Genomic DNA, 121,896 nt, shown 5'->3' with positions numbered 1-121,896 from the left:
TGGTGTCAATAAAGGGTACAGGATAGATCAGACAAAATTGGTAAACTCTTCTTTATGCACCAAAACAACAGCAGAGACTGAATATTTGCCTTAAGTGACATTAACCCTGCAGTGCCTAAATGCCTCTGGTTGCTTGTCCACTGATTAAATCATCTGGCAGTAATTCTGCCTGACATTGAGACAGATTACTGAGTGACCTCCTTCCGAAGGGGATTGGAGCTTCAGTGACACTGCTACACATTTACACAGCATCACGTCCATCAGTCATGTATGGGGTCTAGGACCCTTGCTGTTTCTAAATGAACCTTCCTGCAGTCACTCCAACAGGCACCTATTAATAGAGGACTGTCAGCTTGTAAGACCCTCACAGACATCAGAATGAGGTAGGATATTGCACTTGATTGTGTCCAACAAGTCATAATACGAATAGTCCCTTCAAAATACAGGTGCTCTAGAACAAAACAGGGACTATCCAGACTATTATAAAAGAACTCCACATAATATATTTACAGATTAGTGAAATGTTTGAAATTATTACAAGAATATGTCTACAGGAAAATGTGAATGTGTCAGAAAAAATTAAGAAAACAAAAACCCTGTATGTGTCTCCAAGCCAAAGTAAAGTTTATGCCTTGCAGTCGTGTCGCAGCTTCCAGTGACTAGAACGTTACTATTATTATTACAGGATTTATCTGACAGATATGAACCTACTGTACATTTGAATGCAACACTGTTATATTTACATTTAAGTTGCTATTCTTTATTATTGGAGTTATATAAGAATGTACTCATATCTATGACCATAGGTGAACGTAAGAACAAACACTGTATCATCCAGCTTTGTTATGTCAATGTATAATAAAAACCTTTATTTTGAAGGGATTATTGATTCTCATTGATACTTTATAGATAAATCATTACCTCAGTTTAGGCAGTTTACTGTATATAAGCTACATCATAAGATGGATAGTTAATTGCAAAAGATAGTGACAGTACATGTTGGTAGCTGCTGAATCACGTCAGTAAAGTCACTCAGGTGCGTAAAAGGGAGGAAATGTTCTATACGAGAAACAGCAAAAGGTATTCCCCAGCACTCGGAATGATATCAGCAATAAGATTTGAAAAACTACGTAGTGGTAGATAATTCAGAGATCTCAGTGCATAAATATGGCTAAGCCTCCAGGCCACTTCACGGCGTCTCTGTTTACTGGAAGTCCCAAATACTTAGCCAAAGTCTGGGGTGGATAATGACAGCAATATAGTAGTATCATTTTTTTTTTTAAATCCTCATTTCCCAATATTGCAATAATGCTACAACAGTACTGACATGTAAAGTTAGGAATGTCCACTGTATTGTGTGCCATATGCAGATGCTGAGAGATATAGGCTGAAATCTATATTGTATGCTAGTGTCTGCCATGCTGTGCGTTATTGCATAATCATTGTGTACATGAAGTTATTGGGACTTGCTACATAATGGATCTAGTTGACAGAATTAATAGAAATATCAGCAAAATATACTGTGTTTGATTTGTGCAACATATATTTAGCCTTAGTTTAGTTAAAGTATATAATTTTCTAGATTCCTGTTAGTTTTAATGGCATTCAGTTACCCAACCATTCTACAGTCTCTGGGACATTACATTAATAATCCCCGCATTACCTGATGCGTTACTTACTTCCTGCATACATGAAGGGAAATCTATGGAAGTAAAGAAGAAGAAAGTACAGAAATTTTAAAAAAAGCAAAATAATGAATGTATATTAACTCTGGTTTTATATATTTTGCTTTCACATACAAGAGCGGCACATTCTGGGTGTGATACTAACTAGAACAGAAACGTAGATGATCCTGCACAGAATTAATATAACATTTGTGTATATTCAGCCATAGGCAGAGCTGTACGCATCTTTACAGTGCACCCTCCCCCATCTGATTGGTTTGTTACTTGTCATTATAGTCAGGGCGCACTTGCACTCGTCTAAGCTAAGTGCAAATGATACACCTGGAAATGGCAGTATTTATTATTGTGTCCCACTGTGCATAACCCACAGTTCCATCAACACGTCCTCACTGATATTTGCATAAGTTACTGAGCAGTTACACCTCTTAAACCAGGGCCGGTGCTAGGATTCTCTCCGCCCAGCTCCGTCCTGTGCTGTACTGTTACCCCTTCCCTCCCCTGCTCCATCCCCCTCTACGTACACTAATAATACCAGCGGGTGGGTGGAGGGTGGGTTTTTCTGCAGCCGGGTGGTGGTGAGATGTTCAGGCAGGGTGCAAGGCTGTGCCCTTCAGGCTATGGCGTCCAGGCGACGGCCCTCCTAGCCCATGCCTTGAGCCGGCATTTCTTTCGCCACAAGTGGAGATGCTCTTGAAATAGATACTACTCTGGATTGTCTGTACTTGCGTGTGCTAGGCTCCAAAGAATGTGCAGTGCAAAAGAATGCAACATGCGTTCCACAAACAGGCTCACCCTCTGGGATAAATGTAATAGACTGTAAGCCGGCGCCCCTGCGGGAATACCTGGAAGTATGCCTGAATTTTTAAAGCAGCAAGCATGTTAAAAGGTATACCAGCTTGGTTTAGCCTTTAACATGCTTGCTGCTTTAAAAAAACAGGCATACTCTCATGTATTCCTGCTGCAGCGCCGGCTCGCAGTCTATTACATTTAGCCCTCTGACTACAATTATTATTGACAATTCAGAGATTTAGGGGTCTATTTACCAAGCAGTGTTAGGAGAAGTGAAAAGTGAAGAGTGAAAAGTGATAAGGTACCAGCCAATCAGCTCCCAACTGTCATCTCACAGGCTGTGTTTGAAAAATGACAGTTGGGAGCTGATTGGCTGGCACCTTATCACTTTTCACTCTTCACTTTTCTCTTCTCCTAACACTGCTTAGTAAATAGACCCCTTAATTCCATACTTGTCTACATTCCCGAATTGGCCCAGGGGAGTGGGCGGTCTGGGTGTTTGTTGGCACAATTTGTGGGCAATTGCACCTCTCCATGATGCTATAATGCACATAATTTCTTGCAGCATGGTGGGGTCTCACTTGGATCTTTCCTCTAGAGAGGCAGACTATGTAGGCATGTATATGTAATTTAAATCTATATGTAAGTTTTGAAACATAACATATAAGACATATACTTAAATACTTAAGACACCCATGTAAATCGGTGTTCGAACTGCCTTCTATTTAATAGTCTAAATGCTTATTACCCATAATTCACACTCAAATTAACAGAATAACCAAGCATTAGGTTGCTATAAATAATATAGAGCATGAGATACTAGTGCTCCTGAACTTGTGCTTACAAAAAATCAATTAATCACGTTCCCCTAATATTACAGGTGCAATATTCAGCCAAAATACTTATATTTACATATCCAAATATAAGATGTGGTAATTTGAATTATGTGATGGAAATCCACTCCAGATCTATGGACATCAAAAGTAAAAAGATCAAAAATATAATATGTAGTGTATTACTAACCATAATCAGATTTAAACACCATTTGCTATTAAATAAATATTTTTTTCAACACCAAACATGATTGTAAAATTAATATTTTTTTTCCACAGAGCCCCTTTCTGATCGCACTCATGTGATTTCCACCTTTCCGTTTTATCAATCACTCTTTTTGTCAACCAAGGGGTCTTTGGAAATTTGTTTGGTGTTGAAAATATATTTATTTAATTATAAGTGCTGTTTAAAGATGATTATTGAATAATACTATACATATATTAAATCTTGTGTCTTTTACCTTATTGTATCCCAGGATCGGGAGCAGATTTCCATATTACATAATTTAAAGCAAACAAAGGGCCTGATTCAGACCCACTCGCGAGCGGCTGTCCGCTCGCAAGTGGGTCGATGGTCTGCACTGAGCATGCGCACGACGGAGGGAGCTCCGTCGTGCGCATGCGCCAGACACGACGAGCGAAGGACTTTCCTTCGCTCGTTGTGTCCGATCAAAGGGGGCGTGCTGTCAATGTTGATTGACAGCACACCCCCTTTGGTGGGCGTGCCGGGGGCGTGCCTCCCTGACGGGGGCGTTCCCACGGGAACGCCTCCCGTCAGAAGCCGGCCCACTGACATCACTAGTGATGTCAGTGGGAGTGATTTTGGCTCTGATAGAGCCAAAATCACTCCGGAGCTTGCGGTTGAAAACCTCAACCGCAGGCTCCGGCTCGCAATTTCGATGGTCGCGATGGTCATGACCATCGCGGCCATCAAAATGCACGCTCGTATAGCCTGTGGGTGGTGACCCACAGCTATACGAGCGTCCAGGAGGACGCTCCATGAAAATGGAGCCCGGCCCTCATGCAGAGCGTGCGCTCTGCTCAGAGCGTACAGCTCTGAATGAGGGCCAAAGTTTTTTTAGACTTTCTTATACTGTACTTAGATATGAAAACATTTTGTTTGAATATTGCACCTGTAATATAAACAGTAGTGTTTAAATTGTTGTTAGTAAACACAAGTTCAGAAGCACCAGTTGCTCATACTATAGTTAAATATTATTTTTTGAAGTGTAGTGGTGCTATATGTATGAATAGAGCTGCAGAAGTAACTATTAATAGATGTAGGTTGTTATAGTTATTCTATTTTGCACCCCCAAAAAAATTAATATTCAATTTATGGTCTATGGAAATTCAGGCTACATATCTTTATTAAATTTTATGATTATATGAACTGTACACAAGTGACGTTAAGCAGGTATTACTTGCACATATACAGTAGTCATTGAAAGGCCAGCCATGCAAATCTGGATACATACGTGCACATATATTTGTGGATTTTCAGGCAGTATGGGGAAACGCACATAAGGGGAACAGTAAAACATCACTATAAAGTGCAACCTACATCTACAGTGCTTTAGGGGAGCTCTTTTCATATATTGAAATCGTTCAATTGTTGTTATAAAAGACAGCAGATTTTAGCCTAGTTAAGGCTGTAATCATGAGAGTACATTGGAACTGTCTTTATTACCTGTGTGGTTTTGTGTGTTTTAATGTTTTTTTTTTTTTTATACTGCTTGGTGCTCGCTGAGAAATGCACCTTTCTGCAGAAAGGCACAAAATGCATCCCATTAAATGATAGGGACTAGGTTTTTCACTCTGTGCTGCAGTGAGGTCTATCGGACCACATTACTAAAGGTGTCACCAAGGTTGTGGGGAGCCACCTCTGGACTGCCTGAAGAAGCGGACTGGCGCTGTGAAATACGCAGCAGGTTTTAGTGAGACTTTTAAATTTTATTTCATTATTTATTTTTGTTCATATGCATTTTACTTTTACTATTTAATATTGCAATCGTATTTCATTTTATTGTTTTTTTATTTATGTGATTTTATGCAATGTATTGTCTATAATAGGGAGAATAGTGTGTATTACTATATATATATATATATATATATTAGGGGTGTGCACCGGACACTTTTCGTATTTTGTGTTTTGGTTTTGGATCTGGATCTTTCTTCGTGTTTTGGATCTGGATTGGTTTTGCCAAAACCACCCTTCCGTGTTTTGGGTTCTGGGTTTTGTGTTTTGGATCTGGATTTTTTCTTAAAAAATAAAAAAAACCCGCTAAAATCACATAAATGGGCCTTTTTTTGTTCCTACGCTATTAATAACCCCAATAACATTAATTTCCACTCATTTCCACTCTATTCTGAACACCTCACACCTCACAATATTGTTTTTAGGCCAAAAGGTTGTACCGAGGAAGCTGGATGACTATGCTAAGCGACACAAGGGGGCGGCACAAACACGTGGCCCATCTAGGAGTGGCACTGCAGTGGCAGACAGGAAGCCAATCAGCGTTATGGTGCCCATTTGCATGTAGCACGAACCCGGGAGATCCGTGCTACATGCATCTGTGTGATTGGCACAGAGCAATGACAGGTCCGTGAGACCCGTCTGTGCTGCTGTGGTAAAAAAAAAAAAAAAAACCTGTGTAAAAAAAGAAAAAAATGGCGTGCACCCCCCCAAAAAAGAGCAACCAGCCCCGGGCATTAGTAACCCAGTGCTGGGTGTGCTTAAATACAGGGGACAAACGACGTAGGGGTCCCCTGTACTTAAGCACAACCAGCACCGGGCTAGTCAGAACCAGCGCTGGTTGCCAAAATACGGGGGACAAACGACGTAGGGGTCCCCTGTATTCTGCGCAACCAGCTCTGGGCTCTGATCCGGTCCTGGTTCTGGAAATATAGGGGACAAAAAATGAGTAGGGTTCCCCTGTATGTTCCAGAACCAGCACTGGACTTTTTCTAGCGGGGGGCTGATGCCACAGCCAGGGGAGCCCTTTCACCGGGCCCCCCAGCCGCAGCATCAACCCTGACCGCTAGTCAGCCCAGGCCGGGGATCCCTGGAGAGCTGGGGACCCCCCCAATAAAGGGGTCACCCTCTCCAGGGCACCCCAGGCCCAGGCTGATAGCCCGGGGCTATCCCCGCCACCCCTGGTGGCGGTGGGTGGCGGGTTGATTGTGTGGTGTGGTGTAAATAAAGAATATCAAACATTGTCTTTACAAGTAGAACTGCAAGTCCCAGCTAGCCTGCCCCGCATGCTGGTACTTGGAGAACCACAAGTACCAGCATGCAGGGCATTAAGGGCCCACTAGTACCTGTAGTTCACCTGTAAAAAAAATGTTTAAAAAAACACAGGACACACACACCGTGACAGTATAAGTTTATTAAACATACATACACACACACACATGTACACATACTCACCTATGTAACCTGTAGCATCGGTCCACTTGTCCGGTAAAGTATCCCTAGGGGACCTGTGAAAAAAAACATACTCACCATCTCCTATGCGAGGTTCTGTCCTCTTCGTTCCAAAGTAGGCATCCCCGGACTTGGCAAAAAAAAAAAAACGAAAACGCGATCCACGAACTTAGTACCGTTCTATAGAACGGTACTTCCCGAATGAGAGCTTAGCGACGGGGTATCACCATGGAAACCCCGCTGCTAAGCGTTCATTGGCTGAGAGAGGTCATCTCCCGTCTCTCAGCCAATGAACGGCTCCCTCCATTGTAGTCAATGGTGGGAACCGCAGGGTAAACTTTAATAACCTTGCGGCTCCCAGCATTGACTACAATGGAGGGAGCCGTTCATTGGCTGAGAGAGACGGGAGATGGCCTCTCTCAGCCAATGAACGCTTAGCAGCGGGGTTTCCATGGTGATACCCCGCCGCTAAGCTCTCATTCGGGAAGTACCGTTATATAGAACGGTACTAAGTTCGTGGATCGCGTTTTCGTTTTTTTTTTTTTGCCAAGTCCGGGGATGCCTACTTTGGAACGAAGAGGACAGAACCTCGCATAGGAGATGGTGAGTATGTTTTTTTTCACAGGTCCCCTATGGATACTTTACCGGACAAGTGGACCGATGCTACAGGGTTACATAGGTGAGTATGTGTACATGTGTGTGTGTGTGTGTGTGTGTATGTATGTTTAATAAACTTATACTGTCACGGTGTGTGTGTCCTGTGTTTTTTTTAAACATTTTTTTACAGGTGAACTACAGGTACTAGTGGGCCCTTAATGCCCTGCATGCTGGTACTTGTGGTTCTCCAAGTACCAGCATGCGGGGCAGGCTTGCTGGGACTTGCAGTTCTACTTGTAAAGACAATGTTTGATATTCTTTATTTACACCACACCACACAATCAACCCGCCACCCACCGCCACCAGGGGTGGCGGGGATAGCCCCGGGCTATCAGCCTGGGCCTGGGGTGCCCTGGAGAGGGTGACCCCTTTATTGGGGGGGTCCCCAGCTCTCCAGGGATCCCCGGCCTGGGCTGACTAGCGGTCAGGGCTGATGCTGCGGCTGGGGGGCCCGGTGAAAGGGCTCCCCTGGCTGTGGCATCAGCCCCCCGCTAGAAAAAGTCCAGTGCTGGTTCTGGAACATACAGGGGAACCCTACTCATTTTTTTCCCCTGTATTTCCAGAACCAGGACCGGATCAGAGCCCAGAGCTGGTTGCGCAGAATACGGGGGACCCCTACGTCGTTTGTCCCCCGTATTTTGGCAACCAGCTCTGGTTCTGACTAGCCCGGTGCTGGTTGTGTTTAAGTACAGGGGACCCCTATGTCGTTTGTCCCCTGTATTTAAGCACACCCAGCACTGGGTCACTAATGCCCGGGGCTGGTTGCTCTTTTTTTGGGGGGGAGGACGCCATTTTTTTCTCTTTTTACACAGGTTTTTTTTTTTTTATTTACCACAGCAGCACAGACGGGTCTCACGGACCCGTTAGTGCTCTGTGTCAATGACACAGATGCAAGTAGCACGGATCTCCTGGTCCGTGCGTGCATCTGTGTCATTGAAATACACAGCAGCACAGACGGGTCTCACTGACCCATCTGTGCTCTGTGTCACTGTCAATCACACAGATGCATGTAGCACGGATCTCACGAGTCCGTGCTACATGCAAATGAGCACCATAATGCTGATTGGCTGAGAGCCGTGACAGACGGCTCTGTCAGCCAATCAGCACTTTGCCCATTAAAGGCAAAGGCATTTTTTTTTAAATGGCCGCTCGAGGCAAAACCTCGAGATCCGACAGCAGATCTCGAGGTTTTGCCTCGGGAGAGGGATCCGGGGCAGACAGGGAGATCCGAGCTTGGGCTCGGATCGCCCCGGATCCCCGAAGTTCGGGTGGGTTCGGTTCTCAGGGAACCGAACCCGCTCATCCCTAATATATATATATATATATATATTGTGATAGGATCACTGGTAAAGTGGTCTGTGGCAGGTACATTTGTCCCAGATTCCTGTCTTATGTGTTTTAAATCCCCAGGAGAAAGTCTGCAGTGTAGCAGGCTTGAGTCTCGGCTTTTTGAAAAGCCGGTTTGGGACCTGGGGGTTGTGGGTGAGAGGAGATGGAGGGCTCCACCCACGGCCACTCCAGGTTTTGGTTCTCGCAGCATGGTAACAGGTTGTTAGGGTTTCCACCTGAGAGTGGCCAATATAAGCCTAGTGTGTTGAGGGCTGATTGTCTCACCTGGGAGAGCAGACAGGGAGTTTGCTCAGAGACACTTGAAAACCTAACTGTAAGTGTTGTGCTGTGCTTTTGTTGCTGGTGAGGGCATTAAGCCCTGCCAGGTTCTGGTAGTGAGGGAACTACCTGTGAAGTTAGTACCCCGACAGGGCTAGGATTTACGTTTATGTTTTCTTTGTGTTATTTCTGATATTGCACAATAAAGACTGGCGCCGACCAGCTTGTACTTGCATCCAGTCTGGCATACTGTTTCCCAGCTGCTGTGTGTGAAAGGAAGGAGTCCTCTACCCAGGAGAGGGACCCCCTAACCTAACTGTGTCACAATATGGTGGAGAATGCGGGCACCCACACACACTGAAGTTGCAGCGAGAGGAAAACTTTCAGTTTAAAAATTAAAGGGACAGACACCCAATTTGTGAGTGTGGAAATAACACTGTGTCCTTGGAGTCCCATAGAGGAGGCGTCAGCCAATGCTCAGAGAGGCAAGGTTCAGCTTCCAACCTACACCCCAGGACAAAATGGAGGACATTATTAAGGCCTTGCTTCAAGCTACAGCAGCTCAGCAGGAGACTAACAGACTTCAACAGGTCGCCATTGAGGAAACCCGCCAGGCCTTAGCGGAAAACAGCCAGGCCATAAGAGAGGTGGTACAGCACCTGGTCGCCCGGCCCAGAGATGTTAATACTGGTCCTCTCACCACCACTCACTCCGTACGAGCCAGTCACTTCCTCCAAAAGATGACTTCGGGTGATGATGTGGAGGCCTATCTCGCCGCATTTGAAAGAACGGCCGAAAGGGAGAGTTGGCCCCAGGAGCAGTGGGCAAGTCTGGTGGCACCTTTTTTGTCTGGGGAGCCACAAAAAGCATATTTCGACTTATGCCTGGCTGATGCCAAGGACTATAAAAAACTAAAACAGGAGATCCTAACTTGCTTGGGAGTCACCACCTTTGTTCGTGCCCAACGGGTCCACCGCTGGGAGTTCCATATGGACAAGCCTCCACGTTCACAGATGCATGACCTCGTCCATCTGTTCTCAAAATGGCTACGGCCCGAGACGCTGACGGGACCACAGATCGTGGAAAGGTTCGTGATGGACCGGTACCTGCGATCATTACCCGCGACTCTGCGCAAGTGGGTGAGCCATGCAGACCCTAAGACCGCGGACCAGTTGGTCGAGCTAGTGGAGAGGTACGTGGCGGCTGAGGAGTATGCCCCACCAAGCCCCGATGGCGCACCGGCGAACTCCCACAGATACTGGTAAGACTGTTCCAGGGGAGAAGGGTGCTGGGCGGTGGAATGTACCTAAGACTGACGGTGTAGAACCTGGAGACAGGCCTGCCAGGCCAGGAAGGTTCTTGCCCCGTAAACGACTAGACATTAATATGATTCAGTGTTTCCGGTGTGGTGACTTCGGCCATATTTCCGCTAATTGTTCACTTTCAACTGAACCTATGCAATGTGATACTGCTCATGTCTACCGCAGGGGGTCTTTCTTTGCACAGACAGCCTGTACGGCTGACTGGCAGGCTGAGACTGATAAGCACATGTGTGTACTCACTGTAGATGGCAACCGAGTAGAGGCTCTGTTAGACTCTGGTAGCTTGGTGACACTTATAAAAGCTGAGCTGGTGAACCCCTTGAGGCATAAGGGGAAAACTGTTGGTGTGACCTGCATACATGGGGAAAATCGATATTATGTTACTGTCGAGGTGAACATCGAGACACCATGTGGCTTTGCTATAGTTTCTGTGGGTTTGGTGCCTGGTCTGATGTATGATGCAAAATTGGGGAGAGACTTTGCTCACTTCTGGAAATTGTGGGAAAGCCGTTTTGTTCCAGAAGTGAACAACCCCGGTCCACTTGAGAAGGTTGTCGATATAGTGGAGGAGGGAGTTTCTTCTGAGTCAGAGTTATTCCCTTTTCCTACTATGGTTGGCGAACTAGAGAATGCGGCGCGTGACGGTGGCCCGCCAACTGATGTGCCTCCCATTGAGGTGGGAAGTGTTGTTGGGCCAGTGGATCATCTGCCTGATTTAGAGGTCAGAAGAGAGGTCTTTGCCGTGGAGCAGTTGAATGACCCTACTTTGGTAAAAGCCAGGGAGAATGTAAAAGTAGTTGATGGTAAACCCATAGACCCTGATAGTCCTTTGTCCCATCCCCACATGGCAATGTGTCAGGATTGGTTATATCAGGTGACTAAGAAGGGGGAAGATATTGTGGAACAACTAATAGTTCACAAAGCCTACAGAAGAACAGTGTTGGATCTGGCCCATGGTCGTATAACGGCAGGTCATCTAGGGGTAGAGAAAACCACTGAGCGAATAATGCCGAGGTTTTTCTGGCCCGGGCTTCATAAAGAGGTATCTGACTTTTGCGCATCCTGCCCTGAGTGTCAGTATCATGCTATCAGACCACGTTTTAAGGGACCACTAGTTCCATTGCCTATTATAGAGGTGCCAATAGTGAGAGAGCACCTGAAACAGGCTCAACAGGCACAGCAGAGGGTATACAACCGCAATGCTCGGTTACGCAGCTTTGCTCCTGGGGACAGATTGTTAGTGTTGGTTCCCACTGTGGAAAATAAACTTTTGGCTAAATGGCAAGGGCCCTTTGAAAACTTAGAAAGAGTGGGACAGGTCAATTACAAAGTTTACCAGCCAGGGAAAAGAAAGCCGGAACAGATATACCATATAAATCTGTTAAAGCCCTGGAAAGATAGAACGGTACTGTCGGCCATCCGAGCCCTTCCAGTAAGTCCTGGGCCCTTAGTTCCCGAAGTGACAGTGGCAAAAACCCTGTCGGCAATTCAACAACGAGAGGTCAAGGAGTTTCTGGTCAGAAATAGGGTGCTGTTCTCTGACGTACCTGGGAAAACCTCGGTCGTTAAACATGACATCATCACTGACCCAGGGGTTAAAGTTAATCTAAAGCCCTATAGGTTACCAGAAGCACCAAGAGCATCGGTGTCGAAAGAAATTAAAAATATGCTAGAGTTAGGGGTTATTGAAATATCACATAGTGAATGGTTAAGTCCCATTGTGTTGATTCCAAAGCCCGACGGGAGTGTGCGTTTCTGCAATGACTTCCGAAAGTTGAACAGTGTTTCAAAATTCGATGCCTACCCGATGCCACAGTGGAGAAGGAGGCGTTGGCCATAAAGTGGGCGTTACAAACTTTTAAATTTTCGGTGGAACACAGGCCAGGGGGACTGTTGTTTAATGCAGACGCGTTGTCACGCGTTCATTGTTTGGGGGCTTCAGTTGTTCCGCCCCATAGGTCGAAACAAAGGGGGGGATATGTGATAGGATCACTGGTAAAGTGGTCTGTGGCAGGTACATTTGTCCCAGATTCCTGTCTTATGTGTTTTAAATCCCCAGGAGAAAGTCTGCAGTGTAGCAGGCTTGAGTCTCGGCTTTTTGAAAAGCCGGTTTGGGACCTGGGGGTTGTGAGTGAGAGGAGAGGGAGGGCTCCACCCACGGCCACTCCAGGTTTTGGTTCTCGCAGCATGGTAACAGGTTTTTAGGGTTTCCACCTGAGAGTGGCCAATATAAGCCTAGTGTGTTGAGGGCTGATTGTCTCACCTGGGAGAGCAGACAGGGAGTTTGCTCAGAGACACTTGAAAACCTAACTGTAAGTGTTGTGCTGTGCTTTTGTTGCTGGTGAGGGCATTAGGCCCTGCCAGGTTCTGGTAGTGAGGGAACTACCTGTGAAGTTAGTGCCCCGACAGGGCTAGGATTTACGTTTATGTTTTCTTTGTGTTATTTCTGATATTGCACAATAAAGACTGGCGCCGACCAGCTTGTACTTGCATCCAGTCTGGCATACTGTTTCCCAGCTGCTGTGTGTGAAAGGAAGGAGTCCTCTACCCAGGAGAGGGACCCCCTAACCTAACTGTGTCACAATATATATATATATATATATATATATATATATATATACAGCTCATAGGTCCGGCACTCAATGTAGTAATGGTTACTTAGCTGGTTGCCCCCACAAAATCCAATGATATAAAGTCCATCCGGTGTGGCACTCCACGCTTATAGAAATAAATCAATCACACAGCTTGAGGTGTCAACATTTCAATGCCAATAAAATAGCATTTTCATCAGGACGAATGCCTGATGAAAATGCTATTTTATTGGCATTGAAACGTTGACACCTCAAGCTGTGTGATTGATTTATTTCTATAAGCGTGGAGTGCCACACCGGATGGACTTTATATATATATATATATATATATATATATTTCTCCATGACAATTTGCTCTAAGGGTTATGCTCCATCCCCTTAACTCTTATTACAAATAAGATTTTGATATATTTTTAATTTGTTTGGACATTGCTGACTTATATAGTATATCTCTCTTTTTTAAGTGAGTAAGGGATGTGCTCAAATATTAATCATAATGTCGTAAACAACACAACCCTCATATTGTAGCTCACATCAACATGAGTAACTGGCTACCACCACAAATACAATTACAGCATCATAGACACTTTGGGGGAGATGAATTAAGCCGTGGAGAGAGATAAAGTACCAACCAATAAGCTCCTGTCACTTTACAGGTTGTGTTTAAAAAAAAATTAGTTAGTAGCTGATTGGTTGGTACTTTATCTCTCTCCACTTTATATATCTCTAATGCTGGGTCTTTATATATCTCTAATGCTGGGTAAACACTTAACTATATGAAGCCAGCCAATGTGTCGAGCAGCGGGTCCCGGTGGGGGTGCAGGCATCGGCAAGTGTGTACAGACTTGCCAATTCCAGGAGCGACGTCGCAACAGCGGGGGCCATGCTGCATTCGGCAGCATGGCCCCCACTGATGATATTGCCCATTGGACCGCACGCAGGTCCGACGGACGATGCCACTGACAACGCGTGGGAGCACGCATCATCAGAGAAATAGCGGGTACACACTGCTCGATGTGGACGATATGTTGTATACCATAGTGGGGGGTGGGGCTATGATGGCACAATTGCATTGTCACACCCCCAGACCTGCCCACTGCTAACAAGCCCCGACCCTGACCCACCACCTTCACTAAGCCCTGCACCCCGCAGTGCCGACCTTGCTGCCTCTTCCCAAACGAGTCAGCTAAATGGTCAGCAAGTATGTTTATATCACTTATTCACAAATTCACTTTCATCGTACTTCAAACTTTTATTGGAGAGAGAGAAAGTGGATAAACTGTGCTTGAATAAATGACAGAAGCTGATTGGTTGCTTTGCACAACTTCTCAACTTTGTCTTCAAGACTTAATACATCTTCCATTCTCTTATATATAGTTACTTTACATGCATGCTAATTTGCTATATAACAGCATCGTAAAAGCCTTATGCATACATCTACAGCCCCAATTCTCCAAATGGCCGACCTGCAATCTGACTCCCCGATCGGAAGCCATCGATGATCGGCAATCCGTCGGCGGATCTGGGAAAAACAGCATGTTAAAAATCCTGACTCTCCGATCCCGATCAATTTATGGTTGGGATTGGCGAATCAAGGATTTCCAACATGTTGAATTTTCCCAATTCCCCGACCCTGGTATCGACAGAACAGGGAATTGGGGCAATCCATTGGAGATGTATGGGCCCCATTAGGTAAACTGCAGTGTAGCCATTCATAGACTGCATTCGTCTATGGTACTTGAACCACAGGGAAAAGTGATTGTGGCTTTTATTGACAGTACCCCAGAAATCGCTTCTGTCATTGCTTTGGTTCTAACTTCTAGAGCTCTTATTTGGGCAGCAAGATGCGGAATGCCCTGGGCCATCCCAATATAAACAAAAAAAACAGCCTGAAGTTTCTCACTGGTTCTGGTGAAGAATTAGTATAATTATTGCCTTGTGGTGGAGTTTTAAGAACTGTTGAGTTATAAAACTGGAGCATAGTGCCACCAACTACAAATGCTACTAATATTTCTCTCAGAAAGTAATTCATTAAAATTAACCCAAAGACGGACAAGTTTCAGAACCTTTAAATCTGGCCAATTCACGTTGGCCTCTACCGAACTGACATTTTTGAGTAGAAGATTCCGACTGTATGTGTCAACAAAGCAAAGTCAGAAAGTAGCAGTATTCTCGTCATAGGGACATTTTCCCTGGTACAGTTCATGGAGAACAACTTGAGCATTTTTAATATGTAAAACTATTGTGAACAAATCTTAATGACTGAAATCATTGTATGATCTTTGTAGCCAGGGACCTGAGCCTCGCGGATAACATCGCCGGCATGGCACTGAAAAAGTTAAACTTTCCATGCTGCAGTCCCATCAAGGAAAAACGTCTATGCTAAGCGCCAACTGTACGTGTAATTAATGTTGTATAAAGTATGTCTCCATATGTACATCTTTAGTAACTGTCACAGTTAGCTGTGGTGCTGAAACAGTCCAATCACCGCAGCACCAATGGAGTTAAGGAGCTGATTCAGAGCCGCTGGCTAGATGCGATCGCTCGCACGATGTGTATGCAAATTGCATAGGTAGTGCAATCGCACAGCAATGCATTAGCATGCCCAGTATTTCTTAGAGAGCGATCACCTAGTATATGCAGACACCCACCAGCCTGTCTTAATACGCCCACTTGTGCATGGCATGTCCAAGAAGTGTATGCAACCATCGGTACATCGGGTAACATCGGATGAGATCGCAGCACTTGAGGTTGACCATAAGTACCCTGCTGCAAGCACTGCGAGCACTTCAGTGTAAAAACAAGCCAGGTGACGTGTGCTATGATGCTGTCCTATAATTATGCACACCTCTAAAACGCCATTGAGATGCTCAGGCACGCCTGCGTTTGCAAATCCACTCACCCGTTTATAATGGCCAGCCCGTTACCACCCACAAATGGCTTCTCCTGTCACTCACTCTGCTGGGCTGTCTATGCGCAGCAAGCTAATTCATTGTGAACTTTCGCTAATGCATACACAATGCATACCATTGGCAGCAGCGAGTGTTGGCATCTTAGCGAGTGGGTCTGAATGAGCTCCAATGTCCCAACTCTGGGTGCCGGCCCGTGACATTTAGTTTTAAAAGTAATTTAGATTTTCGGCAATGTTTTAATGTATTTAACATGTTATATTTTATGTCTGGCACTGTTAATGTCCGGAGCTGAAGGGGATCATGGACCTCATTCAGAGGCGGTCGCACGGAGCGATTGGTCGTAGCGAGCAATGTTTTTTTCAACTGCGCATGCGTGTACATGGCAGTGCGCGTGCGCAAGCCTGTCTTTCCGACTGCAATCCTCTTGCTCGCTAGTCACTATGAGGTCGTAGCTGTGATTGACATTTCGTGCCGTTTGTGGGTGGTTACAGGGGAAGGTGCTTGTGAACGGGGGTGTGGTGGTGCGCACGCAGGCGTGGTTGACCTTTAAAAAGGGCGTTTTAAGGGCGTGCATATATTACTGAGCGAGTCATCACACACGTCATCTCGTTGCAATAACGACGCTACTGTTCGCAGAGCTAAGGGTAGCCCAGGGTCTACCTTAAGCATTGCGAGTGCAGGCGATGATTTCTGCCTCAACCGATGTCTGTAGGCAATTAACAATGTAACAGGTGTTAATTGTGCTGACGTAGGTTGCCGCTTGCGACCGACTCTGAATTAGGCCGTAGAGATAGGAGGTGGGCTTTCATTTTTGTGGGTGTTTCCACGCTTACGATGTGCGTTGCGATTGAGCGCTCGTTTTGCATATTCTCGATCACTTTGGGTGCGACCGATCGCTCCCTTGCGACCGCCTCTGATTGAGGTCCTAAGTCCAAAGTGCTGTTGTAGGAATGTGCTTTTAAATGTATTGAATGTTCATTTTAGTCAGATAATAGTATTGTTTGAGACAGTAGGGGGCTGTATTGCCTTTTCAAAGGCACAGGCAATTACATGCTCACATAGTGTCCCGGCTAGGCTGTTTTAGCGGGACGCCGTGCCCTGCCTGATTTTAAAAGGGCAAAATGTGCTCTGCCCTTATAGTGGCGCCCCGCTAAAACAACCTGCTTTGAGCCTGAGCCCGCGGGTGGGGAAGCTGCGGTGACCGATCACTGCCGGGTGAATAGACGCCATGTGCATGTGCACGGAATCTATTCACCGTGAGGAGAGAGCTTGGGGGAAGCCCAGCACCTCTGTAAGTGCTGGACATGCCCATGTGTGACGAATTGGAGTGTTCCGCGAGGACACGCCCCCTCCCGATCGGCCACGCTCTCCCTTTTACGCCTCTGGAACACCAAATACATTTTCAACATAAACTTCTATGTGCATAGATCCAAAATCGCTACTGTGACTCTGGGCCTGATTCAGCAAGGATCGCACGGCTGTGTTTGCACGCAACCGGTAGGTGTTTGCAATCTGCACATGACTATGCATCGCAGTGCGTGTGCACAAACCGGCTGCTGCAATTGGGAAGCGACCGCAGTGAGCACGTGGAGTCTTCACACAGTGATTGGCAGGAAGTGTCTGTTTGGGGGTGGTGACGGGCGGAGTGGTCAGAGAAACGCAGGCGTGCCTGTGCATTTAAATGCCGTTACAGGGGCGTGCATAATTAAGCCCCTGCGATTGTATACGCTGGCAGAGGTCTGATGGCGACAGGAAGTTTAGCAGTTTGTGCGGTAGGGTCAGGTCAACCACAACTGTGCGACTGGTTCCGATGTTACCGATGTTTTAGCTGACTTGCAGTGGCATGTAATGGGAAGTGGGCATCTTGGTATAGTGCTGCAGTTGCCGTGCGATTGCATTCATTAGCATATTTTCACAGTTAGCGGGTCCATGCAAATGCAGCCAATCAGGCCCTCTGAACACAATTGGGAAGCAAGCGCAGTGCGACTTAGATGCATGGGCAGTAAAGAAAATTCATGTGTCCGACATCGATATAGTGTGCAACTCAGAATCAGCCCCAATGTGTGATTAAAGGGAGATAAGGAACTCATCTACTTAACAAGACAGCAAGTAAATTGGGAAATCACAGCTTACTGTAATTGCGTTTTCAATTTCCTGTGGAAATGACCCAAATAGGGATAAACTCAATCGGCATATTGCTGTCAATTGAATTTAAATCCGGTTTTGGAATGCATTGCTCCCCGAAGCTAAATATTAATTGTGAATTGATGCTATATGAATTGGTTGAAGAGACACGGGCTGGATGATATCCTGTCACTGTGCAGAGAAACTGTATAAGAAGGGCTGCTGTAGGCATTATAATTGTATATAAAGTACCATCTTGAACTCTTGGGGGTCTATTCATTATGTTAATTATCGGGGTCTGAGCGAACTCTGATAATTAACAACCTTACTGGCGACGAGCACCGGAGCAATTCATCATTGCTCCAGCGTGGAGACAGCTGATCGGAAAATCCTTTCGGAGCAGCGAAATTTAGCACTGCCGAGTCTGACTAGAGTTCACGTAAGCGCACAAGGCCCCGGCGTTCAGCGGAAGGAGCCAGACAGGGGCGCAGGGATCCAAAAGGATCCCTCTTCACAGCCCGGGACTCTTTCCCATAGGGAAGGGGCCATGTGAGCACCGAGTGCAGGAGCACATGAGATCTGACGATGGCGAATGCTCCCACAGTCAAGCTTCGAAAATAGAGTATTTTCGGATCTTGATGAATTTAGGCCCCCATACAGTAGGGGACAGAGGGCCACAACGGAAGTGAAAGGTAAGCAGGAAATATCTGTGATATGAAAGGCCCCAAAACTTAATTTCTACAAAAGCAGGTGAAAATTTTCATTTTCACCTGCTTTTGTAGAAATTAGGTGATAATGAATAGAACCCTTGCTACGTACAGCCAAGTATTGGTTTTCACAAGGTTTGCTGCTTCATTGTTTTTAGACCTTTTTGTCAGATGTTACTATGGAATACTGAAGTAAATTTACAAGCATTTCATAAGTGTCAAAGGATTTTATTGACAATTACATCAAGTTTATGCAAAGAGTCAATATTTGCAGTGTTGACCCTTCTTTTTCAAGACCTCTGCAATTCGCCCTGGCATGCTGTCAATCAACTTCTTAGCCACATACTGACTGATGGTTGTCCATTCTTACCTAATCAATGCTTGGAGTTTGTCAGAATTTGTCAGAATTTTGGGGTTTTAGTTTGTCCACCCGCCTCTTGAGGATTGACCACAAGTTCTCAATGGGATTAAGGTCTGGGGAGCTTCCTGGCCATGGACCCAAAATTTCTAATTTTTGTTCCCCAAGCCACTTAGTTATCACTTTTGCCTAATGGCAAGGTGCTCCATCATGCTGGAAAAGGCATTGTTCGTCACCAAACTGTTCTTGGATAGTTGGGAGAAGTTGCTCTTGGAGGATGTTTTGGTACCATTCTCTATTCATGGCTGTGTTCTTAGGCAAAATTGTGAGTGAGCCCACTCCCTTGGCAGAGAAGCAACCCCACGCATGAATGGTCTCAGGATGCTGTACTGTTGACATGACACAGCACTGATGGTAACGCTCACCTTTCCTTCTCCGGACAAGCGTTTTTCCAGATGCCCCAAACAATCTGAAAGGGGATTCATCAGAGAAAATAACTTTACCGCAGTCCTCAGCAGTCCAATCCCTGTACATTTTGCAGAATATCAGTCTGTCCCTGACATTTTTTTCTGGAGAGAAGTGACTTCTTTGCTGCCCTTCTTGATACCAGGCCTTCCTTCAAAAGTCTTCGCCTCACTGTGCATGAAGATGCACTCACACCTGCCTGCTGCCATTCCTGAGCAAGCTCTGCACTGGTGGTTCCCCGATTCCGCAGCTGAATCAACTTTAGGAGACAGTCCTGGGGCTTACTGAACATTCTCGGGTGCCCTGAAGCCTTCTTCACAACTATTGAACCATTCTCCTTGACGTTCTTGATGATCCGATAAATGGTTGATTTAGGTGCAATCTTACTAGTAGCAATATCCCTGCCTGTGAAGCCCTTTTTGTGCAAAGCAATGATGACCGCAGGTGTTTCCTTGCAGGTAACCATGGTTAACAGAGGAAGAACAATGATTTCAAGCTCCACCCTCCTTTTAAAGCTTCCAGTCTGTAATTCTAACTCAATCAGCATGACAGAGTGATCTCCAGCCTTATCCTCGTCAAAACACTCTCACCTGTGTTAACGAGAGAATCACTGACATGATGTCGTTATGGGTCTCGCACCAAAGGGGGCATGCTGTCGATGGTGAGTTACAGCACGCCCCCTTTGGTGGGTGTGCCGGGGGCGTGGCTGCCCAGACGGAGGCGTTCCCATGGGAACACCTACCGTCTGGGTCCGGCCCCACTGACATCACTAGTGCCAAAAGCACTCCAGGGCTTGCGGCAGACGAGACATTACCGCAAGTTTCTCGTCGCAAGCCCGATGGTTGCGGTGGTCTTGACCATCGCGACCATCTTTTTGGCTGCTCGCATAAGCTGTGGGTGGTAACCCACAGCTATGCGAGCAGCCAGGAGGCCGCTCCAATATTAGGTAGGATGGCCCTGATTCAGAGCGAGCGCTCTTGTGAGAGCGTCCAGCTCTGAATCAGGCCCATAGTTCATTGTCATGGCAAAGAGGGACTTTGCAATTAATTGCAATCCATCTGATCACTCTTCATGACATTCTGGAGTGTATGCAAATTGCAACCATAAAAACTGAAGCTGCAGACTTTGTGAAAACCAATAATTGTGTCATTCTCAAAACTTTTGGCCATGGCTGTATGTTGTATGAGTGCTCTTTGTACTTTTAATTGATGGTACTGTTCATTGGAGCTAATAAACATCTACTTGTTTCCAAGACGCCTGCATCCTGTGACCACCAGACGAATGAAAATGCTTAACTATTTGACAGCTGCTCTCAGCTAAGCCCAGTGTCTTTGAGGACACCAAAGCAATCCCAATCCATAGTAAGCTTTCAAGGGTACAGTACACAGCCATCACCATCCAGGAGGTGCTGCAGCTGCATCACTACAAAAACCCCAAAATGTAAGCTGCCCCCCTTCACTACTCTAAGGGCCTGAATCAGACCTGTACGCTATGTTGATCTTTCCACAAATGGAGCAATATTTTGCTAATGCGCATGCGTCTGAGTCTAACTGCACATGCATCAAGGTACATTACCGTAGTCGCATGCTGCAAGTCTTTATTCGTAGTGTGATTGACAGTCAGGGAGCGTTTGGAGGTGGCAACGGGGAGAGTCGGCTAAAAATGCGGGCATGTCCCGACCATTTCAGGGGCGTGTCACATACCACGTCTGCGATCTTGTACACAGGAAACATTGCTCCTGTGTCTCCATTCTGAGTAACCATAGTCTCACTCAGGAAGTTGATGTTTTTTCCTGATCTGCATCCAATATTGCACATGTGTACGCAGTTGCAGTTGGCTCAGGTGGGTGTCTTAGTACAAGTCCTGGCCGCTGTTGCATTAGCATATCTTCCAATATCCACAGCTACGAAAATCACAGCTGTGGGAGCATTCACTTACAACTCTAAATCAGGCCATAAATTAGTTTGTGCATTGTACATTCACTCTCCCTTGCTGTAGCACACAATGGCATTTGCTGGTGCAAATTCTGCACCTAGTAGATGGATTTCCTCCTATCACTATATCACCTCTATAAAGCTTCCAAATGGCACAACAGCCTTATATACTGTACATAGACATGTACCAAGAGAAAATATAGACTTGGTATAGGAAAAAATATCACAAAAACTAAAACAAGTAAGAAAAAAGTGATGTCAATGTACACAATGAGAAAACTACAGAATTACAGTCAAAAGGGCTATTTTATAACAAGAAATTCAATAATGAACTAATCCTTTTTTATAATTTAACAGCTATCATAAAGTATTAACAATACAAATTCATTTCCACAATAGTGTGTTTTTAAATAAAATTTGACTGTGTCAGAGTGCAGATTGTATTCATTCTTCAAAACTGGTGACACACCTTCAATCTGTGCAGAATAGTTCACACAATAATCTCCTGTGAGCCCATGTTTAAGCAATAAGCAAGTTAACTTGTGAGGGACTAGTCCAAAATGTAGCCAATCTAAAGTTTAACATCTTCAGATGATGTTGGCTACAGGGTTCAAGCTCAGAAACGCTTTGCCCTCCGGAGCTTGGTAAATCCGACTGCATAGTGCTCCCCTGGGAAACTATGGGGGTTGTTTTATGGTCGGTAACGGAGGGACCGCGGCAGTTATCAGAAATATATTCTCTTGTCCCTCCATGGTAAATACCAGGGATCCTTAATATTTGGAGGTTCCACCTGAAAACATCCGCAAATATTAATTGAAAAATAGGCCCCTTACTCACTTTGTCTACAAATTGCAGATTTTCACCAGGGTTCCGGCAGACTTGCTGTGTGATTTAAAGCAGTGATTTTTTTTTTAAAGGCAGAATCCATTGAAAATCTGCAGATTGTAAAAGAGCTGTTTAGTCAATGTTCTCTAGAGAGTGAATGTGGATGCAGTGGTGTATCTAGGGGTCCGAGCGCCCCTGGCAAACCAAGGGACTGGCGCCCCCCTCCAATGACTGTTTCTACTGGTACAAAAAAAACTAAGAAACACTGGGGGTAGTTTAATTCACACACCTGTAGAAATAGGGAGAATATATATATATATTTTATAGAACTTACTCTATTGCAACCCACTATTTATTAATTTATTTATGCAAAAAACACACTGGAAAAGATTGAAAACACTGCGTCAAAAACAAACAAAATGCATTATGGGTAAAATAATTTACATATATTCAAATACGGCTATGTATACTGCATTATGCTTTTTAATAACTCCACCTTATAATTCAGTAGGATGACAGCCCACAATGGTCCTTTCCTATAACCCACATAAGAATAAAAACTGTCCATAAGGATCCTATCCTATTCCCCAACATGGAAGTATCCACAACCTACAAGGATCATGGCAAGTTCCTCAACTTAAGAAAAATAAATTTACTGTACTTACACTGGGGGTAGTTCAATTTACACGCCTGCAGAAATAGGGAGACAAAATATATATATATATATATATATATATATATATGTATATATATATTTAGATTTTTTTCAGTTATAACACTACATGCAATGCACTGTTTATTAATTTCTATATGTCAGCAACACAGGAAAAGGGGGCATCAATAACAAACTAGATGCATTGTGAGCAAGATAATTTGCATATATGCAAATTATCTTGTGAATAGAGCCTTGTGATTGATATGGCACTCTTCTCCTGCATGATTGACATATGGGAATCAGTGAGTGGTGATTGGTATATGGTGGGTATTGTGGGGGAAGAGATATATTAAGTAAAAAAAAAAAAATTAGTCTCTCTAATTTTAAATGTTTCTGATATGAAGGGACATATAAGAAGCCTAATACACATTAGTAGTCAATGGAGGACAGAGCAGAGCAGAACGTAGGAGACAAAAAGAAGGCTGACTGCGGGACACTGGTTAGAGGAGACAGGAGACCAGAGATCATAAATGACGGCGCCCCCTCCTCAGCCGGCACTCCTGGCGAGAGCCATCAAGGCCAATAGGAAGATATGCGGGTGCACATCTGTATGATACCAATGAATAGTATAGAAGTGTGCTCTCTTGAATTTCCACTTGGGTTTTTTTTACATGGTGCTAACATTGCCCATTTTACTGGATGCCTACTGAACGAGCCACACTTACTGTATAAGATATTATATTGGCAAGCATGGGTTTACTACCATAACATCACCTTGCTTGCTGCAAATTAGCAATCTGCTTATGCTCATCACTTTTGGCTTGTCCTGTGTTAATGACAGTTGATATATTTTGCTGTGGTTGATAAGCATGTTTATGCAGCCCAAACTGTCATGGATAGTTGAGGATGTATGTGCTTCTAGTGATTGGCATTAGCTGGATCTGAGTCAAATGGAAACACCACTTTTCACCAGAGGCCAGCAGGCAGTGATGGGCTTTCCTTTGGTGAAAACACAAGTCCTAGCTCAAAAATATGATCCTCTGTTGACTACATACAGCATTGGTTGTACAACTGTTTTTGGGACAATGTACTAATTTTATTTTGTCACAATAAAACGTAACATGCTTAAACATGTAAAATGAACATGTTGAACCTTTTTGCATTTATGCTATACAATCATTATATATGTGAAACACCTCATCATTGTTATAGCAGTTGTGCCTAAGGGGATATAGCAATGGCAAGTAGTAAATGTGGCTATATCACATAGGAAGCAAGCTATGCCCCGCCCCCTTAAAAATTCCCTTACCTCTGTAGTGGTCACTGGTGCCATCAGTGCTTCACATCAATGGCATGAAACCATAGACGGTAAACTGCCGATAGGAAGCCATTAATGTTTTCATCCGCTGTTGGTCATCCTTACTGTGGGCGCAGAAGCAACTGGGGAAGGAGGCCGGGACTAAATGAAGACAGGACTAACTGGCGGGCCAATCGGAGAAGGGGGCCGGATTGATCAGGGCAGAGGTAAGCTCAGTGACACTGCGTGGAAAAAAAACAGTTTCCATCTTTTCTGACTTTGATGATTGAGAACCATCGGATATCCATCAATGATGTAAAAATCATTGTTCATTGGTGGCAAGCCATCAATGGTCGTTAACCATCGATGTTCGATGGACATCCCTATTCTGTAGTAACATTCCTCCTTTACACTGTAGTCACATATCCCTCCCCTGACCTCTGCTGTAACACATTTCCCCCTTTCACCTCTGTAGTAACCCATCGCCCTTAACTCTGTCAGACACAGTAAAACATCCCCACCTTCGCCCCTATAGAACCACATTTCTACCCCTCACCTATTCCCTCTAACACCTCACTGTACAAATATCCCCATCAGTTCTGTAGTAACACATTGCCCCCCCTCACCTCTGTATAAACACACTCCCTTCACCCAATAGTAATATAATTCCCCTGATGTGGTGGCGCAGACCAGCACAGAAAACATGAATGTTCAAATTGCATTTGTTTTGAATATGAATGCATATACGGGATGTTGTCAGCATCGCAGCGTGCAGGATGTCGACGGTCTAAATACTGGCACCGGAATCCCGAAGGTAATTATCGGGGGTTAGGGGAGGGTTAGGTTTAGGGGTTAAGCACTAGGTGAGGGTTAGGCCCTAAGGGGGAGGTTAGGTTTAGGCACTAGGGGAGAGGTTAGGTTCAGGCATCGGGAAGGGAGGGTTAGGGGTGGAGTAGATGTAAGCATTAGGAGTACTTACCTACGGGTGTCGGGATGCTGCTGTCTATATTCTGACTGGCGGTATCCCGACCGCCAGGATCCCATACCAAAACCGCGTATACAGATACCTGACTTACAGTTAATCATTAAAATGAAGCCAGAAAGTGGCAGCAAAACTATGTTTTCTTACAAATCTAATGTTATACATCAATTAAATATAGCAACAAGATGCAGCCAAAGCAGATATGTGATAGACATCAGCATCAACAAGTAAACTTACACCTGGCCTATGAGACTTGTAAAGCTGGATCCCTTAAAAAACATGTTAGTGAAAATTAGATGCATTGCAAACCACATGCTGCTGGGCTACCCCCAACCTCTGTCAGCAGTGTATGGATGTCCAGAGAGAGCTCCTACCTAACCTTTCCACCACACTGAACACTGCGGACCACGGGAGAGACTGCATGACAGTGCTCAAAAAGCGGAATTGTCCTGCCCAAATAGGGATAGTTGGGAGGCATGCAGCAGGACTCAGGAGCAAATGGTTGTTGCATGATGTTTGGTTTGCAAACTAGCGGCTTCTTCTATTCTGTATGTGATTTGTGTCTTTTAAAACCACCACAGATCGGATGCTATTTTATGCAAACCGCAGAAGAATCTGGTTTGTGTTTAAATACTTGTCTGATTCATGGCAGTTTTAAAATCACATGAGAAACCACTTTTTGACACATCTCACTCTCCTTAATCTCCATAGTGAAACTAAGAACTGCAGACTGTTCACCATAGACAGTCTGGCAATGGCAACACATTGATTCTAGTTCATTGCTAGACTGAGCTTCCTAACAAATGATCTGGTCTCACTGCGGCTGCACGGTGAAGTCTCACAGCCACAATGAGAACCAGTACAATGCGGGACAGATACAGATGGACTGGACACTGCAACAGATATATTACTTTGGTGTTTCTGATCTGTTCCATGTACTTGGTCCTCCTGTATAAGTCCTTCTTCACATATGCTTCTAAAGTCACTCAAATGGCCGAATTACACGCAAGTGATCCAATGACTGCGTTCTCGAACACAGCAGCGTATCACAGAAGCCCACCTGTGTTCATCCCTGCTCTATTACTTACAAGACAGTGAGCCAAACAGAGGTGGGGGTGGGTCTTTGTGAGTTGCACCAGGGGGCGGAGCTACGCTACATATCCAGGGAGAAAAAAGAGCATAGTGGGGCACTGTGCAATGAATGGCGGAGAACCAGTGGATCTCCGCCATTGATGGCAAAACCATCGGACATGATGTTTAACTATCGATGGTTGATGGCTACCCTAGAACAAGCTGGCTTGTTATCGGGAGATCAGACATCCGAGTGCTTAACACAAGGAGAGTAAGCACAACATTTTGCTCACTCAAAGAACACACACGCGGTTGGGTCAGCATGGATGCGCAGTGGCTTTTATTACTGCCTCACAGCATTGAGGTCTAGCATTCAATTCCCAGTCATGGCCCATCTGTGTGGAGTTTATATGTTCTACCAATGTTTGCTTGGCTTCTGAAAAATATGAACCCTAGTGTGTAGGTGTGTCTATGTGATAGGGACAGTAGAGACTGTAAGTTTCATTGTAGCAGGGACTGATTTAAATAGCCAGAGTCAATTGTGCCATGCATAAGATTGCATTCTAAACCGTCAACACTGCGTTTACAAAAATGTTATAGCACAGCATGACCTATTTTTCAGGTATTAATACACACATGTGTTTTACCTATTTCCCCAGCACATTAGTGTGAACGAGCCTTAATAGCATCACAGGAAAGCGCCAGGTAGCTTAGTCTGAGAGAGGTACTCATTTTCCATTACATCTGAACACCCCAGAAACACACTGATAACTGCTGCTGAATAAGAACAGATTTACACTAAGAAATTATTTAAAAAGACATTTATGGCCAGATGCAAAGTTTTGCCTTTTGATGGCTGTTTCTGGTGGGTACAGATTAAAGGCAGATGGAAAAGAATTACTACACAGTAGCAAGCGCTTGATCTGAAGATAAAAATAAACTAGAATTAGGCGGTGGGGTTTAGTAATTTTGTGCTGTGTTTAGCTTATTTGGGATGTGAGCAGTGCATTCCTGAGCATCATGCTCCCCTCTGATCATGCTAAAGATTGCTTTCCATTTATCCTCATTGGATATGTTTAGACGGATAACAAAATAAAAGCCTCTAAAATCCATGCCAAATAATTATTCCTGTGATTTTTTTTTTTCTGTTTCTTAAATCCGGCTAAATCCGGCAGAGCTCTTGGATGTTACAATTCTTCTCCCCGACTTTGAGCTTAAATGAACTGTGGAGTAATCTGCAATTTAATTTTCTTTCTTCGTTGGGAGTCTTGGAGAGATGAAAACTAAGATTTAACTCTGTATGTGCAAGAAAAGGGAACCATGCACAGTATGATAATAATTACAACTTATTACAGCAGTTGGCTTCGTGTGAGATAGAAGCTTAGAATTCTTCATATTACAGCCTAAGGTGCATAGACTTGGGAACAAAACAGCCTATATGAAGATTATTGAAACTGTCGTTCACCACAAAAACGTCAATTTTAATATTCATTAAAAGGGATCCATAATGCAATTTAATATAGTAGCAATGTAAACGGCCATCTAAATAAGAAGAGTGCAAGGTAATAGTGTATAGCGGAAGTCAGAAGACATCGGGCTGAAAATTGTATAAGGGATAGAGGATTCCCTGAGTGATCAGGCATAGAACCTTCAGTTTTAGGAATTGATGGCCATACTTTGCATTCAAGGGGACCAAAGTGATTAAACAAACATAAGTGAAACAAAACTAGGGGTATTATCAAAACAGATTAGATCAAGGGTGATTTACTTTTCTGTTACCAGATCACTTTTCATGGCTTGGTTGTCCGTTTTGAATGCAATTACAGACACGTCCTTTTGATAACAACATAAAGTAATCACACATTGAAAATATTACAAAAGAAATTATATTGAGATGTATCTGGCTAATTCTTCTAAATGCTATAGTAATATGTAGACTTTAATGAAATTCTAAGGACATTGTGGAGACTTAAATAGTTTAACTTTTTTTAAATTTTCATGTTATTGTTCAATTTTGTATTTTAACCAGATTCCCGTAGGTCTGTTTTGGAAGTAGCCAGTTTTATTAATAATAAATCCAATGGAAAATGGATCTGTAAGCAATTGCACTGGCAGTTGCTATTTCCGTCATTGTATTATAGGCAACTAGCTGGAGTACCCGGCGTTGCCTGGGATTTTAAGAATGGTTGTTTACAAATTATCCTCCAACCAACCTCTCCTTAGGCAGGCTTCATGAAAAGTGTGACAAACTTCCCCATCAACAGTCCTAAGGTCTTCAAAGGAAGTAACACCTGTAATGGTGTAAAGCAAACCTCGGAGATAGAAGCATTCAAAATTTGTAGGATCTACAATGTAAACAAGGCCAAGAGCTTCTGTTGCTCTGAAACCAGGATGACCATCTACAGTGACTCCCTGTTTTCTGCGCATAAAAACTTTTCGTGAAGCATTCCAGGTGTAATATTTTGGCAGCTCACAGTACAGCAGGGTCCTTGCAAAGTCATCATTTTAATGCAGTTGGAAGAAAGAAGTGAATGTTGTTGCGTAATTTGGTATAGTCAGAGAGCTGAGAATGCTGGCAAAGCCTGCTAAAGCTCTCTTCGATAATAAACATTGATCATGACAAAACATGACAACACGAAATGCTTGCCCCGAGGCCCTACCCATATGCCGTGAGGCCCCACAATGAGCGTCCAGACAAAATTGTGGTTGTAAATTAATAAAAAATTAACAGTAATTAATTTCCATTTAACATTTTTTTTAGTTGCCTCCGCCGTGTTTAAATACGCTTGTATGTAAAATGTCACGATCTTCGCTTGTAATCTGTGGATTTGCATAGAAAGACAGAAGTACAGAAGGACAAATTTTCACTTTTATATAGTAGAGAAGATAGAAAAGAAAAAATAGTAGATAAGCTAAATCCTTTTGCAATTCCGTACCTTATCTGTAGAGGGCGAATCCTATGCAAAAATGGTGTTTTTTCATTAATTAAAACTTAACAGTAATTTCGATTTAAAAATTTTTTTGTTGCCCCCACCGTGTTTAAATACGCTAGTATGTAAAATTTCACGATCATGGCTTGTAAACTTTGGATTTGTATAGAAAGACAGAAGGACAAATTTTCACTTTTATATAGTAGATATAAATGTGTATTACAAATTGAATGGATGTTATTAATTACAATATAAGTTACTACTAAACCTTTTATGGACCTAATATTAACACCTTGCATGTGATAGCTGATTCAGCTCTCCCTATTAAGGACTCTGGGCTGCAAATTTGAAGGAAATCCCAAATGCTCTTGGCCAGATTTACTGGGATTTCCTCTGACCATGAAATAGCAATGTGTGTACATATTACAGAGTCAGGAACTGAACTGATCCTGTGCCTCTGTCACTGCTTCTAAATGTCATTAACAGCCATGATCAGATGATGGAGAGAGGGGATATTTGAATCAGGAAATCGATCAATAACATCTCTTTGATGAAAATGTCAATCTGTAATATAGCTAGATATAACTTTTGTAAACATAATTTTGCAATAGGGGTTTAAAATGTGATCCTACATATACAGTCAATGCAAGGGGCGTTGTTTTCTAATGTCAGGAAACATACCAAAATTTAGGGGGGCCAGCCTATCATAGTGAAGCAAAAAAACAGCGCTAGAGAAAAATTTTAAATGATGGACGGTTTAAAATTGACCAACTAGTTTTTCATTCAATTAACTAAAATCTGCACTTTGTGAAAAGGCAGCTCTTAAAATAAAAATACACACTAGTATATACACAATACAATAAATAGTAGACTCCACTTAAATCTGCTCCTATAATAGTTGTTGTATTGGAGTTAAGGGCTCTCTCCTCTATGTCCTAATCAAAATATATTTAGCAGCAATAAAAACTTTACCAATGTATGGCTGAGGTAGCTTTTTTCTTTTGGCATCCAGCAAGTCCAAGATAAGGGCTGATGTAGAACTGAACAAAAGTGAACAGTAATTGCTGCCACCTGGAGTGCGCTAAACTACAGTATTTGCATACATTTGTATGTAGCTCTGCAGCCGGACCACTCCAATACATATGCTTGTTTTCATAGCCATTATCATCATTATCAGTACACACTTACACTAACTCTATACTAGGAACCAGAGATCCGTCTGAAAATAGGTGTAATAATTATATATACATACAAGCCTGCAATTCAGTTGACGCACCATCACTGCACTAAGCCTATGCGAGAACGCCCTGTTACTTACTAACCAGATGCAGTCGCAAGCGGAGATGGGATGACTTTGCACATGACTTTGCTCACGCTTGGTTGCAAAGCATGCTCAGCGCAAAAAAACACGCATTGCTGGTGAATTAAATTCTATTAGCTGGTATGGACAATCCGCAAGCATCCAATCAGAAATGGCTAGATAGTACCTGCTGGTGACTTGATCATCGATATGTATCTTTACACTATGCCTCGAGTACCCCATAGGAGTGCCTCCTACAAAGATGTTTCCAAGGGATGTGCTATACTTACATAAACATGCCAATACTATAATTCAGCTTACACTTTCCCACCTTGTTTTCATATCTCCAAGTGTAGGGATAGGCCACCATTTTAAGAAACACTGAAATATAAATATGGACACATTTTAGTACATATGCAGTTCAGAAATGTGTCCTTTTACTGTAAACGAGGCTCATTATCTCTAGGCTATTCCAAGTTTTTCAAAAAGTGCAATTGATGATGAATATTTGACAAATGGTGTATATACACATGGACCTGAGGTAATTAAGATGTCTGCTTGGGGAGTTGCTCCATGTGACTGATGTTGATAGGAGAACTCCCTACATTAACTCTAATCAAGTGAAGTGGAGATTTATCTGATCACAAAACAAAGCATTTCATTTGGCACAGCTGGCTGTGTGTGAAGAGGGTGACTGAGGGATAATGTGGGTCAGCAAAAAGGCCATGGATAGAGCTGAGTGGAAGTCCTGGACAGGAATAGAAAGGATTATTTTAGTAACACATCACTTACACTATGGTAAACTGTAGGATAATGATTAAGTATGTGTCCTCTTTTCAGGTATAGCCATCATTTATGAAGACATTTATTTAATTAAATATCAATCCTCAGTTCTATTTACTTAGTTACTTTTTATTTCATTTACTTATGTTAAATGTTAAAATGTTTATAAATGTTAAAGAGAAATGATAGTCTAAAAAAAGTGGACTCTGAAACAACCTGATATAGAATGCATATGATTCTAAAATAAATATTGCATTGCTGAAATATTTACTAATTCAGCTACCAATTATTCTGTATGTATATAGAAATTTCTTAATGCTGCACTACCACATACACATAAAATTTTAATAATATCCCCCATACTTTCCATCCATGCAGCCATTTTCCCAGGGCTGTTTTTTAAAACAAAACTGGCAAATGAATTCAGTTTGTCACTTTAATACGGCTGTTGAGGGCTGTAGGGGACCAATCAGAAATTGTAATATCTTGATTGCTGCTTTTGATTGGTCATCTCGCTGTCACACCCCCTCTACATCAACACACAGTCCCAGTATTCATCCGAGGCTGTAAGAAATATAAGCACTGTAAAAAAGGGTTGCAACTTACAGCAGACCTGGTTAGTGTTAGGTGGCAATTAGTAAAATGCAATGTGCAAATGAGGGTTCATGGATTTGGTTCCAACCAGGATCATATCTGTGTGGAGTTTGCATTTTCTACCCATGTATGTGTGGATTTCCTCCGGGTACTCCCACACAGTCAAAAACATACTGGTTGGTTAATTGACTACTGTAAAAAAAATATATATGTGTGTGTTAGGGAATTTATACTTCAAATTAAATGTGGCAGAGAATGGTGTGAATGGTTAAATAAAATAGCATCTGAGTATACCCAAGATGGCTGCCTCACCCTCTGCTAAATGTAAAGTGATTTGAGTGTCATTAAATAAAGGCATATTGGTATACATTAAGGGGGTTTCCTGTTGCCCAGAAACACTCTCCATTCTATACAATCTAGTAACCTATCAGTTAGTACCTGCATTGACAGTTTTATGTATTGGTATAACCCATTGGTAGAACCTATTTGGTCACAATAGTTGTCAGTGGAATGCAAAATTAAGGTTAGTCCATGCAGATGTCCTTACCCAGGCTGGATGGTCTATTTGGTAACAGATGGTATATACAGGATTAACAGCGGTGGTAGCGGTAACACAGCAGTAAGGTCAGGGTTAACAGCGGTTACAGTAATGGCTTTGGCAGCAGTAATATAGCTCTCACTAACAGGAGGTAAGTACTGCCCGTCCGTGAGGTACTGCAACACTCTACAAAGTGGCGCGAACAGAACCCAGTGCTGATGTCATCCCAGCAGCGCATCACATCAGAGTTGGAGACAGCGCAGGAGCGCACTCCCCTCTAACATTATGACTTTGGGGGAGATGTACTAAGAAAGTACCAACCAATCAGCCCCTAACTGCCATCTTACAGTTTGTAAAATGACAGTTAGGAGCTGATTGGTTGATACTTTACCTATCTCCACTTTATATCTCTCCAAGGCTTAGTACATCTACCCCAACAGTTCTGGCAATTTTAGTGAATGTTTGCTTCAAAACAATGGCCATAGCTATTGTTATTACTTATTATATGGTTGTAGTATATGATTGTTATGTTGTGGCTCTAGTGTTTCAGTGATTTTAGGGGAAAAAGGGAGTACAAGTAAGTTACTTGTGATATTATGCAGTTTTTGTTACTGAGCGTGATGTGAAGCATTGGATGAGTAACTGTAACACTAATGGTATTTATTTTATTATTATGATTTAATTGGATGTGAGGAAAGACTTGTATTCATTTTGTAGAGTTGTATTAATTTACAAGGTATTATATTCATTTCCTAAGAAGTTCTAGAATGATTTATTTAAAGGAGGTTAATATTAATGTGGGTTTTAATGTACAGCATTCTTACCTGTTCTCCTGGAACACACCCGAGTAAAGCTGGGCATCCACTATACAATTTTCTGTCAGATATCTGTCCAATCTGGCTGGTTGGAATGAAAACCTGGTAATATATGGGAGCAAATGACAATCGTCCATTTGCTCACAAACACTGGAAAATAGCCCAATATGGTTGTTCAGACAAATTGGTTAAAACACACGAATGTAACCAATTTGAACAATTGTTTTTTGTCCGTTTTCCAGTGTTTAAAACCATATGATCGACTGTCATTTGCTCCCATACATTACCAGGTTTTCATTCCAACCAGCCAGATTGGACAGATATCGGACAGAAAATTGTATAGTGTATGCCCAGCTTAAGAGTAAGTGGATTGACCGCATCCTGCCCAATTCCTAGTAAAGTAGGCAGGATGGGGAGAGTAATACCAGGAATCGCGGGTCAGTAGGGAGGGTGCAGGAAAAAGATGACGTGTCATTTTGGCCCTGTCTCCTTTTCTTAGACTCACAATTTGCGAAATAATGATGCATTGATGGTGGGGCTTAATTACACAAAACGCCAGTCCCCTCAGTGGCCATCTGCAACTCTTCTCTGGGCTTCTCCTGTAGAGGAGTTAAAAAAGTAGGCAAGTACGACTTACTTTATATCCCCCGTTATTTCCTGTTTTTAATCTGTAACATAGAATGTTATAGTTACATACATTGTACTTTTCTAATTTTATTATTATTGCAGCAAGTTTTTTTTTTTTTTTGCTTTGAAAGGAAGCATTTGTATAAATCCCTCTAAAAATACTGCGTTTGCCCCTAAGGCATATTATTAATTATTATTATTATTATTATTATTATTATTATTATTATTATTATTATTATTATTATTATTATGTCGGGTTTGGGAGCCTCATAAAAAAGTTGCTTAAATACTACTAACAATCATTTTATGAACAAACGAATATGTACAATTTGTAATCTCCTTTCGACAGGGCCATCTTTGCCTCCTTCTATGTCATTGTATGTGATTTGTGTGTAATGATCCCCTCAGTGTACAGCACTGCATAATAATAATATACACAACACCCATTAGGGATATTATAAAGGCCAAAGATGAGTCTAGGAAGGGCAATCCACTCTAAATTATACAGTATGAGATTTACTATGAAGGAAGGGACTGGATAATGTACAGTACAGCGTACAGTAAATGATAAGGGTATAATACTGTAAATCACCATGGAATTATGTAGCTTTAAAAATGTACGTGTTCGTAGGTCAGTAGATCATCTAGCTAACTTCTTATATGAGTAATGATTTAAATTAGGGGTTGTATTATTCCTTGCCATGCACAAGTGTTATTAATAATTATTGAATTGATGATAACTGAACTCACCAACATCAAGCATTGAGATCAGAACTGACTGTTTATAAAGGTATTATTTACAGGTGTTTATTCACTTTTGTATTATATAATGTTTAAACAATTGTATTTATATACCCAGGAAAATTCTGTATTATATCAGATATTTACAGATTATGGGCACTAATACGGGTTGATAATAAAAAGTAGTTTGTAACTGTATCCCAGAAATAACCTCTTACAAGTGATACTCTATAAGTAGCAAAATGCACTTCTAGCTAAAAATGTGGTAACTTATAGTAAATCCTTCAGGAATGTACAGAAGGCAATGACCGTGATTCTGAAAGGACTGTCATTGATAAGCAATGGTTTGCCTCTCTTATCTACAAAGTAATCTTAGCTTTTGATGAGCTTCAGGCCTCATTTGTTGAGGATTACAGACCTTCATAATCCAGGCCCTAAACCTGTTCTCTTTCTGCATAGATTATTCATGCGTCATTTACAGAGTGCTATCCTGTGTTAATGAAGAACCTCTCTCCAGTAAAATGCGGCTTAGACATTGTAGGACAGATGTTGGGCATTATTATGTGGGCTATTATTTTAACAACAAAAAGGCTTTTATGAATATTATGTGCTCCCTCGTCTAGTTTGTCTTCATAAATGAATAGTTATGTATCCATATCCAGTACCATGTGTTTTACATTATCTGTGATCTTCTTCTGTACAACGTGATATTTTAGAACAACGTGTATACTTTAACCATGCAGGCTGTGTTAAGGAGACGGCTGCAAAGTGAGGGACATAAGTAATAATGATGTTTGCATCCACATTGAAGATTTCATTCATGTTTATCCAAGTGAACATAGAGGGCTTGATTCTGAGGTGGACGTGGCCATGTCTTTTACCAGTCATGGCTGCATCTTTACACTAATACCGCATCCGATTTTCAAACAACTGAGATGCCCTCTTGCAGAGTATTAGGACAGTGGAGTTCTGTCAAAGTTCTTTAGATGCCACCATCAGCTACACCATCGAAACCTGCACCAGCCCTATAGCAGGAGCAGTTCCTCTATCTTTATATTGCCTATTGTGGAAATGGGTATGATATCAATGGGTATGATATCTATGGGGGACTAGCGAAGGCGAAGATGCTTTGCAAGATCCCATTCGTGTCAAAGTTAAATGTGCATGCTCTGGCAACGCAAACACACGTGCACATGGCATGAGCTCCTTACCAGCTGTGTAAAGCTGATGGTAAAAGTAAAAAGCTTTTGCATGGGAGCGGGAACTGAACCCCAGAATGATGAATTGCAATCTGTATTGTCACGATAAGCTGTAATAGAGATTTTTAATAAATAGACAGCTTCAACTGGAAAGTGTCTTACTAAACTGGACTGTATTAATACTGTGGTTAATGTGTTTGTTGTTGTTTTTTTTAGTCAAAGTTGATAAAAATTAGTCAAGAGAAAAACACAAATATATTTTTTGCTGAAGTCTGATGTTTGTGATCTTGTATAATTATGAGTTGGGTGTGGTCCAGAGTCTGTGCAAAGTAAGGCATATTTTTCAAGAAGAAATAAAGAGAAAGTTAAGCTGGGTAGCTTGGGTATACACATTAAGATTTTCTGTCCAACCATCCAACTAGTTGATTGGTTGGAATGAAAACCTGGTAACGTATGAAAGCAAATGACAATCAGCAATTTGCTACCAAACGCCGGAAAATGAACAAAAACTGTTGTTTGAACAAATTGTTTAGATCAAACATTTAACAAACTTGTCTGACCGACCATTTTTATCTGTTTTCTTGGATTTAGGAGCAAATTGCTGATCATCATTTACTCCCATACGTTACCAGATTTTCATTCCAACCAATCAACTAGTTGGATGGTTGGACAGAAAATCTTTAAGTGTGTATGCAGCATTACTGTGGCAAATGTTGGTAATTGTATTGCTGCACCTCCTCCTCTGTTAAGTAGTCTTTGCTGCATAAAAGTGCTTGATTTGAATGGCAGAAGCCAGATTTACTACCTTATGCTAATGCAAGAGTCAGTAGGACTAATGCAGGGGTTTGTGCATCTGAAATTGTAAACCCATGCTGCCCATTGACTTTATATAACCATCATCATTAGTATCAGCACGTGCACCAGCCCCAAGCCAGGTGGAAGAAATCCATCAGTTAAGGAGCCTATCCATTACACGACTTTGTGAACAATCTGACCAAAACCAGGAAGTTTTGGTCGCATTGTTCACAAAGTCATGTAATGGATAGCCGGCAACGACCAGCGATGCACCTGCACGCTGGGTCCTTGCCGACCCTGACTATCTACTGAACACGCTCGTCAGGTTCGGTATGTTCAGAGATAGGAGGTAAGGACTCCTGCACTGAATGACGTTCAGTGAACGCTGTTCAGTGCGGGCACCTCACCTCGGCGACCTGAAGGTCTGAATGCTAGACGTTCAGTCTTTGAGGTCGCCTAGTGGATAGGCCCCTTAACTAACAGCCTTTCCTTCTATGTACACACAACTCAGAAACGCACTGCGCATTAGAAACATTTCCATGTCACTCACACAAGTCAGGGCGGATCCGTTTGCCCACAATGATGCTGCCCAGTTGCACTCCTGAAAATACAGAGTAGCCTAACTTCTGTATGACTCGAAATTGGATGGAGAAATGCAATAATGTGTACAATGGCTTCTGCGCATGCGCTATGTTCAAAAACTTACCATTTGCATCTGTGCACAGAAATCATCTGACTCACAACCAGCACCATAGTTTCCTACATTTTACCATCAATCAAGTAGTTACCTGTACTTATTGTGTTTAATACACAAAAAATCTGAGAAGAGAAAAGAGAACATTAATGTTTGCAAGATAGAAAGATTGCGTAGGGATGTGTCAAATTATCAATACGTATAGCTACAAAATCACACCTGTAGTCTGAAAATAAAGCCAATTTTTCTGCTTCAGTATCCATAGAAGGTCCACAGGGTGACCTTGGAGGTATAGGTGATGCAGAGTCATCCGGGCACCTTACACAGTAAATTCTTCTCCCAGGATGCAACGGGTCTCCCACTATACCCCGCCCCTGGGCGGGAGGCTCCACAGTTTCGTTGGGTGCCCGGCCGGAGTCGGGTCACTGAACATGCAGTGGGGCTTTTACTTGATTGAATTTGATTCTTCTAAGTGCAGTCAGCGTGAACAGTCCAGTGGAATTTCGCACTGCCGCATCATCACCCCGCTGGTGCTGTGACACCGGTACTGATCTGGGGATCTCGGCAAGCCTCTGGGGTCTTGGCTAGCAGAGACCCCGTAGGATCCCTAGACTGCAGCTGGACGCTACAGGGATGCAGGTAAGGGACACGGACCACGGTGGTGCGTGCTAAGTCGCAGTCTTTTTCCTCCAGGGCTGGGGGACACCCTGGGGATGACAGCAAGTGTGGCCAGGCACTGAGTCCTGCGTCCACACTAAGCCACTTGGGACTGGAGTTCTGGAACACTCCAGCGTCCCAGGGTTTAAGCGCTGGGCAGGGGAGGCAGCCTTCCAGTCTTTGGGGTTGGGGCGCAGTGCTAGGTGAACCGCAGAGGAATCTGCACTACCAATCAATATATTGGAACTGCGGGCAGTTTTCACGGCTCTGCAGCAAGCCAGGCTGGTGCTTCATGGAAAACCCGTGCAGATGCAGTCAGACAAGGCCACGACAGTGGCTTACCTAAACCGTCAAGGGGGAACTCGAAGTCAGGCAGCTATGACAGAGGTGTCACTCATCTTGACATGGGTGGAAGTCCATCTACCAGCCATTTTGGCGGTATTCATTCCAGGAGTGCTAAATTGGGAAGCGGACTTCCTCAGCTGTCATGACGTGCATCCCAGGGAATGGTCTCTTCACCAAGAAGTGTTTCAGCTCTTAGTGGACAAGTGGGCCCTTCCAGATGTGCACCTCATGGCCTCTCGACAAAATCACAAACTGCCACTGTACGGGTCCCGGGCATGGAATGCCAAGGCTTTCCTGGTGAATGCTCTGTCAGTCAAGTGGTCCTTCTGGTTTGTGTACCTGTTTCCCCCATTAACACTTCTTCCTCGCGTTCTTCAAAACGTCAAACAAGAGGGAGACATAATCCTGCTGGTGGCTCCAGCTTGGCCCCGGCGCCCCTGGTACTCAGATCTTCAGTCTCTCCATCAACACTCCGTTGCTGTTACCTCAACATCTGGACCTGTTGTCTCAAGGTCCTTGCCTCCACCTGGATTTAGGTTGCCTGTCTTTGACGGCATGTCTCTTGAGACATCCCTTCTAAGGTCCAAGGGGTTTTCCAGCTCTGTGGTTAATGCCATGCTCAGAGCAAAATTTACCACAGGGTGTGGCATACCTACTTTGAATGGTGTCATCCTAGAAGTTATGACCAACAGGTGGTAAGGATAGCCAGAGTGTTGGTCTCCGCATTGCTACACTGAAGGTCCATATTTCGACCCTTTCAGTGTGGTTCCAGCGAAGGATTGCTCCTCTTCCTGTCATCTGCACTTTTCTGCAGGGGGTTCCTTCGTATCCAGCCTCCAATTGTCTCTCCTGCGGCACCTTGGGATTTGGCTGCTGTCCTTAAATCTCTCCAGAGCCCTCCCTTTGAACCACTGGGCTCAGTGGATCTCAAATGGCTTACTGCCAAGACTGTTTTTCTTCTGGCCATTGCTTCCGCCAGAAGAATTTCCGATTTAGGGGCTCTCTCTTGTCATTCCCAAATTCTAGTTTTTCACAGGGACAGGGCAGTGCTTCAAACTCACCCAGGGTTCCTTCCTAATGTGGTCTCTAGTTTCCACATTAATTAATAAATTATTGTGCCAGCCTTTAATTCCCCAGACCTCTCAGCAGGGGAGGCCTCATTGGATGTGGTACGTGCCCTCAGGATTTATGTGGATCGTACCAGTTCTCTCCGGAAATCGGACTCCTTGTTTGTTCTTTATGATTTCCACAAGAGAGGATGGCCAGCCAATAAACAAACTTTGGATAGATGGCTTTAAATGACTATCTCTGAGGCTTAAATTCATGAGGGCCACCAGTCCTGCCCTCTGTTACTGCTCATTCTACTTTGTCTGTGAGCCCTTCGTGGGCAACTCGTTGTGGTGCCTCAGCTGTACAGCTTTGTAAGACATCCACGTGGTCTTCTATTCAGACCTTTTTGAGGTATTACTCTTTTGATACCTTTGCCACTCAGGATGCTTCCTTTTGGCGGCGGATTCTCCTTTCTGCACAGGATTGTCCCCTCCCCTGAGGATACTGCTTTGGGAATCCCCAAGGTTACCCTGTGGACTTTCTATGTATCTTGAAGTAGAAAGGTAGAGATATGGTAAGAACTTACCCTTGTTATCTCTTTTTCTACGAGGTCCATAAGGTCCACAAGGCACCCCGCCCTGATGCACCTGTGCTTCAGTTGGGCTTCGCTCTGGTCACCGGCTTTCCATCTCCTTCTGTGTGAGAATATGATTCTAGTGTGTTCCAGACTTTCTTCTCTCTCTTTTATCATCCTCCGGCCTTTGGCTTGATACGTAACTGAGGAGCCTTCGCCCCGGGGGCGGTGTATAGAGGGAGACCCGTTGCATCCTGGGAGAAGAATTTACTGTGTAAGGTGCCCGGATGACTCTGCATCACCTATACCCCCAAGATCACCCTGTGGACCCTATGGACCTCGTAGAAAAATAGTTACTTTTTTTATAGGGAGATTTCAAATGTACGGAGTATCTCTGTGCTATGGTGGGGTATTACCTTTTACAGTCACAAAATGATGTTTCAGAGAAATTTAATGTACAAACGGAAAATAACTCCTAAAAAGATTTGGTGCTGGGTTTATATGGAGTGGACTATGTGACAACGGAAGAGCTTTTGCATGAAGGGATTTTGTGTTATTTGGCTGGAAAACACATGCATGAAAAATAAATGTGTGCTTTAAAACATAAGTTTGTCGAAGAGAAAACAGTGCAACAGTCAATATTGAGAGATTACGGTATGAACTCACGTTTTGTCTGAAACTTGCAGACGACTTCATGGATTGCGAAACGCATTAGGGCTCACACCACTGAGACATACCACCTGGATACACACTCATTGCCTGACACCCCCTGGATTTCCTTTTGGCCAAAGAGACTCCATTGTACAATAGCTGTGTTCTCATGAAGATCTCGGATAAGCGATATATTCTCTTTTTTTATGTAAAGGTATAATGTAATAATTTTATGTAACTATTGTTAGGCCTTTCTGTTTGAGGTTTACATCATCTGCTGAAAACAGTGGAATAGTCCCATGTTATCCTTTCTATGAATCATCAAAATGTTCTTATATGCTTGTGAAAACATCAAACAGGCTGATTGTTCAGTTTCATTATTTTACCTGTTCCTGAACATATTGTGCTGCTTTGTTCTATTGTTGATCGATATTCGAATAATACCTTTAGACCTTGACAGTGAAAGACCATCCTGAACATTACATCACCACATATTCACATTGATGGACAAACATAGTCCAAATAAGGCACTAATAAACATACAATTAACAGATGCAGTATCTTAGAATCAACCCGGATGAGTTCACTCTGAGCTCATTGGCTCCCAGACCTCCAGCTGTTTGGGCGGGAACCTGTCAGCCCGGAGGCATGGCAGGCAGCCCTGTCACATAGCATACTGGCTAACAGCATAACAAGAACAAACATCATGTGACTTTGGCGTGGCAGCCATCATTGGGGCAGAAGTATGAAGCTCTGGAAAGTGATAAAGTGCAGAGTGATAAACGGCCAACCAATCAGCTCACAACTGTCATGTTACTAGCTGTGTTTGAAAAATGACAGGTGGGAGCGGATTGGTTGGTCGTTTATCACTCTGCACTTTATCACTTACCACAGCTTCATACATCTGCCCCATTGTGGTTGAACAGACCAGTAAGCAAATACCACCCAGCGGTGACAAAACAAGATGCCCAAAATGAAAAATAAAGGTGCAAATGAAAACACAATAACAAACACCAGTAGATCTATTTACAAATAATTAGTACTTCACATGGCATTGAATAAGCAGTTAATGTTCAGCACATAGCACAATATTTTAGCAGAAGGCTATGGAATGATCTGAAACCAACAACTAGCATAAACGGAAAATAATATGAAACAACACAAAACTCCACACAACAATGTATATCACATGGCAGTGATTAAATGTATAAGTTAAAGAAAACAACCCATCTTGAAATCTTCATTTAATCAAGCCAGGCTACTAATGGGGCTCATACACCTGTAATGAATTGCTCAAATTCCTCGTTATGCTGGGGTCGGGGACCAGAAAAATCCAACATGTTGGTCAATCGCAGTTCCCGATTTCTGACCCAAAAAGTAGAGAATTTTTAACATGTTGAATTTCCCAGATTCCCTGATGGATCACTGATCATCAGTGTCTGCGGGTTGGTGTTTTTGATCGCTGACTGGTGGATTGTTTGGCGCTTGGGAATCGGGGATTAGCGGTGCTGATATATGGTCCACATATATCTGCGAATGCATCTAAATTCCCGTTGCCTTCTCTCATGAGGTGTGTAGTGTGGTAGATCATAAAGTATTTGAGATGCCCAACGGATACTTAATCTCTGAAAAATGTCTTGCCGCCTTAGACTTTGTAGATCCATTGTGCACAAAGCTTTCTTAATAGAAGATCTATGCTGACTCAACCTTTCTTTCATCATAGTGCTGTTTTTTCCTACATTAAGTAAACAGCAGGGACATCTGAGAATATAAATCACAAATTTACTATTATAGTCCAGTCTGTATTTGACACTATTAGGGGTATTCAATATGAAGCGAAAACTCAGATTTTGCGATGTTTTCGCACCGATGACGTCATTTTAGGAGGTTTTGGTTTTACACCATATTCAATTTCAAAGACTTTTCGCAGGTTCGAAAAGTCTTTGAAAAAAAAAAACGTGGATAACTTTTCACCACTGAATAAGTGGCGAAAAAAAGTGGAGAATTGGGGTTTAGGGGTGCAGGCTTAAAAAAATTGCCTGCACCCCTGGGAATGACATTTTAAAAATAACTGTGTCAAAAAAAGTTTTTAAAAAAAAATAGGGACACCCCAAAAAATGTATTTAAAAATTGGGGTGAAAAAAAAAAATGGGAAAAAAGTGTTTAACAATAGGGAAATAGGTTCAGGGCTATTCTGCAAGTATGCGGCAGGTGTATTCTAGAATAGGCTATTAGCGGCAGGTGCATAGTTGCAGAATTTTTTAAAACTTACTTTAGGGACATAAAAATATGCTAGTACCCATTTTCATGTACCCCAAATTTGATGGGACCACTTAAATGAAATGAAAAAAATAACCTAAGTGCTCTTCTGCAACACTTCTTCAATGTCGGGAAAAAACACTTTCATTTGCAGGCTAAAACGGGGGTGCCCTTAGTGATCCCCCATGTTTTTACAACTTTAGGGGGGTACTACAATTTATTCCAGAAAAAAAAATTTTTTTTACGCAGATCCCACTTCGCACCTTCCCGCTTTCGTAGGTTTCATACTGAATACGGGGATAAAGCGGGCGTGCGCCCTATACTTTATCCCAGGAAAATCTCCGATGTGGAGCGAAAAGTCCAGCACGGACTTTTCGCTCCCATATTTAATACCCCTCTATATTTCTTATTATCATGAGGGTTTGCAAAGGTATTGCCTACCAGAAGGAATGGGCAATTAGTGCATATACTATAAACTTAAACACAACCTGTTTGTCGGTCAACCACTGATGCTTAGTGGTTAAGGGTCTACTAGACCTAACAGTCACGGGTTGGGTACATGATCCCGTGGCACACAATGCCGGCGGTCAGAATCCCAGCACCGGAATCTCAATGGTGTAAATCCAGAAGCATGCAGGTGAGTAATTTAACCCTTCCACTAACCCTACCCTTCACCCACCTTTCCCGCAGTCTAACCCTAACTCTCCCCCCCGCATCCTAACCCTAACCCTCCCCCCCAAATCCTAACCCTCCCTCTAGTGCCTGACCATAAACCTGACCCTAATACTTACCGTCGGGATCGAAGCCCCTGGGATTCTGACTCCTTTTGGGATTCCAGTGCAGTATTCTGAGCACTAGAACTCTGTGTGCCGGGATGCGACTACATGCCTTAGTCACAACTAGATCTTTAAAATCAGGGCTTCATCTGTAAGCAAATTTTGGAGCATCCCCATTCATTCTAGATAGCCCATGGTTGCTGAAATTTGGTGCCTGATTCAGAGATGTATGCAATGCATTACTTACACAGTTGAGTGATTATCACTAAACTGCGCATGCATTATAGTCGTACGTTGCATGTGTAAAGGTACATTACCATAGTCGCTCTCAGAGACTCTTTACGCACAGTGTGATTGACAGTCATGGAGCATTTGGTCAGTTCCCACGGCCATTCTGAGTAGCCATAGGGTTATTTAGAATTGCGATAATCAAATGATCTGTGACCGATGCTGCGTCTTTGTATGATGCTTGGATTTGCAAAGCCACAGGTGGGCGCCTCAATACAATCCTCGGTGTCTGCAACACTTGCATATTTTTTTGCGCAATATCTGCGTATGAGATCGCAGTTCCCGACTTTGGAGTTCCCTCATCAGCATTACAGACGTGATATGTCATGTGATGCCGATGAGGGGACTCGGGAGCTGCTCTGCGCTATGTATGCAATACACAGAGCTGTGGCAGCCTCCGTCCGGGAACAGAAGACACTGTTCTTGGCAATTGCAGGGTCAGACCACCCCTGTTGGGGTGGGAGGGGCGGGGAGCTTGGCAAGCACCCCTGTCATCTCCCCCTTAATCCGGCCTTGCATATGTGTATGTAACATCCTTAAAAATGTCATGAATAATTGATTTATTTAACACCAAATAAAAACAAAGTAGATTATATTAACTTAAAACTAATAAGAGGTTTGAACAGTCATCAAACTAGTTCATACTGTATATGCAAGGGGGTTGCAGTCAGGAAGCCGGCGGTCGAAATGTCGATTGCCGGCTTCCCGACTGTCAAATCCCAGCAGGGTACAGGTTTTCGAAATCCCGATGCCTGTCATTAGACCTACACCGGGAGCCCGATGCCCGGCATACCGAACGAAGGTAAGCCAGGCGCCGGGCGCGGACAGCCGCCGGGGGGAGGGTTAGGTGTCAGGGCTCCTGGGGGGACTTAAGGTTAGGCACCCCACGGGAGGGTTAGGATAAGGCTAGGGGAAGGGGGAGTTAGGGTTAGGCACCCCTGGGGGGAGGTTAGTGTTAGGCACCCCCCCAGAGTTTTAGGTTTAGGCTGCGGGGACAGGGGGGTTAGGTTTAGGCACTAGGGGGGAGGTTAGGGTTAGGCACCCCTAAGGGAGGGTTAGGGTTAGGGGGGCAGGGTTAGTAATACTTACCAAAAACCCCTGTCAGGATCTTCACCCCTGCTGTGCTACTTGCTTCGGGATTTGAACCGCCGACCATGTGGCCAGAGGTAATATATACCGATTCCATGCAAGGGAACTGATAATACCTAAAAATCAACCAATTTACAATTAAACATACTCTCTCTTAATAAACATGTACAAAACAGCCTGAAGTAGAAACTAAGTAGTAACATAATCCGTAGAGACAAATCTGAACAAAAGCACGAGGGACTAAATGAGCCAAAGTAAATTTCTCTTTCAGGAATATTATCCTATTTATACAAATCGGTAACCAAACTCCTAAATCCAAGAAATATGAGAGTGTGAGAGTTATTATCGGTGTTAGCAGTAAATCGCCATCTTACCTATTCACCAAATTACAACTAGTTGCATTTAGAGTTTCTGGTTAAAGTTCTAAAAAGAAAAAAGAGGAAAGAAGATAACTCCCATGGAAGGGACACACTCTGGGCCTGATTCAGAGCGCTCGCTCTGAATCAGGGCCCTCCTACCTTTTTTTGGAGCGTCCTCATGGACGCGAGCGTCCATGATGATGGTCGCGATGGTCTTGACCCTCGCGACCATCGGGCTTGCGACGGAGACCCTGCGGTAGGGTCTCGCTGCAGCAAGCCCTGGAGTGATTTTGGCTCTATCAGAGCCAAAATCAATCACTCCCACTGACATCACTAGTGATTTCAGTGGGGCCGGCTTGAGACGGTAGGCGTTCCCATGGGAACGCCTCCGTCTGGCAGGCACGCCCCCGGCATGCCCACCAAAGGGGGCGTGCTGTCTATCAACATCGACAGCACGCCCCCTTTGGTGTGAGACCCGGAGCGATGGAGAGCCCGTCGCTCGCCGGGTCTCGCACATGCGCACGACGGAGCTCCCTCCGTCGTGCGCATGCGCAGTGGGGGAACATCGACCCGCTTGCGAGCAGGTCTGAATGACCCCCTCTGTCACAAGATAGTTAAAAATATACTTTTATTATTACATCTATAAAATTGTTAATGAAATAGGGCAAAAAAATGTTGAAACTCATAATACATATATATACACACATATACAAATCCTTGAAAAAAATAGAGAATTCAAAATTAGCTTGTCTCATGGGATCATGAGAAATTATCTACCGTGTTCCATGGATTTAATCCAGAAAAGGTAACACTATTGTCACTGAGAGTCAATAGCAATAGGTAAAAAGATTATCAAACAGATAAATGTATATCTGAAAAGCACAAGAGTCAATCACCATAACCCCTCCATTTTCCTTATTAGCGTATATGTATGATCAGATCCATTTATATACTGTATATGATTAACCCATTATTTGTTACCCTTGTATTCTGTCAACAGATAGAATTTTTTGCTGTTTTATGTGTTTGCACTTAGCATTTGAGAATTAACATACCTGAGGGGTTATGATGATTGACTCTTGTGCTTTTCAGATATACATTTATCTGTTTGATAATCTTTTTACCTATTGCTATTGATTCTCAGTGACAATAGTGTTACCTTTTCTGGATTAATCCATGGAACACGGTAGATAATTTCTCATGATCCCATGAGACATGCTAATTTTGAATTTTGAATTCTCCATTTTTTTCAAGGATTTGTATATGTGTGTATATATATATGTATTATGAGTTTCAACATTTTTTTCCCTATTTCATTAACAATTTTATAGATGTAATAATAAAAGTATATTTTTAACAATCTTGTGACAGAGGGCCTGATTCAGAGCCGGACGCTATTTCGCTCGCTCGTTCAGAAAAAGGGGCTGGCTATTTAAATTGACCGTTCGCTCTTTGCGGTCTGTTGACGCCTCTATGTCTGATCGGGCGAACAAAACATGCGGACGTTTTTTTGTAAAAAACGCCCCCTGGCCGCTCGCATCATACGTCATCTCCGCTATTTATTAGATTAATCGAGTACATCGAAAGGCGAATGAACTGCTCGCTATTCATGTGGTTGCATTTTAATACCGCAATCATGCGAGCAGTTCTGGCTCAAAGACACCCAACTGACGTGGTCGATGACGCTGCTTTGTTAATTATGCACACCCTTAAAACGCCCGTTTTGACCTTTTGGCACGCCTGCTTTCGGATCTCCACTCCCCGTTTTCAAGCACCTTCCCCTGTTACCACCCACAGACGCCTCATTCTGTCACTCATATTAGCAGGCATTCGCTATTTTGCAAGCACACGATTTTCGGCCGCACTGACTGGTTCGCGCATGCGTACTAAAACCCATACGTGTGCGAACATCGCTCGGAGCGAACGAGCTGCCGCTTACGAGCGGCTCTGAATCAGGCCCAGAGTGTGCCCCTTCCATGGGAGCTATCTTCTTTCCTCTTTTTTCTTTTCATTGACACCAGACTCCTCTGTTTTATGTTTATTAATTGAATTAGGGTCCACGCAATTAGTATAAACCATTTATTTTACTTCTCCAATTAAGAGTTTGATTGTCATTCCCTGTGCTGCGTCCACCCCCCCCCTTTTTCCCCGTTCCCTTGTCTACTTAAAGTTCTAAAAAGTCTACTGTAGATAAAGGGGCCACACAAAATGGCTTTATTGATGGGCAGCCGCTAAAGTGAAATTCCAGTCAGCTATGTGAAAGCTATGTCGTCAATTGATTTTGCACGAACCGCCATCATTAGTACCGTCACTTGCACCATGCTAGGTACAAGAGATTCCATCGGAAATAGTTTTCCCTTCCCTGTACACGCATTCGCACAGAGCTATAGATATACGCCCCTGACACTCCCACAAGTCAAACTGCTCTGTGCATCGTATGGTCACCTCCAAGTTCCTTTACCGAAATGCACAGTTTCACAGAAATACAGATCCAGCCAAGTTCCGTCTGACTCAGTACAGGAAAGAAAAAATATTCATCTGCGCATGCACTGTATGCAAAATCTCGCTGTTTGCGTCCATCCACAGAGACTCAGCCCCAGAGTGTCTCCTTCTGTTCACCACCTGACACATTTCATCATAACACTTTTTTGAAAGATAAACAAATAGCTCTAACATGCTCAAAACCCTGAAATCGGATAAATATTTCGATATATTTTTTACATTTTTATACAGTACTATCACTCTAAACTGTATCAATGCACAAGGGGATTTCTAATTAAGGATAGGGGACACCAATTGGAAACTATGATGTACGGTAACATATACAAGTACCAATAAAACTGTTCATTTATTATTATTATTATTATCGTTCATTTATATGGCGCCACAAGTGTTCCGCATCACCTTACAAAGTACATAAACAAATAGATTGATTTACAGTGACTTACAGTACAGGACAGTACAGTACAATACAATACATTACAGGACATGGCTAATATACATTGCTACATTCACGACCATAACACCCAGATAAGCAACAATGCAAAGCAACCAAGTGCCCTGGTAGAGAGTAAGAAGTAGATGAAGGTAGAGTAAGGAGAAGCACAAGAGGGTAGAGGGCCCTGCTCATAGGAGCTTACATTCTAATACTAACACATTCTGATTATTCAAATATAGTGGGTTCTAGATAGTTCTAAAGCCATTCACTTCAAACTTACATATGGACTAGAAAGTGAAAAACACAATATAAAAAGTAACTAATTACACACACACAAAAAAATCTAGACTTAGGTAAATCATGACACCATCATAAGGCTCCTATGATTGGCAGAACTAGATCTACAATATCAGCTGAAAAGAATAGACCAGAGAAAGGGACTCACTTAGAGGTGGACGCATGTTCTCTCAGAATGTACATAGGGAAAATAAACACTTTAAAAAATGTATATAAATACATTTGTGCAGCTTGCTGAGGTTATAGGTCAGAGCTACAATCAGGGACCTATCTGTGTGGAGATTGTATGTTCTACCTATGTTAGCGTGGGTTTCCTCTAAGTGTTCTATGGGCCTTATCAGGTTGAATCGCAAGGCTGCGTTCTGCGCATGTGTATATGACGCGGTGTTCGTGAACCAGGCACTGCAATCGGGAATGCGATTGCAGGCAGTAGGCAGACTCGGTAATCAGTGATTGACCGTAAGTGCTGTTTGTGGGTGGTGACGGGGGTGGTCGTGAGAATGCAGGCATGTCAGTGCGTTCGAACGCCGTTGCAGGGATGTGCATAAATTATCCACAACGAACCCATACGCAGCCTGAGTACTCACTGTGTGCAGGAAGTTTAGCAATTCCTGCTGGAGGGTCAGGTCAACCACTATTCTGCGTCTTGGTCCGATAGTTCTCGATTGTACCGATGTTTTCTCAATCTTGCATATTATGATGGATGCGAGTGAAGGTAAGGGGGTGTCTTTATGAAGTACTTGGCGTCTTCATAATATGGTGTGGTGGCAGTGCGTATGCATTCATGAGCATATTTCCACAGCTAGTGGGTGCGTGCGAACGCAGCCGTGCGATCCATGCTGAATCAGGCCCTATGTTCAAACCACAGTCTAAAACATACAGGTATGATAATTGGCTTCTGACAAAATTACCCGTATTGTGTGTATTTGTGAGTGGTAATGAATATAGATGGTATGCTCCAATGGTGCAGGAACTGATGTGAAAGCGTAACATTTTCTGGGTTGTGCTGCATAATATATAGATGCTAAATAATAAAATAAGGGTCTCATTCAGACCCGCTCGCGAGCGCAGGACGCTCGCAAGCGGGTCGATGGTACCCAAATGCGCATGCGCATGACGGAGGGAGCACTAAAGGGGGCTCGCACTAAAGGGGCCCCTTTAGTGGGCGTGCCGTGGGCGTGGTTGCCAGACGGAGGCGTTCCCATGGGAACTCCTACCGTCTGGGTCCGACCCCACTGACATCAGTAGTGATGTCAGTGGGAGTGATTTTGGCTCTGAGAGAGCCAAAATCACTCCTGGGCTTGAGGCAGCGAGACCCTACCGCAGGGTCTCGTCGCAAGCCCGATGGTCACGCTGGTCTTGACCATCGCGACCATCATCATGGACACTCGCATAAGCTGTGGGTGGTCACCCACAGCTATGCGAGCGTCCAAGAGGCTGCTCCATTTTCGGGTAGGAGGGCCCTGATTCAGAGCGAGCGCTCTGGTCAGAGCGTCTGGCTCTGAATCAGGCCCTAAGTGCGGTATAAACTTGTGTGTTTAGAGTCAGATGCATCTCAAAATACGTCCCATTCAAAAACAGTGATATTTGTGCCAGTCATACGTCGGGCATAACTAGAGTTTTGGCTGGACAGTGCTATTAATAAATATGAAAGTCACATTTCTAATATAAATAGTAATTAAATGCAAGTTAAATGAAATACAAACATCTGTTGTGTTCCATTTTAATAATCCAATGGGAATCATCTTTTATGCAGTAGTGCTAATAGAAATATCAGTTAGGTAATGCAAATTGATGGAAGAAACTCTATCATATATAGCCATGATGATTAATTATTACCATACACTTGTGGGAAAGGTGATGTCAGCTTTCTTTCTTCCTCCAGGTGCCAACATTCTACTTGCAGCTCTGTATCTATAACACAACAGTTCTACCAAATGATGGATGCACTGCAGAACTGCTATATGTAAAGCATGAAATAAATGCAGTAGCAAATGCAGGAGTTTAAAAGGGGGGTTTCCAAATCCTTGGTTACCGAACCAATGAAAAGACACCTAGCCACAAATAAATAGACAGACAAACACTGACTGACACAGACACACAGAGACAGACACACACACCCCTATCGCTAAAAATCATGAATGCAGCAGGCAAATAAATACAGCCAGCATGATTTATTAAATACCTCCCTCCCCCCAGTAGTGGTTCCCCCTTTGCAGTGCCCCCAGTAGTAGTGCCCATTATGCAGTGGCCCCAGAAGTACCCCTTATATAGTGCCCCCAGTAGTAATCCCTCCTATGCAGTACCCCTTATATAGTGCCCCCAGTAGTAGTCCCCCCTTTGCAGTGCCCCCAGTAATAGTCCCCCTATGCAGGGCCCTCAAGAGTAGTCCCTCCTATGCAGTGCCCCTTATATAGTGCCCCCAGTAGTAGCCCCCCCAGTAGGGCCCCATATGTAGTGCCCTCAGTAGTAGTCCCCCCCATAGTGCCCCTTATATAGTGCCCCAAGTAGTAGTCCTCCTATTCAGTGCCCCCAGAACGGGCTACCTCCCTATTCAGTGCCCCCAGTAGCAACCACCCCTATACAGTGCCCCCAGTAGCGGCCACCCTATACAGTGCCCCCAGTCATGGCCCTTTATACAGTGCCCCTAGTAGCAGCCACCCCCCCATACAGTGCCCCCAGTAGCGTCCCCCCTAAACAGTGCCAGTGTCAGTGCCCATGCCTCTTACACACAAAAAAATACAACTTACCTGACTCTCCGCTCCTGCTGCGACTGCCGCTGTCTGCTCCTCCCAGCCTGTTCTGCACAATGGCAGAGACGTCCGGAAGGCGGAGCTCATGAGTGAGCTCCAGCCAACTCCCTCTGTGGATGCAGCAGCCAATGAGAGTCTGTCTGACTCTCATTGGCTGCTAAAATAAAGAATAAACACACCGCCGCTGGGTAGTACGAGCGTACTACCTGGTGCCGGCGGCAGTGTGTTTGTTAGTGTGTAGTGCGGGCCGCACTCACTGCGGTCCTCACTACACTTAGTGATCGGCGAGCAGGGGGGGGTTTCTGGGTACTCAGAAACCCCCCCTTCGTGTGCGCCTGAAGTGATACGTGAGACTGTTCTAAAAAATTACGTTATTTTGTAAATTAGATTTTCATTCTCCAACACAGCATAACCATTGAACATGATCATAATACTATGTTATTCTATTTCAAATATGCTTTTTCAATAACTACAGTAGGTGTGACTTTGTCAGTGGTAGAAAGTCACAGAGTTTCATGTGAAAACAGGTTAAATAACATAAACTTATTCCCTTTGTTATTGCACCGTCAGTATTAAGTATGACATACAGCTCCTAACTAAGCGGGATGTACAGTAGTCACTATCCTGGCTGTCAGGATGCTGGCACCAGAATTCCGACGGTAAGTAGTGGAGTTAGGGGGAGGCTGTTAGGATATAGGGGGAGGTTTAGGTTTAGGCTGCAGGAGAGAGGTTTGGTTTAGGTTGCCGGGAGGGGGGGTTAGGTTTAGGCTGCTTCCAATGATCAATGTTGGCACTATAGCACCTATTTCCTTATATGGTATTTCTTCACTGGGATCTTTCTTCCCCGGTTCCGTGAAACTGCACGGTTATATACCAAATGTTACATGGTATGACCAGTCCATACTTATAGACTTTTATTACATGTCTTTATTGAACTTTGAGATTTAACCTTAAAGAAATCCACCCAAATTTAAACTTTTGTGTTCACAAAGTTCAAAGATTTAATACAGAAAACAATATTATACTTACTTACCCATGCCATTACTGAAGATAGTTGTATGTCCTCTTTAGTATGTACAGTATAGGTATGGATTATCTAGTGCATAAAACATCTAGATTGTAGAATGAGTCTCTTTCTGTGACTCTGATTATCTTCTCACTAATCACTATTATTGTCTGTCATTATAGGATCCAAGAGAGAATGTGCTATGTTCTTGAATAAATCCAGATGGTCATCATCTGAACTACAATGGCACTGGCTGCTCCTAGCAGCAGCATGGACCTGCAGCAGGATAATGGGCCCTGTGTGCTGAATCATGTCAATGAGAACAGGCTGAAAGTAGATGATCAACGAATCAGGAGAAACTCCATTCCTCCAGTTCAGACTCCAACAGCAAAGCATATGCTAGCCTACCTACCCAGGCCACCTACAGACACCAGCAAATATGGGACATTCCCCCAAAAAGTAAAGGGTCTTTTTTTCCTGTTAGATGTTAAAGTATACATTATTATTTGACAAACAGTATAATTATTACTTCTTAAAAGTTAATGAGCTTTGAATACCCTTTTTAAGTTCGGATTTTCCCGCCATGTTCAGATTTTTCCCGCCAAAAATCGGGTCTCAGAAAGAGGCAAAACATCATCTTTCATGGAGAAACACCATCATTCCTGGACAAATGGAGAAACACCATCATTCCTGAGACCCGATTTTTGGCGGGAAAATCCAAACTTAACCGAATCCGCTCATCTCTATTTTAAAGTGAATGCATCACCATTAAGCACATTACAATAGATTGTGTACATACAGTATGACAGATGTGGACCACAAGTTTGTTGTGGTGTAAAAGTGGAACTCAATCATAGATGTTGACTATGGGGTTTATGTATCAAGCATTGAAAAGCATGGAGAAGTGGACCAGTGCAGAAGTTGCCCATATCAACCAATCAGCTTTGAAGTAACATTTATCAAGCACAGTCTATAAATTAATAGATAGGAGCTGATTGGTTGCTATGGGCAACTTCTCCACTGGTCCACTTCTCCACACTTTTCACTGCTTGATACATAAACCTGTAAAACTCTGTAGAAAAGCTAACCTTCCTAACAATCTAAACATAAACACATATCAAAATAACCTGTGGTATAGTGCTTTTTGCCCTACACCTACAATATATGTTATAACACTTCTTTTCTAAGATTCCAGTTGTGTAGGGGTCTATGGGCCTGATTCAGAGATGTGCGCTAATGCCATCGCAGCTGCAATCCTGTTCACAGCTGCAGTGTGAAAATATGCAGATGTTGCAGTCGCCGCAGATTGTATTAAGACGCCCACCTGCACTATGCAAATCCAAGTATCTTCCTACAAAGATGCAGCATTGGTCGCAAATCATTTGATTATCACAGTTCTGAGTAACCCTATAACTACTCAAAATGTCTGCAGGAACTGAGATGCCAGAGCCACTTTCACTGCGTACAGGATTGCAGACGCAGGCTGTGACACGACCAGTAGACGGTCACAACACGCCTGGGTTCCTTACCTCCCACAAACGCTCCCTGACTGTCAATCACACTGCAAATAGAAGTCGCAGCAAGAGACTATGAGAATGTTCCTTGATACATGCGCAGTGCTACTTAGACGCATGCGTGGTTTTCGATAATCGGTCAATTGCATAAATATCGGGATTACGCCCGTCTCGGAATCAGGCCTATATGTCTAAGGAACATATTTATCATGGGCCACAAAAAACGTGTGTTTTTGCCCTTTCCATTATGTAATCACCATTGGCTATAGCACTGCTATCAACGCCAATAAAATACAGAGTTTCTCATAAGCAGGTATCGTGATGGTGCAAGTATGGTCTTGTTAAAATAAAGTAGTTTTTCTGTGTTCATTGGTTGTTAAATATTTTTAATTTTTTGGACATTTTTAGCAGTTTCATTTATATTTTTGTCTACCAAGATGAAATAAAAGCTGTAGTCTGAGCTGTCAGTACCTCTGTGCATAAATGAACTGGCAAGCTGGACAACACATGTTCAGATTCCCTCAGGCTGGCCTATCGAAGTGGCAAAGGTTAACACGGATCATTATCACTGAGGCAACGGACAACTGGTCAGCTGACCCAGTGAAATTTTATTGATAAATTGCAATGAAATTTGGTTTTTCATCATTCTTTTCACTGCATATATTAATATAATAAATAGACCCAAACTACTCAATTAGCTTGCACTGATTTCTCAAACTGGCCAAACAAGGGACTTCCATGATAACAGGGATTGTAAGGAGCCTTAACTAGTTGTGTCAAAATAATTTTCCTGATACAGTTTGTGTTATTCGGTTGACTCACAATGTGACTTCCTTTGGCCGATATAGGGCAGAATTCAGTTAGCCCTGTTAATTTAATGGGGGTGAAAAAAACGTGGTAGCCTCAGACTTTAACACCTGGGGCTATTCAATTCCAGCCCCTTATTCATCCGATACCCTTTTTAGCTCCTGTTAAATTAACGTGTTAACAGAAATAGAATCCGTGATAAGTTCCCAGACCTATGCACTAACAGGGTAGCAGCATCCGTTACCACGCTCTTTAGTTGGAATTTTTTTTCGGGTCTTATCAGCCATGAAAAAAATCCCTGTTAAGTGCAGCTTGCGGCCTGCATTCGGGGCTAATTGAATAGCCCTGAGGGATCAATAAGAGTGCAGTAAATTACCGTGGCTCCTTGAATTCCCCCACATAGTGTTATTTGAAGTGTATCTGTCACCAATAACAAAAGTACAATAAAACATTACGGAAAAACAGTACTAAAAAATCAATAAAGCTACAGCTGTGGGATGAACAACATGGCGTACAAAAAGCCACACCCAACATTCGACTATTGCAGGCCTGGCTGGTCACACTATAACAGGGTTGTGGCCACCTAGGAGAATCGGGCTTGCAAAACAATGCTCCACCACTAGGGCACTAGGAAAGGAATTCAGATGTTAACATTTTTTTCTATGCCGGCGATATAAATATTCTGTATTAACATTTATTATTATTCTCTTACAGCCTGAAACAATGGTTGTCTCTGTCACTTCCTGTGATGATTACCATCAGAAATTACAATTTCCTCCTCCTAAAAAAGGTGGTATCATCTCAAGCTTTATTCCAATGTCTTATACCAACAGTATCAGGGAAGCTCGTCATAGGAGATTCAGCGCTGTAGAACAAACAAATACAGTTGCTGAACCCCTAATTGCCAAGCATAGGCCTAGTGTGACCATTAACACAGAGGACTTACCCCGTTACCAACGAGCTGCCCAGCAGGAGACACCCATGCGAGAAGCCAGTTCAAAGTGGTATCCTAGTCATGCCCTCAGTGTTCCAAATATTCCCATGCGAAGCAAAACCCCAACCCGTAGTGTTGTCTCAGCTCCAGCCACCACAAAATCACACAGGATGCGTTGTAAGCTTATGTGCGATGACCGTCAGCTTTTCAATCTCACCAATCGTCAAACACGTCAGAGGTATGTCACCAAGGATGGAAAATGCAGGGTCAACCTTGGACGGATTGATGAAAAGAAAAGGTTTTTGTCAGATATTTTCACTACCGTTGTGGATCTAAAATATCGTTGGTTCATTTTTGTATTCATGTTGTGCTATATTCTCACCTGGGTTTCGTTCGGAGTTCTTTATTTTGTGGACGCCTTGATTAGAGATGACGTGAATCATATTGGGGACCCCGAGTGGAAGCCTTGTGTTGACAATGTTGACTCCTTTCTTTCTGCCTTACTCTTCTCTGTGGAAACTCAAAGGACAATTGGTTATGGCCACAGAATGGTAACTGCCTATTGCCCGGAGGGTGTAATATTGATTATGGCTCAGTCAATAATTGGATCAGTGATTGATGCACTCATGGTAGGCTGTATGTTTGTAAAGATTTCTCGGCCTAAAAAAAGAGCCCAGACGTTGATCTTCAGTAAGAAATGTGTGGTGTCGCACAGAGATGAAAAGCTATGCTTGATGTTCAGAATTGGAGATCTACGGGATAGTCACATGGTAGATGCTAAGATAAGAGCAAAACTTATCAAATCAAGACAGACAAAGGAAGGGGAATTCATCCCACTGGAGCAATCAGAGATCAACCTTGGTTATGATACTGGAGAGGACCGTCTTTTCCTGGTGGAACCTCAGATCATCTGTCATTTCATCAATGATCATAGTCCTTTCTGGGAGATGTCTGCAGAGTCACTGAAGCGAGAGCAGTTTGAAATTATTGTAATACTCGAGGGCATTGTTGAAGCCACAGGTAAGCACAAGCCAAAGATGTTTATCTTTTCTGCTTAAATGTATCCGTTTCCTTTCATTAGTCTATCGTATACTAGGCTGTTGTGTGTTAATTTGAATAATTAGTTTAGCACATTTGTGCCATTTTATTAAATATGCTTTCTGCTCTATATAGGGTACATATGTGTCCTGCTACATCGTTGCTGCGTTCGCACCCGCGCCTCCATAGGATTGCATGGTACGATCACAGTGCGCGCCATAGCGTGCCATATGCTGCTGCGGGTAATTTCATGGCACGCTGCGTGCGCACGTTTGTAGCACAATTGGTAAAGATGTAGCAGGACACTTCTGTATATACTAGTTATGTTTGTTTCCACAATCCATGCGGAAATGTTATGTAGTTGGATAGCAAGCTCTTTGGTGTAGCTTTCTTTATACCCATTTACCACCTTGGATTATATTTTAGGGCAAAATAAAGTAAAGCAAATGTATTTTTTGGTCTATTAGACCAGTTTTCTGAGTTCTTCCCATTGGTCTGCAGGAAACTCTAAATATATGAGTATCCTATGACTACTTCCTAGCATTGATCACATTTGTGAGTGCTGTCTCAGTAGAGTTTGAGGTTGGGAACACCATGGCAGAGAGTCGAAGAGAGAGTAACAGAGGGAGGGAGGGTTCCAGGGTTATGCATCTGAATGTGCAGTATGGAGAAAATAGTACGCCACAGGCGCCATAGAATTGGAGCAATCGACAAAAATATAGGGCATGCTTAAAATTTCGCAAGGCCTCCTCATTTATTAAAATGCCTCTGGTTGTTAATACTGTATATATGAATAGGTTAGGGGGACTGGATATTATGTGGAAATATTTTGTGGTTGAATGACAATTATCAGGAGATAGTAGGAATTCCAAAGGTCCATGGTTGGGAGAGATGTTGCACCTCTACACGCACAGAAAGCCATCTATAACCAAGAAACTAAGATCCTCCCTTCTGTATGTTTGTGAAAAAGTAGGCAACTGAAAAACAACATTTGCACTATGCTTTTGAATGTTTGTATGTAAGCCTTATTTAATTCAACTAATGAGACCTGAGAGTATCTGTTTCCACCTATTTTAACCTCGGTAAGGGTTTAGCATAGACAGGTAAAAGTGTGTAACAAACCTCCAGATGAATAGCAATATGAAAATGTGTCCAATGCACTAAATTCAGCTCAATGTTAAGTCTGACTACAGGATCTCTGCTCGCACCGTCCTGAGATACGAGCAGAAATCCGACTTAAGTGCTGGCCGCGATGCTGTTTTCAGACTTAGTGCAGCGCTAACAGCCTCACGGCCGATGCAGTGAATAAACACCCATCTTAAGGTGCAATAACCGGCATTCTCTAGGCCCGTTTTCAATTTGGGCGAAAAGCTGTTTTTGTGTGTTTTTGGCGAAAACTTTTTGCCAATGACATCATTTCGCCAGGCGGAAAGTCAATGCAATGTAATAGGCGAAAAAGTTTCGCCTATGAACAGCAGGCGGCAAAAAGTGCAGAATTGGGGTTTTGGGGTGCAACGTTGCGGGAACCTCCGTGCAGCTTTCATACAGTCCCCCAAAGGTAAATTGTGTCAAAAAATGTTAAAAAAACACTTAAGGACACCCCAAAAAATCACTTTGAATTTGGGGGCGAAAAAAAAAAAAGTTGGGGGACAAAGTTAAAAACTAGCGAACTTCACTCTGGGGGGTCCCCAAGAATGTCCCAGGTGTTTTTTTCATTGCAGGGGCTTGCGGCAGGTGGATTTTTCACGATTTATTCAACTTAACTTTAGCAACTTTAAAATGTGCTGACCCACATTTTCAAGTACCCCAAATTTGCTGGGATTAGTTATTTTCTGCAAAAAACCCTCCAGAATACTATTCTTCACCACTTATACGAAAACGCTATTTAGCAGCTATTGAGCCCGTTTAAAAACACCAAATACCTTCAGCAAGCCAAATTGGGGGGGTATCATAGGGAACCCCCATGTCAGAGCATCTTTTGGGGTGTGTCAGGCTGATTTCCCCAGATCTGTCAGTACTTTCCACTTGTTTCAGTTTCGCCGGGTCCCGTTTTCGCCTACTTTCAAACTGATTATGGGGATAAGCAGGCACGCGCGCGATACTTTTCCGCCTGCGATGTAGGCGAAAAGTCCGGGAGGTGAAAAAGTATCGCGGCTCAGCTCAAATTGAATACGGGCCTTAAGTGGTTGTAATTATTCAGCATCGCCCCCAATGAGACATCTACAGGAGATCCGTCATTACTATGGCATATGATTTGACTAAGCTATGAAAGTGAAACGCACAGTTTTGGAGTTTTTCTTGTTTCATCATGACTCATACAACTCAAATCAAACAAACTACTTTGCAATCACTGTCATTAATTATTTGTGTAAATTCATCACGTAAAATATGTTCCCCTTTGCTCTATTCAGCCCTCCTTTACCAGTCCTGCTTGATATACTAGAGTATGTAACCATATGACACTGGATTTCAAGGAAGAACTACATTTTACCATAGTTGTTCTTGGATATATACATTTTGCTATACAGTAACCTAGCTTATTTTTGCTTATTGTGTTTTCTTATTAAAAATGTTTAGGATTTATTATTTTCGAGTACTATTTGGTTTTATTTCCACAATTACCAACAGGTATAGTCGTCTTTAATAATATGATTTTTTTTTAACTGAGTCTGGGATTATCTGCTGAGGGCAGCAGCCAAAATCTTGCCCAGGGCACCTAATTGGTTAGGACCGGCTCTGACCCATCAACCTTTAAAACTAAATTATTGATGTTTGCTAAAAATTGCTGGTCAATGGCTAGTCCCAGCATGTGAGGTAATTAATTAATAGCGCTGCGGTGTAATATGGATGTTTGCAGCTGAGTGTCAGGGTAACAGTGAACAATGCATGTTACCATTTTATTTAATATCTGAACATGTAAATGTTCGGGGTTAGTGTTCCTTTTTAGTCTGACTGGACTAAATTACATATAATGACAATTGTATTGGTTGGGTAAAGCTGACACATCTGGTATATACATATGGAGCTTGGAGTGGCTAATAATGGTCCATTCCCCACAAAGCAAAACATCATTTCCACATAACATCGGCACATACTTACAGACTTTCTGGCTGCCAGGTCGGTGCAGCAGGGGGTGTGGCGGCGGCGTAAGTGGGCGGTGAGAGGGCATGGCGGTGGGATTGCGTTATCACGGCAGCGCCACCGCTTTTCAATGCCAATACTAATGGCATTTTAAAGCAGGGGGTGGGGCTACAAAGACACGATTAAGCGCAAATTACGTTATTGGCTCCACTTTCGCTTGTGTAGTGGGTGCAACGGGGGGTGGGGGTTGTGTGTGTGTAGGGTGGCATAAGCCAATCCAGGTGAGTTGCCTGCTCTTATGAGGGGCCGGGAGCTCCGCCGGATTTTCGGAGAGCTCCTGGCCGAGTCGGGATAGTAGGCAACCACGCATCAGGATTTCACTCTGCCACATAATGGACATTGTCATAGTCAGTGTGAAAGAAAATGCAACAATAATATAAAACTGGATTTAAAAAATAGCATTGAACATAGGGGTATATTTGCTAAAGTGCCGGTTTTTAGAAGTGGAGATTTTGCCCATAGCAACCAATCAGATTCTAGCTATTATCTTCTAGAAGGTGCTAGATAAATGTTAAGTAGAATCTGATTGGTTGCTATGGGCAACATCTCCATTTCTAAAAACCCGTACTTTAGTGCTGTAAATATACTCCTTAATGTGAGAAATGGATCGCAACAGTAAGATGCAACACATTATTTTCACTATTAACAAAAGGGTATTGATCAATGAATGTTAACTCGTGATATTGGTTATTGGCTAGAACTTGATTATTTACAGCAAAGAGAAAACACAGAAGTTTAATATTACATTCTCAAAAAATGATGGTCTATTAGTGGCAGAGGTAGATAGGCAAAATAAACCAAAGATTGCAATGTATAATAATATGCTATAAGAAAAATATATTTTTGAATTTTTTGTATAAATAAAGTTACTAGCATTTAGGGGGTAGACAAAAAATATACAGAAATGACATGTCAAGCAATTGGTTTGCAAGAAATGTCGGCGGTGGGGCTGCAGCACAGTCGAAAATTCAAATAGGGGAGACACACCAACTGCCAGTGCGTCCCAGCTGGAGAGGTTTGGCAGAGTTTGTGGTGACAGTTGGTGTGGCTACCCTATTTGAATTTTGGACTGGCCTCACCTCTGGAGCTGCCACTGCCTGTTGGTAAGTATCCTAACCCTACCGCTAAGCCTAATCCTCCCTGCAGCCTAAACCTAAACTCCCTCCTAGTGCCGAACCCATAACCCCACTACTTACTGTCGGAATGCCGGCGCCAGGATTCTGACTGGTGTCGGGATTTCGGCGCCGGCATTCTGAGAACCGGCGTCCCGACAGCCGGGATTTAAACTACATCCCATCTGGTGTATACAATCAGAAAAAAATCTGAATCTTTCCATATGTGTTGGTAGTTGCATAAATAATTCTATACTTTAGGAAGTGAACAACTATACTGTATAACATAAAGTAATTGGCTTGATGAAATAATAGTATTGTTCTATGGTGATATTAATGAAATAAATGCTAGTTAGTATACAATTGTTTCATAAGTAAATTCAACCAATATTATTATTTCAGCCAGACAACTTATTTAAATAAACAATATAAATGACAATATATAAAAATGACCAGTATGCAACAAGTTTTATTCTAATTCCTGAGGCTAATGCCACACTAAGCATTATTTCCAAATCTCTTAAGTGTAAACCATATTTGTGGGTTTGTTACATACCCCTTTAGTGCTACTGTAAAAGCAAACAGCTGGGCGTTTTAAATTCCTCTGTACTCTAATGTATTACACAAGCTAATTCTATTAAAGCATTGTTTTTTAATCACCTACATTTATGAAAATGTGCTACACTACTTATTACCATAATGTTACTGTATAAGTAGAACCATAACCAGAAATGTTCTGGCCTGAAGCAACAAGAAAAACTGACACCTGCTATTCTTCAATTGTAACCATATTAACTTAAAATATGAATTACCCTGTGCCCCTTCAGCTTTGCACCCTGGGTGGTTGCCTCTCTCGCACAGTACTGGGTATAAGCAATTAGCAAGGTGTTCCAACTCACTCCACACTGCATGATGATGATGATGATTATTTGTTTAGTCGACATCGACTTTCGGACACTCTATGGATCAGTGAACGCCACGCTTCTCTTTCTCTGACCGCTTCCTTCAGGTCATTTATGGGCATGTTCGTGTCAGCCTTTATTGTGTCCAGCCAACGAGTTCTTTGGCGTCCTCTTCTTCTGGACCCGCTGACGAATCGAAGTATTAGCGTCGTTTCTATTGAATTAGCCCACATGACATGTCCATAATACAAGAGTCGTTGTTTGGTGATCTTGCCTTCTAATGATATTTTTGGTTTGACCCGCTCTAGGACTGCCTTGTTCGTATTCATTGCTGTCCATGGTATGAGCAGCATTCGCCTCCAGCACCACAATTCAAAAAGCATCGATTCTCTTGCGATCTGCCTACTTGAGTGTCCGGGTTTCGCATGCATACATAAAGATAGGAAAAACAATTGCATTGACCATTGAGCTGCTGATATCTTGCTCTTCCATATCTTCATCATTCCTAGCATAGCATTGCGGCCAAGTGCAATTTGTCGCTTTATTTCAGTAGATGATTCTCCACTGCCATCAATCTTAGAACCCAGAAAGAGGAAGTCTCGTACCCATTCGACTCCTCATTATCGATTGCAATATGGACTGCATCGTCACTTGCCGTAGTCATTATCTTTGTTTTCTTGGGTACAGTCCCATGCTCTCGCTTTCTTCTTTGACTCTTCTGACCAGATATTTTAGGTCTTTTCTACTTTCAGCAAGCAGAGTCTTCTCATCGGCATATCGTAGATTGTTGATGTTGCTCCCTCCGATTTTTACTCCAATTGTAGACTTATCCAAACTGCATGGTCTCATGATCATTTTGGCGTAAAGATTGAATAAAGCTGGCGAGAGAATACAGCCTTGTCTAATGCCTTTTCCGATCTTGAACCAATCCGTGTTGCCAAAAGCTGTCCTGACTGTGGCTTCTTGGCTCTTGTAGATCGATTGCATAAGTTTCTCCAGGTGCTCCGGAATGCCCATCTGCCGTAAATATTTCCATAGCTTGTCGTGATCAACGCAATTGAATGCTTTGCTGTAGTCAATGAAGCAAATGTACACATCCTTTTGATACTCTCGTGTCTTTTCCATAGTCCATCGCAGGTTTGCTATTTGATCTCTGGTCCCCCGACCCCTGCGAAATCCAGCCTGTGTGTCTGGAAGCTCCTTCTCTACAAAGTAGGCCATGCGTCTTTGAATAATCTTCAGCAATATTTTGCTTGCGTGCGATATGAGTGCAATAGTCCGATAGTTGCCACATTCCTGTGCATCGCCCTTTGTTGGAAGCGGGACAAAGACTGATCTAGTCCAATTTTTGGGCCATGAGTTCATTCTCCATATCTGCTGGCAAAGTGCTGTTAGTGTTGAGACAGGTACCGGCTTGAGTAATTCGGCTTGTAAACCGTCGACGCCGGGGGCTTTTCTGTTTAAGTAGTTGTTTTAAAGCCCAGGCAACCGCCTCCTCTAGAACATCTGGTTCATACTCGCTTGGGGTTTCCTGGCCCATGGGCTGATTTGGTCGATTGCCTGCATATAATTCCATTGTGTATTCCTTCCACCTGTGCTTGATTTGGTCTTCATTCAGTAGGATTTTACCATTCCGGTCTTTGATGGTCGCTGTTTTGCGTGACGTAAATGATGCCCTTGCCTAATACACAAAAGCGAACAGTTCACAAATGTGGCCTTGCTTGTTTGACTCTTAAAATTTTGTGCACTGTTCATTCCAGTAACGTTCCTTATCTCGTCTCGCTTCTCTCTGAAATTCCGCATTTAGCAATTTGAATTCGCTACTATTACCAGAGGCCTTGGCAGTTCGTCTCTGTCTTGAAATTTCAATCGACGCATCTGATAAACCATTGCGATTTCCTTGCTGGTTCTTTGTACGAAACAAACTTTTTTGATTCATCCATTATGATTATCCACACTGTATACAAGGTATCAAAAAGCTAATTTTACCATACCATTAAATACTGTATTCCAAATGTCCTAAATGTAAGACTTGTGAGCAGGGGTGCCGAGAGGGGGGGGGGGCAGGTACAAATTACCCGGGCCCAGGCTTCCTGAGGGGCCCGGCGGGGCTCGGGTCCAACACTGCCCCCCTCCGTCACAGCAGCCCAGCACACAGCGTGTGCTGAGCTGCAGTGGGAGACTGCTCGTGGCTGCTGAGCAGCAGCCACAGCAGTTTCCTATGCCTGTGGGGATGGAGCGATCACACTGAGCGTGCCCCCCCTGGCCTTGCGCTGGGCTGAGGGGGCACAGAGCACCCCCTCGACAGCACGCAGCGCCGCTCCGCAGTGCTGAAAATCGTTTTTTTCTTTCCTGAAGGGGCATGGCCATGCCTCCCATGATTAGGCCACGCCCCGTTACCCGGGCCCGCCGCGGCTCTTGGCGGGCCTGCTTGTGAGTATACCTCTCATTACATTAGTTATAGTATGTAAGTATACATATTTCTTCTCTCCAATAACAGATAAACACATCTTGTACATGGCAATAAGTGAGTGTTCACTACAAGGGTTACAAAACCCAGGTAATATATGCAATCAGAGTTGCTCATTTTTGAATTTTTCATATTTGAAATTTGCACAATGGCAATTCTATATTCTCTCTCTTCATCATTATAAATATGCATTCACAGGTAGCGGCCTGCTGAGAGGGTATCTAGTGTGACAGGACTAGTAACCAAACCAAGTGTAGAAAGAGAAGTTAGACTTGCTTTTAGTCAGAACCAGATATGCCAGAGATTTACCAAAGGAGTGTCCAGATTATTCATCAAAATAAAAGTCATACACTAGAATCCACAGCAGAGGTACCCAATGAGAAAACAGAAATCAAAACCAGATAAAAGCTGGATCAGACCAAGGAGTGGCAAATCAGAAATCTGGAACAGTAACAGGAAAGTGAGCCTGACACTCCGGCGGTGTGTGACATTGGATACCTCTGGACACCTGTCAAAAGGTTTATGTGGAAATTTCTTATGGTAGACACAGAAAAGTTGAATAGGAGATCCATCAAAAGACCTGACACTACATCTTTCTTCTTGACCAAACCCTTTCCAATTGACTAAATATTGTAAATTTTCCCTAGCGACTCTAGAGAGATCAGGATTTGCGTCACCCTGTATTTCTCTTGATGATCTACAAAGACAGCTGAAGGAGAAGATTTAGTAGTGGAGAATCGGTTGATAACCAGAGGTTTAGAAGACATTCTGAATCTGAAGTGTAGATGGAAGCTTCAACCTGTAGGCCACAGGGTAGATTAATTGCAGAATCATGACTGGCAAATTTCATAGTTAGTCAGTCTCTTTTTATCTGGAAAGACTTTACTACTAGAGATGGCTCTAATAAGTTTTGTTTTTTGCTCCAAAATACCCAGAAAGTGTGGGACCAAATTTTGAACAGCAGGAAGTACATTGGATGAACAAGCTGGATTCTCTCACAGGGTGATAACAATACTGAATAAAGAATGGAAAATAGGATGTGGACTCAGGGAAAAGCTTATTATTACCCAATCAGCCTGGATGGTAATACATACTGCATTCTGATGGATTTTTTGTATTGATTTACTTCAGTTGCCCATTACTGTGAAGATGGCATGCAGAAGAAATATTTAGCTTAATGTCAAAACCTTTCCAAACAGCTCACCAGAATTTAGAAGTGAATTGTATACCATGATCTGAGACTGTACCTGAGGAAAATCGATGTAACCTGAACACTTTGACAAATAGGTTTGCTAATGTGTCGAAACCTTGACATAAAGGGAGATCGGTGATAAAGCTCATGGAAATGTGGGTGTACAAATGGTCAGGAGGAGTAAGCGACAGCAAAGGACCAAAAGGGGCTTGAGTCTAGTGTTTCACACACAGAAAGCAAGCAGCCACAAAATCTTTCACAGACCAAAATGTATATAGATACTACAGCGCACGTGTGATCAATGTATATGATACAAATTACAATTTAGGAAATAGCTAGATATAAAAAATTATATATTGTGTAAAAAGTATAAACATAGAGTCGTGTGGAAATCTTCATAAATAGCACAATTTAATAGGCATATGCAAAAATGAACATTAAAATAATATAATATAAAATAGTTTTATATAAACAGATATATAACAATGTAAATATATATCTGGAGTGTAGTATAGAATCCTTAATCAGAGGTACATCTCCCACATACGTATTCAATCATATGCTGATAGTGTAAAGTCCCGTATAGTAACCAGTACCTCTCTCTAGTGCAATCCTGCGGATTAGGTCCAAGTAGATCTGTGATTCTGCAGCCTGTGCAGTCCTGGTCTCTAATGGCCCGATAGGTGAAAGCGGATAACAGATAGCACAGTGTCACTCTCGAGTGTAGACAGCGTGGATATATCCAAGGAGGGTGTTAATATCCTGCAGCCTGTGCAGTCCCTTTCATCTTGGTCTCCAGTATCCCATAAGAAAAGGAGATGTCTATGGCACTGACCGTGATCTGTGATGATTCGTATCCTATAGTTGTAAAATGGCACAAGTTGTGAGTGTGGTTTTCTTTTATAGTCCAATATAATACTGGATAATCAGCAAAAGGGAAATCCAGTAGATCCAGTTTGGGGCAACCTCTGCTCTCAGGCTGACGCGTTTCTCTGTACCAGACAGCTTTATCAAAGGCAATGCCTATGATTGAATACTTATGTGGGAGATGTACCTCTGATTAAGGATTCTATACTACACTCCAGATATATATTTACATTGTTATATATCTGTTTATATACCACTATTTTATGTTATATTATTTTAATGTTCATTTTTGCATATGCCTATTAAATTGTGCTATTTATGAAGATTTCCACACGACTCTATGTTTATACTTTTTATACAATATATAATTTTTTATATCTAGCTATTTCCTAAATTGTAATTTGTATCATATACATTGATCACACGTGCGCTGTAGTATCTATATACATTTTGGTCTGTGGTTCTTTCCCAGAGAGACTACTCTGGTTTACGGCAGCAAGTATAAAGTGTGATATCATTTATTTCGAATTTAAATGAATTTTCTACATATATATTATTAATTAAGTTTTTTAAGTGGTTGACAAGACACACCCTAAGTACCTTTATTTTGCGCCTTGTATACACAGTACAAAATCTTTCACATTGGCCACCAGCAAACTCTTTGGATAAATTTCAAGTTTTTCCTAAGCCCAGCATGACCTGAAAATTGGGAAGCAGGAGCCCAGTTCAATAATTTAGGATGTAGCTCTGGAAAGACAAATGTTTTGCCTGAATCTTCTCTGGAATGGTGACTGACACAAAACAGGAAGGCTCAAGGATGGCTTTGATCTTGCATGAACCTCTTTATCCTAGTATTCAAACGATACAGAGAAAATATCTGCTTTCTTGTTCTTGATGCCTAGCTTTTAAGTGATCACTTATTAAAAAAATAGATGACTTAAAGATAAAAAAGATTCCTACGGTCTGAATACATTGTGCCTGGAAATTTTGCTCCCTCTAATAGGTGACACCTCTCCTGTAGGGCCAACTTAATAACAAGGATCTCTTTATCCACTGTATTTTTAGGAAAGTACAGCTCCAATCCCAACAGTGAAGGTATCAACTTCCAGGTAGCAGGAAGAATTGTCCTCCAGCTGTTTCAAGATAGAGACAGTCACAAAATGTTGTTTTAAGTGTGAAAAGGCAGATTCAGCTTCTTCAGGTCAAATTCTAGAATTTTGAGTGTTCTTAGTCAGACCTGTGATGGGAGCAACATAGTGGAACAGTTTTAAATGAATTGCTGGTAATAGTTATGGAATCCAACAGATCTTTGATATGGCCCCAGAGAGGGTGGAGATATGGCTCCAAATGAGAAATGTCTCCAAGTTTCTATATTTCAAAAAAAATATAGAAATTTGGAAATATTTCTATCCCCTGTATTATAAATAGAGATGTGGGCAGACCCCCATGTTTTGGTTCTAAATCATCATATTTTAGTTTTGGCTTTGACAAAATAGTACTCAAACATTTTAATTTTGGTAGTTTAAATATAGCACATTTATGAAACATAGTAGCACAGCAGTGGCAGACAGTATAGCAGGTTAATAAACTATACAACCTTACAGAATGTTTTCATTAATCAAGAACTAATAGCTCACAGGTAAAAGCCTAGTAGAAAATATATTACCAACACACTTCTCCAAACAGCAAATCACAGGCCTCAGGCTAGTAGAGGTGATTGCTGCCAAAGCAAAGTCTGTCAGAGTAAAGTGGTGCACAATGGAAATGTCCTTGAGCCATCCGACCCACCCTTATGGTGTATATTTAAAAACGACATACACAGTTTAACAAACCAAGCACTTCAGTGACACAGGCTGCTACTTTTGTGGCTGAAATGCTTGGTTTATTTGGGCCCCCACAAAATAAAATATTTTGGTGGTTTGGTTGAACCAACCTACCGATGGGCTTAAAGCTAACAGTGTTCATCATCTTCAAAATTGAAGATGTTATCATCCAAATCACTATTAATATCATCACCACACAATATTAGGTCATCCCCACTGGAATCCATCATTACATTCTGTTCGTAATGTGTAATTTATTTTGATGAACATCAATGTTTCCAAATTTTTAGAAGTATCCTTCTACGTTGATTACTCACAAGATTCCTGGCTGTGCTAAACATTCTTTCTGAGTACACATTGGAGGGTGGGCAGCTTAAGTACACCTTAACTAATTTGTACGAGGGCCTCCAAAATTATTTTTTTTCCTCCCAGTAGTCAAAGGGCAGTGTGAGATGCTAATTTGTACATTATCATTAAAGTAATCCTCCACCATTGATGCTTACTGTATCAGATTGAGTCACAGTAGAGGTATCAATATATACAGGCATTTCTTTTAAGCCTGTCCAGATGTCATAATATTTTGCTCTGGTGCACTAAGTGGACTCATAATCATCATTGGGCCTCTAGGAAATAGTAATTTTTTTCTGTTGCAGTAGTATTTGCAGGGGTAACTGAAACAGGAAACTGCATGTCATGTGCCACTGGAGCTAACAACTTGCTCGCAAGGAAATCTTTAGCTCTGTCTCAGTTGGAAATAAAGACATTACATAGGACTTAAACCTAGGATTAAGCCTGGTTGCCAAAATTTAATGATTCCATTTCAAGATGTTACAAACCCTTTGGTCCTAGTAAAGCAAATTAAGAACTTGATCTACAAGTCCAACATACTTAGCAGAATTGCTTAGTTTTATCTTCTCCTTCTTCTCTCTAGCTCCTTTTCCAGTACTTTAATAAAGAGTATGAACTAACTCAGACTGGCAGTGTCTGAACTAATTTCATAGGTTACAATATCAATTTATTTCAGTAGCTTGCATAAAACCGAGAGTATTCTCCAGTGTGCTGCAATAAGGTAACATGTCCCCCTCTCACTATATCATGGTTTGATATGTACGTCTTGATGGCTTGTTGCTGTTCATCCAGTCACTGAAGCATATAAAGGGTGACATTTCATCTGGTTACTACCTCTTTCTCCAGTTGGTGGCATGGCAAATTGAACTTTTCTTGCAGTTGCTGCAATGTTCTACATGCAGTTGCTGAATGCTGAAATGTCCAGAAATGTTATGGGCCACAGCCAGCATCTCCTGCATGGACCTCTCACTTTAAGAAATTCTGAACCACCAAGTTTATTGTGTATGTTTTAAAATTTACACAGTTATAATACTCATACAATGTTACTAGCATTATTGAAAATTACATATCCTGAAGAGAGTTCTAGCAGGGTAAGCTATTTGCTGTCACATACCTGAGTTTTTCCAATAGATTGACACCAGTATGCTTCCTAGTGAAATCAGTGATATAGAGAGTATTGTGCCTGTTAATGAGCTGGTGTTGTGTGTTGCTGAAGGCGATACATCCACCCAATGGGATGTTACAGTCATGTTATGTTTAGTTTGACCAGTACTATTTGTCCACATACTGTATATTTGTAGTTAAATGGATAGTTGGTTCAATGCCATTTTCTAGGCAATGAATAACTTTTTGTTTAATGTACAGGTACAGCTAAGGAAATGCTGTTCTTTTAAAATAGAATTAAGATGGAATTTGGTAGTGTGGACACATGACCTCAACTAATTGTCTAAAACCAGATGTATTGATGGTGGATATTGGACATAGATTTAATGCTAACATACTGTAGCTATCATGGCTTCAGTGATCCGCTGGATGGTGGCTGTAATACTTGCTTCCACTTGCAAATGATTGTTTCAGAGACAGTTGTTTTTTTAAGTTAATAGTCTACTTGGTCCCCTTCTGTGAAGAAGAATTACTCCCAGCAGCAGCCTTAGCATGCAAGGGTTATTCTTGGGATTTGTGAATTGCCTTAGGGGGTGTCAGTTTGCTTTTGCAAATTGGATGCAGGAGAACTACCTCTGTTTGCTAATGAGGATATTAATGATGAAGGTGTTGGCAGTGGAGATTGCATGTCCTGGGCTCTATACATGCTTCTGGTAGCTGATGCTAGAATGCTTGTATATTATTTTCCAGATTTTGATAAACTACTTGAATGAACTGGCTGCAAGTGCCGTATCAGGTAGGATGTGCTCAGATGGTTAACATCCCTACAGAGGTCCTCATACTGTACATCTAGCCTTGGTATGCCAGGCAGCGCAACTTGCTTGGTGTGAGTGAGCCGCCAGGTCCTGTGCTACTCTGATCACTTTGAGCATCTTCTTTTGCCAAAAATGCTACTAGGATGAACCAGCAGACTGTGCTGATTAATTTGATATGCAACACATATATCTGTGTGCACCTAAGTCTGTATATGAAGCACAATGGAATTTGGAATGAAAAAAGCTGCATCTGCTAAATTCTAGCACTTCGTATATAAAGTCAGAGACTCAGTCGCACACAAATATACAAGTGTTGCATAACAAAGTAATCAGTACAGTCTGCTGGTGTGTCCTAATTGCATCACATTGTCACAGATGCATTTTTGGTAAAAAAAAATTATGCAAAAAAGACCCCCGGAGGTAGCAGAGTCTCATGACCTGGCACGCCAAGAGGGCTTTTTAGCAACATTGCAGCATAGATGTGTAAGGACACATCTGTTCCTCTACTTACTTTGGCACTAGAAATGCTACAGATGTCTTGACAAATGTTGTCAGGATTTCGGTAAAAATATTTCCACATAGAAGAGGTGGATTTTCTGGTCTTTTGCGCAGGCATTACAATGTGCTTCTTATCACTGGCATGAAGTGCCTCCACTGGTGGCTGGCTTATTTGACAGAAACAACATAATCCTCCTGAATTTTATCAACTTGTCATTGTGCAACACAATCATCATCATCCTCATTAGTATCAGATACACTATGATCCCCCTCACCCTTTTGCACAGTTACAAGTTCCAAAGTAGCATTCACGATTTCTATGTCTAAACCGTCATTTCTTCTACGACTACTCATCCTCATATTTGCAGAGGGTTAAAAAATGGTGGAAGGTCACTTCTCTATGATTGCAGTGTTAGAAATGTCAGACTCACATACTGTAGCACTTGTGGATATCCTTAGACACTCCTCAGGAATTTGTGAAGTTTATGAACATGCAATCTGTTCTTCAAAGTTTATGAACATGCAATCTGTTCTTCAACCACAGTGTTATTTTTGTGCACTGATTTGTCTGTATTAGAGTTGACACATCTAGACTCTGAGTGAGACGGCTGTGTATGCAAGGTTACAAAACTGTGCCTGACTGTGTTTGTCCCTGTTTTTCGCAATAGGCATTCTAGTGCATAAAGAGCAGTACAGGTTGAGTCTCCCATATCCAAATATTCCGAAATACGGAATATTCAGAAATACTGAATATTTTTGGCTTGACTGAGATAGTGAAATCTTTGATTTTTGATGGTTCAACTTACAGAAACTTTGTCTAAGGCACAAATTATTAAAAATATTGTATAAAATTACCTTCAGGCTTTGTGTATAAGGTGTATATGAAACATAAATGAATTTCATGTATGTACACAAACTTTGTTTGAGCCACAAAAGTCTTGAAAATATTGTATAAAATTACCTGCAGGCTGTGTGTATAAGGTGTATATAACACATATATGTATTCTGTGTGTGCATATTTGGGTCCCATTCCCAACATATTTCATTATGGTATGAAATTATTCTAAAATACGTAATATTCCGTTATCCAAAATACCCCTGGTCCCAAGCATTTTGGATATCGGAGACTCAACCTGCAGTAGGATCAGAGGCCCTGATTCAGAGCCGGTCGCTCTGACAGAGCGCTCGCTCTGAATCAGGGCCGGACTATTTTTTTTTTAAGAACGGCCTCCTGGCCGATCGCATAGCTGTGGATGACCACCCACAGCTATAGCGAGCGGCCAGGAAGATGGTCGCGATGGTCAAGACCATAGCGACCATCGGGCTTGCGACGAGACCCTTGTGGTAGGTTTTCATTGCTGCAAGCCCCAGAGAGATTTCAGCTCTAACAGAGCCAAAATCTCTCCCACTGACATCACTCGTGATGTCAGTGGGGCCGCCCCCCAAACAGAGGCGTTCACATGGGAATGCCTCCATTTGGGCAGCCACTCCCCCGGCCCACCCACCAAAGGGGGCTTGCTGTCACTCAACATTGACAGCATGCCCCCTTTGGTACGAGACCAGGAGCGACGGATTGCCTATCGCTATCCGGGTCTCGCGCATGCGCACGATGGAGCTGGCTCCATCGTGCGCATGCGCTCTGGGCCACCATTGACCCGGTTGCGAGTGCTCAGTGCTTGCGACCGGGTCTGAATCAGGCCCAGAGCTCGCAAATAAAGGCAATGGTCTAAGGGCCTGATTCAGACCCACTCGCGAGCGGCTGTCCGCTCGCAAGTGGGTCGATGTTATGGACTGAGCATGCGCACGACGGAGGGAGCTCCGTCGTGCGCATGCGCCAGACGCGACGAGCGAAGGAAAGTCCTTCGCTCGTTGTGTCCGATCAAAGGGGGCGTGCTGTCAATGTTGATTGACAGCACGCCCCCTTTGGTGGGCGTGCCGGGGGCGTGCCTCCCTGCCGGGGGCGTTCCCACGGGAACGCCTCCCGTCAGAAGCCGGCCCACTGACATCACTAGTGATGTCAGTGGGAGTGATTTTGGCTCTGATAGAGCCAAAATCACTCCAAAGCTTGCGGTTGAAAACCTCAACCGCAGGCTCCGGCTCGCAAATTCGATGGTCGCGATGGTCTCGACCATCGCGACCATCACAATGCACGCTCGTATAGCCTGTGGGTGGTGACCCACAGCTATACGAGCGTCCAGGAGGATGCTCCATGAAAATGGAGCCCGGCCCTCATTCAGAGCGTGCGCTCTGCTCAGAGCGTACGGCTCTGAATGAGGGCCTAAGAGTCTTCTTGCCACTGCATGTGGTGTATGGCATGTTTGCAATTTTACGCTTTTTCAGCAGTAACTTTTCCCTTCATAGTTAGAGGTGATTTTTGTTTTCTTAAAGATTGCCAAACATTGTTTAGATTTGGAGTGACATTTCTTACACCTTCTTTAAAAGTAAATGTTGAAGTACTATGGGAATGACTCAGTTTATGATGGAATTTCAAAGCTGCAAACAAGCAGATTTGCAATTCCATCCTTGCTCATATGCAAATGCTGCAGGAGATGTATGACGCCACCTGCTGCTTTGCAATCCCAGCACTGTGACTGAGGTCGCAGGCTAGGGTCACCATCGCGACCATCGGCCACAGCTTACTCAGGCTGGTCGACTTGCGAGGTCAGGAAACTGCATCCGTGGATGCAGCCCCTGGCCTTGCCACTACTGGAATGCCAGCCACCCCCGCACTGCCCCTTAAATGCCTCTGCCTGTCAATCAGACAGAAGCATAGCAGGGGCTGCATGCGATCACACAGTACACATTCTGCACATTCGCAGACCGGGTCCTGTGCATGCGCAGATTCCCAATAAATGGGAATCTGCACTCAGCATTGCTGAATTAGCCCTTTCGGCAATTCTGAATTAGTCCCTATGACTGTCAGCACTAGTAGTGGGATGCTCCTGTTCTTCTATAGACTGATTCCTGATTGCATTATACCAGGACAGGAGTAAGGCTACTATACTTGAACTTGTGACTGCCACCACAAGTGAGCATAAAATGAGATAGGGAAATGAGGGATTATTACCTTTACCATGCAGTGTTATAGAAAGGCTTGAGATTTTTTTTAAACCAAGAAAAACATTTATTTTTTCAACTTTTATTATTTTGGGGTGCAGCTGATGGGGACACAAGATCCAGTAAGTACAGTAATATACGCTGCCTCTCAAACACATATAATCTTCCCTTAAAATATCTAAATTTAATTAAAAGACCTGATATTTATTTTTAAACAAGAAAAAAATATTTTTCAGCTTTTATTATTTTGGTGTGCATCTGACGTGGACACAACACCCAGTAAGTACAGTAATATATGCTGCCTCTAAAAGACACACAATCTTCCCTTGGAATACTGTATATACTGCTTGATCAGAGCAGGGAGCTCCCTGGGGCTTGCGCTTGCCGAGACCCAATCTTAGGGTCCCGTCGCAAGCCCCGATGGTCGCGATGGTCTTGACCATCAGTCCCCCATCACCTGTCCTCTGCTGCACCTGTTCAGGACAGGAGCCAGTAGGTAAGTGTGATGGAGGGGGCTGTGATGAAAGGGTTGTGATGAGGGTCTGTGATGGAAGGGCTGTGATGAAGGGGGTTATGATGAGGGAGCTGTAATGGAGGGAACTGCGATAGAGGGAGCTGTGGAGGAGGCTGTGATGAGGGCATTGAGAGGGGCTGTGATGAATGGGGTGAGAGGGGCTGTGATGAGAGCACTGTGATGAGGGACTGTAGTGGAGGTGCTGTGATGAGAGGCTGTGATGGAGGTGCTGTTATGAGGGGGCTGAGAGGGGCTGTGATGAGGTGCTGTAAGGGGCTGTGCTGTGAGAGGCTGTGATAAGGGGTGCTGTGAGAGGCTGTGATAAGGGGTGCTGTGAGAGGCTGTGATGAGGGGGATGAGAGGGGCTGTGATGAGAGGCTGTGATGGAGGTGCTGTTATGAGGGGGCTGAGAGGGGCTGTGATGAGGTGCTGTAAGGGGCTGTGCTGTGAGAGGTTGTGATAAAGGGTGCTGCGAGAGGCTGTGATAAGGGGTGCTGTGAGAGGCTGTGATAAGGGGTGCTGTGAGAGGCTGTGATGAGAGGGGCTGTGATGAGAGGTGCTGTAAGGAGCTGTGATGAGGGGGACCAGGGGTGCTGTGATAAGGGGTGCTGTGAGTGGCTGTGGTGAGGGGTTTTGGGCTGTGATGAGGGTGCTGAGCTGTAAGGGGTTCCATGGGGGGATTGAGTGAGCTAAGATGAAGGTCAACTAAGGAGCACCAAAATCTATATCCACTTGCCAAAAAAAATTGGTTCGGGCCAGCCCTGGTGATGATGGTCAGGGGCGCCGAGAGGGGGGGGGGGGAGCAGGTACAGATTACCTGGGCCCGGGCTTCCTGAGGGGCCCGGTGGGGGCCCGGGTCTGGCGCCACTCCCCCTCCCTTACAGCAGCCACAGCAGTCTCCTATGCCTGTGGGGAGGAGCAATCACACTGATCGCATCCCCCTTGGCTTTGAGCAGGGCTGAGGGGGCCCAGAGCACCCCCCCAGCGCGCAGCGGCGCTTAGCTGCGCTGCACATCTTTTTTTTTCTTTTCAGGAAGGGTCGTGGCCACGCCTCCCACGATTAGGCCACGCCCCCTATTACCCGGCCCCGCCGCGGCTCTCAGCGGGCCTGATGATGGTTGTGGCTGTGAACTGGTCTCCCTGTTCCTAGAAACATCTGAGCTCTCCAATTCTTTTTAACTTAACCAACCTAATTTATAGAACCGGCTGTGTAATCTCCATTCTCTATGAACAATAACAGTGGGTGCTCTTTCATCAGCCACCCTATGCCTGTGTAAGAGGGCTGACAGCAGAAGCACTCACTGCACCTTAGTGGTGCTGACTACACTATCTCTCGTCACACTATAAGAACACTAATTAGAGTTCCTCATGGACTCCACTATTCCGAAATAGGAGAACTTGTATATGATATACTACCTTTATCCATATAAAAAGGGAATTTAACTCCTGATGTACTGATATATGTAATGATCTGCACTCACATCAATCAAATGGCTCAAATATGGAGGGGTGCTCCTCAGTGAGTACCAGATGTAGCAACCATCATAATACAAAAGTAAATCCATAGTTATGAAAGTGCTGTGTTATTAAAAGCAGTAAAATGTTGACTATACAGATGCTGCTGTTGTGCGCTGTGATTTTATCCATGCTTGGAGAGCTGCACCCTCTGTGTGAAGTACTGTATATATATTGAGAAAATTATCCTACTTATTAACCTATTATTGTTCATTTAAGTATTGCAATATGTCTGACAAGTATGCAGCTAAATATACATCTTTTGTGAAAATTAATATGTACAACTGGGTTTAAGTACAGGATCCCTAATAGGCAAACCCTGATTATTTGTGTTTATGTACTCTGCTTAAAAAGTTACTTTGTGATCATTTTGATTTTTTTTAGTCCAGGGCTTTTGAATTTATGTTTTGATTTTATGACCTTCATGAAGACTTTGATGTGTACTGTACATACTGTATTGTACCCCATTGCTGATAAATTAGGTCTCTTAAATATTTATTGAATGCCCGTCATGAATGATATTTATTAGTCAGAGACCACTGAACATTTTCACAATATTTTCACTGTATTCATCAGCATATATTTATTTTAAAACACAAAGGTGAGTGTCTATATTATCATTTCAACATGGTCACATTTCAATAATGACCACATATGTGCTCATCTAATATTTTAATTGTATATAATATATGTTAAGTATTATTTGTGAATAATAAATCATATGTAATCCCCACTATTTGAGTACAACACTAGATATACCAGACTTAACATCGTATAGACAAGGCATTAACCCGTTTTCTCATGCCTCTACTGAGGCCATTTTGAACATTTGCACTCATTTCAATTACAACAACAATATCACTATTTTTTTTTATTAAGTATCCATACCAATTATACCTTTTTTATTTATTTATTGTTTAGAAAAACTTTCTTTTTGGTCACTTTAACACGTTGAGTAAAATCTAGCCAAAATGGTCAAAAGAGTGATTTTTTTCATTTGAAATCTCAAAAAAGCAAACTAAAAGAAAATTAGATTTTTAGGGCAAAATGTATTTTATAAAATTTGTCAAAAGAAAATAGAACCAACACATATATTTTGAAGAAGAAAAAAAGAAATAACACAGAATGCAGATACACAGTCGAAATTATAAACTCTGTAAAACATATCACCAGTGAAGAACAAAGGAACCCACAAATATAATAAACAAACTATAAATAAATGTTAAAATAAAAAAAGGACATCAAGAGAATGGGGAAAAGAGAGGGTGGGGGGAAAGAGGGGAAGGATAAGGAATAGACAGAAAAGAAATAGGGCAGAAAGATAGAGAAGTCGCTCCAAAGATGAATGATGATGAAAATTAGATTTTTAAAAATAAATATATAAAAGAAATAAGCAAAAAGGAACTTGGCACTTATCAGGATAAAACCTTACCAGGGTTAATACTTTGGATTGCCACAGTGAACCAGCTCTACTGTATAATTTTACTCCTAATGTTCATATATCAAAATAACATAGAAGCATCTTATCATCAACTTTCACCCCCACAATAAGAAAATCCATACGTAGCCTTAAATAGCTATAACCACAAAGTTTGTTTAATGCAATGTATTATTTTCAAAACTATTAACCCTTATATAAGTCTTTAACCTGATAAGCAGCAAGTACGTGTTTGAATAACTTTCCTTTTTGCATGCTTATTAAAAGTGGGTTGGCACTGCTTACATTCACCTGTGTAAGCAGCTATCTATTAGGCAGGCTTGCCTACCCTCCCGATTTGGCCGGGAGCCTCCCGATTTTCGCGTGCCGCTCCCGGCTCCCCGGAAAGGCAGGCAAGCCTCCCGGAAGCTTCCGACCCTCCCGTCCTCCCCCCTGAAAAGATTAGAAACCCCAACAGCGGGGGAGCCGGTGACGCGATTCGCGCTGAATCGCGTCATCGCGGCCCCACCCCCTGCTTCACACTGCCGAAAATAACGGCATTGTGAAGAGGGGTGTAGCCACGATGAGGCGATAATGCGGCTCCGCCCCTGGCTCCACCCCCAATGCACCACCAACTGGCTGGTCCGCCCCTGGCTCCGCCCCCAATGACCGCCCCCGCCCCCCCACTGTTAGCCGACAATCAGCTCCCTCCCGGAAGGCTGGAGCTTATTGTCGGCAAGTATGCTATTAGGTGTGCCAGAACACTAGGAGTGTGCCAGCGTTGCCACCACACAGAGCGCAGTGCCCTGTGGGTGGCAGTGCCGCTCAACCAGACAGCCACCGTGCAGTTCTAATAGCCCCTCCCAGAGCATACATGAGGATGCTCTGGTCAGAGCTGTAATTACTGGGACTGCCGGCCTTGCCCCCTCTTCATGATGTCATGCTCTAGGGCAGGGGTCTTCAACCTTTGGCTTTCCAGCTGCTGTGGAACTACACATCCCAGCATTCCCTGCCACCTTTTTGATATAACACCATGCTACAACTGTGGCATGGCATCCTGGGATCTGTAGTTCCACAGCAGCTGGAGGGCCAAAGATTGAAGACCCATGCTCTAGGGGATATGTGGCACTGCTCAGGGAGCAGGAAAGCCTTGTTATGGCCCTAGAACACTATAAGCACTTTATTGTGATTCTTGCTTAAGCATTAATTCACCTTCAAGACTGAACCACGATTCTTCGTGTAGGTTTTCATAAAAAAATGTCTGCACTTGAAAATGATAATGGATATTTTTCAATATTTTTTCTTGCTAACTTTTAACATCTCTATTTAAAAAGTTAAGGGGAGATGTACTAAGCCTTGAAAAGTGATAAAGTGGAGAATGGTAAAGTACCAGCCAATCAGCTTCTAACTGTCATTTTTCGAACACAGCCTGTAAAGTGACAGGAACTGATTGGTTGGCACTTTATCACTCTTGATGAAAAAGGGGATGCGGGGAGAAATCCGACAAAAGTGCCAGGCACACAGCTACTTGCCGGCTTAGCGCTGCGCTAACAGCCGCGCACCCGGCACTTTTGTCGGAGAATGCCGGTTACCGCACCTTAACACCCAGGTTAAGTCGGGAGAACCGGCATTCTCTGACTTACCTGCTTCCCAACAAGGCACACAGCGCATTGAATTGAATAGCTGTGGGAGCTCCCTCCAGCGGCTATTCACCATCGCGCTGAATTGAATTCTCCCCATTGTAACTATTTCTTCTGTTACAAAGATGCTGCTCTCTGTGCTAGAATCAGTCTCCACTGCCATTCATTCTGCTGCTCTCAGCAGTGACTCATCTCTGTTATCCAAAGGTCAAATCAATTGACTTATTCAGCCCTCTGTGTACAGTAGGTACAAATAGTGTATATCTGCCTGCAGTATCCTTCTACAATAACCAGTAAACACTGTGTAATTCATTCATGTTTTTCAACAATCTGTGTTATAGAAACCAGCTACAGATCTGGCACACACTTTGGGGAGTATTTACTAAAGTGAGAGTTTTTAGAAATGGAGATGTTGCCTATAGCAACCGATCAGATTCTACTTAAAATGAAACTAGCACCTTCTAGAAGATAATAGCTAAAATCTGATTGGTTGTGATAACGCTGATCTTAATAGACCCTTTATCCTCCACAGCTCACATACAGCGGTCAGCCACCAGTTAACACAATGCATTTTACGGCCAGAGAATGATGGGAAACAACAAGACTTGTGTGTTTCCAAAACCACTCTGCCTTTATTTTGGACAGACAGATTATTTTAAAGCACTCAAATTAACATAGAGACAAAGAAATCTAATCTGCACATGCTCAATAATTTTGCCTATCTGATCTAATTATAGTATCTATTAATATTTTTCAAGCATTAGATACATCGTCAGTAGATGGCAGTATTGCTTAACTTATCAATAAACGAATATAAGTATCTATAGATATAAATTTAAATAACATCTCCTTGACAGATTTATTAGCTAAGTCTAGTCTTGGAGAATATAAATCCTTGATAATAAACAATGTCTGACATTTTATACCACTGTTCTGAATACAAGTATAGAATCTCTTATCTTTCCTGTCATATAAATCAGAATTGAATACAAAGGATGAATACACTCTACTATAGTCTTAATTGGCTAACATAAGTTATTCTATATGAATACATAGATAAGGAGTGAGGCCCTTCTCAGGCACAATGTCTCACACAGAATGTCATTCCTTCTTAGCATTTGAACACAAAATGGAGTCATGCTATAACATGATTCTTCACTTTATCAATTCCCTTCTCTTTGTTCAGATCGACACCGTCATTTGTTCAATTCCATATCCTGTATAAACTGCCTGTCTTTAACATTGATTGGCCCCCCGTAGTGACCCATATTTCATGGCCTAGGAACCCTAATGGGCCTAGGCAATGGGATAAAGAATCCATTAGTGTTACCACCACAGTAGCCAATACTATCTACATCATGTCTATTGATATATATCAAAAAGAAAAACTATGTATATCTATGATTACACACACACATTGTTAATCTCTAATAGAACCACACATGAGTATAAAATAAGGTACTAACCATAAGAAGCAAAATACAGCATATCTTAAGAGTCCATGTTAAAAGTTGAACACTGGTTGGTCACAATCAAGACATGTAGTAGTTCCTCTGGTTGTGTTGTATGGCACTTTTCAAAATTATAAGTCTTTGTTTTGTACTGTCCAGGGCCAATCCAACTGTTGCAGGTTCTTTATAAAACTTTTTATCTTAAAAAGAACATTTCAGTGTAAGTATTTTCTTAATCATTCAAATTAAAACTTAATTAAATGGCTAGTAGCAATATCTGTCCTTTCCCAATTAACTGTAATATTCCCATAAACCAGCCACCTATGCCCTTAAAAAAGTTTCCTGGTTTCAGCCATGAGAACCACCTAGAGAACCATTCATCTTCATGATGATCTTTGGCAAATTGATTGTTTAACTTGGGATAAGTGGTCTTCAATGGCCTCATCCACTTCATATGTATCATTAATATAATTACATCAGGCTGCTTTTACAATCATACAATTGAGTAATGTAATCTAACAATTTAGCCAAATCTGTAACAAGTGATAATTCAGTCATATTAAGAGGGACTCCTACCCAATTCATGGATGTTGCTGCTATTGGTGAATGTGTGCAAATCCATCAGTTCTTTAGTCCTAGACTTTTGGCTGCTTTGTAATGTGACTGTACAAAATAATTTGCCCAAGGTTCAGTAAGGTCCCTCTTAGCTCTACTGTTAGTATTTATCTCACATGTACAATTTTGACATCCATCTTATCTCATAGGATAAATTATCAGTGACCAAGTAAAAGTCACAATAACCACCATTAGTATAGCAGAACACATTATGCATCCCCAAAGGCCTTTGACAGACTTTGTGCCTATGAGGTTATATTTGTACATAGTATTAAATGATTACAGGATAATACTTCCTTTGTAACTTTCTTGCAATGGGAAGTGTGAATCCACATATCCTTGCCAGCCAGTTTTACTGAGGTCACTGTAGTCAACATGACTTGGTAAGGACTTTCGAAACGTGGGTCCAATCTTTTCCTCAGTGTTTCCTTATGACCACCCAGTCTCCAGATTCCATGTTTTTCCTAAGAAATTGGGATCTGGAATAGAGGCATACACCTGGTGGTATATTTTGGTTAGTTCTTGTTGCAAGTGAATGACATACTGTGTCAAAGCAATTACTGAGAAAAATAACATTCTGTTCTAACTAGAATATAACTGTGTCTGACTGAAAATCCCTAGGTCTGATAGTATACATCCTAGTATCTTCCCTATGAAATGTATACCTCTGTCATTTTAAATTTACTTCTGGTATCCCAAATCTGCATACAACTTCTTGTAACAGTTTTTATTACAATTGTCTTAGCATTTGCTGCCCTACAAGGCCATGGTCAATTTGAAAACAGGTTCGTACACGCCAGAACATACGCATACCCAGAACACTCAAGTAACTGGATGAAATCAATCTACAGTATAATCTTTGAAAGGGATAACATGTCTGTGGGGTACCTTCTTGCTGGTACCTTGATCACCTTTCCTGGTTTGTGCAAATCACTGTTTACACACCCTGCAACATAGGCCTGCGTGGCCTGACTGAAGCCTGGGGCTATCAGTGCTTCTTCACTTTTCTCACCATAGCATATCTAGACTCATGAGTGTTTCCATGAAGTATTTGGGCTAAGACTGGGTACAGTGCACGTGGCAGACAGAGATGGTGCTCAACCATCCATCCATCACCCGGAAGTTGTGCACCTAGTCTTTTCCAAGTTTCTACTTTGGTCCGTGGAGCCTGAGCCTGGAACTTTTTAAGAAGATCCAGGTCCAATGCCTGTGGTATTATGGCCACCAGTATTAAATTACCAGGTAGGGGTTTTACTGAGGCCTAATTGGCGGCTTGGTAATAAGGCATTCCCTTTTACCTCTGGAGTAATTTCTCTGGTGTGTGCTTCAACCTTATTTAAAACTACATTTTTAGGCAATTGAAAAGCAGCACACAAAAATCCAATGCAATCTGCATAATCTGTGTGGAACTCACCCTTTACATAATTATATGACCTTTCAAAAAAGGTTGCATTAATACAAAACAATCATGGTCATGAGAGAAAAAAATTAAAAAGTACGGTTGTTTTATTTTCCTATATCATAGCTATCTCCTGCACTATCATCTGCATCATTATTTTTCCCCTCTTTTTGGACACAGCTGTAATAGAATAGCTGTGTTCAACCTATACATCCTTTGATAGTGATATTAAATTAATGTTACTCCATACGTGGTGAATCTGTCAGCTAAGTGGTGTCTATATTGTTTTTGTTGTCCGTGTTTATAACATAGACACACTAAGGAGTAAATTTAGAACATTAAATACTGTTAAAAATTCTTATCTCTTTTGGCTCTACTAACTCTAACCCTTAATCTTTATATCTGCAAAGTATTAAGTCATAGTAGACCTGTAACCCTTAGTTACCCTTAGTAACCCTTCTCGTTCTATATGTACAGGAAAAATTTTTTCTTCTGATATCACTGCAGCAAGTAACATCTCAGTGTACATCTTTCAGCTACCTCAAAAAAACATTAACTGATAAGGTATTATCAGGGAGTACATTGGAATCTGAATTTCATTCCTATTTCACAAACCTATGTCAGCTAATTACTAGTCAGTTTGTAAAACTGTACAGCACTATATGTGATGATCCATTGTTTTTCATCAGTGTCAGTGTGCTTCTCTCACTGTTCCCTCTTTTGGATAACTGAAAATCACCACTTCCACTTTGTTTTCTTTTCATATGTTCCATTAAATCTACAATTATAGCTTGTGTCCCACACCATGTAAATGTAATTTTCACACAGGCATCGTCTCCTGTCTCACGTGGTCTATGATTGCAATCCTGCCTACTTACCTTTGGCAACTCCGATGTCTCATTGAGCCATGAGTTAGGCATCAATTCCACCCCTTCTCTTGACTCCACCGCTTCTAATGGGTACCAAATACGTCCTGATTTTCATTCAGTCAACCACTTATTGCAAGCTGGACAATCCTTGGTAAATCTAATTCAGACATACCATCATTCATCTCAGGAGTAACAAAAACCAATGGCATTTTGTCAGAAACACCACTTGCATTCAGGTTTTACTCTAATTTCTGGATATATTCTCTGCATTCACGGGTTTCAACGTTTTCCTTTTTTTTTTTTTTAAATCAGACATTTTCATCACACAATCACACACATATTCTGTAATGTGATTATATTGCTTAATCTCAGTGTCAAATTCTATCTGTGTAACTTCACACACTTCTCTGTATTTCAAGCTCACTAATTTCTTTACTGACTGCCATGTGTGAATCACCACTTGACATTTCAACTTTTTACTTGTGAGAGCTCAATACCCCTCCCTTCAGAATTTCTTAAGGTTAGACTGTCAGAATTCTCAGAAACACACAATAGCAACATGTCATCATCTGATTCAAAATCAATTGCCTTTAAAAAAAATCATCACAACTTTGTATAGACATTCCCAAACATGTTGGATTAAACTGAGGTTTCATTACACAGACAAATGCATATTCTTACAGCTAGTTGCCACTGTAACACTAGGCATTTCAGACATTCCATTATTATCAGCAAACACAAATTAGCTTAATAGAAATTCTCTATATATTTTTACTAGAATAAAAAAAAAATTATTGTAGCCATCCATAATGCATTTATCCACTCTAAAAACTAAAAACAAAAAAAGTACAAGATGCATTCCAAACGCCGAAACAAATTAATGCAATACTACTAAAAAAATAATATAAAACTGTAAATAGATGTATGCATATGGTTTAGTAGTGGCAATACTTATGAAAATACATTTTGAAAAGAAAACACTAGTTTATATGAAACCAAACATTCCCCTATTATAAGAACTATGGCAATACATTTTCATAAAAACACAAGTTTACCAGTGCACAAATTTGCTGTTATATCTGCATCTCCAAGTATATTTTAACTAGTTGGAACCCACTAAGTCTGTCTAACTATTTTTTTATAATTATCTTAGAACAGTCACTGCTTTTACAAAAGGGACAAACCTCAGATCAGGGTAAACCACAACTCTGACATATGGTATCTCCTGACACATTACAAAATATGCAATTTAGACATCTCCAATCATTAATAGAATTTCTAAGTCTCTGTGATCTACAATCATTCTATTGACCAAGGGGCTTTGCACACTGTACAGAGAGTATCATCTGGTGAATTACAGAGACTGCAATTTTTGCAAGCCCAGTGTTGGTATTAGGAGTTCCTACTTTTCTTTTTGAAGGTAGTCTTAGTATTGCTAGTGACATTAAAATCCTATACTTGATCTTTGTACTTCCATTTTTTCTAACTTTCTCATACTCTAGCAATTCCTTGTATCAATCTACAAATCAAGCCTCTGGGTCAGTCCTTTGCACATCACATACCCGTGATGCTTTATAAATTATTCAGCTTAACCGAGTCAAGGGTGCCCTCTTTAGAGATACCCGCTCACTGAAATAATTTATATCATTCAGCTTACCGAGTCAAGGGTGCTCTTATTATAGATACCCGCTCACTGAAATGATATCCGCATTCCCTTCAAAGAATTCCTCACCGTGGACACACTTTATTATGTCCATGGCTGTCCTGAGAATCTCCGGCTGGGGGGCCCGGTGAAAGGGCTCCCCTGGCTGTGGCATCAGCCCCCCCTAGAAAAAGTCCAGTGCTGGTTCTGGAACATACAGGGGAACCCTACTAATTTTTTTCCCCTGTATTTCCAGAACCAGGACCGGATCAGAGCCCAGAGCTGGTTGCCCACTTGTGTCGCTTAGCAGAGTCATCCAGCTACCTCGGTGCAACCTTTTGGCCTAAAAACAATAGTGTGAGGTGTTCAGAATAGAGTGGAAATTAATGTTATTGGGGTTATTAATAGCGTAGGAACAAAAAAAAGGCCCATTTTATGTGATTTTAGCGTTTTTTTTTATTTTTTAAGAAAATATACAGATCTAAAACACAAAACCCAGAACCCAAAACACGGAAGGGTGGTTTTGGCAAAACCAATCCAGATCCAAAACACGAAGAAAGATCCAGATCCAAAACCAAAACACAAAACACGAAAAGTGGTTGGTGCACACCCCTAGTTTATACAGTGTAAAAAATATATGGAGCATTTAAAGGGTGCAAACATATATTTGTTGCTGAAATCACTTGCAAGGGATGTAAATAATACACATTAAAATTTTGCATTCTATCCCCATCCTACTGCAAATGTACCGTGATATATGTATGTTTTTTTTCAAGCTTTTGTTTCTCGTCACTCATAGTATCAATCCTGAGTGAAAAGGATCTCTATTTTCAATTGAAACCAAATGATTATTCATTAACTCACTTGTCACAAAAAGATATTATTACATAAATAGGGATGCAGTCGGGATGCCGATGGTCTAAATGCCAACCGTCGGCATCCCGACTGTCTAATCCCGGCAAGTGTCTAATGACCGGCATCGAAATCCTGATGCCTGTCATTAGACCTATGCCAGGTGCCCGACACCCGGCTTACCGATCGAAGGTAAGCCGAGCGCAGGGTGTGGACAGCCGCAGGGGGGGGAGGGGTTAGGTTAGGGGCTTCTGGGGGGGACTTAGGGTTAGGCACCCACCCGGGAGACCATCGCGACAATCATCCTGGCCGCTGGGAATAGCTGTGGGTGGTCACCCACAGCAATGCGAGCAGCCAGAAGGCCGCAAAAAAAAAAAAAACGCCCAGATTCTGAGCGAGCGCTCTTTCAGAGCGTCCATCTCTGAATCAGGGCCTTAGATTGCAAACTCCACTGGGGCAGGGACTGATGTGAATTACCAAATATTCTCTGTAAATATGTGTGCACAATGTAAATAACTGGTAGTAAATAATAATGATAATATCCCATGGATAAATTGACTTTTGTGAACCGTTATATATTTTAGCAAGATGTAAAAAAAAACCTGGGATATAAGGGTTTTTAATATCAAGAAAGTTGTATACCTGTTAGGTAAATATTCCAGAATACTACCCTGCATTTAAAAAAAATCCAGTTTGTGATTATTAATCTCAGGTGGGTTCCCTAAGAAGTCTGGGGTACTGTTTGTAGTACTGTCTGATAATAAACTAAAGGCCTTGTTTACTTCATTCATTATTTATAACCTCCTACATTATTGGCTGGTTTAGCCTTGTCATTGTAATTTGTTTTAAGCTCATTCAGTATTTGTTATTCATATTGTTATAAATTGTACTTCACCTTTTGTCCAGTGAATTATGAGAGGAACTCGTGAGACTTTTACATAACATTATGTTTAATAGAGAGAGGGAAGAAAACATATCATCTTCTTTATCTTGTATTGAAGCTTGTTTTTCTTTTCTACCACTTCATTTAATAGATTTAGACGTATTATTTCTTAGTATCAGGGATTCTCTATCTTTGCTTGCGTAGTGTACCGGCTCAAATAAAAATTCTCAATAGCTGTCTTTTGCTTTGTTACTTGATGCTTCAAGGTCAGAAATGTTGTGCGTTACAGTAGTCTTACTTATCTCTGTTTAGATTGTAGATGCCGAGTTTTGCTGAAAAGATGTCTGGGAAAAGGTGCTATAACCTGCTGTCTAACATTGGGTACACACTATACGATGTGTGTACCCAGCGACGGAATGACGCAATGTACAGATATATCATGCGCACCATACACACTAGGTAATCCGGTGTACAACGGTGCAATATATATCGTTCCATGCTGCATATAACAGCATGGCGTTGTTCATTGCATTGTACCATCTTCCCATCTTCTGTGCAGCACAGCAGATGGAACTATGGTTGAACGACCGCCATGTACGTGCAATCAGACATGCAAACTATACATTCCACACAATATATTGTTCTGATTCTTGTCGGAACAATATATCGCACAATATATTTTATAGTGTGGACCCACTTTAAGAATCAAACACAAAGTTTATTTTGCTACCCAGTTTAAATTTCTCCTCTGTTATTTGAAATACGAAGTTATTCAATAAAGTTTTTTTGCCTGCCATGTTTGGTTTATGAATGAATTTATGTATACAGTATGAATGAATTGACATACATATCACTATTCTCTTCTAAATATGGTTTAGCTACATGACATTTTGGTTACTGCAATGCCATACGTAGCTTGGGCTTTCACTGCATGCGAGAGGTTAGCAATTCCTGAGTAAGGTCTGACCTTGTGCAAGTGTACATGTTACTGATGGCTTTGTAGACTTGCACATTATTATGGATGTGTGTAAGGTGAAATGGGCGTCCTTATGTTAGGCTGCGACGGCATAGCGATTGCAAACATTAGCATATTTTCGCAGTGAGACTGCGTGAGTAATCGCAGAAGCGATCGCAATAGCAATCCGTAATGAATCAGGCCCAAAGTCATCTAGGTCTCTCTAAGATTTGCAAGATGAGGGGGTTTTGTTGTAGCCCTCTGGCAGTCTGGTCTTGGGCCCTCATTCAGAGCCGGACGCTCTGAGCAGAGCGCTCGCTCTGAATGAGGGCCGTCCTCCATAAAAATGGAGCGTCCTCCTGGATGCTCGTATAGCTGTGGGTCACCAGTGCGACCAGAAGCCTATGGTCGGGGTTTTCGACCACAAGCCCTGGAGTGATTTTGGCTCTATCAGAGCCAAAATCACTCCCACTGACATCACTAGTGATGTCAGTGGGGCCGGCTTCTGACGGTAGGCGTTCCCTTGGGAACGCCTCCGTTTGGCAGGCACGCCCACCAAAGGGGGCGTGCTGTCAATCAACATCGACAGCACGCCCCCTTTGATCACACACAACGAGCGAAGAAAAGTCCTTCGCTCGTCGCGTCTGGCGCATGCGCACGACGGTGCTCCCTCCGTCATGCGCATGCGCAGTGCACACCATCGACCCACTTGCGAGCGGACAGCTGCTTGCGAGTGGGTCTGAATGAGGCCCTTGATACACTGATACCTCTGATAGGTAAATGCAAATAGAAAATGGCTGTTAGGAAGAATATGTAAAACAAAAGACATGTAGCACAGGTCAAAAACCATGACTTTGGTGGTAACAGGTCCTAATAGTTGTTGGCTATGGAAATGCAACTAAAACAACTTTGTAACAGCAATTAGGTCTTGAACAGAGATTAACTGTATGTATTTAAATTGTTGGTTTCTGTATAGGAAGTGTATTAAATGGTGCTATTGTGGGAGTTGTTATATAAGGTCCGACATCATAGGCATTATCCGTTACTCATTTCTGTATTCCAGAATACAAAGACAAAATGTTAAGCTAATGAAATGGTCGGTATCAAATGTCCACTAGACAGAAAGTAGTGCAGCCCACCTTGCCCAGTAGGGGCCTGATACGGAGTTTAATGTACATCTGTCGATGTAGTCTATCTTGCTAGTTTAACACTATGCATGTTACAGAACTAAAGTGTATGCATGTATGGGCGGTGCAGAGTCATATAAACTTCAGCCTGGAGAAGCGTAACTGGGCTGTAATGGGGTCTTCTTATGTAGGCAAAGTACACAGAGGGCATGTTAACAAAACTGCAGGCTATGAAGCAATGGAGGGAAGCATAAATGTGCAAATCAAATAAAAGACTAGAACAGTGTAAGTTCACCCTGATGATGATGATGATGATTAGTATCAAACCATCCATGCAGAGTGCAACACAAAGATGCATCCAACTCTGCATATGGGCAAAGATACAGTATGCATTTACTTCTATGCACACAATGGGCCTGGTTTGGGGTGGTGCACATATGCAGTTGTAGACGGATCCTGCGGGTTTCAGCATACTTCATGCACCAAAGAAAGAAATTGGTGACTGCACATGTGCTGGACCAGGCTTAAGCTCACTGATGGAGATCTAATCACACTTTCACAGAATTGGGCATTTCTGGGTGATTACTGGGCAATTGCACTGAACTACCCCATCCTGCTAGAGTGTCGTGGGTGTGCAAGTCAACTTCCATGCATGATCATACTGCGTGGATGGAGACTGCACTTCTGTTTATGATGGATCTATGGCAGGGGTGGGCAATAAGCAGCCCTCCCAGGTGTTGTTGAACTACAAATCCCAGCATGCCTTGCAACAGTTTTAGCATGGCCAAATAGAAAAACTGTTACAGGGCATGCTGGGATGTGTAGTTCTACAACAGCAGGGGGGCCGTTTATTGCCCTCCCCTAATCTATGGGGTGGGTGCCTGTCCAGATACTAATGATGACAGCTACAAACGTAAACACAATGGGCAGGATAGGCTTGCACATGCAGTCGTATGGATTTTTGGCATAGTCACCCAGATTCTCGCATTAGCATAGGAGGGTAAGTAGGATTCCATGGCCAAATGAAAAAGTGGCCAACTCAGAATCCGGCCCAATGCTGGTGCATCTAAGGAATATTAGCATTCAACTCAGCATTAGACCCAAATCTCTTTGAAGGTTAATAGAAGTAGGTTTAATAAATGAAAAAAAACAGCATAGTAAACATCATGGTCCAGTGGTAACAGATAAAGGTTGAGAGCCAGGATGGATCATAGGTTGATAAGAAACACATGCAGAACAGAAGATAATTAAAATAAAAATCAATACAAATTAAAAGCTTCAGTGTCTATGGAATATTCAACCTCTGTGTCCAGTATGTTGTTGTACAAAACAGACCCAATTGGTGTAATGAGACCAAAGGTAAGATACAGTAGTTGTCTCAATTGATTTAGGTAGGAAGTAGTAACTGAGGTTGATCATTTTGGGGCACAGTTTAAAGCACATCTATGAAACATTGCCACACAGTAGTGGCAGAAATGAAAGGTAGTGCAAGATGAAATTGTCCTTGGTCCCTCCCACCCACCCAGAATGGTACGGCCAGCAGAGTCGCAGTACTTCTATATACAGTGGGCTGAGGCCCAAGGAGTCACAGTGCTTGTATACACAGACGGCTACAGCTATCAGGGTCACAGTGCTTGTTTACAAAGTGGGCTACGGCCCAAGGAGTCACAGTACTTGTATACACATTGGGGTACGGCCAACAGAGTCACAGTGCTTGTTTACAAAGTGGGCTACGGCCCAAGGAGTCACAGTACTTGAATACACATTGGGGTATGGCCAACAGAGTCACAGTGCTTGTATACACAGTGGGGTACTGCCCTAGGAGTCACAGTGCTTGTATACACAGTGGGGTACGGCCCAAGGAGTCACAGTGCTTGTATACACAGTGGGGTATGGCCAACATGCCCTCTGGCAGTCTGGTCTTGGTACACTGATACCTCTGATAGGTAAATGCAAATAGAAAATGGCTGTTAGGAAGAATATGTAAAACAAAAGACATGTAGCACAGGTCAAAAACCATGACTTTGGTGGTAACAGGTCCTAATAGTTGTTGGCTATGTAAATGCAACTAAAACAGCTTTGTAACAGCAATTAGGTCTTGAACAGAGATTAACTGTATGTATTTAAATTGTTGGTTTCTGTATAGGAAGTGTATTAAAGGGTGCTATTGTGGGAGTTGTTATATAAGGTCCGACATCATAGGCATTATCCGTTACTCATTTCTGTATTCCAGAATACAAAGACAAAATGTTAAGCTAATGAAATGGTCGGTATCAAATGTCCACTAGACAGAAAGTAGTGCAGCCCACCTTGCCCAGTAGGGGCCTGATACGGAGTTTAATGTACATCTGTCGGTGTAGTCTATCTTGCTAGTTTAACACTAAAGTGTATGCATGTATGGGCGGTGCAGAGTCATATAAACTTCAGCCTGGAGAAGCGTAATTGGGCTGTAATGGGGTCTTCTTATGTAGGCAAAGTACACAGAGGGCATGTTAACAAAACTGCAGTCTATGAAGCAATGGAGGGAAGCATAAATGTGCAAATCAAATAAAAGACTAGAACAGTGTAAGTTCACCCTGATGATGATGATGATGATGATGATTAGTATCAAACCATCCATGCAATGTGCAACACAAAGATGCAGCCAACTCTGCATATGGGAAAAGATACAGTATGCATTTACTTCTATGCACACAATGGGCCTGGTTTGGGGTGGTGCACATATGCAGTTGTAGACGGATCTAGCGGGTTTCAGCATACTTCATGCACCAAAGAAAGAAATTGGTGACTGCACATGTGCTGGACCAGGCATAAGTATACAGAGTGGGGTACGGCCCAAGGAGTCACAGTGCTTGTATACACAGTGGGGTATGGCCAACAGAGTCACAGTACTTGTATACAGTACACAGTGGGGTACAGCATAAAAAGTTGGTTTTTTTTTACTTTTCTTGTTTTAACAGTACTTGTGTGCTATGAACATGCAGTTGGCTACGGCCCAAGGAGTCACAGTGCTTGTATATGCAGTGGGGTAAGGCCAGCAGAGTCACAGTACTTGTATACACAGTGGGGTACTCTGGACACAGCAGTTATTATATTAATATATATAGCAGAGTCAGCACAGCATACAGCAGAGGGCTCCCTATACACACTGGCTACAGCACAGCCCCTTGTGAGACTCTGGACACAGCACAGTTGTTAAATTAATATATTAAATATAATAATATATAGCAGTCAGCGCAGCAAACAGTAGCATGCCCCCTATACACGCTGGCTACAGCACAGCCTCTTGTGAGACTCTGGACACAGCGGCACAGTTGTAAATTAATATATATTATTAAATAATAATATATGCAGAGTCAGTGCAGCAAACAGCAGCGTGCCCCCTATACAGACAATGGCTACAAAACAGACACTTTGTGAGACTCTGGACACAGCAGCACAGTTGTTAAATGTTATACGCAGAGTCAGTGCAGCAAACAGTAGTGTGCACAGCCCGCCTGAAGTTTAACACAGCCCTGAACACAGCAGAGTACACGCAGCGTACAGTGAAAAGGTGTCGAGCCGCAGCGCCTTATATAGAGTCCAAGTCCCGCGAGAGTCCTACTCCAGGAAGTTGACGTTTTGCCGCGGCTCGGGTAAGCTCAGATTCCTGCTGTTCGGATTCCTTGGAATCCGAACCGCTCATTTCTAGTTGCATCTATTTTTAGGTTACAATTTTCCTACTCAACCCTGCATTTCTTCTTTTCTATCTCACAGTATAAAATACAGTATGTGACCGCTTTCATAAATATCTCCCTTAATGTCTCTCATTATGTAGGTATGACATGTCAGGCCAAGACTTCCTACACGGAGGATGAAATACTGTGGGGTCACCGGTTTGAGCCCTGCATGACTCTGGAGAAAGGAGCATTCCGTGTTGACTACACCCACTTTGATAAGACCTTCGATGTGCAGACACCCTGGGGAAGTGCAAAGGAGATGCATGAACTAAAAGAGAATGAACAGAATGATACGTCCACCCTCAGCCTCTACTGGGACAATATGTTTCAGACTTCTATCCCTGGGCACACAGGAACTGGATTTAGTTCTCAGGAGAACCAGGACAACATGGAATTTCCCACCATTCCTGAAAGAGAGTCTGAGAGCAATGATCTTGATGTTTGATAGAATATTCCCTGGTTGCCAATATTTAATGATTGACTGCAGGGAGACTTTGCTAAACAATTAAACATGTTTCCATAATGAGAAGATCCCAAATACTTCAAACGAAATCTAAACACTTTTCACTCCAATATAAAGTTATGAATAGTTCCTGTAATCACATTCAAGGGTCTGTAACTGCCATATGATCACTGCTGACCCTAACGTTTCTCAAGCATGCCTTCTCAAATCACTTCTGCCATTTTGTCTCCTACATGCAGTCTATTGTATAAGTCTCTCTTACAATAAACTGTATTTTTCAGTTGCATATTATATATTTTACAAGTGAAGGACACTGTTGGCAATGGTGACATATAGTAGTCTAGCATCCCTGCTATTTGTCATACAAGGACATTGTGTCCTGTTCTCTGACGATCCTGTTTATCTGTCATGTAACAGGAAAATAAGGACATTTTTGCCAAGTGGTGCAACATGTTGCTCTTTTTAATGTTCCACAATGACATTCTGCTGTATATTATATTTTTATTATTATTATTTTTGGTGGGCATCTCCTATTTGCTGTACACATGTTTGTGGGCGGGACCCTAGTCATAATGAGAACACATTAAGCAATAATTGAAGTCCAAGGATGAGATGCCAATGCCCACTAGCTATGGTGAAACTTGAAGCCACCGTTTCATTGTATTCTCTTTGTATATACTGTAGTACGGCACTTTCTATGCAGTTATATTGTGTGATTACATTTATAACAGATGCATTCATGTGATGGCTCTTAAGCCATACAAGAGGGCATAACAACACTGCAGACAGGTTGGGATTTATGTGCAATGCTGGGGAGCACAATTTGGACAGCTGTACACTGTTTAAAAGACTACCAATAAAACAAATGTTTATCCAATTACAAATTATAATTTGTCCTTCATTTTGCAATGTCTAAGAAAACTTTACAAAAATAAGTGATGAGATAAACTGGGCCTATGGCAAAAGACAAAATAGTGTTAGGATATGGGCAATATATAGAAAAATTATGGCAGCCATAATGTATGGGTGGAAAACTGGAAAAAGAAACAGACCCAGAAAAGTGTATAATATAACTCCTCTATCCCTTTGGTGTCTTTGAGAATCTTTCCAAGCTGCCCTACAAAGCATAAACAGACAACATCGGTGGGAATGGGTTAGGTACGGTATCCCATGGGTGACCACCCGACAGTCACAATACTGGCAGTGGAATCCCGACGGTCAAAATCCCGACAAATTTTAGTGAGAAGCCTAACACTAACCCACCCCTCCCACAGCCTAACCCTAACCGTCACCTTCGGCAGCCTAACCCTAACTGTCACCTTCGGCAGCCTAACCCTAACTGTCACCTTCAGCAGCCTACCGTCCCCTTTGGCAGCTTAACCCTGACCGTCACCATTGGCAGCCTAACCCTAACCGTCCCCTTTGACAGCCTAACCCTAACCGTCCCCTTTGACAGCCTAACCCTAACTGTCCCCTTTGGCAGCCAAACTCTAATCGTCCCCTACTGCAGCCTAACCCTGACCGTCACCATTGGCAGCCTAACCCTAACTGTCCCTTGACAGCCTAACCCTAACTGTCCCCTTTGGCAGCCAAACTCTAATCGTCCCCTACTGCAGCCTAACCCTAACCGTCCCCTTTTGACAGCCTAACCCTAACCGTCCCCTTTGACAGCCTAACCCTAACTGTCCCCATTGACAGCCAAACTCTAATCGTCCCCTAGTGCAGCCTAACCCTAACCGTCACCATTGGCAGCCTAACCCTAACCGTCTCCTTTGACAGCCTAACCCTAATTGTCCCCTTTGGCAGCCGAGTCCTAATCGTCCCCTATCACAGCCTAACCCTAACTAATACTCACCATTGGGATTTGTATTCTGACCGTCAGGATTCTGCTGCCGATATTGTGGCTGTCGTGATGGTCGGCTGGATCCTGATTACATCCCATGGGAATATCTGCCATGGTGTATTTTAAGGAAATATTTTTTTTTTTATTTTCAACTGCTAGGTAGCCATAACATATGGGAAGTAGCCAAGCAGTATATAAAATAATATAATACATAATCATCTGTAAAAGTGCAAAACCATTACATCAAAATGATTTCTAAAACCTTTTGAAGGGTTTTCCTCCAAAATAAGCATCAGCAGATGTCACAACCAGAAGATAATGCCTGGTAAAGGTACAGAAACAAGACCACCCTGTTACCTTACATAAATGGAATGAACATATTTTAAAGGTATAAATAAAGTTTATTGTTTTTAAATCAGAGGGTTAGTGCACTCAAACAAGCAGTCTGTCTTTTCTCTTTGTACTATTTAATATTTGCAAGTCTAATGACTTAAGGTCCTGATTCAGAGATGTACGCTAATCACACAGCCGCTGCCTCTTTGTACGCAGCAACTGTGTGACAATACACTAATGCACAGAAGGCGTCTTGTGTAAATAGACACCTCCTGCCGGCTTCTTTGCTTCTGAAGCTGCAGCATTGGATCATCTGCGTGAACATTGGTCAACCACAGGTTACTCAGGATGACCGGGAAGTTTGCGCTGCTGAAGCCCTGTTTCCTGCCTGTCGCCACTCCTGCTGCATCCTCAAACAGCCGCAGCCTGTCAGTCAGGCTGTGGCATCCAGGGCACTGTGAGCGATCCTGCAGATCTTACACCATGTACATACAGTCAGGTCCATAAATATTGGGACATTGACAGAATTTTCATATTTTGGCCTCTATTCACCACCACAATGGCTTTGAAATGAAACAAACAAGATGTGATTTAACTGCAGACTTTCAGATTTAATTTGAGGGTAATTACATCCAAATTAGGTGAACGGTGTAGGAATTACAACAGTTTCTATATGTGCCTCCCACTTTTTAAAGGGGCAAAAGTAATGGGACAAACTAAACAATCCTAAATCTAACTTACACTTTTTAATACTTTGTTGCAAATCCTTTGCAGGCAATTACAGCCTGAAGTCTGGAACGCATAGATATCACCAGGCGCTGGGTTTCATCCCTGGTGATGCTATGTCAGGCCTCTACTGCAAATGTCTTCAGTTTCTGCTTTTTCTTGGGGCATTTTCCCTTCAGTTTTGCCTTCATCAAGTGGAATGCATGCTCAAATGGATTCAGGTCAGGGAATTGACTTGGTCATTGCATAACATTCCACTTTTTAGCCTTAACAAACTCTTTGGTTACTTTTGCAGTATGCTTCGGGTCATTGTCCATCTGCACTGTGAAGCGCCGTCCAATGAGTTCTGAAGCATTTGACTGAATATAAGCATATAATATTGCCCGAAACACTTCAGAATTCATTCTGCTGCTTTTGTCAGCAGTCACATCATCAATAAATACAAGGGAACCAGTTCCATTGGCAGCCATAAATGCCCACGCCATGACACTGCCACCACCATGCTTCACTGATGAGGTGGTATGTTTTGGATCATGAGCAGTTCCTTTCCTTCTCTGTACTCTTCTCTTACCATCACTCTGGTACAAGTTGATCTTTGTCTCATCTGTCCATAGGATGTTGTTCCAGAAGTGTAATGGCTTTTTTAGATGTTGTTTGGCAAACTCTAATCTGGTCCTTCTGTTTTTGAGGCTCAACAATGGTTTACATCTTGTGGTGAACCCTCTATATTCACTCTTGTGAAGTCTTCTCTTGATTGTTGACTTTGACACATATACATCTACCTCCTGGAGAGTGTTCTTGATTTGGCCAACTGTTGTGAAGGGGTTTTTCTTCACCAGGGAAATAATTCTTCTGTCATCCACCACAGTTGTTTTCCGTGGTCTTCCGGGTCTTTTGGTGTTGCTGAGCTCTCCGGTGCGTTCTTTCTTTTTAAGAGTGTTCCAAACAGTTGATTTGGCCACACCTAATGTTTTTGCTATCTCTCTGATGGGTTTGTTTTGATTTTTCAGCCTAATGAAGGCTTGCTTCAGTGACAGCTCTTTGGATCTCATATTGAGAGTAGACATCAACTCATTCCAAATGCAAATGTCACACCTAGAATCAACTCCAGACCTTTTACCTGCTTAATTGATAATGAAATAACGAGGGAATAGCCCACACCTGTCCATGAAATAGCTTTTGAGTTGATAGTCCCATTACTTTTGGCCCCTTAAAAAGTGGGAGGCACATATTGAAACCATTGTAATTCCTACACCGTTCACTCGATTTGGATGTAATTACCCTCAAATTAAATCTGAAAGTCTGCAGTTAAAGCACATCTTGTTTGTTTCATTTCAAAGCCATTGTGGTGGTGAATAGAGGCCAAAATATGAAAATTCTGTCAATGTCCCAATATTTATGGACCTGACTGTAAACCATCAGGTTTGGGTAAATCTCTGAATTAGGCCCTTAAACCAGATACATTGGATTGTGATTCTACTGATGGAGTTGGCCTGGTTAAAGATCTTTTAGATGCCACGTTTCCCAAAGAAGAATGCCAATAGTGGATGAGAAGATTCATAGAAGGCAGAGACAATTCCGTACTGACACCCTTTGCTGAGACTGAAGTTGACATACTAAATCCTGAAATTTGATCCATCTGTCTTTTGCAGATGAAATTTGCAATGTTTTGCAGCTGCTCATGCGTTTGAGGATCAGTGTGCTGTGGGCGTATAGACAGAGCTACGCAGAGCTGTGTGTATGCAGAGATCTGTATGATTTCACATGATATCTTGCACCAAGGTTAGGGCTGGTGCACGTCTGCACTGTTAGTGATGATGGCTACTTTCACAAGCGGATGGATAGGGACAGTGCAGTAACATAGATGTGGTCAACTCTGAATATTGTTGTATATTCACATATATTTCCGAGCATGAAATGGGGCTTCAAATGCGGCCAATGTGCGTTTAACTCTGGATCAGGCCCAGTGTCTGTCGCTGTGTAACCAAACCCTCGAGAACTGCTGAACATTGAGAAGGCACCAGATTACTTCTTTGCTGTACTTATGACCCAACCATGTTTCTGTTTAACTTTATCACCTGAGCTTTTATGTGATAGGCGACATGCTCTGACTTTCCTTCTACAAGTATGTCACCCAAAAAGGTCATATCGTAATTCCTTGTAGACGTCGTCATTATGTCGACATTTACAAGTCTGATGTTCATAATGTCGACAATGTTAAAACTTGCCTCACTCAGCTGAGATATATGATAAAGACACTAAAGGGACGTAGGAGTCGCATTCAACAGTGTAACTATGGGTGCGGCTTTTCCCTGGGGCACCATTTTGTATGGTTATAAAGAAAAATGACACTTACAATTTATGACAATTATCATACTTAACATATACAGTATGTATAGGTACTGTATGTATAGCTGTAGGAAGGAGTTGGGTGGTGGAATGCTACAAAAAAGAGCAATAGCTCCAGTTGAGGGTTTTTTGAGATAAAGAGGGGTATTCAATATGAAACGTTAACTTCACTGCCGAAGTTAACGTTTCATATCGGAGTTTTTACCTGCGTTAAAGTATCGGGCGCGCTCCCGCTTATCACCGTATTCAATATAAAATTAACGAAAACGGGAACCTCCGAAGTTGGATTTGCGTAAAGTTACGAATTTTTCCTTAAAATAATTTTAAGACCCCCCTAAAGTTGTAAAAACATGGGGGAACACTATGGGTACCCCCGTTTTAGCCTTTAATTGAAAGTTGGGGATTTAAATAGCCGCAGCAGGTGTTTTTTTCCCAACATTGAAGAAGTGTTGCAGAAGAGCACTTAGGTTATTTTTTTCGTTTTTTTAAGTGGTTGCATCAAATTTGGGGTACATGAAAATGGGTACTAGCATATTTTGATGTCCCTAAAGTAAATTTTTAAAAATTCTGCATTTGTGCACCTGCCGCTATAATTCTATTCTTCAAAACACCTGCCGCATACATGCAGAATAGCCCTGAACCTATTTGCCTATTGTTAAACAATTTTTTCCATTTTTTTTTTTTCACCCCAATTTTTAAATGTATTTTTTGGGGTGTCCCTATTTTAAAAAAAATTTTTTTTGGACACAGTTCTTTTTTAAATGTCAGTCCCAGGGGTGCAGGCTATTTTTTTTAAGCCTGCACCCCTAAACCCCAATTCTGCACTTTTTTTCGACACCTATTCAATGGTGAAAAGTTATCCCCGTTTTTTATCAAAACTGCGATAAGTCTTTGATATTGAATACAGTGTAAAACTAAAACCTGCGATAATGACGTCATAGCTCCGATATTAAAGCAAAAACGATGTTATTGCACCCATATTGAATACCCCTGAAAGAGTAGTTTGGAGGAAGGGAGTAGTTGTAAGTATGTAGTGTTGCATTATGTGTCAGAAAAAGGAGGACTAGAAATGAAGGTGAGACGCGCGTGTGCACCAGACCTAGGATGGACACACTCCAGAGTAAACAAAAGAAAAACATATATAGATAATGATACCCCACTTCTATATTGTCAAACATAGCAGCCCCCCTGTGGGGACCCAGCCTGATGTGGGTGGAGGCTTGGTGATACATGGGGGAGGGGAGAAAGTGACAGAAAGTTGGGGAGAAAGGGGGGAAGGAGAGACACATGGAGACCTAGAAAAACAAAATAGAGACACTAGGGGGGAGAAAAAAAAGAGAGATGTGGAAAAAGCACTTGGGGAATGATTCCGGCGATCGGGATGCCGGTGGTCAAAATATCAACAGTGGCATCCCGACAATAAGAATCCTGTCTAGGTATGTGACCTAACCCTAAATACAACAAGGATGTCTCTCTCAGATACATCCTTTATTATCTGAGGTGCAGACTCCGTGGCATACCCTCCCAGATCACGGAGGCCTAGATAGCTGCCGCCAAGTGATAGAGCCGGCCCTGGTTAGAACATTACTAGACTGTGCACCATGGAGATAATTGTGCTGATTCTGTGGGAGGCAGCAACCTGCCAACTTGTGTTATATCCCTTTCACATTCGAATGCTGGGTTGCACCCGGGATTTTGTATACTGGTCCATCCCGGTTACGACCTGGCTGAGACCCCTTTCAGACTGGCAACCCAACCCGGCTTATTGCCGAGTCAATGACGTCACCGCCAACACGTGCTGGGGAGTTGAGATCATCTCAAAGTGCCGGCTCTTCCAATGCTGTGAATGGGACCAGGGTCGTATCGACCCGGGTTACCTGTTCACACTGTGCGTTACCAGAGTTGAAATGCCGGGTCGCTCGATCCGGGTTATTTCGACATGGCCTTTTCACACTGAGCAGTAACCCGGGTTGCTGCATGTTCAGCAAGGTGTTCCTGCAGCACAGTTCAGTCACATGAAGCTCCTGTCATGCTGATGCACAGAATTTCTGGTGTCATATAAGCCACAATATGAAATAAAGTTTATACACCCAACTTATTTATATGTTACAATTAATTATGATTGGGTTAGTCCTGTAATAAAGCAGATAAGTGACAGCCTTTGGTAACAGAAATGGAGATTGGGATTTCAGAAGGCTGCAAATATGCAATAAGGGTTGTCATTTAGAGATGGATACAATTTAGGACCTGAACATAAGTGTAAAAATTCTGCAACAAGAAATGCTGAAATACTTGTGTGTATGGTAAATCGCAAAGGTCATCAAGATACAACCAAACTCAAAACACAGCAGCATTTCTGCCTCATTGGACCTTTTGTTTCTCTGCCAGACACCTGTTCCCAGCTTCATTATTGGACTTTGTTTTTTCTGCCAGACATTTGTTTTCAGCCTCACATCACTTGGACTTGATTATTTTCTGCCAGTTATATATCTATTACCATCTCATTAATAATAATAATCCTATTAAACCTGCTGCATTCCAATACTACAAACCCGTTCTTGTTTCTTCTCCTGCATCCACCCCGGGTTCAAAAAATAATTCAGACCTGACATAAGGTGTATATGAAACATAAATAAATTTCATGTATGTACACAAACTTTATATGAGCCACAAAATTATTGAAAATATTGTATAAATTACCTTCAGGCTGTGTGTATAAGGTGTATATAAAACATAAATGCATTCTGTGTTTAGATTTGGGTCCCATTTCCAGGATATTTCATTATGGTATGCAAATATTCCAAAATACGGAATATTCCTTACCAAAACATCCTCCAAGAGCAACTCCTCTCAACCATCCAAGAACAGTTTGGTGATGAGCAATGCCTTTTCCAGCATGATGGAGCACCTTGCCATAAGGCAAAAGTGATAACGAAGTGGCTCAGGGAACAAAACATCAAAATTTTGGGTCCATGGCCAGGAAACTCCCCAGACCTTAATCCCATTGAGAATTTATGGTCAATCCTCAAGAGGCGGGTGGACAAACAAAAAACCACAACTTCTGACAAACTCCAAGCATTGATTAGGCAATAATGGGCGGCCATCAGTCAGTATCTGGCCCAGAAGTTGATTGACAGCATGCCAGGGCGAATTGCAGAGGACTTGAAAAAGAAGGGTCAACACTGCAAATATTGACTCTTTGCATAAACTTAATATAATTGTCAATAAAAGCCGTCAAAGGCTTATGAAATGCTTGTAATTTTACTTAAGTATAGCATAGTAACATCTGACAAAAAGGTATAAAAACACTGAAGCTGCAAACTTTGTGAAAACCAATACTTGGCCATGGCTTTAGTGTCTCTGACCAAGCCTGCCTGCTTGCTCTCCCAGGTGTGAGACTCTGAGCCATACCCTGACACAGCTTATATGATCCTCTTCAAGGTGCAATTGCTAATTTGCTCTCAGTCTGAAAAGCCCAAACACCTGAAATGGCCCTATGTATGGAGCCATTCCTTCTCTTCTCACATCCACACCCCCAGGACCCATCATCCGGATTTTACTAAAAGCCAAAAACTCCAACAAGCACAGACATTTCCTAGGGGTTTCAAAACACATATGTCAAGAATCTGGGACACATATATATGCCATCCAGAATTTTTCCAGTGCTTCTATCATAATATATATATATATCCTCCGACATGACCAGTTACATCAGGTACAAATTGCTCTGCTCCTGAACCTCCCACCTAATGTATGATTGAAGTCACCTGTGTTGAACTAGGTCATTGTTTCAATATAAATATTCCTAATTTTACTCCTATTTAGCAGGACAGTAGCTCACGGTATAGGGCAGCTAAACAGTCACAGCTGTGAGACGATGATGGCTGCTAGCTTATTCCAGTCACCCAAACTTGGCTGCAGGTGAGGAATAGCAGTGTGTCATAGTGTGTCTTATAAATACCTGCAAGATGCTTGTTGAAAGTAAAAGTATTAAATACAAAACTCACTTTACCTTGTAGACATAGGTATACGTGTTGTGTCTAACTCCATCTATGGTCATGTCTAGCACCACCCTGGGGCGTCATAGGGTGCAGCTGTCTTTGGAGCTCATTCTCAGTAACACACTGCTGCGACTGCTTTAGCGTCATTTCAGTAGTCGCGTCTGACGACTATATGCCAATGCTAGGATCAGCTCTTCCCCTGATGTACAAAAATGTGTCTGACAAAGATGCCCACTCTGAGTTACTTCAGATACTGTAACACTGCTTGGTAATGTGAGAGATTAAACATCTGAGGGTCTGATTCAGTGTTGTATGCAAACCTGATGGTTTGCGTACAACACCAATTGTAAGAAACCTGCGCATGTACTTCCTGGCCTCGGCTATGAAGCTGTGAGGGCCAATCTGAGTAACTCTGGGTTACTCAGATGGCCGATGGTATCGCAGAAAATCTGATGCTGCGTTGATATGCGATGCTGTCAGGTATGCTCGCCTATGCTTATTCACACACTATATAACAATGTGACCAAAAAACATCATAAAAGTGGACACATTTTACATATTACTTGTAATTAAGGACAAACAGCACCAATTTGTCGTTGCCACTTTACTACAGGGGATCCTCTATTGACTAAAAACACAATGGGGTCAATCCAATTGTACACGAAGGGTGTGAGTTGTTGTAGCCATGGTGTTAAAATGCCGGCAACGGCACAGCATCTCGCCCCCCTTTCAGCCAGCTCCAAGCCCAAAATCGCACAATTTTGCTTGGAACCCTATGGGGCTGTGAGCACTTTTGTGCGAGTTCAGGCTGCCGTAAAGTGCGGCTGTTGCTGCGATGATTTGCACCCACGAGTTTATCGTGGCTAATTGGATTGAGCCCTATGTTGTTCCTATCTATCTATCTCATATCTATCTATCTATCTATCTATCTATCTATCTATCTATCTATCTATCTATCTATCTATCTATCTATCTATCTATCATAATGACATGTAAACTATTTTCCCATAAAACATTTTCTATAGAATATATACTTCTCCTCTCATCTTTTTATCAAAAAGGTCAATCTTTTGGGACTCTCTCAGGCTCTCACCCGTGGTGTACATATTGTGCTATTTCTGTCTCTCTGTGTACAAGTGTATCCCAGGCTCCAGCTGGCAGCAACCCCTGGCGTATCCAGAAATCCTGCTGGTTCCCAGACCAGTTCATTTAGCAATCCGGCTAATAGCTGTACCTGGTGCATCTGGAAATCCTACTGGTTCACAGTCCAATTCAGCAAGCCTACCTACTGGTACCCCGTCCAGCTCAGCAAGCCTTCCTGCCGGTCCCAGTCTGGTTCCTCCAAGTTATCTACTGGTTCCACTCCAACATTGCAATTTTCCTGTTCCTGTCATTTATCATCAAAGGCAGTTTTCACTGCCATACAATTCATATGCAAATAGAGTTATTTACATCATCCATGGTTCCAGTCAAGCCGGTCTCCACTGAATCCAGTTCAACACCTGAGTCAGGTAACTCTGAAGCACCATCTGTGATGCTGCATATGTCAAGGCTTTACGGTTGCTGCCTCTCATACACAACCAGGACACTGACATAGCACTATCAATGCACTCATTATACATCTCTTACACCCCGATATATCCCTCACACACAAACAGCCTGCTAACAGGAAGCTACCTGGATGAGGTAAGAATCTTGTCATAGACAAGGGCACCTCAGTTGGATGTATCTGCCTACTTGGAGCTTCACTACCCTAAAATATTAACTTGATCTTGTTTGCTTCTACCATTTGAGGTTTTAGCAGGAGAGCGCAGCTAACCTGATCTCATTCAGGTAAAATCGGTGCTACTCAGAATGGGATGACCGTCCTCTTCAGCTTTGTGAGGAAGGTGAATTTGGTAACAGAGCCATAACTAGACCTTTTAGTGCCCTGGGTAAGAGAGACCACCAGCACCCTTCACCGTTCCACATACATACAAACATTCAGTGGGGGTGATTGGAGTCACCTTTGGCAGCGTTACATGTTGCATCATCTTAGTTACGGCTCTGTTATTATATAGTACTATAGGTACCAGTTTACTTTTGTAGTACCGATTAACCTTCCAAGCTCAATTTTTGGCATTTCATATATTACAAAATATACAGCTTACATTTCCCACTTGAAAACAAATGTCATTGTGAATAGTGACATGTTTGTAGAGTGGAGGTACAGCCCATTTTTAGCCTGTTACATTAAACGAGACAACCTGCTGCAGTAACTCTGTTGTTCTGGGATGTCCAGATTTTTTTCACTGATAAAAGGAGCCTGCATGGAGGATCAAGGAGAGAAACAGTCAGTGCAGGTTCAGGACCCAGAGGCATGTACTACACTAGTTCACCCACCACACTTACCCCTCACCAAATACGCCAACTATTCACTGATCAATGCAATATATAATACCTCTTACCCACAACTATTCACAAATTCCACTTCTCATCTACTGACATATCCCCCACCCACCATCTCCCACTTATGGTATCACCTGCCACCACCACTCACTGACGCTATAACTTAATAAGTATCATTCCCTGACACTATAACTCATGTATATTCCTCACCCACCATAACTCCTGGTCACCATACCTCACCCTCTGAAATACACTCACAACCACTCCTTGACACCATACCTCACCCACTATCACTCATTATCACTATACCTCACCCACTATCACTCATTATCACTATACCTCACCCACTATCCCTCATTATCACTTTACCTCACCCACTATCACTCCTAGACACTATACTTCAATCGCTGATATTCCCCTCGCTATCAATACCCACTTCAAAATCTGATAATCAAAAAATATACAAAAAAAACCCGACAGAAATGAAATTGTCCTATCACTCAGTTGCATCCTCTTTTATACAAAGCCAGAGTGGTCAGGAAGCGGGTTCTGCCGTGGCTGTGAGGAAGACAGGCCATCAGAGAGAAAGCAGCCTATTGGGAATGAATAAGGCACTTTATGCAGCAGACCGCTGACCAACTGCCTCTCCTCATTCGATTCTTCGGTCCTCGCTTAAATCTCTTGAAAATCATTTAAAAATGACAGTGGGAAAAAAATACAGAATCCCACTGAGGGCATGTGCAATTGCTATAACCCCGCACCCCATGTGCAACCACATTCAGGGGCGCCGAGAGGGCAGGGCCGCAACTAGGGGGGGGCTAGAAGTGCACGTGCACCGTGTGCCGGATTGCAGGGGGTGAAAAAAGCTGACTCGAGGTGGCTTGGGGGCTGCAGATTCAGAAAACGGCCATCCAAAAATGGCCGCCGCCAAAGAGGCAATGAGCATAAACCCCCTGGTAACAAGCATAAACCCCCCTGGCAATGAGCATGAAACCCCACGGCAACGAGCATAAACCCCATGGCAACGAGCATGTAACCCAAGGCAACGAGCATAAACCCCCTGGCAACGAGCATGAAACCCCATGGCAACGAGCATGAAACCCCATGGCAACGAGCATAAACCCCCTTGCAACGAGCATGAAACCCATGGCAACAAGCATAAACCACATGGCAACAAACATAAACCCCCTGGCAACAAGCATGAAATCCCATGGCAACGAGCATGTAACCCCTGGCAATGAGCATGGAAATGGTAATGAGCATAAAACCCCTGAAAATGAGCAAGTAATTTTAAAGTAATTAGAAGCCTTAATGTGGGGTATAAAATGGTGTCGGGCAAATATGTAAGTGGCACTTTGGTAATAGGCATTACAGTGTGTGGCATAATGTGTAATGGGCATTATGGTGTGTGGAATAATGTAAGTCACTATACCAGGGACTTCTGAGTAGTGCACTGCCTTATGGAGGAGCAAGGACAAACTCCAGGTACAGGAAGGGAGGGGGCGCAAAATTTCTGGCTTGCACCGGGTGACAGATATCCTAGTTTCGGCCCTGGAGAGAGGAGTGAGTGGGTACTAATTACCCAGGGTTGTTGGAGGGTCCGACACCGCCCCCCTCCCTCTTATCTGTCAGCAGCCCAGTACACACTGCTGTGTGCTAGGCTGCAGTGGGAGCAGGGAGACTGCTCACTGCCGCTGAGCAGCAGAGACTACTCTACTCTGCATGTGGGGGGCAACGATCACACTGAGGGGCTCACAGCGTCCCAATCCCCGGCGCTGCAAATAGTATTTTTTCCCTAAGGGGGTGTGGCTACACCTCCTACGATTAGACCACGTGCCCCATCAGTACCCAGGCCCGTGGCAGCTCTTGGTGGGCATGACTACATTACAAACCGCACTTTGGACTCGGTCTTCTCTCAACTGCTCACCTTATACTTCGCTGTTTCAATTACGCCTCTTCGTTCCCTCTTTGTCTCCCTCTCCGCAGCTGAGTTGGCTCTGTAGCGCTGCCTGCTTCCAGCTTCTCTCCACTGACTAATGTCACGCTGCACCAGATGTGACTTTTAAAAGTCAGGAGACGGAACCACTGACACCGGCTAAAAGGTGCTGTTCAACCCTCATTATGGCCTAGTTGGTTAGCGTGAGATGTGAAACCTCATTATACCAATTACACCCACCTATTTTAGCTATCAGTATGGTGTCATGTATATTTCAGTGTCACATCTTCATATTTTAATAAGTTTGATCTGGCCAAAAACCACCATGTCGGGCAGTGCAAGCGTCAGGAGATGCACCAATTGTGTGTCGTCCGCCCAAAGTCCCACCTCCAGTGTGCAACGATATAAGGGACAAAAAACTTTTCAAACTGAGACTGCCATGAAGATTCAGGATATCATTACTGGAGGGAAGGAGATCCGAGTACGAACGCGCCTTCAGCAGTGTGTCCAGCAATCGAGGTGATTCAGGATCAGCAGAGGGGACTTCCGACCAAGATGAGGAGACAGTATGGAGAACTGGTAAGGAGTCTGTGTTTGTCCATCCTATCCATTGTCCAGGCCCTAGTCACTAGTGTCCAGGCCCAAACCTAATTCCAGTTGCAAGTACTTGGTTTTGCCTTAAAATAAATTGTTCATTTAAATCTTGCTGCTATATCACCAAAATCACAGCAGGGCACACAAGTCACAGGCTGCTACATTCAGACCAGGGGCTGGCTGGAAACTTTCATGCTGGGGGCGAACAGAGTAAGTGTTGGAGCAGCCAGTACTGGCTGAATATCAGTTGGCTGTGTGCTAAGGAGGACTAATTTCTTTGAATATACAGTGCATCCAGAAAGTATTCACAGCGCTTCACTTTTTCCACATTTTGTTATGTTACAGCCATATTCCAAAATGGAATAAATTCATTTTTGTCCCCAAAATTCTACACACAATACCCCATAATGACAACGTTTACAAATTTTTTTTTTAGATTTTTGCCAACTTAATAAAAAAAAATAAAAAAATAAGAAATCACATGTACATAAGTATTCACAGCCTTTGCTCAATACTTGGTTGATGCACCTTTGGCAGCAATTACAGCCTCAAGTCTTTTTGAATATGATGCCACAAGCTTGGCACACCTATCTTTGGGCAGTTTCGCCAATTCCTCTTTGCAGCACCTCTCAAGATTCATCAGGTTGGATGGGAAGCGTCGGTGCACAGCCATTTTCAGATCTCTCCAGAGATGTTCAATCGGATTCAAGTCTGGGCTCTGGTTGGGCCACTCAAGGACATTCACAGAGTTGTCCTGAAGAGCGCTCTGGAGCAGGTTTTCATCCAGGATGTCTCTGTACATTGCTGCATTCATCTTTCCCTCTATCCTGACTAGTCTCACAGTTCCTGCCGCTGAAAAACATCCCCACACCATGATGCTGCCACCACCATACTTCACTGTAGGGATGGTATTGGCCTGGTAATGAGTGGTGCCTGGTTCCCTCCAAACATAACGCCTGGCATTCACGCCAAAGAGTTCAATCTTTGTCTCATCAGACCAGAGAATTTTTTTTCTCATGGTCTGAGAGTCCTTCAGGTGCATTTTGGCAAACTCCAGGTGGGCTGCCATGTGCTTTTGTCTGGCCACTCTACCATACAGGCCTGATTGGTGGATTGCTGCAGAGATGGTTGTCCTTCTGGAAGGTTCTCCTCTCTCCACAGAGGAATGCTGTAGCTCTGACAGAGTGACCATCTTCTTCATGGTCACCTCCCTGACTAGGGCCCTTCTACCCCGATTGCTCAGTTTAGATGGCTGGCCAACTCTAGGAAGAGTCCTAGTCGTTCTAAACTTCTTCCATTTACGGATGATGGAGGCCACTGTGCTCATTGGGACCTTCAAAGCAGCAGATATTTTTCTGTACCCTTCCCCAGATTTGTGCCTCGAAGCAATCCTGTCTCGGAGGCCTACAGACAATTCCTTGGACTTCATGCTTAGTTTGTGCTGTGACATGCACTGTCAAGTGTGGGACCTTATATAGACAGGTGTATGCCTTTCAAAATCATGTCCAATCAACTGAATTGACCACAGATGGACTCCAATTAAGCTGTAGGAACATCTCAAGGATGATCAGTGGAAACAGGATGCACCTGAGCTCAATTTTGAGCTTCATGGCAAAGGCTGTGTATACTTATGTACATGTGATTTCCTAGTTTTTTTTTTTCAATTCAATTTGCAAAAATCTCAAAAAAACTTTTTACACGTTGTCATTATGGGGTATTGTGTGCAGAATTTTGAGGACAAAAATAAATTTATTCCATTTTGGAATAAGGATGTAACATAACAAAATGTGGAAAAAGTGAAGCGCTGTGAATACTTTCCGGATGCACTGTATATACAGGGGCGTATCTTTAACGGGTGACGGGTGTGCGGGGCACACAGGCCCCTGAGTTCAGGGGGCCCACACCGCAAACCCATAGTCCTGTACTTACCTCTCCATAGCTGCAGAGCAGCAAAAATCATTTTTCCCAGTGACCTGCGCATGCTCAGTACTACAGTCCCCGGGAAAACGGCGCATGCGCCATTTCCATGGAGACCCACACTGCACCCATAGTTCTATTCTTATCTCTCCGTAATGCTGCTTTGCAGCGCCAAGCCAGCACTGCAGAGCAGCAAAAATCACTGGGAAAATTTTCCCAGTGACCTGCACATACGCAGTACTATTGTCAAGGTGACAAAGGGGTCACAAGCCTCGAAAAGTTGGTATTATGCTGTGATAACTTTTTTTGAATATACGCTTTTGAACTTTATGAGACCCTGAGTGCCGCTGTTTTTTTCTATATTTTGAATACAATCGACACTGAGGGCACCTGGGCACTTTAGATTGTGCCAGAAGAGTGCAAAGTATTTTTTTTATATATTATTTATATCGCTGAGATTAGACCGGTGGGGTGACCAAAAGAAGTTGCTCACCCTACCTGCTGCCTTTTCTCATTTGTCTTTGCAGTCTCAGACATTCTGATTGGTGGATAGCTGCAGCCATCCACCAATAGGTGTGTGGAGACATCCTCACCATTGTGACTGGTGGATGGGCAGATCCTTCCACTAATTAGCAGCTTAGTTGGGTGGAAGCTTTATGTACATGCCTGCTGCTGGCTGGGAGACTGGCAGTAGATGCTAATTGGCTGCCCCAATTATGTGTGTAACACAGAGTGGCCGGGAGCATCCTCTGCCTGTCTCCCAGCTGCCAGGAATGTATGCATCGTGTGGCTGAAGGCAGCTGATGGCCCCCAAGGACTGAAATTGTACCGGCCCAGGGGGCAGGTGGCACCCTGCACCCCAGCCCAGTCCACACCTGATTCAGGCCACTGTCTTGTATACTGGATTGTGGTTGTACTTTACTGATGTATGTGCTTTATTAAAACAAAGGAAGTCTAGATAGCCTGGTTGGGGTAGTGCACCACACCTATTTTGTATGTAGGTTCACCACATGGCAAATGGATTTGCAGTTGGTTAAAGGGAGTAAAGTTAGCAAGTAGCCTCTGTGGAAGTGTAGTCCTGTTTTGCTCATACAGGTGTACCATTGTCAGACAACACTGCACTTCCAGAAGACCATTGGTGACTCCCGATGAGTATTAGGATTCCCTTAGTATTCCCTGTATAGGCTGGGCGATTGTCAGTAAGACATCGACGCTAAAGACAGACTTTGACTGAAGTGCATGTGCACTTCTATAGACAAAAACAGGTGACTGAGGCACGTTTGCCGGTTATGACATCACATCAAACTCTGTAGTTATATTTCGCTACTATTAGCTTGCCCCTGTTATCCCTCTGGTTTTTCTCCTTAAGAACATGATAAAGCTGGTTTCAGGACTGACAACTATAGTAAGTAAGGCAACCTGAATGTGGGACTGGGCGGCCAAGTTAAGTATAAAGTGTTTTTTATACCCTATCTTCTCATTAAAATTGGCAAAATAGAGCGCACAGGAGAAACTGCCCCAGGAGTACCAAACAGCAATAGACCCTCCAAAACCTTGGTGGCAGTCGATATCATTACTTGTCCTAGAGTAATTACAGCAAACACTGCCAGGTGCAGCATCGTTATAGTGAAAGAGAACGTCAAAGGTAAGTTCCAAGCGTTTCCTTGTACTTCACCTCTTCCCTGTGACAATTGCTGTATTCCACAGGATGGTCCCCACAGTAAAGAGTGTCTAATGGAGATGGACCTTCCAGAACATCACTGTCAGTGAATACAAACACTCTCCCCCTGTCCTTTGACCCCATAGGAGTGTTCAAACAAACACTGCCTCGGTGCAACAACTTAAGGCGAGAGTGGGTGGCATAGGTAAGTAACAAGTGTTTCTTTATATTCTACATCTATACAGTTATAATTGTCATAGTCCGCAGGAGGGACCATGCAGGAGACACTGCACGAGGAGTACCCAATGGAGATGAAACTTGCAGAACATCAGTGGCAGCCCATGCAACAGCTTGCCCTCTGGCATCCATCCCGACAGGTGCGATCATAGCAAGAACTGACCGGGTGTAGCATCCTGATGGTGAGAGTTGGCACCAAGTGTGTCTTTATACCACACCCCCATGTTGCATCCACATAGCCTTTTAAAGCCTAGAGGGAGGGATAGTCCTTCAACCATGGTTCCTCAGATGTTTCCTCCATAGGGGGCTTTTCCTCTCTTGAGTGCTGAAGAATGACTCTTTGGGGTCAATCCAATTAGGTGCTAATTGCGAAGAGCGAGTTTGTTTCTTGAAACTCGCCGACTACGAATCGAAGCGCACTCCCGAGAATTCTCAAATCCAATTAAAAATGCCTATTCGCACTACTCGCAGTGGAGGGGTGCGAAATGGCTGCCAAATGAGATTAGGAAGGTCCTGTTGGTTTTTAAATGGTGTCAAATGGCTGATTTGTGTTTTTTTTTTAAAATGCAAAAAAATTATAAAAAAAACAAACTTTTTTCGTTTAATCTCAAACGAATTAAAAGAAAAATGCAAAAAAAAGTAGGAAAAAGGGTGAATTTGGGGCACTTTGAGGGCAACTTGAAAAAGTGAAAAAAAAAGATAAAAACAATAATTTTTCAACTAAAAAATTAGTGTATATAAATTTGGAGTATCTAAACTACCGAAAAAGTTGATTTTGGGGTAATTTGAGGACAATTTTTTTTATTAACCCCCAAAAATGCCATGTAATTATTGGACTAATAAAGGTAATTGGAATCTTCCAATTGCCTAATTAGTCATTAGGGGTTCAGCACAGTGTCCCGACATTTTGACCTTAAAATAAAGATTTTCCTTTCCATCTCTCACCCTCATGGAGGTGCAAATGGAAAGATGCAAATTCCGTCTGACTGATTCAGTGCGAGTTGCTATTTGGATTGCAAAATGAATTCGCTATGCGAATTCGAAGAGAAAATAGCAACTCGCACCTAATTGGATTGACCTCTTTGTGAGCAATGAGGCTTCCACCATTTTGTTCCTCTTATAGGACAAGTTTGTAAGAGCCACAGACCCATGTTGGTCGAGAATTCTCTATTTTATAATGCAGAGTAAATGCCAAAAAACTCTCAATAAGTGTACTGTATTTTAAAATATATTTTGATTGACTTTGTCTTTGTTTTATTAATGAATGCTCTCAAAAGCTAAAGAGGTAGCAGTGAGGCCTAGCCAGGTAATGCATCGTGATATAATGTAATTTGAAAAAAATTCTGGTAGTTGGAAATAGGCACGATTTACTTTTTTAGGTGCATTTGCCTGGGGTCTGAGGGCATGATTCAGACTTGGTCACAAGGCTGCGTTCGCACGCACCCGTCAGCAGCCAAAGTATGCACTATGTTTTACCGTGCGATCGCGGTGTGTATTTAGACGCCCACCAGCCTGACACAAGACGCCCACTTTTCCTTAGTAACACACGTCATCTCCAGGAAGTGTATTAAACAATCGGTTGACATGGGACCCATACACAGCACTTGTGGCTGACCATACCTTACCGCAAGCACTGCGAGTGCTGCTGTACTTAATTCAGCCATGTAACGTGTACGCTGACGATGCATCTTAATTATGCACGCCCCTGAAATGGCATCCAATGCACAGACACGCCTGCATTCGCACCACCACACCCCCGTTACCATCGACCACCCCCTGTCACCACCCACAAATGGCACATCCTGTCACTCATGCTTGCAGAACATCTGTGTACAGGGTGCGAATGCATCCCGATCGCAGTGACTGGCAGTGATCGCGCTGAGCAAAAAAATTGTGGGTCCCAGGGACCCCTTTCTTAAAAAGATTGGGGTCCTACGCGACTGTTTCTGGGTCCCATCCCATATTATGGGGCGTTGAGGGCAGGCAGCAACTGGGGTAGAGTTGGGGGTAAAGGCAGGGGGAAGTTGGGGTAGAAGGGAGTAAGGGCAGGCAGTGCTGGGGATAGGGAGGGTGTAAATGCAGGCAGCAGTTGAGACTGTGATGTGGAGCAAAGAAGGAGCTTCAGACAGGAAGTTCTGGGGGCAGGGAGGGGGTAAGAGTAGATTGCAGCTGTCACACTACTGGGGGCAAGGAGGGGTTAAGGGCAGGCAGTACTGGGGGTAGGGAGGAGGCAAGAGTAGATAGCAACTTGCTGTACTGGGGGACAAGGAGGGGGTTAGAGGCAAGCAGTACTTGGGGTTGGTGTGAGAAAGGGTAGATAGTCTGGGAAAAGGTGCAGAAAACATACTGTGGGTTTTTATTGGTAGGAGCATAGTAGTGAAGCTTAGAAAAATACATAAAGCAAGCTGAGATGCAAAGTAAAGGAAAGAGAAATACCAAGACCTGCAGGGTGCCATGTGCTGTGCAGACATCAGGGGCTCTCCACACGCCGGGTGCTGTGCAGACATCAGGGGCTCTCCACACGCCGGCTGCTGTGCAGACATCAGGGGCTCTCCACACGCCGGGTGCTGTGCAGACATTAGGGGCTCTCCACACGCCGGGTGCCGGGGGCTGTGCACTTGTCAGGGGCTCTACACGTGCCGGGTGCTCTACACACACCGGGTGCTGTACACAAGTCAGGCTCTCCACACAGCTCTACACATGCTAGGTGCCGGGGGCTGTCCATGTGGCTCTACATACGCCGGGTGCCGGGGGCTCTACTCACACCGGGTGCTGTACACAAGTCGGGCTCTCCACACAGCTCTACACATGCCAGGTGCCGGGGGCTGTCCATGTGGCTCTACACACGCCGGGTGCCGGGGGCTCTATACACACTGGGTGCTGTACACAAGTCGGGCTCTCCACACGCCGTGGGCTGTCCATGTGGCTTTACACACGCCGGATGCAGGGGGCTGTCCACACATCAGGTGCTCTACACATGCTGGAGGCTGTCCACGCATCAGGGGCTCTACACACGCCAGATGTTGGGGGCTGTCCATGCATCAGGGGCTCGCTGGGTGCCAGGACCGTTTATGACTGGTCCCTGAAGTGCCGGATGCTGCAGCATCTAGGAAAGGTGCTAAAAGACTGGCTCCACCTATAGCAAAATATAGCGCGTATTTGCGGACACTGCACTGGTTTGCGCATGCGCACTGCGTCTTGTACACATGTGCTGATTGCAAGCATAGCCACATTGTGGAAGAGCATACCTGTGTCATGGAGAGGGCGTGGCCATGTCCGCATTGGCACACCTTGGTGCCAGTCTGTCACTCGCCCCCCTCCAGTCCCCTTAAATCACATTTTCACTGCTAGGCGTGTAGGTAAATCCTGATAAACCTGGGTTATTGCCGGGTTAACCCCGGTCGCTTCTCGGTGTAAAATGGGCCAGGGTTGGATTCCCGGTTCGAGTGATTCGGCAATCCAGCCTGGGTAGCTTGCAGGGTTTAACACGGGAACGACCAATGTAATCCTGCAGTGTAAATGGGTAACTTGGGTCATCCAACCTGGGTCCTGTTTACAGCATGGGGAGATCGAGATTTCCCCGGGTTTCGAGATGATGTCATTTCCAAGTGCCATCAGAAGAGTCCCACTGCACATGGGTGCAGTGTGAACGGCGCCGATCCGGGAATAACCCAGGTCGGCGTCACAGTGTGAAAGGGGTCTGTCCCGGGTCTGACCCTGTTTGAAACCATGTTCCAAATCCCGGATCAGACCCATCACTTAGGTGTAAAAGGGGCGATAGTTAGGACAGGAAAGAGATCTGAAGTCAGGACTGTGCTGACGAAATCAGGGTAGTTCAGTGGTATTGGTTAGAAGTTTATTCACTTTCCATCATGTGCGTTTTAATGTACATCAGCAATCCTGCAAAAGTAAGCACATCCCAATATTACAAGGGAACTCCCAAAATGTAAATGTAGGCCAGCTAGATGGAAGAATTTTTCTACTCGTTTTATTTTTCTGGGTTCCACACCTTTAAATACGAGGGTGTTCAGTTAATGTAAGAAGGGTGTGGTTCGGTGCCTGCTGCCGTGCAGGTGTACTTCCGTATCTTACCTTGTGTTGCACCCTCTCAACTTCAGGCCGGACCTGGTACACCAGACTGGGCACGCACACGATGACCTAGGAGGAAGGAGATGATGTGAGAACAGTCCTTCCTCAACGTCGACCAACACGCCCTAACGGACCGAAAACCACACAAAACGGATTTGGGTTTTAAGCGAAGATCTTCACTGGCACTTTTGGCCTCAGATCCCGCATTTCACCTATAGGTACTCACGCACCAGGTGAAGACTCGACCTTAATCCGGGGTGCAAGGCCCATTGTCCACCCTAAAGGATAGAAAGACAGAAAGGAAAACAGAGAAACACAGAGGTTCTCACCAGTGGCACTCTTGTAATTTCGTCCCGCTCGATCCCTCACAGGTCCCTGTAGGGAGACAACAATAATGCTGTGCAGGGCCCTATCCTGCTCTAACAGTGTGTCACACTACTACACCTATCTACATTAATAATGTCCCTAACTCACCTGCCTAACAAACTGTGTGTGTGTGGTGTAACACAATTTGTAAATGCAACAATTGGTAACAGGGCTACATCAATCTACCCTGCACTGTACAACAATCCATATACATAGTAAGGACAGATTTATACAATTCCAAGATAACCACAGACCAATAACCGCCATGCTGCCCTTTTAATCCTGCCTAACTAGAGCTGGCCAGCTCCTCTCCTAGGTGACTGGGAAACACTCGTTTTTTTAGTGGGAGCCTGACAGCTCTCCACAGGGTATCAATGAGCTGGGCCACGCCTACACACAACTTACACAACCAGAGGGTGAGAGCCGCAGAACTTACAACACTCCTCTGACATTTATGTATTTATGCAGAGGCCCAAGCCTGCCTATTTCAGGGGCGCAGAATCTGCCCAGAATCCCCTTTTTAAAAATGATGGCTCAGGCCTGCGGGCCTGCCTAACTGAGTTTACTCAGTGGCCTGGGCCTAATACCCAGGTCACTTTATATATTTAGGGGGACCATCCTATTTGCACATTTAGTGACCTGGGCCTATCACCCAGGTCACTCACTCCTGATAGGGTTAATTAAAATCTATAGGGCCTAGTGTACTCTCCTGCGTCCAGGCCTAATCCTAATACTAATCCCGGTGCCAGAATCCCATACCACGTATAGGACACCAGCGCCGGAATTCCGACATTAAGGGAGATGCCGACACTTGGATCCTGATGGTAAGTACAGCGTGCGCCCATAGCTGTTGGCAGCTTGATTGTTAGGTTTAGGCACCCCGGAGGGTTTAGCATTTGGCTATGCTGGTGGGAGGTTAGGGTTAGGCTAGTTTCACACTTGCCAGTTTTGGTTGTCCGGCCAAGAAATTGGCAGAAGCCGGACGGTGTTTTACAGGTACTCTGCCTTTCACAAGCTGCGGCTTTGAACCGCTTTTAGTGTTTTTTTCTTATCTTTAGGGTATGCGCAGCAGCAGCTGCTGCTGCTGCGCAAGCCCGGCCAGCAAAAGCCCGTGTGTGAGAAAGGAAACATTGCACGGCAGCCGTCCTTTCAGTGGATATTGCCGGCTGTAACACAGCAACCGTGCCGTGTGAAAGGGCCCACCTGCTTAACTACATTTCACACGGCAAAAAAACGGGCAGCTTTTTGCCGCCCGGTCAAAACGGCAAGTGTGAAACTTGGCACCACCGGGTGAGAGGGTTAGGCACTAAAGGGGGAGGGTTAGGTTTAGGCACTAAGGGGGGTTAGATTTAGGCTCTAATTGAGAGGGTTAGGGTGCATGGTAGGAAGGGTTAGAGTGCAGAACAGGAGGGTTAGGGGGTGAAGGAGGGAAGGTTAGGGTACTTACATGTCTCCTGCTGGGATTTTCATCATCGGGATGTAGATCTTTTGACAGCCGGCATGCTGGGCTCCCTTCCCCAACCCCATAAAGAGGAACCACTCGCAAAGTGAGTGACAGGTAGTTAGTGTTTGGGGGTGGTAACGGGGAGGTGGTTAGAAAAACGCAGACGTGTCTGACCGTTTAAACGCTTTGTGGGCGTACATGAATTAGCCATAGCGATCTCTTTCACTACATAAGATCTCTCTGAGTGTCAGGAGAGCTGCAGCGTTTACAGCTGGTCAGACCTGCCTTAAGTGCTGCAGGGCTGCCCAATGTGCCTTGATGTTACTGATGTTTACACTGTTGCACGTTGTCGGACGGATATGAGAAGGCAGCAGTGAGTGTCCCTATGCTCAGCTATGCTTTTGAGGGCATTAACATATTTTAGCAATTGCGACCCGTGAGAGAATGCAGTTGTGATTGCATTGCAGTCCGTCTCTGATCAAGCCCACAGTCGAGAGAGATAAAGTAGAGGGCTGTAAAGTACCAACCAATCAGCTTCTACTTGTCATTTTACAGGCTGTGCAAGAAAAATGACAGATAAAAGCTGATTGGTTGGTACTTTATCTATATCCAAGCTTTGATAAATCTCCCCCATAATGTGTTGATGGGCCTGTCTGCCTTAAATGAATATTTGTTTTCTTTTCTGGATGTGGGCTCAGTTCATGTTAATACAATCTCATAGTTTTGCACAGGTGTTTCCATCATTGGCTGACACATTTTAAAAGATTAATAGGTGGTGCTAATCATTTCAACTGTGATAATGAGGCAATCTGTAAAACATGTACTGTTAGGATTCCCTGAAGACCAAGTTTGGGAAAGACTGATCTATAGTATAGAGTAGACTATAGGTATATAGTTTAAAAATTAACTCTCTGTATCTCATATAATTAACGTGTTCAGGAAAAGGTTAAATATCCCATAATAAATATACATACATACATAGTATAACCAGTAGGAGATAGGACTGAGCTTCTAAGCACACTTTATACCGTATCACGTTAAATTGCCTGTCTCTTCTTGCTGGCAGCTGCTCTCTGGTCTGGTGAGCTGATTGAGTGGTCAGATCCACACATACAGCAGATTTGGCAATAGTTGCTGCCACTGGACATGCGCAGCAGCTCTGTTCCTCCTCATTACACTGCATGTTGTGGCTGCAGCTCTAGTAAAATCATATTATATACTACTGCTATTGTGGTTATGATTTGAGGCAACTGGAACCCCCTCTAGAGATGGCCATCGACTACTGATGGTTAACAAACCCAACGGTTCACCGCCATCGATAGCACAGGGCCAAGCAATTTTTTTTTATCCATGTGTCAGGACACGGAGCTTAGCTCTGCCCCCAACACGTCCTGCAAAGCCCTGCCCCCACTCTCTGAATGGCCCGCTGCCCTGCCATTATTGAAACAGGAATGACCATCAGTGGATGAAACCATCGATAATTCACAGCCGATGGTTTCATTCCATTAATGTCAACCACCAATGGTACCATCAATGGTTAACCTACCGATTGCATCCCCCCCCAACCCTTTTTTGCCTATGCAGTTGCAGATGCTTTAAAATGTCAACTTCCTTTTTTTCTCAGATTTATTGCTTTGATTTGGAAGTGTCTGAAGTCTGACTCAGGGCCTGATTCAGTGTTGCATACTATGGCGCAGCCAATGTTTTCAGTCTGCGCACACATCCAGGTTGCATTGAACATGCGTCCCGATAGTTACCGTTGAAAAGGCAGAACGAATTTGGACACAGAAAATCGGCTGATCAGGCGGATAATTGCACAATGCATAGTGTATGGCCGCCTTTAGATGTGCATTTATACACAACACATGTGACAGATGTACTTGTAAACAAAATTGGTTCATAGTGCTCCAAAAACAACCAAACATTCTGATAATACAAATTTTCAGAGTTCCCCTTCAATAAATAGGAACTATCAAGCAATAAAACGATGATCAAGATATTTGCCAAAACCAGTGGATGAATATATTCAAGTGTAACTATTACAGCCCAGAGATGGGGCTTGGGTCATCAATGTTCAAAATTATTGATGTTTTCACACTGATGGTTACCTGCCATTGATGGCGGACGTTAAAGCTGGGTGCACACCTAGACGACCGGCAATCGTGACGATGTTCAGGGTGATTTGCCTTCACCCTGGACATCGCATGATTGTCGGTACACACTTAAAAGATTTAATGAACGACTGAACAATCACTGGGCCTGATTCAGAGCAGGACGCAATTAGCGCTCACTCGTCCAGAAAATAGGGGTGGCTATTCAAATGATCCGTTCGCTCTTTGCAGACTGTTCACGCCTCTAGGTCTGAACGAGCGAACAAAACTTGCGGTCATTTTTTGGAAAACTACGCCCCCTGGCCGCTCGCATCCTACGTCATGTCCGCTATTTATTAGATTAATCGAGTACATCGACCAGCGTATGAACTGCTCGCTATTCTTGTGGTTGGTTTTTGCTACCACAATTTTGCGAGCAGTTCTGACTATAAAATAACCCAGTGACGTGGTCAATGACGCTGCTGTTTTAATTATGCACACCCATAAAACGCCCGTTTTGACCTTTAAGCACGCCTGCGTTCGGATCTTCACACCCCGTTTTCAAGCACCTTCCCCTGTTACCACCCACATACGCCTCCTCCTGTCACTCAAATTATCAGGCATTCGCTATTTTGCGAGCACAAGAATTTCGACCGCACTGACTGGTTCGCGCATGCGTATAACGATCCGTACGCATGCGCAGTTGGGCTTATGAGCGGTTCTGAATCAGGCCCTCTGTTCCATCCTTCATTAATATCTACAGCCTCACATGCGATATCGTGTGATTGACTGTATAGCAGGACCAATCACACGATATCGCATTCTACCGCGGGAGCGTGCAAATCGAGCATACACAGTGCACGATATATCCGATTTGGCCAAATCGTGCCGATATCGTCCTGGTGTGTATGCACCCTTAGGGATAAATTTACTAAGAATTGTGTCTGGTCGGAGTTGAAACAGACTGACAGCTTTTGTATCTTAACACTTTGCTGAATTCTGTATTGCTCCCCCGCCTCCCTACCCTTCTCCCAATTCCTTCCTGTGTATCTCCCCCATTTTTTTCCTGTGCCCACTTCCCCTTTGTCCTCCCGTTTCCCTCAACCCATTCCTCCTGTGTCTTTCTCTCCCTAGATTCCTCCGGTATCTCACACCATCTTTCAGTTGCTCTTGTGTCTTTCATCCCTCCTCTTTCCTCCCACGTTCCCCGTATTCCTCTCATGTCTCTCTGAACCCTCTACTTCTTCTCCCAGGATGTAGTCAGCATCCCGACAGTCAGAATGCCGTCAACTTCTAACGGTAAGTATAAGGGGCAGGGTTAAGATAAGGGGGGTTAGGTTTAGGCTGCGGGATGTGTGGGTTAGGATTAGCGTGAATATACTGAGATCTGCCGGCATTTTCACTGCCGGCATTCTGACAGTCGGGATTCTGTTGGGTTGCCGTACCCAAACCTTTCTCCCATGTCTTTAACCAGATTTAATATTAATCCGGCTACACATTAGAACGATGTGTATCCGGCTGATCAGACGGGCGAAGGGACCCTGCATCGGAAAGTGCATACACACTGGCACAATGCATTAAGCGACGGCACGATGTAGGATGCCTTTCTGCATTTGGCAGCATGGCATTATACACAATATCTTCTGATTGACTGTGAACCAACCAGATTTTACATGCGACCACCGGCGTGCAAATTGGGCATACACACTTACTGATATGCCCAGGAACGACAAATGTGGCCGATATTGTTCTAGCGTGTACCCACCTTTAGTCCCTCACAGAAGTTTTTGCCCCTTCCTTACTTTGTTTATTGCATATGTCGCACTTGTTTCAGATCTTCAAACAAAATTGAAGAAAAAGACATCCTGGGCAAACACAAAAGTTTTTAAATGATCATTTAATATATTGTGCAGTTAGCGACGGGTTGTGTGGGGGGAGGTGGTGTGAGTGCTGGATCCGGACCTTCGACTGGGGGGCTTGAATGCTTGATGGGGGGTGATCGCCATTTTCACCCCCCCATGCACAGACACATTTTTGTGCCAACCAGGGGAAATGGGGTGTTGTCAGTCTGAGATGGGCAGAAAGTAGCACATAGCAGGGACGGACAGACTGGTTACATGACAGCTGTCAGGAAGCGAGGGATGGAGTATGACCAGCAGAGCAGGTGATGAAACAGATCCTCATAGCAGGTGGGTGTCACTCATACTTGCCAACATTAGCAAGTCCCTCTGGGAGGTCCTGGTGGGTGGGTTAGGGTCCCAGCAGGGTAATTCACGTTATCATGGCCCCATGTGCCATGCATATTTTGACAATGTCATTGGAGGCAGGATCGCTATGCATTGTGAATCGCGTCAAAACTCTGCCCTTACCTATACCTGGAAAGCATTGGAATGCAGGGTGCTGGAGCCCAAATTTGTAAGACTCCCAGAAATTCCAAGTAAAGGGCATATTCAATTAGATGCGAAAAGTCATGTTCTTTTCCCATGCCGGACTTTTCACTGACATCACTGGTTTTCCATGCTAAAAAGTATCGCGCGCAAAACATTGCAAAACTGTTTTAAAAAAACTTGAAAAACGCACCTGCAGTAAAAAAAAACCTCTCCCCCATACTTGCAGACCCCCCCAAAGTCTATTTCATTAGTTTATAAGTTTGTACTCCAACTTTGTACTTTTTCACCCCCTTTTACAAAGATATTTTTTGAGGTGTTCTTTTAATTTTTTTTTTTTAGGATTTTTTTGACGCAGTTTATCTTTTGGGACCTATCCTAAGGGTGCAGGGTGGTTTCCCCACCTTTGCACCCCTAAACCGCAATTCTGCACTTTTTTTTGACAGCTATTAATTTTGTAACATTCAGACCTGGTTATTCTGGTGTAATACAAGGGCTCGCCCAGTCCTGTATGATAATATTGTATTATCTACAATATATGGAGTATGACATAAAA

At 43.2% G+C, this 121,896-nt stretch overlaps 1 protein-coding gene across 1 annotated transcript; it reads left to right on the top strand.

Moving 5' to 3' along the window:
* The first annotated feature begins 295 nt into the window (after positions 1 to 295).
* Positions 296 to 93,818, top strand: LOC148509511 (G protein-activated inward rectifier potassium channel 4-like). Its single transcript, XM_088443018.1, has 4 exons — positions 296 to 383; positions 52,480 to 52,756; positions 55,333 to 56,572; positions 92,616 to 93,818. The coding sequence occupies exons 2-4, from the start codon at positions 52,541 to 52,543 to the stop codon at positions 92,960 to 92,962; spliced, it is 1,803 nt and encodes a 600-aa protein (XP_088299144.1). The 5' UTR covers positions 296 to 383; positions 52,480 to 52,540; the 3' UTR covers positions 92,963 to 93,818.
* Positions 93,819 to 121,896: the final 28,078 nt, after the last annotated feature.

Source organism: Taudactylus pleione, unplaced genomic scaffold, assembly GCF_031769625.1.
Source record: "Taudactylus pleione unplaced genomic scaffold, aTauple2 ptg000322l, whole genome shotgun sequence".
Lineage (NCBI taxonomy): Eukaryota > Metazoa > Chordata > Amphibia > Anura > Myobatrachidae > Taudactylus > Taudactylus pleione.
The sequence above is the reverse complement of the archived record's forward strand: the minus strand, read 5'-3'. Positions and strand labels throughout refer to the sequence as shown.

What these genes read in the sequence shown, in the direction of transcription:
- LOC148509511 (XM_088443018.1), top strand. Translation starts at nt 52,541, where the DNA reads ATGGCACTGGCTGCTCCTAGCAGCAGCATGGACCTGCAGCAGGATAAT. An exon ending in ATGGGACATTCCCCCAAAAA is followed by an intron (nt 52,757 to 55,332) that starts GTAAAGGGTCTT and finishes ATTCTCTTACAG; the next exon opens with CCTGAAACAATGGTTGTCTC. An exon ending in GGGCATTGTTGAAGCCACAG is followed by an intron (nt 56,573 to 92,615) that starts GTAAGCACAAGC and finishes CTCATTATGTAG; the next exon opens with GTATGACATGTCAGGCCAAG.